This window comes from Nesoenas mayeri (genome assembly GCF_963082525.1).
Source record: "Nesoenas mayeri genome assembly, chromosome: 3".
NCBI lineage: Eukaryota > Metazoa > Chordata > Aves > Columbiformes > Columbidae > Nesoenas > Nesoenas mayeri.
The window spans coordinates 108,171,491-108,310,341 of NC_137544.1; the positions used below are offsets into that span (position 1 = coordinate 108,171,491).

Sequence of the window (138,851 nt, forward strand, 5' to 3'; positions counted from 1 at the left end):
CGATGGCAGAAAAGATTGTGCAGTTGTCAAACCTAAATTACTTGCACTGTGTAAAAGTGAGGAATGTTAACAGTCCTCCACACTGGACAGGCTGAATATAAACTGGGGTTGTCACTTTTCTTGGGGACTGAAGCTCTCCTAAGAATAAATTCCTGTGGTTGTGCACATGGGTTGGTGCATGTATGCTGCATTTGGACAGATATTGAAAAGAAAGCAGAAATGGAAGCACTGAAATCCACTTTAACAGGCAGAAGTAGTTTTGGAGCAGGGTGAAAGTGAATGGAAAGAAAAAAAAAAAAGAAAAGCTCCATGATTGTTGGAAAAGTCATGAGTAGCCAACATCAAGAATTATGCTTTTTTTCTTAATCACACTGACATGCCCTTTTCCCTGTGGAAACTCCCTTGGGATACTTTTAAACAGGGCTAGGAGGGCAAGGGCATGGAAATAGGGTGACTTTCAATGCGACACTCTGTGATGGCAGCTGTTTCCTTGGCTGCCTCCTCTCATGATGACTTTGATATATTTAATTGAGTACAAGCCGACCAGGGTCAGGCAAATGAAGGAACCAAGGGAACAGAAAGAACCATTCTTACAGAAGCACCTGGCATCAGGCATGCATTAAAATCAGCAGGACATTCACTTTAACGTCTGCAGAAGTCTTAACTATCACTGTTAGTTGAATCTGGAGATTTTTTTAATTAAACTAAACAAATTAGTGCAGAGATATGCAGGAGAAAGCTGTTGCTTGGCCTTAACAATTAAGAGGTGCAGTAAGGACTTCTATGCAGGTTAGACAGTGGCTGATGAGGTTGTGAGCGTCCCAAGAACATCAGTAGTGTCCTTGCAGGATTTAAGGTCCATCACTTCAGTCCTCAGCACTTGCAGTTCTCTGAATGGAACCAGGTACACATATCCACAGCTGATGTACAAACCTGCCCATCAGGTTTTTACACTAGTGAAATTAAAATGGAAGTTTTAAATTATAGTTCAAATAGGCATGCTTTCCAGCCACTTCCAGTCTTTTGTAGGGGAAATAACCACAAGATGTGGGATTGGTAGGGATTTTGACCTGGGTTAAACTCTGGCTCAATAAAATACAAAACAAGAAACAACAATGAAGGACAATGATTGCCACTGCAAAAATCGTGTTCTCGGGACATAGCAGGTAACAGATTTAATGTTGCCTGTGTGAACTCTATTCTACCCCTCCCCTCCATAACAGTTGTTGATTGCAATGTAATTAAGTGGTTTTTTCTCCTGTGCTAATGTCTATCTCATGGAAGAAATTGTATTTTTTTTTTAATTGCATAATATGAAACTATAACATATTGTTAATGTCAATTCCTGCCAAGCAGCCTGGATGACAAATGCTGAGAACTTGAAAGGGGCAGTGTAATGTTATTTGTGACACTCAAACTGCAATGTTTGCATGCTGTTTAATTTTCTTTGGACATAGCAAAAAACATTAAGCGGTATTTGCAATATACAGTACACAGTACCTACCTGGCTTTATTAAGAGAGAAAAATGACTAATTTTAGACTAGAGTCTGTTGAGATGAGTGCCTTCAAGACAGGAATCTGCAAAGGACCAGAACATGGCACCATATCACGATATTTCATGCACCCTTCACACAGGGCCCACCACAGGGTGGTGCCCATCAGAGAGCAGGGTCCGGCAGCTTGGTGGGAGCTGGCAGAGGGACAGTGCAGTGGGGCAGCTACTTTCATCTTCTGCACCAAGCCATGGAGCACGCAGGCTCCCAAGTGACAGGCACTGGAGCCTAGTAGAGAAGGGGATGTCAAGATCAATACATTGAAGCACTCAGGAAAATGGAAATTTGACCCTAATGGTGTGACACTGAGTGTTGCTCAAAAGGTGTTTAGCTCCTGTCTTCAGTTGTGTGCCCACGTCTGGCATGAACATGTTGGGTGAATTCTCAGCTGGCTTTGCTTGGTATACTGCTATTTGTATTTGTGAAATTGCGTGGGTTTCACACCAACCATGGACCCGCCCTCACATGTGTGTAGGAGGAATGGAGCCAGGTGCATTTTCCTCAGTCAAGGCAGTAACATACAGTTGTTGGCAGCACACCGAGTAGTTGCTGTTCATCAGAGGATTTGCTGGTTGGAAGCTAGGTGGTTTGCACATTCATGTTGGATATATTGCATTGTCTAGTAGTCATGTGTGCATGCATTATACATACTAAATTGCACAAATGCAAAATTGCAATAATATAATAATATATTTATATTATACATGTATTTATTGTATTAGCTACTTTGATGGGGAGACCTTATTGTGACCTTTCAGTACTCAAAAAGGGCCTATAAGAAAGATGGGGACAGACATTTTAGCAAGGTCTTTTGCGATAGGACAAGGGGTAATCATTTTAAACTAAAAGAGCAGAGATTCAGGCTAGACATGAGGAAGAAATTTTTTACAACGAAGGCGGTTAAACACTGGCACAAGTTGCCCTGAGAGGTGGTAGATGCCCCATCCCTGGAAACATTCAAGGCCAGGCTTGACAGGACTCAGATCAACCTGATCTGACTGAAGATGTCCAAGCTGATGGCATGGGGGTTGCACTAGATGAGCTTTGAGGGTCCCTTCCAACGCAAAATATTCTATGATTTTATGAGAGTTAGTGGCATCTGAGAAGCAAATGCTTTTTCAGTGAAAGATGAGTAAAGAGGAAGTAGAAATTATTTGAGGGTTACCAAATCTGAAGTTAATGAATAACATTAGGGGCATCCAAAGTCACAAATAGCTCTTTGGACTGGCTGAAAGCACTTAGATCCAGAGTAATGCCTTTCAACTGGTGCCATGTGGGGTGTACTATAAATATTCACTTAAAAAGAGGTTGCCTCTAACATGAAAGAATGTCAACACGTGGTGATCCTGCTGCAAAGGCAAAGAATCCTGCTTAGATCTGTGGAAGAAGCAACTGGGAAGAGCAGAGGGAGGGAAACCGATGCTGTTGTCAGTCCCTGCTGTGCATCTTCCACGCAGCACTGTGAATTTTCAGCCTGGATTACATCATCACAGCGCTGCAAGAGTAGGCCAGGCCCAGGGAGGACTAATCCTCCAGGTCTGGCTTCAAACTGGAGCTGTTTGATGTTAAATGGAAAAGAAAAAAGTCTGTATTGAAAGGAAGACCAAATGACCCCACCAGCCTTTTGCCTTATGAGACAGTGCCATGGAATATTTTTAGGTTTTCAAAATTTAATGTTTTCCACTTTGCACACTTCTGTGGAAAAGAGAGAGCAATGTAGAAAAAAAAAAATCTTCCTTAGGCTTTCATTCCCCTGCGCAGTAGAAAGCCTCTTCCTATCCCTTACATCACAGAGTACAGAATAATGTAGATTGGTTCTGAAAATCTCGAATCTAACTTCCTGCTCTGAGCAGGTCCAATAACATGGGTTTGCTCAGAGCCATGTTTAGCTGAGTGTCGAGGGTTTAGATTGTGGGGTGACAATAAAACCCTGGCAGATGTATTGTTAACCTCCTCTCCCCACTCTTCCCACTTCAACCCCCCCATCTCTCCTTCCCACTAAGGACAGGCGATCAAGAGGAAAAGAAGGACAGAGAGAAGAGAGTTGGGAAAATTAAAAATGTTTTACTAATGCTACTGATAAGAATAGAGAAAATAATACAAAATATACAAAACCAATCTTGAAAGTCTCAGCAACTGCAGAGCCAGCACCCAAAGTCCTGAATTAGACTCTGCAGCCAACCAGAGCTGGATTCAGTCTCTCACTAGGCCTCAGTTCGAGGGGACGACTAGCAAGGTCCTCTCCTAATGTCGGCCATAAGCAAAAGGGCAAAAAATAAAAGGAACAAGATCCTCGTGATCTCCCACTTTTATATGAAGTATTCACATGAATGGAATGTTATACACAGTTGGTCAGTGTCTTGGTCACCTGTTTCTTGTTGCCCCTCTCGGGAGATGTGAATCTGTGCTTATCAATAACTTCCCATTCCATTGCTATGTTTACCAAAACATGTATCTGGTTCTCCAGGAAAATGCAGCTAATATGAAGGCTTTAGCTGACAGGCAAAATTCACTAAAAGAGAAACTTGTTTTTAACAAAACCAGGACACTGAGGTTTGAATACCTGCAAGGACGGCAATCCCACAGTCACTCTGGTCCCTGTTCCAGTATATGTTGTGAAAAATCCATTTCTCTGTCAAATAGAGAGTCTCAGAAATAAAGATTTTCAACCATGGCATTTTCCCATAATAATATCAAATCCATATTTTTTTCCCACAATGTGAGAACATTAAAAACAAAATCAGGAAATAACAACAGATGAGACAAAATATTTCAAAATGAAGTGAAAAACATCTTCCCTGTATGTTTTTTGTCAGAACCATGCAGTTCTCACAAGGTTTTTCTGCTTTGACAGAAGGGCATGTTCTTAGGGGTTATTGCCTGTTCTAAACTTTTGCAGTTAGATCTAACTAGGACTTCAGTCAGTGTTACTGTTTGATGGGGTTCTGGCATACAGCCCAGTGCCATTCTCCTAACTTGGGCTATGGAATAAGAGCTTGTGATGATGTTTTAGACTCTTTAGTCTCTGTATTGGCTTCTCTGTTGCCATTGAAATGTTTCTAACCAAAACACACTGATATGCAAATGCCAAGACTGGGAGACTGCTCTATGCACTGCATGGTTTTGTTTGTTTCTTTGTTTGTTTTGCCAGATACACTTTTATGTGCAATGGTGCTGTTTACAGATGGATATATTCATCTGGCGTTGCCCTCTTCCTTCAAACACTCTTACTAACTTCGATTTTAGTAACTGGATGCAGCTTTGCATTTTGCTTTCATTGTTTCTAGGTCCTTCAAAGGCTTTTGTTCTTAATTAAAAACAGGTAAAATACTCAAAGACATAAGTACTCAGCTCTGATCAGCACTAATGGAGTTAAGTGGTGAAACAGTTGTGGCAGATCTGGGTCCAATTGTGCACATAACTTTTCAGAGGTTGAGTGGAAGGAAGTTGTCTCACATAGGCATTTTGCGGATTGTCCTCATATGTAAATGTTTTTGAGCACAGGAAGAGAAAATCAGTAGATGTCAGGAACTCTGACCTTTCTTTGGCTACGAATGTGAGCCTACACTTTCTTTTAACAGCCTATGGAAAGCTTATTTTATGCTGGGCAGAAAGTGTGTTTCAGAGGTTGTGGAGGCTGAAGTACATTTTACCATTTATCTTCCCTGTAATCTGGCAGGCTTTAATACAGTAAGGTGCCATCAACTCAGTATCAGGTTGAGACAATACTAGAGAAACCCATTGGAAAGGCAGCCTGGGAATTGCTTGTAGAGGCAGGGCAATATATCAACCCTCTGCACTCAAACTTCAGAGCCTTGCCTCTGAAAGCTGGAACATTTAAATGCTTATATGGATAGAGATTCCTTCTGCTCCACCTCCCGGCCCTGGGCCAGAAATGAGCATTCATTTCACAGTTCCAAACTTTTTCATTCTGTTTCATTACAGAAGAAAGAGAAGGAGAAGGAGAAGGAGAAGAAGGAGAAGGAGAAGGAGAAGGAGAAGGAGAAGGAGAAGGAGAAGGAGAAGGAGAAGGAGAAGGAGAAGGAGGAGAATAGCACAAGCTGAGATTCTGGTCCTCTAGTGAATTAATTATTTCTGTGTGTATGTGTACATGCTTGTATGTATACACACATACATATATACAAATACAAACATATATACATTTATACATAAATATATATATGTATGTATATAGGTAGGTATGTATATACGTTCATATCTATCTGTCGGACTTATCTCCAAGAACAGCTATCCATTTTTAAATAGTCTGTTTTCACAGAACATCTACAGTACATTTCCAGCACCTGAATTTCTGAGCACAGATGCCTGCTTTACAGATGAAGGAGCTGGCTCAACCACACTTTTTGTCCTGGAGCTAAGAACAAACCTACTTTTTGCAAGTTCCCTTACAGGGCATTTTTCTGCTGCTCAGCTCTGCCTCCCAGTGTGCTGTTTCTCTGACTTCAAAGAATAAAATTACATCAGGATTCCTTTACATGGGATATAGCCATGCTGATGGCTATCGGACCCAGACTAATTGTGCGTAAAGGGATGTGAGGGCAAATTGGTCAAGTTTTCCTGTCTTTTCACCTCCACACCATTGATGTTTGGTTTGCCCCAACCTCCCTGAGCCTCCTGCTTATAAGTCTCCATCAGTATGGAGATAACAGCAGGTGGTCAGCTACAACCTACCCAAAACACAGTGCCCCAATCTCCTTGGACCTTACCTCAGCACTGACCAAGATGCAAAATCTGCTGCATTTAATTTTAGAAGTGGAGACTGTAGAGGCTACAAAATCCATTTGCGTGGGGGATTATGGGTGCATGTGCAAGTGTGTGACTGTGAGGTTACAACAGGGAGGACATCTTGTGAGAACCTTCCCAATGAGGTTCTCCCTTTACCCGGGGATGTGTTTGCCACTGGGACTAGCCTGCCAACAGAGCACTAGCTCAGGTGTCAGGGCCAGGACATGGCATTCTAGGCCACTTCTGGGAGCCTGAATCTACCTGAGCTCACTTCAGTCATCTAGGAATTAGGCTGCTGCTCTAAAATCTTCTCTTATGCTCCTTTTTAGTCAGCAGAAAGAGACTGATGCCTCCACATGACCAGCCAACCTATCTGAAAAAAGATGTGAACGAGAAGCTCCAGGCCAGCTGACGTGGTGGTGGTGCAGTCTCCAAGACTGATCACCAGTCGACCTCTGTCACAACTGCTCCACAGCATTTTGAACACAAATTGGGCTCTTCCAATTATCAAAATGCCCTGAATAATGAAAAAAAATTGAAACATCCCAGGTGGGTAATGGTGACTGCAAACATACTTAATGCTTCAGTTATCCCCAGTTGCTTCAGAACAAAAGGCAGAATACAATTAGACCTCAAGTTTTGGGAAAATTATGATGCTGAGAACACCATCCAGTTCCAGCTGTTCCCTCCATCACGTAGGTGGGACCTAGAAGGCAGCACTTGTTTCATTTAGATTTAGGTTGATTAAAGGAGACAGCCATTCATATGAAGCCATACGGAATCACAGGCATTTCTGTGGCTAGTTGAAAGCTAAGAGCATAAAGCTGTGCATTATGTCCTTTTCCATAGTAATGGGGAAGATTCAAGGATGCAGAACACTGTCTAGGTTTTCTCCACTCTCGTAGTTCATTCAGTTCCTGCAACATACTGACCATCATGTAGGTATGCCCTGGGTGCACGAGACAGTTGGTGCTCTGCCTCCTTTCTACAGTCATGTAAGTTCTAGCCAATTCCAAGTGCTATTCTTTCCATAGAAAATGTTTTGTTCTTAGGAGAAGTCCCAGACCGTGAGTCTTCTGTCCACAGAGCAAAATTCATGGTGCTCAGTGTTTCACAGGCCATGGAAATTGCCAGCCCCTTGCTCTCATTCTCTCTTCAGGGTGCTTGGACTCTGCTTGGACTACATGCCCTGTGGTACTTTTGGTCCCCTCTGTGCATGAGGGCACACAGGATGTGTCATGGCAGGAACACCACACAGCAGTGAGGAGGCAGGCCCTTGCAAAACAAGAGCTCCCTGAGCTGTTGCTCAGCCATTCCCAACCTGAAACTTGGATTTGGGGTAAAATCTTGGCCTGGAAAGACTGTTTTTTTAAAAGTGATTTTTGAGGGGGCTGGATGTGGGAGGGTGTTGCTCTGTAAATATGTATCTATCCATGGCAAATCCAAGCGATGTTTGCTTGTACAAGGTATAATTCAGTGTTATAAGGACTAGGAGAGCTCTATGTACAGGTGTAGTACAAATATGACACACATCTTTTACTCACATGAACTCATCCTATCAATGATAAAAAGCAGGAATTCATCACTTAATGGTTTTACCTACATTACTGGCCTTTGCAGTTGTTACCATTTTTTCTAGTATATGAAAAATAAGTTAGCTGTTCAGATTGAGTTGATCTTGAACAGCTTTCAGCATTTGTTAGACACAAGTCCCTGGAGAGAAAGACCTCACAACCACCAAATTCAGTAGTTAATTCAGCTGGTAACCAAGAAAGCTACAGATCACCTCCTATAAACTTTCACATGGCTACACAGATGAGAAGGTCACAAAGAAGCAGAAGTCCACTGTGCCTTTAGGAATAAAGGCAGTGCAGTAGCTATTACATTATTAATGTAATTTACACTCTTCAAGGACATGGATAGCTTTGAGTAGCTGAAGAGTCATCTTAGACTCCTAGAAGTGCTGGTTAGACTGGGCCTGTGGAGTTTTGAGTCCAGCCTTTGACTCACAGCTGGACTAATGCCAACACCAGATTATGTGAGCTATGGCTCTGACTAAGTCTTGGCAGCCTTCACAGGTGGAAGACCCCACCTCTGTGGAGACCTGTGGTTTGGCTACACCACTCTCCCTGGGAAGATGTCCAACTAATCATCCCAAATGGGAGAGCTGGCACTTTGGTCAATTCCTATTGTCAGAAGAACTTCTCCCCAGGGCCTAGCATGCAACGATGGTGGAGAGAGTACAGAGCTGTGGCAAAACAGAATGGCACTGTGTAGAAGGGGAAGACAAAGCTAAGTTTAAACAAGACACACTTCAGTTGCTCACCCATTCTTCAGCACTCACAAGTACCTAGACATGTCTGTCCAGGATCCCTTGTGGTGACACAGAGGATTAGAACAACAGATCCTGAGTCCTCACCTTGTCTCCTGATACCTTCCATGATACTGTGTGGCTGTTACTTTTACAACTCAACCCAGCCCTGAGCCTGCTTCAGCGAGAGAGGGAGAAGTCACAACCAGCACTCCTCCCAGTGCCACCTCCTGCCAGTCCCCAGGATTATTGATATTCCATCCTGGATTTCACAGCTGCTCTCAGTCGCTTGACTTGCTGCATGTCCACCATTCATTGACTTTCTGCTCCGCTGTTTGTTCCAGTGATTCCACACATGCACTCTCTTATAAACAACTGCCAAATTTCCTTTGAAAATCTCTACAGAGCTGGAACGTTCTACCTACTGTCACTGAAAAAGGTAGCTCTTCTCTTCAATAAAAACAAGAGAGTCAGAGACAGTAAAATCAGTGCATGAATCAGTGCATCAGCTAACCTGCAGAAACCTGTACAAAATGATGACCCAAAAGCAAGTGACTGGCCTGCTCCTCTCTGCTCTGTCTGGCACTTCCTAGTGTGTGTTGTGTGCCTGGAGGAAAACTTCTATGAGCCACGGGCAGAGCAAAGGAAACAAGACCTCTGCACTGGGTACGAGGAATGAGAACAACTTGTTGTTGCTTTGTGGAGCTATGTGTTCTTTGTGATGATTGCCATGGAAACTCAGGCCCTGGGCTTGTACAGACTGAAGGGAAGAAGGTTGATGGGGCGGGTGGCAGCCCATGTTTCACTTGGTTTTCCTCTGTCCTTATGTCAAGGAGCTGTTGCCTGCTGTAGTAACAGCACTGGAAGAAAGCAGAAAAGTGAGTTGAAGAACTCCTATGACTCCAAGGGATGCCAGAGCTGCCTGTGCAACTGTACTGCATTCAGAACAGGGTCACTGCATCCTTTCTGCTTTCTCTTGTGGGAAGACAGCTCATGATGGAGTTCTACCTTTTCATTGATGAACTGGTTTGTTAACAGCAAGGTAGTTTGTTGTGATCAAAGCTTTGGTGATACCATACCAATTCACAGAATCACAGAATCAAAGAATGTTAGGGATTGGAAGGAACCTCGAAAGATCATTCAGTCCAATCCCCCTGCTGGAGCAGGAACACCTAGATGAGGTTACATAGGAAGGTGTCCAGGCAGGTCTTGAATGCCTCCGGAGTAGGAGACTCCACAGCCTCCCTGGGCAGCCTGTTCCAGTGCTCTGTCACCCTCACTGAGTCACCCTCACCCTCTTCTGTTCCAGTTTGTACCCATTACCCCTTGTCCTATCATTGGTTGTCACCGAGAAGAGCCTGGCTCCATCCTCATGACACTCCCCATTTTTATATTTGTAAACATTAATAAGGTCACCCCTCAGTCTCCTCTTCTCCAAGATAAAGAGACCCAGCTCCCTCAGCCTTTCCTTATAAGGGAGGTGCTCCACTCCCTTCATCATCTTTGTTGCCCTGCACTGGACTCTATCCAGCAGTTCCCTGTCCTTCTGGAACTGAAGGTCCCAGAACTGGACACAATATTCCAGATGTAGTCTCACCGGGGCAGAGTAGAGGGGAAGGAGAACCTCTCTCGACCTACTAACCACCCCCCTTCTAATACACCCCAGGATGCCATTGGCCTTCCTGGTCACAAGGGCACAGTGCTGGCTCACGGTCATCCTGCTGTCCACCAGGACCCCCAGGTCCCTTTCCCCTACACTGCTCTCTAACAGGTTGATCTCCAACTTATACTGGAACCTGGGGTTGTTCCTACCCAGATACAAGACCCTACACTTGCCCTTGTTTTATTTCAATAAATTTTTCCCTGCCCAACTCTCCAGCCTGTCCAGGTCTCGCTGGATGGCAGCACAGCCTTCTGGCGTGTCAGACTCTCCTCCCAGCTTAGTGTCATCAGCAAACTTGCTGATAGTACACTCTATTCCCTCATCCAAATCATTGATGAATATATTGAATAATATAGGCCCCAGTACTGACTCTTGAGGCACTCCACTGGATACAGGCCTCCAACTAGACTCTGCCCCATTGACCACAACTCTCTGGCTTCTTTCCTTCAGCCAGTTCACAGTCCACCTCACTACCCGATCATCTAGACCACACTCCCTCAGTTTAGCTGTGAGGATGCTGTGGGAGACTGTATCAAATGCCTTACTCAAGTCAAGGTAGACCACATCCCCCGCTCTGCCATCATCCATCCACCTCATTATGTCCTCGTAAAAGTCAATGAGGGTGGTTAAGCACGACTTCCCCTTGGTGAAGCCATGTTGACTGCTCCTAATGACCCTCTTATCCCTGATATGCCTTGAGATGGCACCAAGGATAAGTTGTTCCATCAGTTTCTCAGGGATGGAGGTGAGGCTGAGCAGTCAATAGTTACCCGAGTCCTCCTTCTTGCCCTTTTTGAAGACTGGAGTGACATTTGCTTTCCTCCAGTCCTCAGGCACCTCTGCCACTTCCCAAGACTTGGCAAAGATGATGGAGAGTGGTCCAGCAATGACCTCAGCCAGCTCTCTCAGCACCTGCAGGTGCATCCCATCCAGACCCATGGATTTATGGATTTCCAGATTGCCTAACTGCTCCCTCATGTACTACCATGGTATAGTGTACAGTGTGCAGTGCAATGCCTAAAGGTGTTCCATTCCAAGGCAGCCAGGTATCTTATCTCCTCACTTGGGAGTTTTCTTGTCTTCATGTTGCTGCTTCTTTGTCCTCTAGTTCTGCTTCAAACTGTTTCTCCCAGGTCTCAGGGTTGCACTGGGTTTGCTCTGCGCTGGTTGTGAAGGCCAAAAAAAAGAAGTAGCTTGCAGGAACATAACTGCTATCCCAGTGCATTTTTCAATGCCTCAAATAGCCACTTCCATATGTACAAAACAGGCATTTTGAAAACAGAGACAGTGTCCCACGTCTGTTTGACACAGGTTAAACACTAGCCTGAGTGATCTGAGTGATCTTGGAAAAGTGGACCTCAGCATTGCCTGACTCAGTTATGCCAAGGAAAGGCATCTTCTCTACACTCACTTTAGTCTGTATTGCTTGGCAGGCTGTTGATACACAGAAGATATAAACTGTGCTGGCGCCACATGCATAAGTTCAATGTTGCCCCCACTTGTGCACAGAACACCCTCAAGAGTTTGTCTTACATGTAACAGCAAAATCAGCTTTGCAGAAAAGGCCACCTTCATTTGTGACCTGCTAACACTCAACTTAGCATAATATACATATTGAAACTGAACATGGTGAGTTGGGGCAGCCACCAATATCAATACAGGCTGGGGGATGAAGAGATTGAGAGCAGCCCTGCAGAGAGGGGCTTGGGGGTCCTGGTGGATAAAAAGCTAGACTTGATCCTGCAATGTGCACTTGCAGCCCCGAAGACAAATCGTGTCTTGGGGCTGCATCAAAAGGATCATGGCCAGCATGTTGAGGGAGGTGATTCTGCCCCTCTGCTCTGCTCTGCTCTGGTGAGACCCCACCTGGAGTCCTGTGTCCAGCTCTGGAGCCCTCAGTACAGGAAAGACATGGACCTGTTGGAGAGGGGCAGAGAAGGCCACAAAAATTATCAGAGTGCTGGAACAGCTCTGCTGTAAGGACAGGCTGAGAGACTTGGGGTTGTTCAGCCTGGAGAAGAGAAGACTCTGGGGACACCTTATTGTGGTCTTTCAGTACTTAGAAGGAGCCTATAAGAAAGATAGGGACAGTCTTTTTAGCAGGGCCTGTTGCGATAGGACTAGGGGTAATGGTTTTAAACTAAAGGACAGGAGATTCAGGCTAGACATGAGGAAGAAATTTTTTAAAATGAGGGTGGTGAAACACAGGCACAGGTTGCTCAGAGAGGTGGTAGATGCCCCATCCCTGGAAACATTCAAGGCCAGGCTGGACGGAGCTCTGAGTTGAAAATGTCTCTGCTCATTGCAGGGGGTTGGACTAGATGACCTTTGAAGGTCCCTTCCAACCCAAACTATTCTATGATGCTATGATTCTATGCTAGGGCACATCTGATATCTTATTTGGCACTGTACTTATTGGACCCCCAGTTGGGGTGTCTGTTGTGGACTTAGCAGCCCTCCATTGTGCTTGTAGCTTCTGGCTCGCACTATACTGTGGGGTGCACAGCCACCCTGCCTCTCCCTGGCTCTTCTTCTCTCTATCTGGCTAACTAAGGGCAGATTCTCATCCTTAACCTCCTTACAGGTTAGCTCTGCTCTTAGAAAGATTTGGCTGGCCTCAGTTTTTTGCTGTTTGTTCTTTTTCCTCCAGTCCATCTCTTCCATTTTTTAAAAGACAAGTGAAATCAGTTTGTTACGGGGGGAAGCTGTGCCCAGAAGGTGAAATGCTTCAATAAGAGAAAAAAAGGAGAGAAAAATACTGATGTCTTTAGCCTGGCAGTATCCAGGAGCTGTAAGTCTCCCGGGATGTCTTGTTACAGAAGATCAAAGAGGCTCAGAGGACACTTGGCTGCTTTGGAAAAAATCTCAAGAAAGCTCTTAGCTCCATCCACAAGCTGTTTCCCATCCAGTAACTTAGCCAGTAAAATATCTTGTGAGCCTCCTTTAAAGCAGTGAACTAAAAAGTGCAGAGTAAAGTGGGATTTTATAGCCACATGTATATTTCCAAAATACATTTATACTGTTTCTGGAGATTCAGCATGGAATTTTAATGCAGAGAGTGGATGATATAAAAAGCAAAGTGGGGACCCTTCTGGCATGGATGGAAACTGCTGAACTCACTCTGTACTCTCTGTTTTTGAGAAGATAGAGCCGGTGCTGAGCATATTGTAATTCTGGGGCCAGGGCTCTTGCAGGACAGAGGAAAAGGTACCCAGTAAAGCGATGTGTTAGGCTGCAAGCATAGACACTCATAGCATTTACTTACAGTTGAGCTATAGAAATGGGAGGAGAGAGCCTTAAACCAGAACTACCTCACAACAAGAACATTTATCAAGAAATAGAGTTAATAGGCCTGGCCACTATTGCTGAGCAAGCTAAGTAAGGATTTCCCTGGCACACAGGTGCTTTATTTCTTTTTTAGCATAATTCTGCAATAAAAGCTCTTTTTCCCCAAGGCATTAGTGGCAGATGACAGGCCATAAGTGTAATTGCATAGCTAAGACATAGCTCCTGCTGTAGCTAATGGTTTCTTCCCTCAATAAATGAGTGATACAGAAAAGAACGTTTGCACTTCGTCCCTCTGAAGGGTTCTGAAAATCAGAAAAGACTAAAACATTTTCTGAGCACAAAACAGCATAATGTATTCACAATTTATATTCAGAGCATTGATTCTGAATGAGGTAACAAATATCAGACTGACTGAGTGTCCATCAGCCTGATCATGTGCTCAGCAGAACACACTTCTGACTGTATTTGTAATGCATGGCGTTCACCACATCACCAGAATCAAAATATTTGTCTCTGTTATTTTGCCAAGTGACTTGGTTTCTTCTAAGCAAAGATAAAGAAAAACGCTTCTCAAGGTGTTCTCAGGTCTCTAAGTATTTCAGGTCTTCTCAACCCATCATGATACAGAAAGTCACTTTGAGGCAGCAGAAGACTCATGGGGCAAGTTTGCAGAAAAATACTGTCAGTATGCTGCCCCTCTCCACCAGACAGCTGGGCCCAGAAAGGAAGACTGTCTCAACTACAGGGAGGTACAGGACTGAGACTGAAGGCCATCTTCAAAACTTATCAACCAAGCACACCCTACTGGCCACAGCATTGTCTGACCATCTGTCTAGGTACATCTCAGGTGTGCCAGTGCATCATTTGAGGTACTGAGAATTGGGAAAGAGGTGAAGTAATGGTGGACAGCATGATGAGGTAGGCTCTTGTACTTTCCCTGTTAAATAAGCATTGGGGATCTGTCTCAGTGCCAGAATGTGAATGCACATAACATGGAAAGAAGGACCAGGGCACTGCAGACTTGGGTACCTGTGGTCAACAACCACTGCATTGAAGGAAGCAGCAATAATCTGTCTTGCAAGCACTTCAAGACTAACAGCCTGCCTCTGCACAGCTCATTTTCCCATTTCCTGAGACCATATAGAAGGCGCATCTTAGGAAACAACGCTGAAGTTAGAATGAGATTATCAGCATTGTGTGTCAGTTCATACAACCTACAAAGTTGGTATGACCTTCTACACTGTGAAGATTTATTTGGTCTACTAGACTGGTTTTACACCCAGCCTGATGGATGCTGGCTTATGGTAGGTCTTCTGAGAAACTGAGAAACTTCTGGCTTTTATCCATAAGTATGCAGACTTCTCTGGGTCAGAACTTTCATTTGCGTCTAATTACTTCTCCTCAAACTGTAAGAGCAGAAGTGTAAGGCAGCAGCTCCAGAAGCTTACTCTTCACAAACTGGAGATACCACTCAATATAGGTAAGTGAAGGTCTGTATTGGGTAGGAGTTACATGCAAGTCTGACCTTGGCTTAGAGAGCTACAGAAGTGACCTGAGCCGCAGTCAGTCACAAGCCAAACAGGAGGCAACTGTGCTGTTACTGTTGTCTCAAAAGCAGGGTTCTTTACCCCGTGTGCAAGCAGACAAATACATACAGAGTTGAGACATCATTTTATTACAAAATTGTGCAATGTCAGGTGCTAGGTGATAAAACTACAAAGCTAACACACCTTCTTCACAGTACTCTCATCATTTATACTTTTGATTTTGGTTAGCACGCTTCCAGGTTTACAGTCCTCCTTTCCAGGACTGGTTAGTAATAAGTATATATAGTTACACAATCATTTTCTTGTACTATGCATGTTCATGTGTTAGGGTCCTTACCTGAGCAGAGGTCTTTGTTTCGGTGGATGTGACTTTTAGTATTGTAAAGAGATTATTATAAGCAAAGTTCATCTGAAGGACACTCTGACAGTTTCAAGATATATGTTAAACAAACTAAACTACTTGTGCAGGTTCCAGGATGTTCAAACTGCAAAGGCAGGAGCTTCTGATACAAGGAGTTCTTCAAATCACTCATATTTGTTAAAGGAGCAAACTGACCCAAAGCTCATCCACTGATTTACATATCCTTAGGTTAGTAATTGCTGACAGGATTCATTCTCTTAAGTGGTAATGATGACATCACAGAGAAGGCATGCCTCACACTGGGATGTATCACAGGCAGTTGTCCTCCTTGCATGTGTGCAGTCAGCTGTTTTTTGCTATTTGCTATGGGTCAGCTGTGGGCTGCAGAGCTATGTCTGAGCTGGGAAGGGATGTAGCCTTGCCGAAGAGAATCCCAGAGAAAGTGTGAGGTGGTTTCCAGGTCTGAGGCCTATGAAATGTGCACTATGGCAGAAAGCAAAAAAGAGCAGGTATCGACTTTATTTAATCTGTCCTGGGATTGTCTTCTCTGTCACCAACATGACTGGGCTTGCATTCTGCCCTGGAGGCTGCACACTAGTGATAAGCATAAATATTTTAACATTTCATATTAAAGAAATTGAGTACCATTTGGCCCAAAGATAATAGCTATCGAACTGTCACTCAGAACATTTTAGGTGTGAACAGATGCATTTTCCCCTGCAGCAATTTTCCTCTGATATTATTAGTTTGCCCAGAGAACATTTTAGCAGCTCATTAAACACAGCTGCGTATTTTGTGTAGCATTAAAGAAATTCACTTAGTAATTAACTAAATGTATGATAAGATGTTTTAACCACTGTTGTTTTTCTTGTGTGAGTGGTTTTAATTAATCTCAATCTAATGTCCTCCTAGCTGATGGCATGGCAGAGGAGGATTGACTGCCATCCAGGGTGGGAGCAATCTGTGAAGCCACTGCATGGCCCCAACAGGCTTTTCATCAAGCATGTCAGATCCTACTCCAAAGCAACCATCCACCTCTGCACTAGACTTGTCAGCCTTCTCCCTCTTGTCTCCATCGTATTCCTTCCAAATAGCATTATTGATATTTCTCCATATTTTGCTCTCCTCTTTTGCATTTCTATGTTTTCCCTCCGTGTCCATAGGTGCCATGTAGCTTTGCCCTCCATGCTGCTGCTGCTTCTCTCTTCATTAAGGGCTTTTTGGGTAGTTTTGCAGCCCTATGGGTTAAGCCATGTCCCACAGCAGTTCTTCCAGGTGCCTTTGCTCCCTGGGGCTATTGGACAGCAATGACAGAGCTGCTCTCTGCTTCATAATGGCCTCAGGCCCAGAGGAGCTTTGTTGAGCCAGGGCCCCTGCATATTGGGCACCCTGGAACCTCTGAAATTCAAGGGATGTATTTGTCATTCCTTTCCCTGACCTGCTGCTGCGCTCAGCTGCTTGAAGCCCCAGCATTGCAAACTGCAGTTGCAATGGCCCAGACATCACAAGCACATGCACATCACAGCTCATGGAAATGCACCTTCAATGTCCAGCTCACAGTGTTTGCTGCAGGTGATCACCATGACCTCATAGAATCACAAAATCACAGAATGTTAGGGATTGGAAGGGACCTCGAAAGATCATCTAGATGGAGGATGACCTTCATCAAGAAAAGTAATAGTCAAAAAGTCTTACGCTAAATAGCCATGTGTTTTCGGGCTGTGATGGGGTCAGAGAGTTCTCATCTGGTCCATCACTGAAATCTTTGCAGGGCTGGCTTAGTGCATGTCAGGTTTCAGTGCAGCCTGGATCCTATCACCCAGCACCAGGAAGGAGCTCCTGAGGAAGTGCTCTGTGCCATCCTTCCTCCCTGAGTCATCATCTGGCCAGATGAACATTGTAGTGGCTCTTCTGGGGCAGCTATGGCACTTGTTTTGCGCCTTGAGGCAGGGTGACCCCAGGGACACCTCAGGGCTCTCGGTTCACTCAGGGCACATCCTGGTGGTGGGCAGCAATGCAGTGCTGCAGCTCCTATGGCAATGGGGAGCAGCAAGTCTGCTGCAAGGGGGCAGCTCTGCGACAGTCTCTTGCTAGGCCAGCAGCTTGCAAACAGTCTATCAGGATACAAAGCCATTGACTGTGGGGTAGGAAGCAGGAATGAAGATGGATAGGGAGGGCCCAGGTAATTCCGGCAGCTAGGTTTTGCTGAGCAGCCAGATCTCAAGCAACCCCTTTGCTCAGTACATGGAAAAGTCTGTAGCAGATTTACGAAGGTGCTAGATATGCAGAGTTTGCATCCTTGCCCTAGATGTGAAAAAAAAAAAAAAATATATAGTATTCAGCATCATCTGCAGAGCAGCCACCATGCATCAAAGTCATAACTTCACCTCTGTTGTTCATAAATGGTGATATGATTTTGTTTTTCCTAACAAGTAATAAAACACGGGGTATCCACCTCAATGTCCAACATTCTTAAAGATATCTGGGATATTCCCTAAATTTAAAATGGACCCTCACAACCTCAAGACAGAACTGAATATAATAATATTAATATAGTTTTTAGCACCTTCCCTGTATGATGCTTTGCAACCCGAGAATGAAAATTAATTGGTGTATTGGAATATTTTGGCCTTGTCCCAGCATAATTCAAAAAGTTTTATTTTGTTCTTCTTCCACCAATACAGAGCAGGTGTGATGTCTGTGAGATGGAAAACTCATGGATTAACCCATTTTTCCTTACAAATAGTTTGCCATAGACTGGCATCTTTTTGCCTTGTCAGTACAATGTAGCTTGCAAAGTTCAGTGTTAAATGGAAAACAGAGCAAGATGAGAAGCTTGCCTCATCTTCTGAGCACTTAATGTAACTTCACTGCCAGACTTCTCTTACTGGATTGTGAAATGGTGTTCTGAATGTTGATCACAGAATCAAAGAATGTTAGGGATTGGAAGGGACCTCGAAATATCATCTAGTCCAATCCCCCTGCCGGAGCAGGAACACCCAGATGAGGCTACACAGGAAGGTGTCCAGGCAGGTTTTGAATGTCTTCAGAACGGGAAACTCCACAATCCCCCTGGGCAGGCTGTTCCAGTGTTCTGTTACCCTCACTGAGAAGAAGTTTCTTCTCAAATTTAAGTAGAACCTCCTGTGTTCCAGTTTGAACCCTTTACCCCTTGTGCTACCGTTGGTTGTCACCGAGAAGGGCCTGGCTCCAACCTCGTGACAATCCCCATTTTTATATTTGTAAACATTAATAAGGTCACCCCTCAGTCTCCTCTTCTCCAAGATAAAGAGACCCAGCTCCCTCAGCCTATCCTCATAAGGGAGGTGCTCCACTCCCTTCATCATCTTTGTTGCCCTGCACTGGACTCTATCCAGCAGTTCCCTGTCCTTCTGGAACTGAAGGTCCCAGAACTGGACACAATATTCCAGATGTGGTCTCACCAGGGCAGAGTAGAGGGGAAGGAGAACCTCTCTCGACCTACTAACCACCCCCCTTCTAATACACCCCAGGATGCCATTGGCCTTCCTGGTCACAAGGGCACAGTGCTGGCTCACAGTCATCCTGCTGTCCACCAGGACCCCCAGGTCCCTTTCCCCTACACTGCTCTCTAACAGGTTGATCTCCAACTTATACTGGAACCTGGGGTTGTTCCTACCCAGATACAAGACTCTACACTTGCCCTTGTTATATTTCAATAAATTTTTCCCTGCCCAACTCTCCAGCCTGTCCAGGTCTCGCTGGATGGCAGCACAGCCTTCTGACGTGTCAGACTCTCCTCCCAGTTTGGTGTCATCAGCAAACTTGCTGATAGTACACTCTATTTCCTCGTCCAAATTGTTGATGAATATATTGAATAATACTGGCCCCAGTACTCACCCTTGAGGCACTCCACTAGATACTGGCCTCCAACTAGACTCTGCCCCATTGACCACAACTCTCTGGCTTCTTTCCTTCAGCCAGTTCACAGTCCACCTCACTACCCGATCATCCAGACCACACTCCCTCAGTTTAGCTGTGAGGATGCTGTGGGAGACTGTATCAAATGCCTTACTCAAGTCAAGGTAGACCACATCCCCCGCTCTGCCATCATCCATCCACCTCATTATGTCCTCATAAAAGTCAACGAGGTTGGTTAAGCACGACTTCCCCTTGGTGAAGCCATGTTGACTGCTCCTAATGACCCTCTTATCCTTGAAATGCCTTGAGATGGCACCAAGAATAAGTCATTCCATCGCCTTCCCAGGGATGGAGGTGAGGCTGACCAGTCTATAATTACCCAGGTCCTCCTTCTTGCCCTTTTTGAAGACCGGAGTGACATTTACTTTCCTCCAGTCCTCAGGCACCTCTGCCACTTCCCAAGACTTGGTTAAGATGATGGAGAGTGGTCAAGCCATGACCTCAGCCAGCTCCCTCAGCACCTGCGGGTGCATCCCATCCAAACCCATGGATTTATGGATGTCCAGATTGCCTAACTGCTCCCTCATGTACTACCACGGTGTAGTGTATGGTGTGCAGTGTAATGCCTAAAGGTGTTCCCTAACCCGGTCCTCATCAACTGAGGCAAACTCCTCCATTGTTCTGATTTCCTCTGGGGCCTCAGGGGTACGGGGCTCCTCAGGACAGCTTCCGGCAGAGTAGACAGAGACAAATAAGGCATTCAGTAACTTTGCCTTTTCTGTATCTTCTGTCACCATGGCACTCACCTCATTCATCAGTGGTGTTGCCTCTGGTGTTAGTTTTATCTGCCACATATTTGAAAAAGCTCTTTCTGTTGTCCTTGACCCCTCTAGCCAGGTTTAATTCTAAGGAGGCCTTAGCTTTCCTAGTTGCCTCCCTACATCCTCTGACAACAGCCTTATATTCTTCCCAAGTGGCCAGCCCCTCCTTCCATGATCTATAAACTCTCTTCTTCCTCTTGGGCTTACCCAGCAGTTCCCTGTTTAACCACACAGGTCTCCTGGCTTCCTTCCTTGACTTCCTACGTGTCAGGATGCTCTGATCTTGTGCCTGGTAGAAACAGTCCCTGAACAACGACCAACTATCTTGGGCCCCTTTCAAGCAGCCTTGCCCATGGGATTTCCCCTAGTAATTGCTTGAAAAGGCCGAAGTTTGCCCTGCTGACGTCCAGGGTTGCAATTCTGCTTGTTATTCTGTTCCTGCCACACAAGATGGGCTGTAATGGGATCCCACAAGAAACTCTCATGTCACTGCTTAATATGCTGCTGAGCAGAAATCTGGGAAAATGCTGACCATTGTCTTTTTAGGCACCAGACTGGCAGTGAAGTGCTGTTGATAGAGACATCTTTGAAATACCTCTACAGTCAAAATCTACCAACCACAAACAGGTCATTAGAAAGATCACCACAAGCAGCCTTCCTCTGCCAAATAGCTTACTGAATTTCAATATTGTCAACTGGAAGTAGGCAAACTCGGTAACATGAATATTAGTAAACTTAACTTTTATTTTGCACAATCCCTAAGGTATTCTTTTTCCCTCCTGTTTAATGTAAGGAAGGCTCTGTGTAACTATGGAAACCTTCAAGCTCACTTCACCCAAGTTTGGAGGGAGGGAGGCAGGGGCAGAGAAAATGGAGAAGAGATGCTTTTTTTGTGACAGATTTCTCACAACTCCTAAATCCAACAAAAACAAAACATGAGTTCTCTTAAGGGAAGTAATTTATCTTGTTCCATGCAAATTAATAATAATTTGAACACAGACTAATTCTCCTTCTTGGTCTCTATGTTCTAGATCCTTCTACCCATCTGGCTGAGCCTGGGGTTTCAGTGCCTGCATGCTGCACAACTCACCATCCCTGCAGGAAGGAAACAGTGGGAAGAAAACCAGAAGGAGGATCAGAAGCATGGGAGTTGTAGAGGCTCCTACAGCTTTGCTGGTGGACTCATAGCAGGAGCAGAAACAGGAATCAGTTCCCTGGTCATTATCCTCTCAGCCAACACATCCATTTTTACATTCTTGCTTTCATCCCAAGGACAGAGCTTTTGGTCTCGCACTTCCCTGTGAGAGTGTCAGTCATGGACACTGTGCAGTTCTTGCCTGCTCTTTGGGCAAAGCGGGTGGTAGGAGAAGATGAAGGCACTGACAGGCTAGGCCCTTCTCTCCCAAGGCAGGGTAAATTTGCCCCTGCAGCACTAATCTTCAATGCAGGAGACAATACTGCAGGTGTTGGTAAGACCAGATGTAAAATATCCTCAGAGTGCAATTACAGAAACTAAACGTAAGCAAAGGCAAAGGCGTTTTGTACTGCCTTTCTCAGTTGTATCAGCAACTGGGATGAAAGTTAGTGCAGGCCCAGGACCCAAGGATTAATGCCTGATTATGAACCAAAGACCAAAAGATCACAAGATCAAAGATCACCACAGCCTAGTGATGATCAAAGAATAGTGTTCACACTAGCAATCACAAGATATACTATTTGGCACACTAGCACTTCAGCTCTAGCCAGTGAAAACTTTAGCCAAAACTCTCCTGCTTAGGTGGAATATAAAGGCATCAAAGAAAAAAAAATAATAATTGTAAAAAATTAAAAACTGCATAAAAACTTGAAAAAGCCTTATAGACAAAACAGACAATAAAAATTAGACATTACAACACATACACAGCTCTGATTGGCAGGGTTTAAGAAGAAAGGAGGTCTATGAGAACAAGTGACTAAAAGAGATTGCAGTGGTGGAGTGGACTGAATGCCAGGCAATGGAATTTATTAATTATGGTGGATAAAATGCATATTCACTCAAACAGCATTTTTTACTTGCCTTTCTTTTGAATGGATCAGGTGATTGTTCACGGAGGAAATGAAGCAGGAGGAAATATTTTGCACTTCATACCATGTCAAATTGTGTTTGTTACAGACAAACACATTTTCATCAGTAGGCCCCAATCATTTGTATCCACAGATCCAAAAACAATGGCTGAGGAGACAATCCAGCCCATTGAGGTTCATTCTTAACTAATACTAGAATAATTTCAACTGGAAGGAAAGCAATTTTGCCCAGGACCTCACATCATCTAGTCCAATTCCCACCAACACAAGCAAACACTCTCAGAACTGGTCCAACTAGATCTGGTTCCTGCAGGAGCAAATCTAGAAACAGCAGAGGAGTTTCCAGAGTCTGGGACATGCCAATATTCTGCATATGTCCAGACAGTGAGTGGAATGACCTGGTAAGTGTTATCATAGAATCATAGAATGTCCTGAGTTGGAAGGGACTCACAAGGATCAAGTCCAACTCCTGTCCTTGCCTAGGACAACCTCGAAATTCACACCATGTGTCTGATGGTGTTGTCCAATTGCTTCTTGAACACTGTCAGGCCTGGGGCTGTGACACCTCCCTGGGGAGCCTGTTCCAGTGCTCCACCACCCTCTGGGTGAAGAACCTTTTCCTAATGTCCAACCTGAACCTCCCCTGGCACATCTTCCTGCCATTCCCTCCGGTCCTATCACTGGTCACCAGAAAGAAGAGATCAGTGCCTGTCCCTCCTCCTCTCCTTGTGTGGAAACTGTAGGCCACAATGAAGTCTCCCCTCAGTCTCTTCCAGGCTGAACAAACCAAGTGACTTTAGCTGCTCCTCATACACCTTCCCCTCCAAACCCTTCACCAACTTCATGGCCCTCAAGATATCGGATACTATAATATTATCAAATAGAGCAAAATTAACAGAGAGATAAAGAGGAGATTGGGGCAATGTGGATGAGATTAATAATTAGTGGCTGTCAAAAGGGTCTTCTGGGAAATAGGCTTGACCTGCATTTTATTTTTATGAGACATGACAGGTTTGCTTGCCAACTGCAGGCATTTGCATGGAGCAGCTATACTTCGGCTTTGGGAGCACAGTGAAGTCCTGCAGCATTTCTGTGATCCAGGTTATGCTGCACAGCCCTCAAGCAGGTGATGTGACAGAGCCAGGAGATGACCCAGTGAAGGAAGAATGAGTGTTACTCCCTGTTTACCCTGAAGCATTTACACCCCTGAACAGCTGATTCAAGTCAATCTCATACAGCTGCTGAGAGATCCACAGCTTAAATAAACCCCTGGGGTAAAACGGGGGACTTCTGGTACCTGTCAGGGATCTTGCCCTTGGTGTTTGCTGCTTTCAGGCAAGAACCTCTTCTCATCTGAATATGGTAGTGACACCACAAGTGCTTCCAGAGTCATGCAAGGCCAGCACTAGGGAAATGTATGCCTTAGAGATCATCTAGTAAGGAGTGTTTAAACTCAAGCAGAAGGTCTGATGTTGTTTTCAAAACAGCATTATGATACAATATCCGAGATTCTCATGAGTCCACAGAGATGCCCTTACCTTTTGCAGATTCTTGCTTCTTGTGGCAACAGTCTCCATTTCATCAGCTAGCTCAAATGATTTTAGGAGGTGATTGGGATAGTCTGTTTTCTTTATGATGTCTGCACTACTCAACCCTGCCAGGTTATGGTTTTTCCCATGTTTTTCTGGGCTTTCACCAGCATTACAAAAGCTTTGCCAGTTCTGCATAGGAGGCCTATAGTTCAAGAACTTCTAACTTGTTATAGGTCAACACCTGCCATTCCCACAAGGCTAGCAGGTTTTTGCTAGCAGCTTGGATGACTCTTTTTTCTACCTCTTTGTTGCTTCTTGTTGGTCTGATGATTAAACCAACCTTTAAAAAACTGCATTCTCTTCAGGACAAATTTAAACAGAAAAATGTTTTAACTTCTTGGCAGTGTTCATGGTTTTTTGTTTTGGGTTTTTTTTTTTTTGTCTTTTTTTTTTAATTTCACTCATCTAGTCCAACCCCCTTGCTAAGAGCAGGCGCATCATGAACCAGATCAGGCTACTCAGAGCCCCATTGAGCCTGGCCTTGAATGTTTCCAGGGATGGGGCATCAACCACCTCGCTGGGCAACCTGTGCCACTGTTTCACCACCCTCACTGCAAAAAGTTTCTTCCTCATATCTAGCCTGAATCTCCCATTTTTTAGTTTAAAACCATTACTCCTAGTCCTATCACAAGAGGCCTTGCTAAAAAGTCTGTTCCCATCTTTCTTATAGGCTAATTTAAGTACTGAAAGGCTGCAATAAGGTGCAGAGCTTTCTCTTCTAGTCTCGAGCTATTCCATGGGACTCCATGAGCACTTCTGTCTTCCTGCCATTTCTTTCCTTGTAAAATGGAGGCATTTGCACATCCTAAGTGGCTGCAAAGACCTGCATCAACTGAAGAACACTGACTTGATATATTGTATAGGAGCTGACTATTAGCAACTTTTGAGTCTTTCTCTCTGAGGCTGAAGGGAAAACCAGACAGGGTCTCCCTGAGGCAGGAGGAGGGAGGTGAAGCAGTGTAGTCAGTGTAATCTGTGGGGTTAATGAGGCTATGCCATTTCCCACATTTGGCTCTCTGTAGTGGTTGGACTGTTCATAGGTGAAGATCTGTCACATAAATGTTGAGGAGCTGCAAAGGACTTGACTTCAGGAATATCTAGAGTTTTGCACTCTTTGCTTTCTAATTAAGTGTGTTACCTCCTGCTGCTTCTGCTGTCTTCATATTGATGGAATATTTCAACAGCTTCTTCAGAACAGAAAACCAAAGCATGCACTATACATGTTCTACACTAGTTCTCAATTTTTATATAATTGCTTAGATCAAATCTCGACGGGATGGGGCTGTGAAGTTGCTCCACTGATTTCCAGTCAGCCACTAATTGCCTAGAGGTCCCAGCCCATGAAAACACATCACAGCATCAGCCAGGGTTCCTCCACGAGTACTACCTCATGGTTTGGGTAAAACAGCATCGGAGATAAAAAGAGGAAACCACAGATAAGTAGGGACTAATAAAAAGGAGCAATATATCAGCAGACTCTCACAGTAATGTTACAGCTTTCTGGCCCCGCTGTCAATCTTCCACAGTCGATTTCATTGCAGAGGCGGTTGTCTCTTGGGAGCCCATTCTCACCAGCCTCCTTTCCCAGAGCCAGCTGCTTTTTGGCAGCTCTCATCTATGGTTGTGTCTGATTGTGGGGACGTAGGTGTGCTTTGTGCACACCTGGCCTGTGACTTGCAAGTATTTCCTAACCGTATGTCCCAGGCTGCATCTAGCCCCACCTGAACAGCCCCTGGTTGACCTTGACTGGTGGCCAGGTGCCCACCAAGCTGCTCTATCAATTCCCATCCTCAACAGGACAGAGGGAGAAAAATAAAATTAAAAGCTTATGAGTAGAGATAAGGACAAGGAGATCACTTACCAATTACTTTCACAGGCAAAACAGACTTGGGGAAGTTAATTTAATTTATTGGCAATTAATAACAGAGTAAGATAATGACAAAAAAAAAGAAAAAAATCTAAAACCACTTTTTCCCTACTCCTCTGTTCTTCCAGGGCTCAACTTCGCTCCTGACTTTTCTAACCTCCTCCCCTCAAGCTGTGCAGGGTGATGGGGAATGAGGATTGTGGTGAGTTCATAACACTTTGTCTCTGCCATTCCTTCCTCCTCATGCTTTTCCCTCACTCCAGTGTGTAACCATGCTGGTTTTGAGATCATTTTCTTCATAGTAGTTAGAATATTTTCTTTTTAGTAGCTAGCACAGTCTTTTCGTTTGGATTTAATATGAAAATAATGTTATAACACACTGATCTTCCCATGCCTTTCATAGAATCATAGAACACCAGGTTGGAAGGGACCACAGGATCAACTGGTCCAACATTTCTTAGCAAAAGTGCAGTCTACACAAGACAGCCCACTATCGTGTTCAGATGAATCTTAAAAGTGCCAAATGTTGTAGAATCCACCACTTCCCTGGGGAGATTATTCGAACAGCTGATTTCTCATTGTGAAAAATTTCCCTCTTGTGTTCAATAAAATCTCCCCAGGAGCAACTTGCACCCATCGTCCCTCGTCTTTTCCATTAGACTTTTTGTAAAAAGGGAGTCTCCATGTTCTTTGTAGCCACTCTTTAAAAACTGGAATGTGGTGATGAGTTCTCCCCTAAGTCTTATTTTCTCAAGGCTGAACAAGCCCAGTTCTCTCAGCCTTTCCTCATATGGCAGCTTCCCAGTCCTTGGATCATCTTTTGTGGCCCTTCTCTCCAGCCCGTCCACACCTCTTTTGTATAGTGGGGACCAAAACTGAGGACAATATTCCAGGTGTGGCCTGACAAGCACTGAGTAGAGCAGGATAATGGCTTCTTTGTCTCTGCTGGTGATGCTCTTGTTGATGCAGCCCAGAATCCTGTTGGCTTTCTGTGCCACAGCAGCAGCATACTGTTCACTCGAGCTTGTTGTCCACCAGGACCCCCAGTTCCCTTTCCACAGAGCTGTTCCCCAGCTGGGTAGATCCCAGCCTGTGCTGCACTCCTGGATTATGTTTTCCCAGGTGCAAGACCTTACATTTGGCTTTGTTCATAAGGTTCTTGTCAGCCTACTCTTCCAGCCTATCCAGGTTTTCCTGCAGAGTGGCTCTCCCAAAGTGCCTTTGCCAGGGACAGTTATTTTTTTCTTTCCAATAGTTAGGCTGTGTTTTTGACTTGGTATGCAAAGAATGTGAGGACTCACTGATGTTTTGGTTGTCACCAAGGAGACCAAGGGCTTTTCAACTTTACAGCTGCAGGTTCAGATAGAAGCTGGGAGGGAGCATAACGTGACAGCAGCCAGACTGACATCCAAGCTGGTCAATGAGATATTCCCTGCCATTAATGTCATGCTCTGTATATAGCTGGAGCTGTCTTTTCTGTTGTGTTGGTGTTTTTTCTCCTTCACGGATCAGCTGCTTGGGACTGGGGTGCTCCCTTTTTCTGGGACTGGCTGTTTGGTGTGAACATGTTTGAGCACAAACTGTTGTCTGGGTCTCCACTCTCCTGGGATCAGCTGTATGGGACTGGTGTATATGATCACTGGTCAGGGATGCATTGGGTATCAGTCACTGCATGGTGAGCAACTGTATTGTGCATCATTTAGTTGGTGTATATATATATATATATGTATGTATATACTTTTACTTTTTTTTTTTTTTCCTTTGCTGTCCTATTAAACTGCTCTTATCTCAAATCATGAGTTTCTCCCTTCCTTTTCAGTTACTTCCCCCATCCCACTTGGGTATGTGCAGATGGTAAATGAGATGTTGCATGGTCCTAGTTACTGGCTGGAGTTAAACCACAACAGTAACCCATGGGATACAGTCCTTCATGACCTTCTCCAATGTGAGTCCTTCCCATGGTCTGCAGTTCTTCACTAACTGCCCTAGCATGGATTCTTTCCAGAGGGTACAGTCCTTCAGGAACGGACTGCTCCAGCATGAGTTCCCAGTGAGGTCACAGGTCCTGCCAGAAGCCTGCTCCAGTGCAGACTCCCGACAGCTTCCTTCAGGGCACATCCACCTGCTTTGGCATGGGGTCCACCATGGGCTGCAGGGTGGGTATTTCCTCTGCCATGGACCTCCATGAGCTGCAGGGGGACAACCTACCTCACCATGGTCTGCACCACGGGCTGCAGGGAAATCTCTGCTCCAACTCCTGGAGCACCTCTTCCCCTCCTTCTGCACTGACCTGGGTCTATGTAGGGCTGTTACACATTTTCTCACTCCTCTCTACCTGCTGCTGTTGTGCAGCAGTTTTTATCCTTTCTTAAACATGTTATCCCAGAGACACTACCTACGTCACTCATAGGCTCAGCTTTGGACAGCAGCTGGAACTGGCTCTGCCTGACATGGGGGCAGCTTCTGGTGTCCTCTCACAGAAGCCACCCTGCAGCCACTTCTGTATCAAAACCTTGCCACATAAACCAAATACAGGCCCCATTAAGTCTCTGAGAGTGAGTGGCACTTGAGTGGTGGGGATGGTTGAATCCAAGACACACACAGATTGCTGCTGTTCCTGTTAGCACTTTCCCTGGGTGCTCTCAGGAGCAGAGGAAAGAAATTTTGCCTACTCTGTAGGGAGCTGGAGGTGCTGAGGTCAGCACTGGCAGGATAGCTTTTTATGTCCTCTTTTGCAGCATGATCAGGCTTACTTACTATATAAGGGTCTGAGCTCCCCTCCAGATGCTAGGATGTCTGAGGCAGAGAGTACAGACCAGTCTCACATCTGTTCTGCCTGTGTTTGTTCTATATTTCAGACCCTGGCATAAAGCAGCTCAGCTGCACTGACCCAGACCACCTCCACTAGTTCACAGGCTCTACAGACAGGGGACTTTTTTTAAAATTATTTTTTGAGTGTTGCATTAATTTTAAATTTTCTCATACTCTGACATGTCAGGGAGGGAAGAAAGAAAATCCCATCAAATCTTTTCTCTAGAAATGTAGTTTAAAGAGGAGATGACAGTATGTTTTAATTTTTTAAAAGTTCTCTCAAGCAAAATGAATATTTATTTTGTGCCTGAAAGCATCCATTTTCTGAGCCATAACTTCTAGCGTCCGTTATTCATAATGTATCTTTTGGCTTCTTGACATTCCCTAGAGATGTCCCAGTCCCAGGCAACATGTTTCTCATTAGGACTCATTTCTACAGACCCTAGGTAGACACTGGGATCCTCCTCAGGAAGACAGGGCAGTCTGGCTCTTCTTGTTGCTGTGAGAGAAGTACCCAGGACAAGCTCTTGGTACTCCAGCTTCTTCATTTTGTGCTGCCAGTGGGGGCACCTGACACTAGAGTTAACTTTTTGCTCGGTTCTTCACTATATTTACTATCTCATGAATGAGCCTTTGGTGCCTAAGTTGACCTTGGTGTTGCTCAGACAAGTCATTGAGATAGGAAGCAACTGAACATAAGATGCTTAGCTGCCAGATGGCAGGACAGCTGTGGACAGCAGCCCAAAAGATTACAATCTTTGTGTCTGCAAGTTCTCCAGCTCATAAGGCACCATTGCCACCGGCACATGAAGGAGGCAAAACTAAGTGACTAAGCGCAGGCTGGATGAGAACTCTTTAAGCTGTCTTTACCTGCTGGCACTGTGTCATCTGTATTCCAAGCACTGACTGCTAGAGCTATTTAACAACCTAAGCTGGGGAACTGGGGCTGTTTAGCCTGAAGAAAAGGAGGCTGAGGGGAGACCTTATTGCTGTCTACACCTGAAAGGAGGTTGTATCAGGGAGGGTGTTGGTCTCTTCTCCCAAGCAGCAAGTGGTAGGATGACAGGAAATAGCCTCAAGTTGCACCAGGGAAGGTTCAGATTGGAGATTAGGAAAAAATTATTCACAGAAAGGGTTGTGATGCACTGGAACAGGCTGCCCAGGGAAGTGGTCGAGTCATCAGGCCTGGAGATGCTTAAAAGATGAAGTGAGATTCCTAGGGACATGTTTAGTGTTAGAGTTAGGTTACGGTTGGACATCATGATCTTAAGGGTCTCTTCCAACCAAAGTGATTCTATGATTCTAAGTATATGCAACAGAAAGCTGTCCTGAAGGTCCTGGAGTCACTGCCAAAACTGAGATACTGCAGGTAAATAATCTGTTGTTCTGGCATGCATCATTAAACCATAATCAATGAAAGATCTGTATGGGGTGACTCATACACTGCATTACATGGTCTTCTTTAAGTACAGTGTTTCTAAAGAAAGAAAACAAAGACCCCCAATAGTCAAAGAAGGAATTCCAATTCAGAGCCTTTAGATTTAGTACTGGTAGCAAATGCCTTTGTCCTGCATAGAATTTCTGCTCTCCATTGGGGTAATTGTTATATTTCAGGATGACCTGTATCAAAGTTGCCTGCTCTGTTCTTTGTTGTTGGTACTCATGCGCCCAATGGAGGCAGGGATCTGAACATGCAAACAAGAGCTTGCAGCTTTATTTCATTTCCTGCCGTCACGTGACAGTGGACCTAGCAGAACAGTCTTTGCAAGAGGTCTGCAGATGTGAGTGTTCAGCTTAACTTCAGCTGCTATTCCTGTGCGATTCCCACTCCACCCTCTATTTCACATCAGCTCTCAGGAAACTCAAGTGCTAAACACCTGAAGTGAAGCCTCATGTGACAGAACTCTTCAAGTTCCTGCTCTTGGAGTCTGCTCACACCAGCACAATAGAGACAATGGATTTGTGCAAAGACCCTGATTTGTCAAGTGTGCTGCCATTGCACTAACCCTGCCACAGTGAGCGTCCATGTCCCCCAGCAATGCTGCTACTATGGAGTCAAGCAGCAGCCCTTCAGATCCAGAGTCCACTGCGTACCTGAGTGCTAGCAGTTGCTTTGTGGAGATAGCAGCCTTCCGCTTAGCAAATGATCCATTTAAGTCAGGTGGAACATGGTTTGGTATTGCCAGTAATAGGAAGAAGAACATATAAATAATGTGAAGAGTTGAACAGCTGCTTCATTTGCTACTCTTGTATCCCTGGCTGCTGCCATGCAGAAATCAACTATGATGTCTTTGATGCCAGGTGACAATAATACTTGAATCTCGGTGGAAATGTCTATTTCTTTAAAAGATGGGTCAATGCTGTCAGAAGAATGTTAACCTGGCTGAGAGGTATCTTTGAGCAGCCTTCTGGGTCTACCACCCTGCTTTACATATATGTTTATTGCTCTGTATAACTGATTGACTACTTTTCTGATTGTACAGCCTCCAAAACAGGTGCCTGCCAGTAAGCACCTATTTCAAGAGGCATGCAAATTACCTTCTGTCCTGCCTGCCATTCAGTATACCTTAATGGAGCTGGCCACAGGAAAGACTCCATCTATCTCCAGCTTTCACTTTGGCAGGTTATTGATGTGTAGCTTTAACACTGTACCTCAGCAACACTAGAGAAGTGATTGCAGTAGTCATATTGACCTTTCCAATAAGCTGCATACTGGTTTCACATTGCTCTGCTAAGAGCTTGGCCATGGCTTTTGGGACTGAGAGATGCCATTTCAAAAGAGTTAAATACCAAGGGACGTGATTTCTGAAACACTCATAACAGCAATGGCAGAAATACCCAGGCATCTTCAGAACTGCAAGTCTGTTTATGATATTTCTTTTGGCTTCATTAGCAATACCACTGTGCAATTGCATGCCAACTATTATGAATGGCTAGTGCAGCTGCTCATTTCCCTGCTTGACTCTGAGCAAAACCAGTAGTTTCAAGGTCCATGCTGACCACTTACAAATCAAAAGTGGAAGAGCAACCAGGCAGAGAAAGCAGTTATTGCTCTAGATACACTTGTTGGTATAATTTTGTATCGTGAAGAAGCAAGGGTTTCACCTGGTGCCTCATCACACAATGTTGTTAAAAGCAGCATGACTAGAGCTGCTATAACCCTGTCATGCATATCCCTGATAATGTGGACACCTGACATTCACATGTCGCCTCCTCCATAAAATTGATGCTTATGCCCAACTAAAAAAAAAAGTCAAGCACCCAGAACTGTTGAATAAAACAAGCGATCAGTCAAGTGTGAGATGCATGGCCCAAAAAGAGAGGGGGAGAAGCAGAGGGGTAGAGACAGAACACTGACCAGGCCAGGAATGTTTCTGACTACAATTCAGTGAGTGGGTGTACTAAATACCCATTGAAGATTTCATATTACTGAAAGCTGACTGGTTTCTGCAGCTGTGCAACATCTCTAGATTAGCAAAGAGATGTATTGTCTTTGCCACTCTCCTTGGCAGCTGATCTTTGGTCCCAGAGGTACACTTCTGTAGCAATACTGGGGCTTTACAGCATGGGAGACACCACAGACTGGCACAGCAGAGAAGGAAATGAAACACCATGCAAACTGCAGGCAGGAGCAGAAGGGTAGCATTTGCCAAGGGAAGAGCTGATTTTGCCAGCACAGAGCAAAGGAGTGACCACCTAAAAGATGGTGCACCACAGTTACTCCAGACTGGCTGAGGATAACACAAGGTTTTGGCAGAAACTCTAAAAACACTCTGGTAGTAAAAGGCAATAGCAATCTGGTGAGTATGCCCCATGCCCTCATGAATACTGCTGATAGCCTTGCTCTGGCATCTTTAATGACACCTTGCTGAAACAGGAGATCAACAGTCCCAAAATGTACAAAAGCAAACTGTTAAAGTGCAGTTTTCCATGGAGAATGTATTATGCTTTCCCCTGGCAACCATCTATTGCGTTTGCAGAGAAGAGCTGATTTAGCCCTTAGCAAGAAACTGGAAATGAGGCCCCTTCCATGTAACATCAAGGACTGGGATCAAGGTGGACATCTGGGCTGAAAGCCTCTGATTCCTCACTATCCAGTGGCCCAGACAGGTAAGAAGGGTACAAAAGCTTTTATCTCCAGTACCTGGCGGGGGGGGGGGGGGGGGGGGTCCCTGGCACAGAGCTGTTTCCACCACACCTGGAAGATCCTCCTACTCCTTTTTAAAAATGCATGACTTACTATTAGTTGCTAAACAGCTAAATACTCCTGAGGTTTCCACATTATAAGGCCACCCACAACTGCCTGTGCTGTCTCACCTCATCTTGAGCCCTGGGAGAAAGGTCTGGCTGATTTTCCCTGGGACAGAGGAGTGCCTAAACCAAACAGCCAGTTCTGCTATTTTTGAAACTTGTTCATCAGAAACTGTTCAAGACACCAGCCTATTCCCTGCTGAAGCTGAGCCAAAATGAATTAAGTCTTTCTGACTCAGCTAGGTCTCAGACCTCCTCTTCTTTAGATACGTTTCCTCTTGCACACCTGAAGTTCCAACCAAGGAGCCAAAGCAGCGTAATGCATTTAGTTGACATTGGTTTTACAATGGGAAAGCACGCATTGAGGAGTAACTTTAAACAACAGAGATTGTTAGGCAATAAACCAGACAAAAAAACCAGTGTTTATGTTACAGTTGTTAAAAATTATCAGTTTTGCTGAAATAAATGTGCTAGATTGAGACTTCGCTATTATTCAAATATAGGAAAATCCTAATCAAAACCATGTCTCCTCTGAAATTTTTGCCTGCTGCTGTTAGAGTGCACTATTCATCATCCTTCACTGGAGAGGGCAGTCTGCCTTTGGACAGTGCATTATCAGCCTGCATTGCTGTCCCTCCCAGTGACAGCATCTGTGACTAATACCAGTTCAAATCTTATTTACTGCCAAGTAAACTAGTTATCACTAGTGAAAAAATTGGAGCAAATATGGTTTGCTCCACAATGTAAATGACAGCATGCCCAGACAGTAGGTTTACTGTAATTGTTTTCAGTTCTGGCAGGTTATCAGGTATGATGGGATTTTTCTCTACTCTGAGATAACATGATTTCTGAAATAGCTGATAACATCACTTCCAGTGCTTGACAGACAAGATATGTCTCTCACAGGAATGTAGTGGAATAGTAAAAGCACCAGGCTGCCTGACAGACACCTGTGGAGTGAGGCTTTTTCCACCTTGGCTTCTCACCTCAGGAAGAACGGTGGCTACACCATGGTGTTTTAACAATCAGTTGTTCCCCCTTCTGGGCAGATCACCTGTCTGGTTCCTTTTCCCCACCACATGTGCCTTTCCTGCCTGCCACAACAGTGCCATGCTGGTGCTAACCAGGTGCCACGAGTGGCTCAGGTCATCTCTCACTTCTCATGGCATCACCCACAACAGCTCCTTGAACAGCAACCAAGCACTAGCACTAGCACTTTCTGGGGACCCAACCCTCACACGAAGACTTCTGCAGGCTACTTGTTCCTCTGCAGAGCTCAGGCATATAGGGAGACTTAGCATGCTACTTCCAGTTCTACGGAGGGAACTTGGGGTTCTAACAGGTAACATAGTAATAGTTCAGAGCTAATGGAACCACATCTTTAAGAGGGTCTAAGTGAAAGCCCCGTGCCCCCAAACCCCACAACAATTCTGAGTCAGTTCAGAACTTTGTTAACTTCAAACTTGAAAGGTTTTGCTACAAAATGATTTAGCCTTTCAGAAAGTTTTTTTTTTAATATAAAAATATAGGTCCATTTTTAGGGGAGGAAAATAATTGTAATAAACAATTCTCACAAAAGGGGAAGTCTGTCCTCTTTGATTTGGATCTTGAAGAATATCCAGTAATGAACTCTAGGAACTAGCTTTTAGGACTGTGTACTACTTTTTTCTCCATCTTTTGTAGGCTGTGCAGCATGGTGAGAGACTGGCTAGTGTATAAACCAACTCCCCTTGACACGAGACCAAATAGGCTCACTCCTACACTGCTGGCACTGATCAGCTGCAGCAGTGTGAGAAGGTACAGTTGCTAAACAGCCATTTCATTGGCTGCAATTTTTTTTTCAATGTAACAAATATGTACAAGGCAAATTCTTTCTCTCCAGTAAATGATGCACAGAAAGTGGCATTTCCATTAGATCAGCCAGTGTGTAAGAGTGTAATTTTCTACAGGACACAATTACTTCCGAAAGGAAGAAGTGGAAATAAATACTGCAATAAACATATCTGGAGGACTTTATGAGGGACTAATTGTTTTTATCCTCAGTGACACTGGCAGGGTTACATCCTGAAATATATGGTATCTTAATGCTGTGAGAATGGGTATATTTAAAGTGCCTGAAGATAAAAATCCTGTTTAGAAAATTGTATATTGCATCAATTTTCTGGCAGCAGCTGGTCTGTCAGCACACTACGGGAAATTATTCTTTACAGCTTCTCAGTGTATTTTTGTTCCATAAGGTACAAAGCAACCACTGTGTTACATGTTGAATTTATGACAAATACTGAACACATTGCAGGTTGCATGCTTCTGCTCACTAATGCAAATTAAGCTATTTGGTTTTACTGTAGTCTTTAGCACTGGAAGCACTTTAGCACCTCCTGCATCAAGAAGAAGAATAGTAATGCAGTATATGAAAAAAACTGTATTGCAGAATAGGGCAGTCAGACCAATCACTCCAGTGGCTTCGCTGCACAGGAAGGAGAAAAATAAGAGGGAAAAAAGCTGCTACTTATCATTTCCAGCAAAGTTTTCCCTGCCCCAAAAACTGTTTTGATTAAAGGAAGAATTAATCCTCTAGGGTTCTGCCTTTCCATTTTTGGTATAATAACACCCCACAGCCACAGTGGCAGGCACCAAGCAGGAGAGTAGGAAATGGTTCCTGCCTCAAGACGACTGCACTGAAGGGCACAATGTGTGTGCAGCATACTGAACTGCCAGGCGTTGTTAAACTTGCTGCCATGAGTACAGGGTCTTGAGCAGTTCCTAAAGCACATTTAGTTCTTAAGCTGCTGCAGTTCAGAGGAGTAACAGAGCTGCAGGGAGACTACAAGCTGCGTTTGACACCATTATTGTCAGGCACAGGGAAGCTTTCTAAGCCACAGGCAAAGTTAATCTACACAGCAAACAGCTTCTGCTGGAGCTCACCTGCCCCTTGGGATCAAATGGCCACCAGCATCCCCAGCACTGCAAGCGTGCCGTGTCTGCCGCCCTAACCAACAACGCAGAGCCACCGGGAGCAAGCAGCCTCTGACGAGACACCGAGCTCCATTCACCAGAAGCACAGCACAGCGTGTGACAAGGGGATGGAACCACCAGGAAAGAGATCGCACCTTCCAAGAATGCCGTACCAGCTCCAGGCAGCGCTGCTGCCCCGGTATTCATGCGAGGTTTGGTTCTGGGCAGAGCCCGGCACCAGTCACCGCGCAGCACCGGTGAGCCCCCGGCTGCATCCACAAGCCACCCCCATGGCTGCCGGCACCGGCGGTTGCGAGGGCAGGAAACGCCGCGGTACCAGCTTCAGCTCCCGCAGGCCGGGCGTGCCGCCTGGGTCGCGCCGAACGGCAGAAGGACGACAACTGAGGGATGGTGGCGCCCAACGCCCGCCCCCTGCCACCCCAGAGCTGCGCGCCGCCGCCTGTCCCTACCCCACCCCTGGAGGAGGAGCCGTCCCACGCCAACGGCGGGCAGCGCCTCAACTACCGCTGGGGTCCTGCCGCGGGCCTCTGATGCGGGGCTGTTCAGCGGCTTGCCTGTTGGACCGTTAACAGTGTAGCTGTTGTCGGGAAGGGGTCGAAGCTGTGGAAACGTTCCCGTACGTCTTCAGCTGAGTGTCACACGTTGTTTTTCACCGTTCTGACCTAATTTCCACCCCAGCCAGTCTCTCGCTGCCTCCGCTTTCTCATCAGGCAGTGTGCACGGCAGCTAAGCACGGTGGCCGGGAGCGGGGGAAGGGGCCAGAATGGCGGCAGCGGTGGTGGCGATCGGCCGCGCGTGCACCTACGGTGCCTTCCGAGTGGCATGGCGAGGTGATGGGGGAGCGCGTGGTACCTGTGGCGCAGCCTCGGGGGGCGGTAACCGCTCGCGGGCCCGTCTCCCGTGGCAATGGCCCGGCCCAGGCAGTCGCCACCTGAGGCAGGGCCCGAGCGGTTCCCCGCAGCCGGGGGTGGCTGGGGATGTGGGTGTGTGCGGACGAGGAAGGTGGGTTTGCTCTGTTGGTATAGATCTGGCGCATGACCTGAGGAGACTGAGGGCCGACCTCATTAACATTTATAAATATGTAAAGGGTGAGTGTCAGGTGCAAGGAGCATGAAGCCTGGGTTTTCTCAATGACAACCAATGGTAAGACAAGGGGCAACGGGTACAAACTGGAACACAGGAGGTTCCACTTAAATATGAGAAGAAACTCCTTCACGGTGAGGGTGACAGAGTCTGGAACAGGCTGCCCAGGGGAGTTGTGGGGTCTCCTTCTCTGGAAACATTTAAAACCTGTATGGACACGTTCTTGTGTAGCTTTATCTGGGTGTTCCTGCTCCGGCAGGGGGATTGGACTAGATGATCTTTTGAGGTCCCTTCCAATCCCTAACATTCTATGATTCTGCCCACTCAGGGGTTACAGCACAGCATGTCTGTGCTTCAGAGGCAGCTGGTCCTTGTCATATGTGGGCGTCTATACGTATGCGTATTTGTATTTTATAAGCTCTTGCACTTATTTTACCCTCCATTGTATTAATTACAGTGTGAGAAAAGAGTTTTGCTGTTTGTTGGACTCAGCACAATCTGTGAGACTTAATGATAGTTACTGTGGCACAGTATTAAATCACAGAATCACAGAATGTTAGGGATTGGAAGGGACCTCTAAAGATCATATAGTCCAATCTCCCTGCTGGAGCAGGAAAACCTAGATCAGGTTACACAGGAACGTGTCCAGATGGATTTTGAATGTCTCCAGAGGAAACTCCACAACCTCCCTGGGCATCCTGTTCCAGTGCTCTGTCACTCTCAAAAATAGCTAGTGAATAACTCAAAAACAACACATAGATGAGCAGGAGCTGTTCTGTATGTGCACCCGTCAGAACACACCACAGTTGCGCACATTCTCTTATCTCTTCAATCACTCTGGGTCCTACATGAGCTAGATATGAATTCTGGTTTACATCTAAACAATGCTAATGGGATTTTCTAAGCAAATGTTTATTTTAAAGCCTGTATGTTGCTAGGTATTGTGAACCTAGTTGCCTTTGCACGTGTTGTTTTTCTCCAGGACAGGAAGTGTGATAAATACCTTATCAAATAACTAGCTTCACACATTGTCATCAGTAGGTAAGGTTGCTGTTGTTTGTACTTAGAAGTTTCCATATTTCTTTCTTCACATGCAGTAAACATGTACTTCATATAATAAATGGGCTTTAGGTATGCAGTTCTCTTCATTAGTCATCTTGTGTCAGTCATTATTATCCCATCAGAGTAACCTGGGCAGTAATATATGCCTTGAGATAGTGAAGTGGTTTGCTTTTTAATTCAAATATTGGGTTTTTTCCCATTCTTTCTACCCTTCTTCTCTTTTGCCTTCCTGGACATTTTTAATTGATAGGAATCTAGATTTGTTTTCTAGAATTCTTTAATTCTTCAGTAGCCATTTATTCATGGATTTTAATCCTCTGTGGTAATTTTTCAAAATTCAAACATATTCTTTTTCCCAGTAAAGGTTAAAATATACTAAAGAGGAAAGGAGAACATTTATATTTTTCCACTAAGTATCAGAGTTGACTTCAGATCTGTCCTTCAAAACATGTGGTTAGAAAACTGGGAAAGTTGTCTTTTTATATATGAGAAATAATACAGTATAACTGAAAACTTCTGCTGGGTGGTATTTTCTAAATACATAGATAATTTTTATTTATATATATATATATTTTTTTACCTGCATGCTTCTCATAAGAGAAAATATAAGACTTTTCATTATACAGTGTTTTTAAGCAGTGAATACTACTGAGGTTTTGACACAAACTTAAGGTGATATAGGTGTAGTTATTGCAGTGCCATGGGTACTTTAGCCTTTTGTTTTGCTAAGTGCCCTCCCTGTCCAGCTTTGGTGTCTACCTTTCATCGGCAATGTCCCCTTTCACCCAAGCTGTCCTGGCACTCTTGCAGAGCCTTTGGGGTGGTATTTTCCCCTTGTTCTAAAATGCTGTGGTCTGTATGGTCTTGAAGCTCCAAATCCCAATAGTGTTTGGTGGGTTCTCCTGGGTAGCAACTGGCAGGAGCAAGAAAAACTTCTCTTCTTCCCTTTGCTTTCCACTGGGTTGTAGGTGTTGTATTTATTAGGGGATGCTATGAAATACCTTCATGGTGCTTAACAGCCAACCAGCCTGCATGTATCCAGTGAGGAGTCTAAAAGAGTCCTGATGAAAAATATATACATACTATGGGAAATTCTTATGGGGGTAAATCATCTGCGGCACTGGAGACTGCCTTGGGACACATCTTACTGTCTCCTTTTGCCTTCCCTTTTCCTCCGAAGAGACTTCCATCCTTAGGGTTCATTGTATGCCATCAGCTGATAAATCCTTGTGAACCTCTCTTTGAATCCTTCATGCAGCCTAGGTAGCTTCTATACACTTAAGTTTTAGGCAGAAGTCATAATGAACTACATTAATGTCTCTATGTTCTCCAGGGAAAGCTGATGGCTGAGATGGGAAGAAAGGCCAGATTACAGTGGTAGAAGTATAATATGTTCAAGCTTGGTAGTAGAACACCTGGAAGCTGGGCATGCTTTTTCTTTCAGCTGAGGATGTCCCTTCTTTCTAACCCACCTTCAAAGGCAAAATACATTTCTCTAGCTTCTTTTAGCTTCTGCAGTATTCTACAAATTTCCTTGCCTCTCTCTGACAAAAACAAAATCTAAGCAGTTAATGAATTTCATGCCCCTTCTCTTCCTCAGGACAGTCTATAATGAAGTGATACCTATTCTATAACCAAACTGCAATTAAAGTCTGAGCATTCAGGAAGATTTGAAAGTAGTCCAGTGGTGTTTCCTTGGTGAAGGGAAACATTTTCACTGTCTAGTCACAGAGTATATTGATATCTATATATCTATATATATATCTTTCTTACCAGTAGACCAGGAAAAGTAAAAGGCTGCAATTGCTCCTAAATAATTTATTGAAATAATATGTGTCTTTTCAGGTGTGGCTCTCTCTGATTTGATTACCTTTGTGTTCCACACTTAGCCCAGGTAGATATTCACCATTTCCATGTGCTGTAGTTTTAAATACATAGTTTTTAGCTTGAGAAATTAAATTCTTCACATCCAAATCTTTCTAAGGTAGCTGGAGGGTTTTCTAAAAAGCAGTATGTATCAGTGCAAAGATTTCATTACTATGTGGGCTTTTCTTGAGCACTTATGAGATGATATGAAAAAAAAAAAATAGTAACGTTTCTTAAGTGTCTTCCCTGTTGTGATTGTTTGTTTGAACGTGTTATTTCTGTGTCTAGCAGTTTCATTTGAATAAAAAGCAGAAAGCATCATGTTCAACAGAAAAGACAGACCAAAAAAACCTCAAAATTTAATTGCCCATCAGAGGCTAAGTTAATACAGCTTGATATCTTTGGAACTGCGATTTGGAATTTAATCAGAACATCTGTTTTCTTGTACAAAAACCTTTTGACAATGTTGTGGTTATTTCAGCCTAGAGCCTCCCATGTGTATGTCTGGAACAATTCTGGGCAATTCTTCCAAAGTCCTAATTATAACCACAAAATAAGCAACTTGATGGCTCTTTTAAAAAGTGTTTTTTTTACAATGCAGTTCTCACTACTGAAACCAACTTCATGCAGTGTTTCTTCCTCTCAGGAACAGAACTGAGTAAGAACAGTATTCTGTATTTAATTCCTGTGAAAAATAAGCACAGGAGTAGAGTTTTTTAAGAAAAAAAATAGGCTTGCTGAACACTGTGTTCATTAGGAAGGTAAATGTGCATGTTTGGCATGCTTGTTTTTCAGGATGTTAGTTAGGTGATACAGAAAGTAAATGGCAATGCCTGCCAATTTTGGACATTGTGTGTGGTGCCAGGTGCTGCACCCTGTGCATAAATCTCCTACAGGTATCATGTTAAACCAGTATGTAACTGAAATAAAAGTTAGGAAAGTTATAAGGAAATGTGTACAGTAAAGTAGTAGGCTTGTATATGAACTAGGGTGAGTGTAGAAGCAAAACTGTTAGGAATTTAAAGTTTGCAAAATTGAGACCATTAACCCATTAGGTTTACTTTTCCACCTATGCTGAGATGCATTGTTCTGTTGCATCTTGTGAGAAGAATGAAATGGTTTTATAATGTTTTTTTAAGTGATTTTTTAGTGCTGTATATATGGGTATTTTTACTTGTATAAAGTTTTGTATTCAGCCAGTGAAATACAACACTTAAAAATTAGTACAGGGTTTTAATTGTAGGCTTTATAGCAGGGAAGTATCACTGAAGGGTTAATTTTCTGTTAGTGCAGAGCACAACTTAAATATATTAAGCATGTGTTTTGTGCTTTGTCTTTGTGCTTTTGTGCATCTTTGTGCTTTGATGATGTGTCTTTTGCTAGTGCAAGACATCAGTCCAGCATTCATGACCTGTCATGCTTTTACAAATGATTCAGTTTTGAAGAGATTATTGCCAGAAACGTCTTAGATTTTAAATAAAAATGGAGGATATATAAGGAATAGAGGATATGATGCATTAACTGTATATACTTACGTGTCAAAATACTGGTTTATTGAGATGTGACATTTCAAACTGTTTACATTCCATACATGCTTTTATTCTTCACTCTCCTTTTCTATTCCCTTGGTAGCAGTATGTGTACAAGGTGTGTGTGTGCACTTTACTAAATACCAGCACTCAGTGTTTCAGACTTTGGGAATCATGTGGGTTTGGTTTTTTGTTTGGTGTTTTTGCCATGTCTTCCTCTATCTCTTGTCCTGCAGCAATTCAGAGACCAAAACAGTCTCATCTCCCAGTGTCCAGAATATGGTTAACACAGCCCCTGGACTTTCCTAGACAAATAATTCTGATTGCCAGCTCAGAACTGGTATTCTCTCTCTGCCAGTCTTAAAAGTATAAATTGCTCTCACTTTTAAAAAGATTGAATTCTTGATGAAAATAGATTTGTCGCTGTTTTTATTGAAGCCATGATCTCACTGGGCTTTAACAAGTCATGCTATGAATTGTACTAGTTGGATGTTACAGAACTTTTTAAAAATAACTTTGGATCACCAGACTTTTAGAGGTCAGTCGTTGGTCTTCTTTTTTCTATGATACCAGTGTTTGTTTGGCTTCCCCTTTTTTTGGCATTTGACTTTTTCCTCTCTTCTGTGCTCCAGCTGTTCTGTCAGGATTTTATTTCTGCAGCAGTTATTCATCTGATCCCACTGTCTCTTGATTCTTCTTACTGTTGTCATTTTGTCTTGAGTTTATTGCCTCTGTGTAGATTTTTTTCAGATCTCCGTTATAATTTCAGGAGACAATATTTAGAATGTGAAACTTTTTCTTTGTTAATCAAAGTAGGAGTAAAACAACTGTCGAGGGTTTAGATTGCAGGGTGACAATAAAACCCTGGCAGATGTATTGTTAACCCCCTTTCCCCCACACTTCCCCCTTTTTGCCCCTCCTTCTCCTCCCTTCCCACTGAGGACAGGCGATTGGGAGGGAAAGAAGGACAGAGAGAAGAGAGTTGGAAAAATTAACAGTGTTTTACTAATGCTACTAATAAGAATAGAGAAAATAATACAAAATATACAAAACCAATCTTGAAAGTCTCAGCAACTGCAGAGCCGGCACCCAAAGTCCTGGATTAGACTCTGCAGCCAACCGGAGCTGGATTCAGTCTGTCATTAGGCCTCAGTTCGCAGGGACGACTAGCAAGGTCCTCTCCTAATGTCGGCCATAAGCAGAAGGGAAAAAGCAAAGGCAAAAGGGACGAGATCCTCATGATCTCCCACTTTTATATGAAGTATTCACGTGAATGGAATGTTATACACAATTGTTCAGTTTCTTGGTCACTTGTTTCTCGTCGCCCCTCTCCCGAGATGTCCATCCATGCTTATCAATAAGTTTGCATTCCATTGCTATGTTTACCAAAACATGTGTCTGGTTCTCCAGGAAAATGCAGTTAATATGAAGGCTTTAGCTGACAGGCAAATTCACTAAAAGAGAAACTTGTTTTTAACAAAACCAGGACAACAACCAAAAGCACATTCCATTGCACATATTTTTGATAATGAAGTAAATTGTCTTAATACTGTTATGTTTTGTTTTCCAAATTAATGTATTGTTACTTAGGCAGAGAATTTAGAATATGCTTTTGTATTACAGAACTGTGAAAGAAACCAACACCTCCACTCCTAGAAGTGGAGATGACCAATTCAAACAAAGCAATGACTTTCTCACTCTAATGTTTGAATGTGTGTTTGAGCCTGGCCCAGACAATTAGTGTTGTTCCTGATGTTCTAAATGTTGACTGGTTTGTTATCTTCTTTTAGCTAATAAAGTGTTGCTCCAATAGAGAAAGTGAACATTTGTAGAGCCAGTTTAGCAAACAGGATATAAGAGGAGCACTCAGAGATGGCAAGACAGGCAAGCTAAATTAATTTGCATCATTATTTACAGGCAAAAGAAACAAGAGATTTCCATATGGTACCCCTTGGTGGTGATGCTGCTGAGAGTTAGCGGGTAGTCCTGAAATTAAAATAAGTGTGAAAGAGGTTATGGGACAAATCTACAGCATCATCATTAGCGGGATCAGAAACTATTCACAAAAGAATTCTAAGAGAATTCCAGGCTGAAAAAGAGCAAAGAGTGTGTGACCTCCCCTTTGAAATTGCTTTGGTACCTGTAGGGTGGAAGGTGGTAAATGTGGCACCAATCTTTTAAAAACAGCTCACAGAATAAATGTCTGTAAAAAGATTATGCATGCCTTTAGTAATAGATAATGCAACCTTACAAATCTCTTAGAGCTTGGGTGTGCTTGTTGTTTTTTCTGAGAAACTCGGTAGGATAACGATGATCCAGTTAATGCACTGTGTGTGTGATTTCCAAATAGCTTTTAGCAAAGTCCATCACCACGGACTTACAAGAAGTTCAGCAGTTGTGGAATATGAGATGAGGTCCTGGTGTGTTAAAATAATCTCCTGAAAGGTAAGGAAGAGTGTTGGAGCTCTTTCATCAGAGGGAGATCACCAGTGAAGTTCCACAAACATCTGTAGCATATTCATAATTTCACTAGAAAAGAGGTTGAGCAGCAAGTTAGTTAATTTTGGTGAAGATACTAAGTTATTTAGAAAAGAAAGACTGACATGGAAGTTCCTGAAGATAGAGTGCATGGGCAATAAAATGGTGAATAAATTACAGTGTAGATAAAGTGATGAAGTTCTGAATCTCTTCATATCAAAAGGCAAAATCACAGCTGGAGAAGACTAATACAACGGACAAAAGGTTCACCAGAAATACTATAGCAACAGCTGAGTAAGATGGGACTTCTTAGCTTGGAAAATGCTTCCTGAGGCAGTATGAGAGAAGTCTATTAGGTCACATGTGAAGTGGATAGGAATTGACTTTCTCTTCCAATCTGACAACTAGGCCATGGAGCTAATAAAAGACAGGATGAAAATAATAGAATAAAAAGCGTCTAGGTTGTTATGTGATGAGTAGTAGATATGTGGACCTCTTTACCAAGGAGTGTTGTGGATGCAAGATGCCTACATGATTCTGAGGAAATCACCTGTACTGAAAGTAGCGAGAGACTGAGAAAATACAAAGAAGGACAGTATTGTATGTATTTGCTCACTTTTTCCCCATGCAGTTGTATTTAGTCCTTACCAGAGACAATGAGCTACTTAGGCCACTAGTCTGAACCAATGCATTTGTTCATAAGTGTCCAGATTTTTCTTTTTCTGATTTTTCTCGAAAAGGTGTTAAGAACTAGGAGTTATTAAGTCTTTGTATTAAAAGAAGCTTGTTCAAGGAAATTATCAGTACATGTACTCATGTATGTGAACATATTATTTATAGGCCAACAGAAGTATGTGAAGTGGGGAAAAGTGTGCCACTTCAAGTTATGTTGGAGGCATGACAAAATTTGTAAGTGCGTGAACAAAAGAGCATTAGATTTTGCAAGTTATTTTGAAGCAATTTCCAGCTGTAGGCAATTAAAAGGTACAACAAAAAAAAAATATAAATACTGCCACACAGTGCAATTTTAAATTAGTTGTAAATACATTACATTATTTTTAAAAAGTAACTTCTTTACTCTGATGCCATTCAATAAAATGGATGAATGACTCACATTTTGGTGAAAATTATTCTCAGATGAACTGTTAATTTAATCTTGTAGATTAACAGTTTGTCATTAAATGACTATTGAAAATGAACAGAATACTGAAAATTAACAGAACAGCTCAAAAATTGTTTGTGTTTATAGGTTTATCATTAGCATTGTCTATGGAGTGCTTATTAGGAGTGAGTGCTGCTTCAGTAGCAGTTTGAAGTGAAAGGAAGTAAGTGTTTGAGTAGTGAGTAGCATATTGTTTGTGTGTCTCGTACTATGGCTCAGTGATATGTTCTGCATTCTCTGAGAATTTAAGCAGATATTTAAGACTCTTCTACCTCTTGCTCTTTTGTTTCTAGACTGCTTTTTATTTCGTTAAAATTATTAGTTTTTCACAAAATGTTAATAGTGGAGTTTTATTGTCAACTTTAACTTTTCATAGGAATAAATTATGTTAAATTTACATTTTAGGACTACTTTGAGAGGAAGTTTTTTAGAATTTCTGGATACATTACCTTAATTTACTGAGCAGATTGTTATTTTCCTAGAGGGAGCTAGTGTACTGACTTCAAAAAATGGATTGTTTATTGATACTGGATGGTAACAGAATATGACAAAAGTCATGCTTATTTTCTGCTTTTAAATTCTAGCTGAAAAGATTGAGTTTAAATGTAATTCAGAGAGAAGTAGCTTTTAAAATTTATTTTAATTTTATTATAATTTTCTGATTGACATGTTGAATAATTGATTTCAAGACAGTATAGCCCTTTTTAGTTCGAATATGCAAACTGTTTGGATTGATTATACAAACAGGAAAAATATGGATTCCTTAGTTTTGAAGAACCACCACTGTGCTGGTCAATAAATGGAAGTATATCTTGCTTTCATTGTTGTAGGTAAGCACCTGAGCCTTACCAGTTATAACACACACTCTTTGGCTAATAGAATAGCAACATTTCAGCATTAGCTGAGCCACCTGGCAGAAAATGCATCACTGTGTATCCTGTATTTAAATAATCTGTTCTAGCTTTGTCATTATCAAATCCAGAGGGCCATGGAGAAGGTACTTCTGCAGATACACTCTCCTTTCAGGATGCCAGAGTAAATCAGGTTCACAAATTCACAGAATGACAAAATAGTTGAAGTTGGAAGCCTCTGGAGATCATCTACTTCACCTTCCCTGCTCAGACCAGGGTCAAACAGAGTAGCTTACCCTCAACCATGTTCAGCTGAGAGTAAAAAAAAATGTTTTCTTATGTTCAGATGGAATTTTGTGTTTCTAAATTTACATCCATTGCCTCTTGTCTTGTCACTGGTCACCAATGAGAAGAACCTGGCACAGTCTTTAAACTCTCCCTTCAGATATTTATACACATAGGTAAGATCCCTCCAGAGCCTGCTTTTCTCCAGGTTAAGCAGTCCCAGGTCTCTCAGATTCTTCTCTTATGAGAAATGCTCCAATCCCTTAATAATCATCATGACCCTTCGCTGGACTTTCTCATAGAATCATAGAATATCTGAAGTTGAAAGTGACCCATAAGGACCCCTGCTCCTCACAGGACTACTTAAACCTAAATCATACAACTGAGAGAGGTCGTCTGGATGCTTCCTGAACTCTCACAGGCTTGGTGCCATGGCCCCTGCTGGGGAGCCTATTCCAGTGACCAGTCACCCTCTCAGTGAGGAACGTTTTCCTGATGTCCAGTTCTCCATTATGTCTGCATCTCTCTTGCACTGGGGATCCCACAAGTGGACACAGTGCTCCAGGTGTGTGTTAGTTGTGCTGAGGGGAAGGATCACCTCCCTCAGCCCACTGGAAATGGTCCTCCTAGCTCAGCCCAGGATGGTGTTGACCTTTTTTGCTGCAAGGGCATGTTGCCAGCTCATGGTCAGCTTGGTGGCCACCAGGATTCTGCAGGCCCTTTTCTGCCAAGCTGCTTTCCAGCCATTCAGCCCCAGGATGTATTGGTGCATGCAGTTCCTCCCAAGGTGCAGGACTTTGCATTTCACCTTGTTGAACTTCTTAAGGTTCCTGTCAGCCCATTTCTCCAGCCTGTCAAGGTCCCTCTGGATGGCAGCACAATGCTCTGGTGTATCAACCACTCCTCCCAGTTATGTATCATCAGCAAACTTGCTGAGGGTACACTCTGCCCCACCACCCAGATCAATAATGAAGATTTTGAACAGGATTATTGGGAAGATTTCAGATTTGGTTTTCATAGTACATATAGTATTTAATGTTGTATTTATTTATCACTTTTGATTGTGTCCAGGAACATTACTGCAAATTTTGCTGCGAGAACAGTATTTCTGCTCTTTGAGGGTACATTCTCAATCTGTCAGCAATATGTTAGAAGCCTCCTAATCTTCTTTTCTTTGTGATATTTTCTACTGTAATATTTCGTCCCACTTCTGCAACTTGCTTTACACTTAAAGACAAAAGCTTCAAGTCTGATGCCTTTTGGAAGCTAAGCTGTATGAGTAAATATTATTGGTTTTTCTTCTGGTGCAGAAAATGCTGTTTTAAAGAATAAAATGTCCTGTATATAAACACATTTCTGTCTTCATTCTCAGGGTTTGCTTCTGTGCCTGTGAATGGGAGTTGCTGTTCATATTCTAGCCTGGCATGGGCTTTGCAGGCACGGTGTTTCATCTCCGCATCCTGGAATGTGACAGTTGAGCAACGCAGACAAAGCAGTTTCTTCAATACGTGTAAGTCTCAAGCTGGACTGAAATTATTAACTATAGTAAACAGAAGAAGGAAAGAAAATTTTGCTTTGGAGTGATACAGTCATGAAAATCTATGTATAGTAACTTTTTGTATCTACTCTAGTTACAAATCTTCTAAGAGTATAGTTGCAGCTACAACTCTTGACAGAAGTGCATGCACACAGTCAGTTTATCTTTTAATAGCAAGCATGGGTTTCATTTATGTCACAGTGAATCTAATACATGTGATTGGATGGAAGGAGGAAACACCTTCCCCTCTGTTTCTTAGTCCTTTATTGAGCATATTAAATTTTGCGTTTATTTTCCAAATTATTTTTGAGCCACAGGCAAGACGTACTGCTCAAGCTGTGCTGTCTCAAAAATGCAATAACTAAAATGCAATAGTGTGTTAAACAAAAAATGTTGATAATGTCCTGGGAGTCATCTGGCCAGCTGCAGTATTTTCCTGAAAAGAATTACACACATGCTTAACATAATTGAGAAGTGATGGCTCTTTAAATTCATATTTGGGACTGAGAGATACTGAGATAGCTGAGGGGCAGTTACACCTGCTTTGTGGTTCCTTATCCTGTCCTATAGGGGAAGAGAAGGAATAGTAAGAATGTAATCTCTGGAGTAGATAACTGCAGCAGTTTGAGAGTCAAAGGTCTTTCACTGTTTGTAACCCATAGAATGTAAGTGCTCTGCAAAATTAGGCTTTCAGAACTGGTGGTCTCTTCCTATTCATCTTAAAATTGGAGTGACAGAATACTGTATTAACTTTCTTTACATTTGCTAAAGAAACAGGTTTTAAGCAGTCATGCTGTTTCTCTTACCCAGTAAATTTTGACCATTGACTGATTTCAAACAACTGAGGGTCAAGAGGTCTCAAAAGATCTGCAAAAGGCTGGAGTGTGAACCAGAAGCTCTGAATGGTAAAGGTTTTCTAAGGATTGCAACTGCAGGCAAAATTCATTTAGAACTTTTTCTTAGGCACCAAAGCAGTCATAAGATAAGAATATGTAAGAAGCTAAGCACTGTTTTTGTTTTGTTTATCTGAAATTTAAAACATAGCGCTCCAAGTGATTGCAATATGATTACCATTTGTAGGTTGGATTTTCTTTAATTATGCTCATGTTCATATTCACAAAGTCTAGATGTGGTCTGTTTTACCACGAATTTTGCCAGCTGTCTTGTTAGATGACTTAATTAAAAATGTTTGTTATGATGACATCACCATTGTTTGGCTTAAAAAATTTTAACAAATTACATTTAGGCAAACTACCTAAAATTATTGGTTTAATTAATACGATGTAACTATTTGTAAGAACTTAAGTGTACTTTCTTATGTATACAGGAGAAACAGTAGCCATCAGATTCAGAAAACTGGAGGGTTTATATTTCTAAGTACAGTTATTCTAAGACCAGTTTCTCTCTCAGAAGTAAAATATGAAAGCTTCAAAATTCAAATGAAGTCAATATTAACAGTATAAATCACTCATATCCTGTAGCAGAAGTGATAACGTTAAAAGTGCAAATATGACAATTTTATGTGAAACAATTTTCAAGTGAAATGTCAACCAAATGACAGTCCTTTGTGACTGAGAAAGGTGACTCTACTTCTCTGTTTCATTAATGAAAGTTTACTTCCATCATACTTTTAAAGATACTAACATGCTCTTGTTAGTTGAGTCATTTGTACCTTCAACTTAACTAAGCAAAACTGTTTAACTCATGTAAATAGAAGGAATTAATTTAAACAGGAGGAACTGCGATTTTCTTAGGCAGTCTGTGGTCCTTACCCAGACAGCTGTCTCCTGTAACTCTGACAGAAACATACACAGGTTTATTCTTGACATATTTCAGTGAAGTAATTCAAAATGATCTTGTTACTCCAAGCTTAGCTTCTGTTCCTCCCTCCTTTGCCCTTTCCATCCTCTCTGCTATGGGAAGGAAGCAGTTCAGTTTCCATTTACTTAACAATTTCACATGCTTATTTAGAGATGTCTTCCATCTTCAAGCCTGAGGTTTTTCAGATCATGTTAAAAAAAGTAACTTCTGAAAAGTCTTGCCTTCTTTTTCAGTGTGCCTCAATAGACCTGGTATTTGCAGATAATGTCTGCTTGTGCCTGTTTCAGTCCAACTTTTGTCTGAGAGGATAGGTAGGGCAGATCTGTTTTCCCTGCCTTGTCACACGTTTACATGCTCTTACGTGCAGGCACACAGACTGAGAAATTCCACCAGTTCAGACTTTCTGAACAGATGCTTAAGCTTCAGTTGTTGAGAAACATTGATAGAAAGTGCTGTATGTTTAATGGAATAAGTATGTATCTGTCTGACCTGTAGATGAGGAAAATATGCGATTTCAACTTGACAGTCACAGGACTGGGTTGATATATAAGGGCTGTTGTTCCTGAAGGCAGCAAAGGCACTCAGATCTGTCACCAATACTGAAACAATTTGGCTGTCTCCCAGCCATAGGAGTTATATTTTGACCCAGTCATTCAAACCAGCAAGCGTAATTTTCTCGACATCCACTGTGTATACGAGTGTATGTGAGAATAAAGAACTTTTGAAACTGGGACTATATAAAAATTACACTTTCCTATTCACATTATTAATTTGGTTAGCTACCCTTGGGAACAAATGAAAACAAGGACTTCATTTCTAGAAGTGGATCTAGAACTAGATAGTAACAATCAAGGGAGAATACTTTAGACCAACAATATAAAATCATACTCCAAGTAACACATTTTCTCCCTAGAGGCTTTGCTTACTGGAAGCAGTTGTACTCAATATAAGTCTATGTGTTTGTGTTCTTTATTGGAAACATCAGTTCCTGAAAGCCTGCTCTTTAATTACATTTTTAGGTTACATTTTTGTAATCCTGTGTGAGTTTTCTTTGGATCAAATTGTTCCTTTGTTCTGCCATGCCTAATTTGAGGATCAGAGTGGGTTTTTTTTCAATTTTTAAATAATTTTTCTTAAAGTATGAACACTCCAGATAAGCAATTATTGACTTACCACTTGTCATTGTCAATACTAACATGAAGAGTTTTGATATTTCAGGATTAAGGATGTAAAGAGCTCCAGATTTTTTTTTTAGCTCCCGTTTTGCAAGAGGGATACCTATGTGTGCATATGTGTTGGAAGAACACTTTTTTATTTTTTTTAGGCAGAAAAAGGGGAGCAAATATTAAATGATTTACAATTAATTTTACTTAATAGGGAGCACTATTTTATTTGGTTTTAATTTGTTACTGTGCAGTATAACTTTTTTGAAGGCCTTTGGCCTCTCTTTTTTATTTTGTTTTGAGGAAACAAACCAGGCCAATGGTGTTTAGTTTGCAAACCTCACTGAAATGTCTGTTTTCCGTATCCATCTGATGAAACTGAGACCAGCTTTGTAATACTTATTTTTTTTTTAAGCTGCAAATGAAAACTTTAATAATCAAAGCAACCTTCAAAAGCATTTACAACAGCATCTGTTAGCTAAGTTACACAGTAGGAAAAAAGTTTTTCGTTGTGAGGATACTCAGACACTGGACCAGAGTGGGGGTGCAGAGAGGTTGTAGAATTTCTATTACTAGAGATACTCAAAATATGACTGATCAAGTCTTTGGCCATCCTCACATAATCTTGAAGTTGAATTTATCTTTGAGGTTGGCTCTGCTTTGAGCATGGGATTAGATCAAGGACCCCCTGAAGTCCCTTATAATGTAAAATTTTCTGCGAATGTGTGGTTCTAATGTATTTCACTCCTTGTACAGTATTGAAGATGTGGAGTTGAGTTTCACTAAAATGTACAAGGTGACACTGGAGTAGAAGCAACAATATATTTTCATAACTTCAAATTTAGTGACTTAATAATGTAGCTCGAGTGGGAAAGGCGGATTGTGTGCTTTAGAAGTCATGTTTAACTTTTTTGTTGTTCTCAAGTAACTCCTTGAATAATTTTAAGCATTATATCCATGTTTTTGTCTTAGCTTGTTCTTTATATTTTATGCTGTCCATATGCTGTTTTGTTTCCTAGTAAAACCGTATATAATGAGAAATAGTCTGAGTTTTTTGGCTAATTGTATAGTAAAAATTGAAGCTTCAGGAAGCCATAGTTATACAAACAGTGAAGAAAGCTAATGGAAGTTAAACCGCATACATGCTTAAGGCTGCAAATCATAGAATCATAGAAGCATTTTGGTTTGAAAAGACCTTCAAGATCAAGTCTAACCACTAACCTGACACAGCCAAGTCCACCTCTAAACCATGTCCCATCTACATATCTTTTAAACACCTTCAGGGATGGTGACTCAAGCACTTCCCTTGGCACCCTGTTGCAATGCCCAACAACCCTTTCTGGAAGAAATGTTTCCTAATAGCCAGTTTAAACCTCCACTGACACAACTTGAGGCTCTTTCCTCTTGTACTATCAATTGCCACTTGGGAAAAAAGACCAACACCCCCCATGCTACAACCTCTTTTCAGGTACTTGTAGACAGCAGTAAGGTCTCCTCTCAGCCTCCTTTTCTCCAGGCTAAACAGCCGCAGTTCCCTCAGCTGATCCTCATCAGACTTGTGCTCCAGACCCCTCACCAGCTTCATTGCCCTCTTCTGAACCCACTCCAGCCCATCAGTGTTTTCTTGCAATGAAGGGCCCAAAACTAAACATGGTATTTGAGGTGTGGCCTCACTAGCGCCAAGTACAGTGGCACAATCACTTCTCCAGTCCTGCTGACCACACTATTCCTGATACAAGCCAGCATGCTGTTGGCCTTTTTGGCCACCTGGCCACACTGCTGGCTCATGTTCAGCCGCTGTCAATCAACACCCCCAGATCCATTTCTGCCAGGCAGCTTTCCAGCCACTCTTCTCCAAGCCCGTAGTGCTGCCTGGGGCTGTTGTGACCCAAGTGCAGGACCCGGCACTTGACCTTGTTAAACCTCATACAATTGGCCTCAGCCCAATGATCCAGCCAGTCCAGATCCATCTGCATGGCCTTCCTACCCTCCAGCAGATCAACACTCCCACCCAAATTGGTGTTGTCTGCAAACTTAATAAGGGTGCATGCAATCTCCTCATCAAGATCATTGATTAAACTCAAATTAAACTCAAATTAAACAGAACTGGCCCCAATACTGAGCCCTGGGGGAACACCACTCGTGACTGCTCACCAACTGGATTTGGCTCCATTCACCACAGCTCTTTGGGCCCAGCCACCCAGCCAATTCTTTATCCAACAAAGAGTACAGCTGTCCAAGCCATGAGCTGCCAGCCTCTCCAGGAGAATGCCCTGGAGTACATTGTCAAAGGCTTTACTGAAGTCTAAGTACACAACATCCACATCCTTTCCCTCATCTACTAGGTGGATCGCCTTGTCATAGAAGATCAGGTTGATCAATCAGGACCTGCCTTTCATAAACCCACGGTGACTGGGCCTAATCTGTTGGTTGTCTTGTACTTGCTGCATGATGGCCCTTGGGATGATCTGCTCCATGATCTTCTCCAGCACCAAGATTAGAATGATAGGCCTGTAATTCTCCAGATCCTCCTTCCGGCCTTTCTTGTAGATGACCATCACATTTGCCAACTTCCAGTCAACTTGGACCTCCACAGTTAGCCAGGGCTTCTGTTAAGTAATCGAAAGTGACTTGGTGATCACCACCACCAGCTCCCTCAGCACCCTTGGGTCTGGCCCCATAGACTTGTGGGTGTCCAAGTGGTGTAGCAGGTCATTCACCATTATTGGGGTTTCATTTCACCACCTGTCCCTGTGTTCCAGCTCAGGGGGCTGGGTACCTAGAGCACAACTGGTCTTAGTATTAAAGACTGAGGCAAAGAAGGCATTTAGTACCTCCGCCTTTCCCTCATCCTCTAGTAATATGTTTCCCCCCACATCCACTAAAAGATGGAGATTCTCCTTAGCCCTCCTTTTGTTGCTGTTGTATTTTTAGAAACTTTTTTTGTTCACTTTTATAGCAGTAGCCAGGCTTTAGCGTAACTTAAGAGCAGTTTCCCTGCATAACTTCATGGGGCAGTCAACATGGCTTCACCAAGGGGAAATCATGCTTAAACAACCTCGTAGCCTTTTATGAGGACATAACCAGGTGGATAGATGATGGCAAAGCAGTGGATGTGGTCTATCTTGATTTCATTAAAGCATTTGGCACAGTCTCCCACGGCATCCTCACAGCTAAACTGACGAAGTGTGGTCTGGACAACCAGGTAGTGAGGTGGACTGTGAACTGGCTGAAGGAAAGAAGCCAGAGAGTTGTGGCTGATGGGGCAGAGTCTAGTTGGAGGCCTGTATCTAGTGGGGTGCCTCAAGGGTCAGTACTGGGGCCTATATTATTCGATATATTCATCAATGACTTGGATGAGGATGAGTGTACTATCAGCAAGTTTGCTGATGACACCAAGCTGGGAGGAGGGGCTGACACAAGAGAAGGCTGTGCCATCATCCAGCGAGACCTGGACAGGCTGGAGAGTTGGGTGGGGAAAAATTTAATGAAATATAACAAGGGCAAGTGTAGAGTCTTGCATCTGGGCAGGAACAACCCCAGGTTCCAGTATAAGCTGGGGAATGACCTGTTAGAGAGCAGTGTAGGGGAAAGGGGCCTGGGGCTCCTGGTGGACAGCAGGATGACCATGAGCCAGCACTGTGCCCTTGTGACCAGGAAGGCCAATGGCATCCTGGGGTATATTACAAGGGGGGTGGTTAGTAGGTTCAGAGAGGTTCTCCTTCTCCTCTACTCTGCCCTGGTGAGACCACATCTAGAATATTGTGTCCAGTTCTGGGTCCCTCAGTTCCAGAAGGACAGGTAACTGCTGGAGAGTCCAGCACAAGGCAACAAAGATGGTGAAGGGAGTGGAACATCTCCCTTATGAGGAAAGGCTGAGGGAGCTGGGTCTCTTTAGCTTGGAGGAGACTGAGGGGTGACCTCATTGATGTTGTAAATATGTAACAGGTGAGTGTCATGAGGATGGAGCCAGGCTCTACTTGATGACAACCAATGATAAGGCAAGGGGCAATGAGTATAAACTGGAACACAGGTGGTTCCACTTAAATATGAGAAGAAACTTATTCACAGTGAGGGTAACAGAGCCTGGAACAGGCTGCCCAGGGAGGTTGTGGAGTCTCCTCTGGAGACATTCAAAACCCACCTTGACACATTCCTGTATAACCTCATCTAGGTGTTCCTGCTCTGGCGGGGGGGTTGGACTAGCTGATCTTTTGAGGTCCCTTCCAATCCCTAACATTCTGTGATTCTCTGTAGTCTTCCTGAGTTGCCTGCCCCTTCTTCCAAAGGTTATAAATTCTCCTTTTATTCCTAAGTTCCAGCTGCAGCTCACTATTCAGTGAGGCTGGCCGCCTTCCCTGCCAGTTTGTCTTTTGGCACACAGGGACAGCCTGCTCCTGCACCTCTAAGATTTGCTTCTTAAAGAGAGTCCAGTCTTCCTGGATTCCTTTGCCCTTCAGGACTGCCTCCCAAGGGACTCCGCCAACCAGCCTCCTAAAGAGATCAAGTCTGCCTTTTGGAAGTCTGAGGTAGCAGTTCTGCTGAATCCCATCCTTACTTTTCCAAAACTTTTTACAAGATCTGCACGGTTGAAATGCTGCCCACAACCTGCCAGAAAAAGCATTGCTTTTAGCGTAAAGAGATTTAACGGCCACTGTGGAAACAAACTCAATGTGCAAAGTGTTTGTCTGTGTTCTCTAATTTAGCTAAGTAACTTTTTTCCTGAATTGGCATATTTGTCTTGCTCCTCAGTAGTAGATTCTGGGCATCTGGTGATTGTGTAGTAGCCATGAAATTATGAAAAAAAATTGTTTAAAATGGAAGTTGTAAATGGAACCCAAAGTACCAAACTTAATACATCAAGGCTTCTCATGGGACATTTTGTAGATTGATGTGATTTAGACACTGGTTCCTAAAAATTTTTGAATTTTAAATTATTATTATTTCCCATAATAGAAATGTACATAATGTATAAGGACAGTGTTAGAGTGATTAATTTTCTGAGATCTTCAGCAACATGCAGCTTAAACAAAGTACAACACTTCAAATTTTACAGTAATACATCACCCTGGCATGTGACTGAGGATTCATTTAATGGTGTGCTTCACCAGAACTAGCAGGTTTATGCATCAGTCAGTTCTACTGAAGGGTGACTGCTACTGAGTGTGTAGCTTTATCAGAAGTTGAAGAGTTTTGATAAGACTTCTGAACAGCATTTCAGTCATTGCTGTCTTCTGTGTTGCAAATGGAAGAAGCATCTGACCATAGTTTTCTTTGGCTTTGGAGCCTCGATAATTGGTTTTGACGAAATTGGTGAAAGAATACTAAAATGTTGTTGTGATCTGTTATGAAAAATAACAGAAGTATAGGTTATTATGTCATTAATATTAGTATCTTTTGATCTCTGCTGCCATGCTGCCACAAGACTATTTGTCGTCAAAAAAAAATTAAAGAAAAAATTGTTTGTACGTGGAAAAAGTGAGCCTACTTATGTGGTTTACAAACTGGATCCTTTCTTCCTTTACTCCCTTCATTTTTCCAATCTACTGCTGCTTGTCTTTCTTTGTACTTTATATTATAAGCAAGCTAGAAACTCATCTTGCAGAAGGCAAATAAATCTGCTTTTAATCTCAATTTATCAGGGTTTAGGATATTGTTTTGTGATACTATTTTCAGCAAGTCTTTTTTGTAATACTTGAGAGTTACTGAGGTGTGGTTTAGTATTATCTTCCTCTGAAGTAAGGAATAGAGCTGTCTGGTTCCTGAAATTCAGGGTTAGTATAGAAACACACAACACCAAATGCTTTTCATCAAAATATTACAAACATATTTTATGTAGATTAAGTAAAATAGGGTGTCGTTATAGAAACTTCAGTATTGGCAGTTGTTAGCAATTGCTTGCATAAAGCATGCTTTCAGCCAAATTTAGCAGTGGATCTTTTTCAGGGCCATAAAATAAACTCTTTCATATTGCACTATTTTTTTCAGTTAGTAGATGTGTGTTTTTCAGGAACTGACTAGAAATGTGGAGTGACTTATGAATGGGTCTATTTTAGCTCTGGAGGAATGCATGCAGCCTTCCATTTTATAAAAGCAAAATAAAGGCCACAAATCAGTGAGAGACATACCTGCTGTACTGTCTTCATTTCAGATTATTTTTGCAATACAGTGATCCTCATTTCTGTTTGGGCTTATTTCTTCTTCTATAAGACTTTTCTCCTGCCTATGTATATGCTCTCCAATTATCTTGGTGCTTTGCTGTCAAGTCAGATGGACCTTTCCTGTGCTCAGATTTTTATTTTCTTTGTTGCTATATTGTCTGTCATAAGCAATGTTCCCACCATTGTAGTCTTCTTGACTGCAGCCTGTCGTGTCCATAGTCCATTCTTGTCATTTTGTCTTAAAATCAGTGTGATACTGCCATCTTATAAAGAACTCACAGCTCTGTAGCCCGCAGGCTTCTTATGTGTTTCATTAAATTCAGCTGCTTTCCAATGATGACATTATTATAGACTGATTAGATGAACTGCACGTTGGTAGCAAATGTGACGTTTTCCTTTGGTTCTAATTTTGTCAGAATTTGTGCAGTGTTTGAGGCCAAACTTGACAGTCTGACTTCATCTTACTGGATTTGTTGGCATTGACTGGTCTCCTTTGGTAAAAACAATCTCCTTACTCTGTGACTTTTGCTGTTTTCCTCTGTTGGGATTAAGTGATTTTATCATACAGATATTTAGAATACGGCTGAAAGTGCTGGGTTTTTTGAGTGCATTATCAGCTCAAGAGCTCTCTGTTCTTGTCTCTAAACTGTTTGTAGCTGCCCCTCTGCAGCTGCTTTGGTAGCTGTGATGACTCCTTGTAGGCCACACAAATTGTAGTAGTTTGGAGAACTGTTCCAGCTTAAAAATAACCTTGCAAAGATACAAAAATGTAAATACCTTTATTATAATTCCATGTTTCCAGGCTAGCAAGATTATCACACACACACCAAAAAAAATGCTAGTTACACAATGTTTTCTGGATAAGCTAAGAGGCTTAACGTGGTAGATTGTCAACCTTCCAACTCATGCAACAGTCCTGTAGTCCACTTGACGATGTTAAAAGCTTCATCATACATTAGCCTACTTACCATCAGTTGTTTTCTATACTGAACTTTAATGCTGTACTATCTTAGGGTGATACTCAGTGCTTGTAGACAGTCCAATATCTATCACAGTTTGGCTTTTATTGAAAGTAACATGCTGAGTCAGCAATGAAGTTTTTCTCTTTTGAGTTGACACCATATACAAACTTATACCTAATACAAACCAATATAAAAATTAACCTGGCCACTTAGTAGTAGCTTTAGAAATCCTGCATAGTTCCTGTCCCACACCTTGTTGTCAATACAGCAGAGCTTCCCCAGTTCCAGTGTGTTTGCCAGTCTGTGGGACAAGATCTCTCACGTGCATTAATCTAACAGGCATGAATTGCTATTAGGAAACTGTTGTGATTTGAGCTTAATTATTTTAATTACCTTGGTTAAAAATGTGTACTGACATTTTTGTCTACTTTAAATAAACAAAATCAGTTTGTAATCAGAGAAGACAAGATTTAAACTGCCATAGTAACATTATCACTGGGTGAAACACATAATAGCATTAATCTGCAAATACAGGAATGGTGACACTTGTGTATTCTGTGGTGATAGCCTTGTCTGGACTAACAGGATGAAGTATTGTCTATGGTGTCTACTTCACATCATCAGTTTCATTTTTGTCTAAGTTATGAGGATATCCTGTATTTCCTTCAGTCGGGAAAATAGTATAATATGTGCTTCTGAATTCATGGCCTCATATGTTGGGTGAAACATCTTAAGACAGTGGATGTACTATACACAGTCACTGAGAGGGGAGGCCTGACCAAAGCCTGAGGCTCTTTAAAGTTTCTTACGTTCCTTCCTCTTTACATCCCTTTGCATTTATACAGACAAGAAGGGGGACCTTGTATTTTGTCAGAACATGAGAACTGCAGCAGACTTACAGAGTTTGTTAACTTCTTGTGGTTTGTGGCTTTTTAAAGCAGGCTAACCCTTGGATATTATTAGGAGTGATTCAAGTTGACCGTCATTGATATTCATCCTTGGATAAGTGCTTAGAAGTATTGTTGCCCTGAGTTACTAATGAATTATTTTATTTTAATAACCTGTGAATTAATACCTTACTGTTACTGATTAGGAATGTTTGCCTTTAGATTGATTTTGAAAATGCTTTTAAAACCACGCCGCTGGCTGGGTGACTGTCTGGTTGCAATCATCAGGAGTAGAGGTACATCTCTGTACCAGCTATGTACACACATAGTAGGAAATCACTTTCTTAGCAAGGCTGTAATACTACAGTATAAATCCAAGCAAAAACCAAGCAAGAGTTAACATTTCAAGGATTTGCTTGTTTTGTTCAGCTTCAGTTTCCAATATAAGATGTACATTACTTATGAAAGCTTTTTTATTTCAGTGACAGCTGATGAGCTTTGGAAAGGAGCTTTGGCAGAGACTGGTGTGGGAGTAAAGAAAGGAAGAGGAAAGAGAAGGAAGAAAAAGCTAAGGAAGAATCTCAATAAAGGCCAGGAGATTGGTGAAGGTAGATTCACACATAAGGGGCTGAAGACATGTCTCGACTTATTCATGTATAGTGTTTCTCAATTTAATAAATTGACAAATTGTTGTTAATTTCTGTGATATCAGAACTGCTTGAGATATGTTTGTTTTTAAAAAATCTCACTATGATTGTTTAATGTTATTCTTGGGTTTTAGATATAAATTCTGTATCATAAAATGCACTTGAAATATATGAGAACCTTCCATTTTATTGCATTTACAGTGTGCAGAGTTTCAGTCCTAATTTCACGTAAAACATAATTTTTTCTTTGTTATTTTTAAGGCCGTTCTGGTTTCCTCTGGCCTGGTCTTAATGCTCCTGTGATACAAAATGGGAAAGTCCAGGCAGTTACTCAACGAAAAAAAGAAGAACGAGAGAGAATTCAGTCAGAAATTGTTCAGCAGAGAGATACATGGGAGAAGAAAAGAAAAATAAAAATTAAGAGAGAGGGAGGATGGAGTGGAAAGTGTTGGGGAGGTGTCCTTTTGGATCCTCCTGACCCAGGTCCTAATGGAGGTAAGAGAACTGAATATCCTAGTCTTATTTAGCCTTTCCAATAAGGAACTCGAAGAAAGTGAGATCCAGACTTTTCCTGTGATTGAAAATTGATTTTATACTTCTTTCTTATGTGCCCATATGTGAAGCAAGACAGCTAAATCAAAGAACAACTTGTGTTAACACAAGTGAAATTTGTTAAATCACTGCTTAGTTTAATATAGCTTCTAGACCATTGTATTATGTTGTAGACATTATACTGTATCACAGAGTACTGTATTATGTTGTAGACTGTTATAGGAGTCTTGAAATATAGAAATATTTTTCTGTGTTCAACATCAATTGTCTTGAGTGTGAAATTAGCTATTTTTTTATAGTTCCTTAAGCCAGTGGGATAAATCAGGCATTTTTTTCCCAGTTCAAGTAATGAAGTGCAGTTAAAGATTATATAGTTTGAACATGGCTAATAGGAGTTATTTATGTCTTTATTTACTGCCTAGTTAAATATCATAGTGAAACTGGAAGTTCTGTACAGAGTGGAGAGGTGACCTTAACATTTTTTTACAAAGCTGTTACTCAGAACACTAAAAGTTCTGTACTAGCTTCATTTAACATTTAGAAGCCTGATCTTTTAAAACTAATTAAGTAGGAAAATGAGTTGTTACTCATGTTCAGCTGAGGTTTTTTTGTGAAGTACTTAAAGATGCTTGTATGTCTATTGTCATCTTTCTGTAAGCTTGTGTAGTAAGATGAGCTATGAAAGGCAGTTGATGTTTTCTGCCACTGTTTCTTCAGACCTGTTATGATCATTCTAACAGTTAAGCTGCTTCATCTTTTCAAAGTTCTCTTTTTCCGATAATATATTATCCCAGTGCAAGCTTGGATCTTGGAACATATGTTGCAGAAAGTCAACATAAATGGGAAATTAGATCCATGGAATCACAATTATGTTGTCTGATCTTCTTACAGTCACCTCTGCTCCCCAGTCTGTCTGGTTCTTTGTTTATTAATTTCTCTCTGTCTGTGAACATTCTCTAGTTTCATTCTATTGGACATTAATTAAAAATTCAGACATGCTTTGAACCAGGCCGTAAGGTAGTGAGAGCGTTATCTTCCTAGTGAGATCTAATGCTTTTGTCTATGTGGATTGAAGTTACACTGGCATTTTGTAGCTTTCTGCTTTATAAATTCTGCCCTGGTTGGCATCTGCTACTTCTCTATTCCCTTCCCAGGTTTTCCATTTGTAGCTGCTGTTGCTCTAGTGTCTGAGATACGTTGTTTGCCTCAGATTTACCTTGTGAATTTGAGGAGAGCTTGTCTGCCAGTCCCTTTGAGTATTTTTGTTTGTCTTCAATTTTAAGAGCAATTCATTCTATTTTAATATCAACATAATACTGCAGTATACAAATGAAATAATTCCTCTGTTTACTTGCCTGTGTTTCATTTCATTAGCCTGAAAGCAAATATACCATGGAAGGCAGGGACATGAAAAAGAATTTGGCAGCCTGTCGCTGAATCTTACAGCTGCAAAACAGGACATCTGAGAAATTAATGAATTGATCCAAATTCCCCATAAGTCAATGGTGGAATTCGGAAAAAATCAAGACAATTCCATGGTTCTAGTTCCATACTTTGAGCACAAGACTATGCTATTTTTAAATTCATATATATTTTCAAGTAGTTTATTCCATTAACAGAAGTGGCAGCTGTAGTCAACAACATTTTTGCATGTATGAATTTTACCTTCTGGTATTTTCCTTGATTTTGTTTGCTGGTACTATTGATGTTGATTACTTACTTTAAAGTTGGCTGTGTGGAAGCTGTAGTAGTCAGGTCAAGTTCTGCCAAAAAGAGGAAAGGGTACGACAATCAAAATAGGAAAATGTAACTGTCAGCTTGTATTATAAATGTGCTTGAGAAAAAGCAGTTTCTGATTAGTATACACTAATTTCATTTTGATCTCTTGAAAATTATGTGGCTTTTCACATCCCCAGAGTTCTTTCAGCATTTTTTTATTCAGAGAATTCATGATATTGCAGGGGAACTGAGACATTGACTGTGTGCAAAGCACTTTAAAGGTGGTAGGAGGAATAGACCTGAAACCACCAAATTCAATGAATCTCTTTGTCCTGAGGCTGTGGCATGTCTAGAAATATATGCTGCAGCTTCCCTTCAGCAACATTCGTGCTTTCTAATGAAAATGGGTACAGGAAGTTTGTAGAAACCTCAGTGTTGTTAGCATACAAGATCTGAAAAATTTGGTTCATGTTGACAAATATGTTAAAAAAAAGAAATCCAGATTCTGAGGATGTCTCCGTTTTTCTATCAGCTTTGCTTTCTGTGTGATGTTCAAAGTAGTTAAAATAGTATGTCTTGCTTTACTGTTTAAAAAAAAATAATAAATTATTTTTCTTTGTGCTACTCTGGTTATTTAAGTTGGACAGTCTTTAGAGACTATTTCCATCTTACTTCCCTGCATGTACAGTACTTAAAAAGATGAGATACTGATTGCAGCTGGAGGTTAGGGTCCTTAATAGAGCAGAATGAATCTATTTAACAGGTGTCATCTCTTAATTATAACAGAAGCTGTGTTGTAATTATAACAAGAGTAGTGTTATACTTTCTGGGAAGTTATCATTTTGACTAGATTTTTTTTAAGCTAGTTTTCTTCACATATGTTGACTTTACTGAAGAAATGAAAAAATCTATGCTTTATAAGTAAAAGCTATATGCTGTTTCTTCTCTGACCTTATTCTAAAAGAGTTTGAATGAATGGCGTCAAGTAAAACAATATATCTGAAGTATTTTTGAAAGGAAACAACTAGTAAAGCTCACTTTAGATACAATTGTTCAAATTATTCGTATGGTTTTTTACTTACTGCTGAAATTAACTTATAAATTACAGTTACATGAAAATCATGTCCTTTTAAAATTATACCACCTACAGGAACCTGTGATGATAGGTAAGTAATACGAGGAAATGTAATATCCTGTTTTTCTCCCAACAGAAACTTACGAAGAATTTGAAACAAGAGTCATTGAGGTAAGCATTACAGATCTATTCAAGGACTTTAAATACAGACTACTATATTATATTAAGCTTCCAATTATTTAACCAGTCTTTGCTAAGTCAATCTCATAGCAAAAGGAATTAATCTGGTATTCTGTTTCAACTACTTGACATAATACTCCAATGAAAAGAATACCAGATTATCTGTTGAGCAGGTAGTATCTGATTCTAAGGTGCTTTTAGGTAACTCTGAAATGGCAGGTGTGACAGATAAAGCTTTAATAGTTCAGGAACAGACATAATAAGGAACATAGTAAAGTATTAGAGTTATTTCTCAGACAAAACTACAAGTAGGAAGTTCTATCATTCTGCTTTTAAAATAACCAAATAATTAAAGGGGGGAAAGGCAGCAGAGGGCAGAGAATGAGTGGGACAAAGATCCCATTTTGTGTGCCTCTCAATCAATAAAGATATTCACTTGTCCTAGACGTCTTAAGCTATTATATTAGTATCTTCTCAGAAAAATATCCTGTCAAAATTTTCCATTCATAGTTTTATATCCACTTTGTTATTGTGCTTATTGACAGAGTAAGGATGATGATTATGACTGGACTAATGTAAGTTTTGTTTCCAGTCTGACTTCTAAACAGCTTGTGTTAACATCATCTCACTTTGAAAATATCTATCAATCAAAAGTAGTAACTGACAAAAGATGTCTGTATTCCAATATTTTCCTTGTCTCTGTTTTTGGTAAAATAAGATCTAATGTATGCTGTAAATCCCACTATCTTTATTTGCAAGTAAAAGGTTGACTCCCACGTGCTTATCTTGCAAACTTATTCCTCGTTGGGATTCACAGAATTCTCTGTACTCTTGAACTCTGTGGCTGGCTGACTAGGGCTTCTTAATGGAAGCCTGGAATATTTTAAAGAACAGCATATGTGCTGATATGCATTCTGCATGTCCTGGGTATTTCATGAAATATAACGAAGCTAAGTCCTGGGTCCTGCACTTGGGTCACAACAGCCCCAGGCAATGCTACAGGCTCAGAGAAGAGTGGCTGGAAAGCTGCCTGGCAGAAAAGGATCTGAGGATGTTGACTGACAGTGGGCTAAATGTGAGCCAGCAGTGTGCCCAGGTGGCCAAAAAGGCCAACAGCATCCTGGCTTGTATCAGGAATAGTGTGGTCAGTAGGACTAGGGAAGGGATCATTCCCCTGTACTTGACCCTGGTGAGGCCGCACCTCGAATCATGTGTTCAGTTTTGGGCCCCTCACTACAAGAAAGACATTGGGGTGTTGAAGCGAGTTCAGAGAAGGGCAATGAAGCTGTTGAGGGGCCTGGAGCACAAGTCTGATGAGGAACAGGTGAGGAAACCGGGGCTGTTTAGCCTGGAGAAAAGGAGGCTGAGAGGAGACCTTATTGCTGTCTACAACTACCTGATACAAGGTTGTAGCATGGAGGGTGTTGGTCTCTTCTCCCAAGCAGCAAGTGGTAGGACGACAGGAAATTGCCTGAAGTTGCACCGGGGAGGTTTATATTGTATATTAGGAAATATTTATTCACCAAAAGGGTTATCAAGCATTGAAACAGGCTGCCCAGGGAAGTGTTTGAGTCACCATCCCTGGAGGTGTTTAAAAGACATGTAGATGACGTTCCTAGGGACATGGTTTTGTGATGGGCTTGGCAGTGTTAGGTTAACGGTTGGACTTGATGATCTTGAAGGTCTTTTCCAAACTAAATGATTCTATGAAATCAGTGAATTACCTTAGAATAGTTTTATTTTGGTAAGTTAAGAAGCTACAGAGTTGTAAAAAAAAAAAAGTTGATCTTTTACATTGGATGACGTCACTGTTTTCAAACATACAGTAACTTTCTAATATGTGACTGGTGCTATGCAATCCTTAGGTTGGTGTGAAGTGATATTAGCTGACTACTAAATCCATGTCACTCAAGATATTTGCTGACTGGCAGCAAAACTTTAAGCTAAAGGGTAAGGTCCCTAACACTACCGAAAAAAGTTCTTTAGCAACCCAAATTCTTAATGATTTCAACAGAAACACCATTCAGAATGTGGTCAGAGAAAATACTTATTTCAAATATGATAAAGGTGAAGTTTGCTTCAATAATAAGGTAATCCATTGGTAATAATTTTTTACTGGTGAAATGTAAAGTGTTAGTAATACAGATATGTGGACCTATATTACCTCTCAGTGGAAAAGCCATTACTGAAGAAGGCAACTTGCAACTCATTCCAAAGCTGACCATTAACAATTAGCCCTATGCACACCCACACTGTCACAAGATATTTTATGCTTCCCATTTATCTTATTAGTTTTCTTTCATTTCCAATACATTAGTTGCTATGGAAACGATAGAGCTAACATAAGCATTGTTGAGGGAAATCATGACTTCAGAAATAAATTGGTTTCTTGTGACTCATTTGCTCCCAGTCCAGAATCAGATGAAGCACAGCATCCAAAGAGGGAGCAGCCCTGGAAGTTAAAACAATTATTTGCTCTCTGTTCTTGCATGTTCCCTTCTCTTCTACATGCAATGTAATTTTCGTGATCCTTGTGGTAGCAGTGACCAAGTCATTTCCAACTCTGTCTACAGCCAGAAGTTTGGGTTTTAGACAACTGAAATCTCAAAATTATTTATTGCAATACCTAACATGTTAAAAGAACTTGATATTTGCTAAAATAGTTGATCTATTAGAAAGCAAAACCTTCTACGATATGGCAAATTGACCACTTCCAGCTTGGTCCATCAGAAAACCCCCAGATAGGATACAATTTGATCAAGTCTTTCTTGTTCGTAAGTATTGATCTTATTGGTGAAGGAGAAGGGGCTGGGTGATTCAGTATTAGTTGCAACATTTTTGGTGGGGTGAGGTCTTAGAGACATGTTCAGCTCCTCATGCCCTGAAGCTCACTTCACCAGTCTGTGAAGCTCCACAAAGCAGGAAACTGTGCCTATGACTCCTCAAGTGGCCTGCAGGTTGGAGGAATTCATCCTTGCAGAGCGTTCTGCAGAGGTGGTCATGTGCCACACCTTATGTCTGATTGCATTTTGCTTGGAACATGGCCAAACATCTCCCTTTTTGAGACAGGAATAAGTGAACTAGTTCCTTGACAGTAAAATTAGAGCTGCTGCCTCAAGAACTGTGAAACCTACTGTTGATTAGGTTTGGAGAGAAAGGAGAAGGTTACCCTTTAAATGGGTTTGTAGTCAAAGAGGGAAGGAGATGGCCACATCCTAGTCCAGAACAGGACCAAATGTCTAGAGCAGAGAGTCCCTTTATCTGCCAGTTTTGTGGGGTGCATTGCCACACAAGGCTGCATAGGTTTAGGAGTAGGATGTGAGATGAGCAAGAGACCTTAAAGCTAAATCAATGTCTAGTTTCCATCACTGTCTCCTTTGAGGAAAAAAAAAAAAATAAAAAACACAAAAAAAAGATACTTTGAGTTAGAGAAATAAATAATCTCCTTTAATAATACTACTCTTACATGGTGCCTTATTTAGAGGCTTAGAATAAAAGGTGGAAACAGAAATACTGAATAACAGCTGTGAACCACACCTCTCGTGGAAACAAGAAACAGTTTTCTGTCTTTTTTGTTTTAGCTCTCAACTCTGTGACATTGTTTGTGTCACCTGGCTTTGAAATAATGGTCAGCTTCTTTTTGCTTGAAATTGTTTTGCCATTCTTGGTGAGTTACTTTCTATGATGAAATGTTTAATTCAGAAATGGTTTTCACCAACATTTGAGAATTTTAGTGTTTTATTTTATTTGATAATAGGAGTCTATCCATTGTCTTAATTGAAATATATGTGGCCTGAGTAGGTAAGATTTGCTGGAATTAAAATCTAATAGTTTTTACATGGCCTTGCATAACTAATAAATAGTGTGTACAGGGTGCAAGAGTAAGAACAGAATTAATATAACTGAGAGTACCACTCATTTCCTTTAAACTGTGTACAAGCATAGCCTATTGGAAAGTGAGTTTCTTTAAGTCTGTTATGAGAAACATTTTCTTAAACAGAATAGCCTGATTCACAACAGCTCCTTGTATGAAAATTCAGAGAATAATCAGGCAAGTCAGAAGTTGAGTTGACTGACAGCTCTACCCCAGAAAAGCCTCTGAGAGTTCTCTACTGTCCTGCTAAATGAAATGGATTTCTTTGTCCTTTATTATCTTCCTGCATTCTGCTGAGATGATCATCAGTTGGGAACCCATCCAGTGGCTTGAATGATTTCTAGATTAATCCTGTGTATCAAAATCTTTGCTTGTTGCACTAGTTTTGAGTATCTTCTGAGACATGGAAAACACTGATGTCATAATGTCAGATTGGGTGATTAGAAGTCATTAGTTGGTTTATATATTTTTAAAAGTCCTCCAAAGTGGAAAGAAATAGGCTGTTCCACATTGCTGTGATAAGGATAAGAATCAATGGATTTAAATAACAAGCAAGGGAATTTTAGACATAAAGAATGTGTTGCAAATGGAAAGTTAAATTCTAGAATAGATAGTCTGGGAGTATATGGGATATCTATCACTGGAGGTTTTTGAAAACAAGTTTGATAATCTGCCAAGAGAGGGTGGGGAGACAAAATTGATAACCTTCTAACCCATTTACCTATGATTCTTTAAGACTTTGCATCTTTGTGCACTCCACTTTATTTTACTCTATAAGTAGCATAATTATTAAGATTAGGGTAGAATTACCTTCAAAGATATGCACTCAGCTCCCAAGGTGTGTTCATCTGACACTGTCATGAGGTAAAAGGACATGCTTGTCATTCTCAGTAAATGTCATGAGAGGGAAGAGGAATGCTTTCCTCCTTGGCAGCAGCTGGGAGTATTCTGTAATCTAGTCCATATGCATATAGATCTGCAGCCGTTGAACTGTTCTCTTTCTGTATCTGATGCATTTGAGAATAATGCTGTCCTGTTGGAACTTCCAAAGGGCTCTAGCAAATGTCCTGCCTGAGTTAAAAGTGTATTTTCTTCCCTCTCATAATTTCTAGAGGCCCCTCTCCCCCTAAATGTGGTGAACCCTCCATCACTGGGCTCATATTTTCTTTGCCCTGAAATGGTGGTGTGCCAACATTGTCTCAGTTGTCTCTGCTATTCAGTAGTGCTCTTCTATGGTGACAATTAACATGTTGATCAAAATCACTTTGCAAAATTTGTTGAGCAAAATCACTTTGCATGTTGATCAGAGTGATGATGACATCCTTGCCAATGAAAAATAGTTTCTTTTTCAGGTTTTTTTTGTCAGTCATCTTTAATCTTTTTTTTTTGCAGGCCTTTCTTTGCGTTGCTGCTTCTTTCGTATTTTCCCTGAATTAAGTCCTCATCTTTTTTTAATTTTTATTAATAATTTTATTTTTTGTTAATAATTTTTTAGTGTTACAGCACTTAGACCTTAGAGTAAGATGGGTATTTGTAGCGTCCTCTCTATTATCTTGACAAAGCTCTTTTATTCTTTGAATATGATCACTGTTTATTTTAAAACTAAATTGCTGTTTCAACTTTGACTTTTCAGTGTCTTTAACAGAACGTGTCAAGTGGTACTGATACACACGAGAACAAATGGAATTAAAGCTTGTTTATTGAGGGTTATCTTTTCCGTTAGTGTATTCAGTCTAAGTCTTAAGGTAACATTTATCAAAGCATCTGACCTTCACCGGCAGTTCATATTTAATGCTCTGTATGTCATGTATATCTAAACAGACATGAATGTAAACCTATCCAAATGAGTTTGGTATCAGGTTTTTTTCTGTTTTCTCAAGTATCTCTAATACATTCTTGTCAGATTTGTCATTGATGCCTAGAGACAATAGAAAATAAAATGAGTAGCAAACTTGCACTTAATGTCACATCTGGTTTGTTGCGATAATAAATGGATTGCATGCTTCTGTACCTTATTGCTAATGCTGGTGTGCATATTTCTAGACTTCCCCAAAACAGCTTTTAAAGGACGGTATTGTTGAATAAAAGCTAGTGATCATCTGATCATATGTAAGTGGATAATTTACATACCAAATTCCCAGTTAACAGTATTTTAGAGATTATGTTGAGAATGATAAATGCAACAAAAGCAAACATTTACATGAGCCTTAATGAGATGTCCTGAATTGTTCCATACTCTTTTTATGCATTCTTATTTGTACATGCAAAATTAATCTATTCGGGTTTAAAACTACATGTGTGTGGTTTCACTTCAGATGCTGAAGAACCAGAAAAGCTGCCTCCATTTTTTTTTGTTCCTCTTAGATCAGGAGTAGCCATATACAAAGTAGATTGTTGTGGTCGGTTTTGGAAAACCCACACAATTTGTTAAAGCTCCTTCAAACAAAATAGTTTTAGGAGCAGACTGGGCACTTTGGATTTCAACTCTGATGTAGCAAAGACCATTTGGACCGCTTAGCCTTTAGCTGTTTGAAGGCAACTTGTAATACTTGAGTTGCATTGGCACCACTCATAAAATAAGTGATTTTTCTTAATGAGCCCTGCAGTTGGCAGTGCTTTCAGTTAATTGAAAGGGCACATTACAGGAAAGTGGCTGTTGTTTTGTTACTGTGGCATGTCACAACTGACTGTCAGTTTGGATACTACAGTAGGTTTTTACTAAAGTTGGCCATTCTGTGCTGGCATAAGTATTTACAGTTAAATTCATTATATTAAACAACAAAATAAGTTGCTATGCAGTGGTTCCGTGTGCTATAAGAATCTATTTCACTGCTTTATTACATCAGAATAATAAAAAAACTTTTAGAAGTAAGCTGCGGCTCTACTGTTGCATGAGATTGCCACAGACGTGAACTGAGAAAGAGTAATGTTTTTTGCAGAAAAATAGCAGCAGCAGGAAAAACCTCTATATTCAAAGCCAGCAGTGGGCCCATAATAATTGAGTCCTATAATTTTCTGATAATGACTACAAGTTTTGAAATAAACATCTTTTTTAGGATTCTTATTTGAAATAGATGACATACCTGTTGCTATTTCTGTATGCCTTTTCCATTTAGTTTATCTTCACAGTAGTACAGGAGATTAAAATAATGTTTGCTGGGAAATATACTTTGTAGCAAGAAACTGAAAGCCATTTTTAAAGGACTGTCTTATGAACAAAGATACAGAAGCCCCTTTCTGTTTTGATTATGCTACTAAAAAGGCTGTGCTCCCTTGCTGAAAGAGAGGAATTGCTTATTAAAGTGTTTTATTATAATGTAGGAACAGAAAAGCTAACTTGGTTTTTCCCTGCTTGTAGAATAGAGTACAGACAAGGTCAGATTTTCATATTAACTAGAGCTAAAGCAGTCACAGAGAAAAAGCTGCCTTGAGTGAGTGTTATGGGGACAGCAGCAGGGACTGCGTATTGGTTTTGTTTCTGGCTTTCCTATAGAGCAGTGTTGTCAAACGCATTTTCACCGGGGGTCAAATCAGCCTCGTGGTTGCCTTCAAAGGGCTGAGTGTAATTTTATGACTGTGTAAATGTAGGAGTAGTTATATTTATACAGTCCTAAAAGTACATTCGGTCCTTTGAAGGCAACCACGAGGCTGATGTGGCCCCTGGTGAAAATGAGTTTGACACCCCTGCTGTAGACTATTGTGTTACTTAGAGTAGGTGACATGGACTACCTACCTGTTTCTTTCTTTCCCTGACAACCTGAAGGCACATTTCCTGTTTTGCTCATATTTTATGCATAAGAGTGTCTTTGACTAGAACTGATGGTAGTATTTAATGTTAACATAATGTAATAATAGTGGTAATTAAAATTTACAGCTGTAGTTGACATATGCCATTCTTATTTTATCTGTAAAGCATCTTTTTGTGTATCAACCATCCTCAGATGAGTTTTTCTTTTATCTTTCTCCAAAATCAACATGGTAACATAGTAAAAAAAGTAGCCTACATGGTATCCTGTGTTATGATAGTATTTGCCTTGTAGTGCAATCAAAATCAGAAAGTGAGACCTAGTAATCAATAAAACCTGAAAACACGTATGAGGTTAGTGGCCCTTTGAATCTGTCACAAAGGTGAGCTTTCTAAGGGAGAAGATAAAGTTATAAGTAATGCCCTTTGCAAAAGACAGATCTCAGGTTTTTTGTCCAACACTAAGGTTGTCCTCTGCCATTTGTGAAAGCTCTGCCTTTTGATTGCTTGGTATTACGTTCACGGTTTTTTGATTTTGTTACCTGTTTCTAATAAAGATAACTCTACTTGAAGAATTTTGTACCAGCGTGGCCCCATTTTAAGTGAGTCAGTGCAATCTTTCCTACGTCAGAGTAGTTCCCTTTTCAGCCAGTTGGTTAGAATACGGTACTGTTGTTTTTTAACAACAACAAAAAAAACCAAACAAACAAACAAAAAAAAACAAAAAAAAACCAAACAAGTGTTTGATTGTTAAATTACAGAAAGGTATAGACTTGCTAAAGAAGTTCAGGTCAGACAATACACTCAATTTGTACAAAGAAATGGTCCAAAATCAGCAACATAAAGACACTGATACTGCCTTTAAAGCAAAAGCTGCTCTCTGCAGATATAAGTACACTGGTGCTTTGGTTTATGTACAGAGCTTCATATCTCTGGATACTGAGATTTGGTATTATCTTTCTTGGTCCTTGAAATACAAAGCCATTTTATATTGCTATTTGAGCTCAGGGTTATCTCTCATTCTTTCTTACATTGTAGGTAAAACTGTATGTGGACCTTTTTGTTTTGAGTGTCTATATGGGTTTTGTTTGTTTGTATTTACTTTCTTAGAAGTTGTTGGAAGGGAGAGGGAGAAGAAGAGAGGACAAAAGAGGTATTTTTTAACACTTGCATAGTGAAAATAACTAACTGGTTCTTCCTTAGAGTCAATCAAAGTAAATTGCAGTGATTGGGTGATTGCATGGATATTCTGAAAAAACATACAGGTTATATTTACCCAGGAATTGAGTTAGTGATGAGCTCTACAGAAAGCCTTTGAGAGTAAATACTTTTGTCTTATAGTCAAGATAGCATGCAGTAAGTGAAGCCAAATTCTAGGCTCTCAGCTGAATCTCTTCTTTGCATGTTACCTCCAGCAGTATTCTTTACAGACTTCATTCTTAGTTGAACTGACTTGAGATTGGGTATGCTTCACAGAGTTGTATCATAGTATTGGCAGTATCTGATGTGGGTTGTGCTGCACATCTGCAAAGTAGTGTTCGGTGTTCTTGTCATGGTCCATTTGGATCATTCAAATTTACAGGGCAACACACTCTATAAATTAAACTTTTATTTTATGAGGCTACTAGGAAGGAAACGAAATAAGCACATCAAAGAAGCACTCAGCCTCCTTTGTACTGACTAGTATAACACACAAATTCACTGGTTCATCACTTGATTCATGAGGATTCCAGCTTAAAAGTTCTCTAATTCATAACTCGTAACTTGCAATTTATGAGTTGTGCATCTGTGAGCAAAATAGTTGCCAAACCAACAATAAGAGTGCTCATCCTTCCTCCTCTGTCACATTGTGGGCATCTCCTGTATCACACCAGGATGCATGAAAACCTCAGCAGTCTGACTGCTTCTGACTGCTGTCAGATCCTCTTCTGAATTTTTTTTTGATAACTGGATATATTTATACCATGAAGCTTGGGAGTTTGGTCTATACCATTGCCATGAGATAGGGAATTCTGAAGAAACTGCTGGACAATCAGTATGCAAGGATGATGGCTGCCTGGGGACAGGAAGCTGCAGGTGCTGTCATGGTTTAACCACAGCCAGCAACTAAGACCATGCAGCCACTCACAGCTGCCCCCATCCAAGTGGGATGGGGGAGAGAATCAAAAGGGAAGGGACATACTCACAGGTTGAGGTAAGAACAGCTTAATAGGACAGCAAAGGAAGAGAAAATAATAATAATAATAATAATAATAATAATAATAATAATAATAATAATAAAGACAATATATATAAACAAAATAAGTGATGCACAATGCAATAGCTCACCACCCAGTCACTGATACCAAGTGTGTCCCTGAGCAGTGATCATGATCACTGGTCTGGCACAGCTGATCCCAGAAGAACAAAGACCTGAATAGCAATTTGTGCTCAAACACAATTGCACCAAACAGCTGGTCCTGGAAAAGAGAGCACCCCAGTCTCCAACAGCTGATCCCAGAAGAAGAGAAAGAGCAAGCCAGAAAAGCTCCAGATATATACAGAGCATGATAGTAATGGTAGGGATAATCTCACTGGCCAGCCTGGATGTCAGTCTGGGTGCTGTCCTGTTTTGCTTTCTCCCAGCTTCTTTGTGCACCTGCAGCTGGAAAGTTGAAAAAGTCCTTGGTCTCCTTGGCAACAACTAAAACATCAGTGAGTCCTCACGTTCTTTTGATACCAACTCCAAAACACAGCCTAGCTACTGGAGAGAAAAAATTAACTCTGTCCCAGTCAGAGGCATAGGAAGTTCAGTGTGTTATCACATTTATTTTCTTACTACATCATAGAAAAAAAAAGACTGTGCTAGTAACTAAAATGAAAATAATCAAACTACTATGAAGAAAATAATCCCACCAAACCCAGCACATTGGCAGTGGCTCCATAACGACCTTTAGCCCTTCCTGGCCATCATGTTTGCCTCCAGGTTGCTTTCACTTTGACCTAGTGGAGCTGCCCCAAGCATACATCAGGCCTTAGGGTGAACTGTGTGTTAGCCAAAATGTATTCCTAGCTGGAAAAGATTAGCAGTAGCTTCAAGGTTTATATACTTGCAATTGAATGTCACCTGTACTTGTTTAACCTTCCAAATCCAGTCCTTGGCAAACATCAATGGGGAGGTAGAGAAGGTTGGTCATGTGGGGACTCTCATTCTGTTCTGGGACTACTAAGGGTTGATGACACTAGGAATCACTGGGTTTTCTTTACCAAGTCACAGAGAATTGGCTTGCCTTAGGGACAATAGCTTTATGTTGGCATGTGGAAAGCAGGGGTAAAGTCAGAAAACAAAGGTTTGTTGGGTTAAAATGATATGAAGGACCTCGTCTTAAGTATTTATAAATGTATTGCCACAAAGGTTCATGCAGCTGTAGAGAGTTATCTGTAGGGAATATGCACACAAAAGAGTTATAACTGTACCACTGTCTAGTCAGTTGTTCTGCATCCACTAAACAAAACTAAATAGTTTAGGTGCGGAAGTGACTTGTTTCAGCATTCCACAAAGTAGCAAGAAACCCATGCGTACATGTTTGTTTTAAGGTCACAGAAATAATCTTGGTAGACTTGCTACTGGAGACAAAAAGAATATTCCTTAATATGTCTAAACCCTTCATTTATAAGTCATTGGAAATTGTGCTCTAGCTATTGTTTTAGCGAAGGGTGCAATAAAAAAGGCTTGTGAAAAGGAAATGCTGCATGGAATTACAATGTCTGAGACCCATTGTTTGACATCCTTGACTGAAAAATTGTATACAGGATACTCTTTGAGTAATAATTTACTTCAAATGATACATTGGCTCAAAAGTACTTTTGGAGTATTGGAACTCTAGATTTTGCTTTTAGAACTACAGGGAAGTGTTCTGTTACCTGGATGGTACTGGCAGTGTCTTTAGACTGACAATGAAAATTTCAGAGAGTTTTTAAGATTGGAGCTGAAGCAACCTGTCACAGGAAACAATGAGAGGTCAAAGCTGTGCACTTGAATTTATTTCTGGTATTCTTGGAGTTCTCAAGAGTTTTGGCCTGCTTTTAAAGTAGAGTTTAGGGATGCTACCTTCAATTGGATCTTTTGGTTAAGTAATTAAATCTTTTTATCTCTTTTACCTGTCAGCCTGCATGGATGAAATAATTGGCATTTGGAACATTCACAAGCTTTTAAGTGAACTACAGTTTGGCATGATTATGTAACATCCTTTGAGAAGGAAAAAAAAACAGATGTAGTGTAGCTTTAAGCATGCAACATTGTGGGGTTAATCTAAAGGATCTGTACTCAGATGTGAGGTGTAATATGAAGGCACATTTAGGCATGCATTTTGTCAGTAGCACATTTGAGCTATTGTTCCTCCTAGTGAGTTATAAAAGAGAGGGTTTGCACATGTGACATGATTTAGTGAATAGTTTCTCTGCAGATTGGGCTTGTTACGACTGGATGAAAACTGCACTTCAGGTCTATCCCAGACCTGTGATGAGTTAGTTTATGTGGAAAACACTTCAAGTATCTGGTCAAAAACTTTCATGTATTTTGCTGAGTGAGGGGTAGAGGAGTCCAGATTATTTTCTGTACTGCAGTTTTGTCCTTGGCGAATGGATGCACTGTTAACAGGATGGCTGGTTCTAATCTTCTTGCTTCTCAGAGGTTAAAGCTACTGAATCAGGTTCTTCGAGAGAGAAGTACTTTATTTATTCTATTGATGGCCAAGATGGAGACAGTTCTGATTGTTAGGTTATGTGATACAAGGTCTGTCTGCTCACACGCAAAGGAGTGCAGAGGCAATAGCAGGTAGAGTAACCTGAGTAACACACTGCTGGCACTGCTCCCAGTACCATTGCAGGAGAGCCATCACTGCATCAGTGGCTCATCTGCACAGACCAGAGGGGCACACAGGCAGGCAAAGGAAACAAAATTACAGATTCGGAGAAAAAGGCACTCTGTTTGCCTCTTCCTGCAGCTGTACTGGGTGGGATAGCCTTAGCCCAACATTCCAGGAGTGACCTCTGTCAAGATGAGGTTCTCCAGAGGACCCCACAGTCTGAGGGGGAGTTACTGCCAAGGGGTAGGGGACACATAGTGAAATGCAGGGAAGAGCACTTCGGTATTACATAAGACTTATGGGATGTCTAGAGCAGGAACCAAAGGGGGGAATCTAGGTCACTTGAAGAGGAAAATGGAAGGATAAGGGCATAGAAAGGGTTGCTCACATGTAAGCAGGGCTGGTCAGTATGCTTGTCTCACCATGACCTGTGTCTGATCAGTATAGTCTGTCCTGACTTCCTATTAAACTCAATTTCTAACTATTTTCCTGGGCTAGGGACTCTTGTTTACTGTGTGCATATGCGTGTATGAGGAGGGCTAAATGCCAGCAACTGGAGTATATCTATTTCCTACTAATGCACCTTCATCTTGATCAGTCAGAGAGAGGAAGGCTATTAACGCTGTTTGTGTGAGTACTGCTCATTTCCATTTGTGTTAATCTGCAGGGCTTGCTGTATATATATGCATATATGTGTTGTATAGGTGTGTTTATGTCTTTGCCCACTGTGCTTGCATTCCCAGCTTTCTTTAAGGGTACATGAATAGAGAGAGCATCTCCTCCTTTAAGGATCCAAGGTTAAGGATTTTTTCATTGTAAAAAGGGGATAATAAGGGAGAAGCCCTAAAAGAGAACATACAGTATCACAAACCTGACTGACGAACTATAGGGCAGGTGGTAATGAGAACCAAACCTGGTCAGCCACACTGGTTGCTAAGGGTATGTAATTACTGTTTAACCCTGGGCAGTGACTAAATTAGTAAACAGACACTCGCGTGCTCTCATCTTTCCTTCCCTGGGGGGAATGAACAGAAAAGGAGGAAAGACTCATGGATTGAAATAGAAAGAGATTTAATAGAACAGTAATAAGAGCGATACAGAGCAATAGTTAGCCACCATAATGCACACTTCCAGCAATGAGGGTGAGCATTGCAAGCACAGCGAGTCCAGTAAAATGCAGAGATGAAGCTATGCCCAGAGCGGGAGCCCTCACAGACAGGGCATTGCTCTCCCCAGCAACTTGCCACTTACATATGGAGCATGACATTCATGGTATGGAATACTTCTGTTGTCCAGCTTGATCGGCTCTCCTGGATCCACTCCTCCCTGCATTATACACCTGCTTACTTGCAAAACATAGGAAACTGAGGAGCATCCTCAGTTTCCCTGGCAATAAGTATCAAAATCAGTTTTCCCAGCATTTTCTTCATACCGGAAGCTAAAGAAATGGCAGTTGTGGAGAAGATAATCAATTCTATGCCAGCTAAGCATGAATGTTACCTAGGTAGCAACCATAAATAATAGGCACTATCAACACTATTCTTACGCTGAATTAAAAAATGCCACAGTTACCTAGATGAAAACTGACTACCCTGAATGAAACAATGGTGGACTGTGACAATGTTTATTTCATTAAGATTATCTGAGAGAGGTCCAGTGGGATACTATGGAAAAGGGGGAAACCGTAAGCAAAATATATGGAGACATAAACCTGAGAGACAGATGTAATGGGGGCAAAGAAACAAACCTTGTCAGTCACACTCATTGGTGGGCTATCGAAAAAGCTGCCGGTAAACTGGTATTTTGCAACTCATAAGGATGCAAATCTGAGGGTCCAGGATATTGGAGGTGTGTCACTGGAACTGTGCAAACTGCTGAAGGAATGTGCAGCAGAGAGGTCGATAAGGAACAAAGGAAGAATAGACAGAAAGGAGGAGTATAAAAGGGGCTGGCTGCATTTAAGATGGAGCCAGTCCATAGACTTGCCTGACTGAGCTCTGCGCTTGATCACCACAGTCTATCTTCTTATTAAATCCTTTCATAATTATCTCACTGTCTTATCTCACTCTATCACACATGTGCATGAGATTTGCAGGCACTGAGTGCAAGGACTTTGGGAGACTGACATTGAGTGGACACTGGGCCAGCAACTGGCATCAAACTGGAGATTTGGGTGCCCTAAGGCCTCTAGTGTCAGCTACTGGAACAAGTGAGCGTCCTAGCCTCAGTATTTGGAGGGGCCATAGCTCTCTGGATCTAGGGAGAGTCCTACAGAATTTGAGCCTGGAATGCCAGCTGCATGAGGGGACCAGTGGGTGTGAAATTGGTGCCAGCAACTGCAATCAAACTGGGGGGTTTGGGCACCCCAGAGTGGGTGGGATCTCAGTGCAAGCTACGGGAGCAGCTGAGTGTCTTTGCCACCAGTGTGTCCTGAAAATCATCTACTGAGAGGGATTAGGGTGAGTGAAGCAAATCAGGGGCTCAGTGCTGGTGACTGGGGCAGGACCACAGGTTTTAGCCTGGTGCCAACTGCTGTGGAGGCAGCGGGGAGGTGTGGGTCTGTATCTTCCCCAAACCTGATGTTTGTTTGCGGGGGGGGGTGTAATTTACTAGCAAACTTCAAGCTGGACTAGCCAGTGAGTAGGAAGCCTGGGATCCAGACATTGGGTCACGCAAGCAGAGTTGCTTACAAAGTTGCTTTTATTCAGGGGGGCCTGTGACTGTGGAGTACCTTTGAGACAAATGTGTGAATGCTGCATGTTTGCTACTAAGGACCAAGCTGGACCAGCTGGCAAGTAGAAGATCCATGAAGTGGGGAAGAGTGCCTGGCCAGTGGTATTAGATGGACAGAGGCGCCATGGTGGTAGCTGGGGGATCTGCAAATGTGCATGTGCTCGCGAATCTAGAGGATGTGTGCATGGGCCTGCACCAGTGAATTGCAGTCTCTAGCAGTTGAAGGGGAGGAATGGGATGTGGCTGTTTATACTTAGTTTTTATGCAAGTCCTGGATGTTGGTGTTGTTTAAGGCAGTGCCTTGTCAGTGACGGTTTATAACTGGATATGGCAGTGTCCTGCACATTTGTCTCTGGGATACTTGCTCAGCTTTGCTACTTTTTGAACCTGCAGCCATGTCCCTCAGCCTGGCTGGGCTAGACTCCAGTGGCCAAGCGGGACAAAGTCCTGGGCCTGGACCTGTGGGAGGTGTCCATTCCTGACATCCCAGGAATGACCTGGGAGCATGGAGCTATGGCAGCCTTACCTCTGTTGGGCTGCTGAATTGGGCCCTCCATAACACATTAAACATCAGTATGGACTGATAAATTCACTAGCTAGCTGTTCTTGAGAAGGTCACATCTTAGTAATGGTAGCAGAAGACAGACTGATTTGCCTTCTGAAGCACTGCCCTTGCCACTGCCCACCATTTGCACACTTTTATGGAAACCATGTGATACCCTTGTCACTTGTCAGCAAGATGAGTTCTGCCCTCCAGCTAACCTGTGGAATTTCTGATTTTTTTTTAGGTACAGTAGGTTTTAGTTATAGCTGGGAGACGTTCTGTCATTGTGGTACAAATCTGCTCTGCCTTTGATGCTTTTCACAGAGAAGACTGATACAGTCATGATCTAGCTAACATGGCCTTGATTTTTGTTTACAGGTTTATTATTATGGGTAACTGGCTTCCCAAGCCTTTTGTCTATGTCCCTGAGCCTCTCTAGGCTTGCTTGCTTTTCTTTCAGCAGTGCACCCTGCTCTGATTTTGCTTTTGTCACCTTGTACCTTAGAGAAGTATTGGGTCTAGCAGACCTTATGCCATGAGGAGACCAGCCTATGCAGACACTCTTCTCTGCATAACAACAGCAAAAGAGTAACAGCGTCAAGAGTGTGGTGGCAGAGGTGGCAGGTTCCTAAAAATCACGACTACAATATGATTTCTAGAAAGGAGGACTTTCCAAGGGCAATCAGTTTGGCTCGTCATTCATTCTGCTTTTACAAGAACAAAACCTCGAGGGAAGTGTTGGGTTTTTACCTTTTTCTAACAGAGTGCAACAGCTGATAAGTACTTGAAATCAAAATAACCTCTAGCAGCCTGTATCTAAGTGTACCCTATTTCCCTGTTCTCAACTCTGCCTTTGAAACTGTTCCTTGCTGTTTCTCCTCTTAATAAATGTTTGAAGTGGCTTAATTTTGTATTTGAGAGATGCTTTTCTTCCCTCAGCTCTCGAAAGATGAATTTACATTATCACCACTGGATAATAGATGCAGAGAGACAGTCAACTTGAGGTACACCGTGGTTAAGGTTGAGCATGCATCTGTTTTCAAATTTTAAAAGTGGCTGTAAATCTCGCTGGAGTGGCAATCTAGTAAATAGGGGTGTGCCTTAGTTTCAGTTACTTTTCAAAGGTTACACTGTTTTAGAAGTGGAACATTGTTCATTGCGTATTAATTAATTCCAGAGTGGTTTAATGCTAGGCTTTCATCTGCATTCTTTACTTGCAAGAAAGAAGGGAAGCATCGCTGAGCACATGTCAGAAGAGCTCTGCTTTCTTTGCTGTCAGGAAGCATGAGGCTATGGCAGGGAGAATCTGAGGACACTGTTTTTGCAGCAGTCATGGCTGCCTGCACACATTATTAAGCTTGAAAGGCCTTTGCCACATTTCAGGAGAGATGCAGTAGCACTGATTGTGATGGGTGACTGAACACATTTTCCTTCAGAGCTGCTCAGAAACAGCTTACAAGGGCAGTTTTAGGAAGCCTTCTGGAGAAGCTCATTGTCAGTTCTTTATTGCCACCTTGTGGAGAGGAGAATAATAATTTTTGAGTACATTCTGCAAACTACAAACATTATGCCCTTTATTTTTGACAATACACATGCCAACTGCTTTTTTTTTTTTTCGTACAAGTACTTATTCAGATGAGCAGTGGAAGACAAAACTTAAATGCAAAGCAAAAATAACATGTGCCTGATGCTCCTGGAGAGATTAGTTCACTCTCTTTTCTTTCATCATTATTTTACATTTTCTGTAAATAGCCTATTTCTAGAGGTAATTTCATCTTAGGGGGCTTGGGGTTTTAGCTTGTTCTTGTGAGCAATAAAATTGCAGAAAGAAAAATTGCTTGGAATAAGTAATTAGCAAAGCTGATATTGCTTAAAGTGCTCCCTAGAATATATGTGCACATATATTGAATTTAACAGCATCTTTATTTTAATGAATGCAAGGTGGAATTTTTCAGAAGCACTCATTCCTAATCTGTACCTAGTCATGTCAGTGGAATTTTTTGGTTTGGAACTTTGTGTGTGTATGTGTGAATTTCAGTAAGAATGTTTAAGCCATGACCAAGTGGTTTATGATAATCTACTTCCAGATATGTAATGCTACAACCAGACTAGCTTCCTAAAGAAAAGAGTGGAACACTGCTTAATTCATGTATTGACAATACATGTTTAGCTTATCTGTTATTTATGGAAATTATATTGAAATCATATGGAAATCAAATTTATTGAAATCATATTGAAGTTTCAAGAAAGTAGACCCTGATGCATTTGAGAGGAAGGAGAGAAAAGAACCATGAAGTAAATTGTATATTTTGACTGGCAGTTCTGAGACATGGATATTAACACAGTCAAGCAATATCCAGTCTGTTATTTTATATATATATATATTTTTTATATTTACCATACATTATATTTTTATATAGTTTATACAATAGCACATAAACTACACATTAAAATATATGTCTATATTTAAGTAAACATATATTTTAATATATTAAAAAAAACAAGGAAGCGAGAATGGGAGAGTAGAACAGGAGCTAGATGGATGAAGGATGTCAGATGATGCATCTAAGATAGGATACTGTAAAGCAGTGACTTGCCTGTAGTCACACAGAGGAGTCTGTAGCAGAGGCAGAAGCAAATTTAGGTTTCCAGAACGCTAACCATAAGGCCAGCTGTCTCCCCAGTTGTTGTTGTGTCTCCCCACTCTAAACTAAATAGCTTTCTTGCATCTGTGCTTGAATTTCTTGCAGAGTTTCTGTAAACATGGCTAGTTTCAGGAATGAAATACCATTTTTTTCGTCCCCTCTCTTAAATGAAGTCTTCTTTTTAGCAGCTGTCATTTCAGTAATGAGACTTCCTTCTGTAGTCTGCAGGTAGGTTTCAGTCCTAAGTTTTAACCCATGTAAAGCAACAACGTGCCTTGAGCAATTCATGAGAATGCTTCTAAAATATGTTAAAACATGAGGCGCAGTGAGATATTAATATCACTTTCAATTTTTTTTCCATTTTTTTAATCACAGTTAATATCACACATGAAGCTAGCAGCAGTAGAGCATTATCTTTGGTGCAGCTAAACACATTGGAGGGGATATTTTAATGAAACTCTAGTGAGGTAACTTTTATGTCTGAGTATAGGTTTCTGGCAGCCTACATATTGGTACTCTCCCTACATGGTATGTATGTGTTGATAAAGACAGAATATATTGTAATATACTGTGAGGTTTCATAACAGACCTCTAATTCCCTTTTGGTAAACTGGCTCTCTTTAAAACAAAAGTACAGTTGGATTGTGCCATAACAAGATGCTTTCTGTTTTTCTTCTTCAGGTAAAAAATGTGTTTTGTATGAAGGCAAAGGAAGGCAGAAAAAAATCAGTACGTGCCTTAGTGGCTATTGGAAATGGTAAAGGGGCTGCAGGTATGTGCATTTAGTGTATGTAAAAGATGCCAAAATAATCATTGCTTTTAATAGTACTTTGGAAGTTACGATGATTTAAAGGGACATTTGATACTTTGAAAAAAATAAAATAAATTTTACCCTTTTTTCCACTGGACAATGTTGAAATACCTGCAAGAATTTTGAGTTTCATATATAAAGCTTTATAATCAAATTATGTATGTGTTCATTTGGACACTTTATTATATATAAAAAAATAAATTGAGAAAAGTAGTAATATATGATTAGGCTTGGAGCATGTATTATCCAGTGGTAAAAACAGTTTTTATTTAACTCTAGAATGACAGAACTAACCACTGGTAGATCCTACCAGAAGGGATCATCTATGCCTTCCTGTACATACTATTTCTTTTTACTGTAGATACTGTTTATGTTTTAAAAAAAAAAAAAAGCCTGAAAGTACTCAGCCATGCATATCTGTGTTTGTTTCGCCTAGACTTACACATCTAGCTGCAGAGTGTAGTTGTTTGGTCTTAAGTCAAAGGAAAGAATCAGGCACCTGCAAAAGGTGCCTGGAATTACAGGTGGGCTGATACATCCCATTCATCCCACTCTGCTGGTGGTGGAAGAAAACTCAGCTGAGTGTGGCCTTCACCAAAATGCCAATGCTTGGCTAAAATGAGTCTGGGTCTCCATGGTTAGTAGAGTAGATAGAGTCATAAGAAAGTAGGATTCAGTGGACATGGGTTTGTCTTTCTGGTTTTGAAAATTACTTTCACGTTGTTGGCGTTCTTGGGGTTTTATTTTCATTTGCTCTAGCAGCGGTGACCACTTTGCAGCGAAGGGCAGTATGACTCATGGTGCATTTTCCTGGTTTATTTTCTACCTAATGTTAGTATTTCTAGGTAGAATTAGCATAAATCTAGCCGTTTGGTTTTTTGGGGTCTTTTTGTTTATTCATTTTTTTGTCTTCCTAAGTCTCAGGGTAGTCCATTGGAGGTATTACTGGTTTTCATTTAAAAAGGGCTTGTTTACTGGTAGTCTCAGCTGGCATCTTGATTCAGAAATTTTTAATGAACCTATATTTCCTTCTAATTTGACCTCTTTAGGAAGCTTTCTTACTTTATTGAAGTTAATCATTAAAAAATCCACTTTACGGGCTTCCTACAAATACTATATTTGCACTTTTATGGAAAAATAGAAGTACTCAGGGCGATTTGAGTCCGGCCTCATAGCAACTTCAGTGATCTGCAGCTTTTGACCCACTTGTAGGCTTTCTCCGTTATGACTTTTTATAATGGCCTCTTCAGCAAGCAATTTGCAGTCTAACCATAGAAATTCTGTCTACAGCATAAAGTAAATTGGATAAATAAAAAGAGAGGTAAAATGATGAAGGATCTTCTAATATGAGCTGTGAAGAGAGACAGCAAAGACTGGAGAAAGAATACTGGTCAGAGACATTCAGTTTAGTTGTGATTTCCTTGTAACAGAACTCCAAGCACGGTTCTGCATGCAGGGTACTGGTGACCAAACTGTCTTTAGAAGCAATCAAAACCATCCCAGTGCAGCATTTAACTTCGATTAACTAGCCCTGGATCCTAGCTCATACCATGGTACTACTTCATATGTTAGTAAGATCATTCACATCAAAGACATAGATGACTGATACCTGGCATATTGTGCAATGTTGTTATCCTCAGAAGTTTGGAAGTTGCTGCAGTAAGTAATGACAATTCTTTCTTAAAGTGAAGAGTTTAGCAATCTTGTCGAGAAGAGCCTTTTGAGTTGGTCAGAATCGATCTTTACAAAATGAGGAGTAAATAATTCACTCTACTGCAGCTTTTTACGGGGTTGTATGGAAAGTAAAAAATTGCAAGAAAAATTCTTAGTTGAATCAGTTTTTGCTGATGATGGTAAACTCAATATAGAGAAGGCTCAAGTAGTTTCTGTGTTATGGTTGCAATTTTCTAAACCAGTGTGTCCAATTTATAAAAAAATAAAATACATTTTAAAAAAATTTACCAACCAAAAGAAAACAAACAAGGCTGACAAGCACATATTAGTACTTCAGTGTAATGGTATAGCCAGGTGTTTATATATTGGATATTACTGGATATAAAATACTTCACAATATTACATATTGGGAAAGCGAAGGCAGGCATTCCATGATGTACGTCACTGCCAAAAAAAAAAAACCACTGAAACACTATCACTGTCTTTTTAAAAAATCTGTTAAGGCTAGCAGATATTCCTGGAAAAGTGTATTTTCTTTTAAGGATTTTCCATTTCACTTTGTCAGTTACAAAAATTACTGGATATCCTTCATTTGATGGTACGTGCTTTGCCTCCTGGTAGCTAGCTTTTGGGATGTGTCAGATTCCAAGACAGAACTATAAAAGATAATGCTAATGCCACTTAATTGTAAAGGCATAAATAAAGAAACTATGCAGCCACTCTGTACAGCAATTACTTTCTTGCAGGTTTCCAGTTCTGTTATTAATGAAATACTGTTTATCTTTCATTCAGTTTTCAAATACCAGGAATTAAAGACTGTTTTTGTTGTTGCAGGATAGGTTTTATTTAAGAAGCACCCTTGAATGTGCTAAGTTTTTCTCGATAAAGAAACAGTTTTCGTGCATTCTCTTGTGGATACAAACCAATGTATATTAAAATTCCCATTAGATCTCAAAAGGACTGTGCAGAATTAAAAGAACAATCAGCTGAAAAAAAAAGAAAGTGAATAGCTGTGAAGTAAATAATCTAAATAATATAATCCAAATAATAGAAGATTCCTACCTCTCTGAAGAGATAGGAATATGGCACGTATTTTATTTGTGACAGAGTACAGGAAAGTGCATTTGCATTGCTATATGACTTAGTAAAGAAAATCCGGCTTTCAATATATATGCAGAGCATCCATCTTTTGGATGTAAATAGTCTCATGTAATGTCTGCATGAAATTAGTGAACCAGTGTTGGCCAGTGGGTCCAATCACATTTATTTCTGGATTAGGCTTTTGGATACAGGTAACCCACAATCCCAGCTGACGCAACAGAAACATCAAAGGACCAAAAAGCTACATCTGCTGATCTGAAGTTAAATTATTTTAATTCCAATCTACCTTGACATTGTTGGACTACAGAGTTTGTAAAAACAGTTGTCACATCCTCATATGCATTTCATACAGTCGGTTGTTGCCCTGGTCTGAGCTGACTGCAAATACTCGAAGACTGCCATGAAATCTCTTCATCACTACCATAGTTCACCTGGTAAATCAGAAGATGTCTGAGGATTCAGAGAGAATTAGGTAGCACTTAGTAAACTGTTAATCTGTTTTTCCTCTGTTCTACAGGCATGTATTTTTTGCAGATGCACTATTCTGTTAAACCTGGCTTTCATAGTCTCTATTTCAGTAAGAGAAAGCCAGTCTCTTTCTTCACTTCTACGGTCTTGGAACTGCTGTTTGTACAGATGTAGCTGATATATCTGCATCACCTTCAATTTTGTCTTCCTTCCCTTCTTTCTTTTTAAGCGGAAGACTGGGCTAGTTTTGACTGAAGCAGTCACCACTATTCAATTGTTTTGAACAAGTTTGGACAAATACACAAAATACATAACTTAAGCCTTACTTGTTTTCATTTGACAACAAGCAATTGCCATCCAAATGTTAGGTATACAGAACTTCTAAACTATTTCTTTCTCTAGTTTATTTGATTATCTTTGGACCATTTTCTGAGTATGATCTCTGCAATAGAGTGGAAATAACAGGTACTAAATGTGGTTGTGAAGTTCTGTGTTTTTTCCCCTCTGCTTTCTGAAGGTCTTGTCTCCTGTATTTCTCAGTAATAAAAAGACTTTTCTGTTTTTCAGGTTTTGCAATGGGGAAAGCAGGCGACAGGATGAATGCTTTACGGAAAGTAGGTTGATCGTATTATTTGTTGCTTTATGACAAGCACAAATACTTCATACCTACACAGTTTTTTTAGTAATCAGTGTGTTTTGTAGTCTATGCAAAGAAGTCCATGTACATGATCTGTCCATCTTGATACAAATAATCATAGAATCAGAGAATCATTTACGTTGGAAAAGACCTTTAAGATCATTGAGTCCAAATGTAAACCTAACACTGCCAAGTCCACCTCTAAACTGTGTCCCTTACTGCCACATCTGCGCATCTTTTAAACACCTCCAGGGATGGTGACTCCACCACTTCCCTGGGCAGCCTGTTCCAATGCCTGACAAACCTTCCCGTGAATAATTTTTTCCTAAAATTCAATATAAACCTTCCCTGGCGCAACTTGAGGCCATTTCCTCTTGTCCAGTCACTTGCAACGTGGGAGAAGAGACCAACACCCTCCATGCTACAACCTCCTTTCAGGTAGTTGTGGACAGCAATAAGATCTCCCCTCAGCCTCCTTTTCTCCAGGCTAATTAGCCCCATATCACTCAGCCGCTCCTCATATGACATGCATAATGAGGTTGCCTTGCAATAAGATTCTGTTAATGCAGTCATTATTCTCTTTCTGATCCCTTTTCTATGTCATATACCTATTCTCCTTTGCTGACATGCTTCCAATACCTATATAGCATACAATCTGCTTATACAATTAGTGTGTAGAAATTTTTTTCTTACACATGCATAATGACATATTAAGGCTACTTTTGACTTCAGATTGCTACTTGTCTAGTTTTTGTTGTAATGCTCAACTAAGCTATCAAAGTAGCAATGCTAAATTACACAAAGTTTGATAAAGTTGCTACTATATTGAGAAATCTTTTAAAATATTAAATCTGTTAGGAGAAAGTAGTTCTTTAAAGAGAGCATTTTAATTCCCATAAAGTAAATGGTTGAGATGTGGCAACCTGTTTCCCTAAGCTTTATTTCTTGGGCTTTTTCTGTCTAGTTAACAAAAATTAAAAGTGAATTTCAAACACTTTGCAGAAAAATTCAAGAAAAAATGCTTTTTGCTTTTATTCCCTAGGCAAAGAATAGAGCAATACGCTGCTTACATTTTATAGAGCTGTATCAGAACCACACAAGTAAGTATTATGATTATTTTAGACTCTTTCTTTAACTTTCAATAAGTACTGAATATATGAACAAGAACAAGTTGCAACTGGTTACAAAGCATAAAAGACGTTAACTAAAACCTTTCTGATTTGATGCATTGTATTATTATTATTTGTGCATTATTTTGCTTCTTCAGTATGCTGTGTGAAATCTTAGCCCCAGCTTGTTTTAGCTAGATAGTGGTAATGTCGGAGTACATAGTCTGTCAATCCCTGTGTAAAATAAATCACCATTACCTGGAATTAATATGTGGTTTACTCTTTACTTTCACTCAGGTTTGTATCAATAGTTGAAGGAAAGAACATGAAGAAAAGGTTACATACTATGAGACGTGAAGATACTGAGAGATCAATCTTCCTTCTAGCCTCCTGCATTTGCCATGAAAGATGGGGACAGACTTTTTAGCAGGGCCTGTTGCAATAGGATAAGGAGTAATGGTTTTAAACTAAAACATGGGGGATTCAGGCTAGATATAAGGAAGAAATGTTTTACACTGAGGGTGGTGAAACACTGGCACAGGTTGCCCAGAGAGGTGGGAGATGCCCCATCCCTGGAAACATTCAAGGCCAGACTGGACGGGGCTCTGAGAAACCTGATCTGGTTGGCGATGTCCCTGCTCATTGCAGGGGGTTGGACTAAATGATCTTTGAAGGTCCCTTCCAACCCAAACTATTCTATGGATCTATGTTTTAAGTTTGGATACTTAATGCATAGTATCTCAGGATTTTTTAAGTGGGGACGGGTAGTAGTAAGATTAGATCTATGCTGGCTCAGTTTGAGTTAAGGAAGTGAGGTACTGTCTTCTCTCTAAAGTGAACTCCTCTATGTTTTTCCCCTTTGTGTGTCAGATATGATTCCCTGTTGACTCAATCCATGCATGCTGACAAAGCCCAGCAGCCAGAGAGAACATGGGCTGGAGAAGTTGGTCTGATGTTTTATGGTAGCTTTTTGTTAGTTCAATTGAATACTGTACAAATTCTCTCTGGTGTCAGACATGGTACCAGTATGCCAAATATTCAGTTATCTTTCAGAAAAATTTTGAAAAATAGTATCTTATAGAGTATAGGAGTATTTAACCAAGTCATGTAAATTAATATTCAGTATAATAAAACTTTAGCTTACAAATACAAAACTGCAGTTATCCTCATGAGTCTATTCCTTGAGCATTATTATTTCACACTAACAGATTAGGGATTTCATTAAAAACTGGCAGTGTTTCCACCACGCTTTCCATTCTACTTAACGTAGAGATCCTCACTGAGCCATTTTGACTGCAGTGCTGGAATCCACTGTTCAGAGATTGAGCCACTGAATCAAATGTATGTAACAGCCACACATGAAAGGATGTAAGTTTGGGGTTCCTTTTGAAGCAGAAAGAAGCAGGAAGACTTGAATGGTAAATATTCTGTATGGAAAATCCAAGAATGCTTAAGCCTATGGGGAAATCTTAGGTTAAAAGCCAAATTATTAGAAAAACTTGAGCAAGAGGAAGAAGGTTAAATTGTATCACATGAGCTCACTTCAAAGATATACAAGAATCATTGGAGGCATACAGACACTTCATATTTCTCAAGTGAAGCTTGTTTTTGTGTAAAATAGTAACATAGCATTCACAGACGTGTAAACTTTCCTAATCTATTCCGGAAATTTACTTTGATTAACCCTTCTCTTTAAAGAACTCAGAGGAAAGTAAAACCAGCTTCCCATTCACAGTTCTGAAAAAGAAAGGTACTCCTTAAATGTGCTGAGCTAAAACTTTTCTAGAAGGAAGAATTCAGCTGTAATGCCTTTTTTTTTCTCCCCTCCAGTTTACCATGACATTACAGTGAAATTTAAAAGCACAAACATCCGCATGAAGAAGCAAAACAAAGGTAATTAAAGCTGCCTGGAAATCTTGAAGTTTTATTAGTTACTGACTGATATTTATTTGATTAGGTTAAATGTGTGCAATGTCTGTTTACTTCAGAGACGGATCATTTGGTGCTAATCTACCATGTTTTAAATGTTGAAGATGATCAATTATTTTTCATTAGAAATATCTACCATTGATGGCAGGGCTTTGTTATTGTAAATCAGGGTTTGTCCCTCTTACAGTGTTGGGAACTCTATTCCAGGGTTTTTTTCACACTTATTTTTTGTAGTTCTGTCTGCTCTATATTAACTAGATGTGGAAAAGTCTAATCTAATAGCATAGATCTTGGAGGCAAAGGTCTTTAGAAAAATCCTGCAGATTTTTCTTCCCACCATATGCCCCACACATACTTTGGAGAACTGGTAGACTCATTACATTATTTTTCAGTGATTTTTTTTTAATTGCTGTTTTCAAGACAAGATTCAGAGGTAGTTTAGTATGCAGCAGTGGGAGTGCTTCAAATGGGAATCGGAGTGCAGGCTGCATCTGTCTGCCAGTCTCTCTTGAACCTGTACTGGGATAGCATGGGCAGATATCCTCCCTCAACTGCCTCAGGCTACCTGTGGTCATGAGCTGCATCCAGGACAGCATCCAGCTTGCTGCTTCTTTGAGACCATTACTGCTTTGTTTTCTCTAAAATCAAGAGCTCCCAGTGTGGAAACTGTTATCTACCCTGGCTCATTGTGCACCATGCCAGCACAAAGACTATCTCATTGGTATACAGCAGCAGTGTTTTCATTTCTCCATCTTTGCAAGCTGTTCTTCACTCTGATCCCAGTTCTAGTACAAGGAAATGCTTCTTTAGACTCCTGCAGGATAGATGTGTATAGCAGTGGGTCCGTGCCTGGTAGCTCCCAGCTCACACGTCTGTTCTTCCACAAAGCTACTGTTAAGTGATGTTAGATGTGCAGTTGGCTCCCCCAGCTGCTTCAGCCCAGGACCCTTCTGCCCAACCACTGCCCAGCCCGATATCCAGGGATCCAGGGCCTCTGGTCAGGCTGAGAGTTGCAGCTGTCACTTTCCTGTTTATAGGTTCAACCAGTAGTGAAGCTGCATATGCATCCCAGAGATACATGGACACACAGAGACACACAGGACACTGACATGGTCAACCACAGACAAGGCACTGCCTTCAACAGCACCTACATACGGAACTCACATAAACACAGCCAAGTCCCCTCCTCCTCTTCAGCTGGCAGAGGCAGAAGATCACTAGTGCAGGCACACACAGCACTCTCCAGGTTCACAAGCACGCACACATTCATATATCCCTTGAGTACCAGCATGGCCCCCCTGTCTGCCCAGCACCCCTGCCCAGATTCTAGGCCCTCTTACCCACTTCATGGATCCCCTACTTGCTGACTGGTCCGACTTTATGCTTGCTAGCCAACACACATGCACCCACACACTTGTCCCTCGTGTGCTCCACATTCACAATCCCCCTGGGTTTATACGAGCACAGACCTCCTGCCCACCTGATACTCCAGACTAGACCTGGGGCCCCCCTACTCACTGACTGGTCCAGCTTAAAGTTTGCCAGTGAAAACATATGCACACCTCACCCACACCAGGACTGGGGAACAAACAGTAGCCACCGACAGGCAGACAGGCTGTGACTTATGGTCCTGGTCCAGCCACTGGTGGGTTTATGCAGCACTATTGATTCTCACAGCCTTCTCATTCTGAGTGTCCCCTGGTTCACAGTTTTACCATTCCAAAGTCCAGGTTGATCTTCCTGGAAGTGGCACCTGTAGTTTCTTGATAGCCCATCAATTAGTGATGGTGTTTGTTTTTGTCATTGGCTCTCTTTGCTTTGTCAGGTCTGTGCCTCTGTATATTTTGTTTCTGATATTTCCTTAGTTTCCCAAATGACGGGGTCCCCAATCAGATAACTTCACTAGAGTAAACATTCTCACACTCTCGCATGCTCTCATTGATTAGTGTGGCTGACCAGGTTTGATTCTCATCCTTGCCTCCATCATAATTTTTTGGTCATGTTTGTGTCCGTGTATGTTCTTGTCACTCTCTCTTACAGCTACCAGGCCATTAGAAGTACTTGTAATTAAAAATACTTTCAGTCAACAGTGGTACTGAATCCCTGTCCATGAAGTATGACAGGTCAGCATGTCTAGTGTCACCAGTTCTGCACCAGCAAGACACAGCACAGATTTTATCATTGGACTGGAAATTGATGGAGGACCAGGACTGTGTTCCCCTCACAGTTTTAGCCAAAGAGATACACAGCCCATCATAGATTGTTCCTCAGTTGTGTGTGTGCTGTCTCTAATAGCTTCCACATGAGTACTGACGTTTTGAAGACCTTGCTGACTTTATGCTATACCTTGTCTCGCCTTCAGAGCTGTTCCAATATGTGCTTTGCCACGCAGGGATACATCCAGAGCTACCTTGTAAACTGCTGTCACATTCTTCAGAATTGCAACATAAAGAAAGTTTTAACACGAGGTAGTTTGGGGAGCTCAGTTAGCTTATTTCTAATGCATTGCAGTTTTCAATGTGATCCATTTTAGATTCTAGGGTCTTGCTATTTTGAAGACCTGCAATAATGGCATGAGGTCGTTTCTTTGCATGAATCTTTTGAGTTAAACCTGTATGTACAAATGTTTGATTTGACTTGTTTAGCCTGATTTTGTTTTCAGGACAGGTAAAGATAGCTGCTGTTCTATAGAAAACATTTAGTTTGCTGCCGAGCACCCTTAATTGTCCCTCTAATTTTAATACACAAATAGGAAACTAATTCATTTACATGGGTAGTTCTTTGTAAATCACTTCAATTTCAGTATGATAAGATCTAAGCTGCAAGAGCATGTAAAGATTGTAAGAAGTCAGAAACTTGGGATAATTTTCCAGTCAGAACACTGTCATGTTCAAATACTTAATTCATCAATTTCTACAACCTTTGAGTATGCTGAAGCATTGATGCTTTGGACTTACTATTTGATTTTGTGTATCTAATATTCCTATTCTGCACTGTCACATTAGTATTATGATAATATAATTATTAGTGTTCAGAATTCCTACTGTCTTTTGAAAGCATCTAAAATTGCTATAAACCTTCAACACAATTTTTATTGGGTGACATTTTTATTCTGGGATTATGGTATTTTTGATCAGTATGACAGTAAAGTGATAGCATGGGCTTAGAAAAATCCTTACAAGTTAGGAGATATGGAGTCAGTCTGTGTTATCTTTAACATTTCTGCACTTTTTTTGCATTTAAGGAGCTCTTGGGGTGGTAAATTAGGTCATTTGGGCTATAATTTTTAAGATAGCCACTTAAAAGAAACTTCAGTTCAGTCTTCAATGTAACGAAGCAAAAACACGCACGTAGCAGGAGTAGCACAACTGAACTACACATTTGACTGTGCGTGTACAAATAAATAATGCTATTACTGTTAAATGATAAAGGAAGATTCACATTAGATGTTATCTTGTAGTGGAACATAGAATAAGATACCTTCCCACCTCATCTGACATGTTACATAATTGAACCTCAGAAGCAAGAACTATCAGGGTCACTTTATGATTAATATTACCTCGCCAGACTGTTGTCTTAATTTATTTACATTTTTTTATTAGATTTGCCTCTCTATTACCTTATCTTTTTCCCAGGAGGGATCCTTTTGTAGCTGACATACTGCTGTTGCCCTGCCCAGTGAGGCTTTTTCATTCAACTTGGAGAGTAAAAATTGCATATGACATAAAGGTTGAGGTTGGAAGGGACCTCTGGGGGTTGTCTCGTCTAACCTTCTGCTAAAGCATGGTTACACAGAGTAAGATGCACAGGACGTGTCCAGACAACTTTTGAACATCTCCAAGGACAGAGACTCCACAGCGTCTGCGGGTAACCTCCACCAGTGCTCGGTCACCCTCACTGTGAGGAAATGTTCCCTGATGTTCAGATGCTACCTCATGTGTTTCAGTTTGTGCTTATTGCCTCCTGTCACTGTCCATGCTAAACAGTCCTGGCTTTCTCAGCCTTTCCTGATATAAGAAATGCTCTAGTCGCTTAATCATCTTCATGACCCTTTGCTGGACCCTGTACAGCGTGTCCACGTCTCTGTTTGCACTGGGGAGCCCAGAAGTGGACACAGTGCTCCAGGTGTGTGTCACTTGTGCTGAGGGGAAGGATCACCTCCCTCAGCCTACTGGAAATGGTCCTCCTAGCTCAGCCCAGGATGGTGTTGACCTTTTTTGCTGCAAGGGCACATTGCCGGCTCATGGTCAACTTGGCGGCCACCAGGATCCTACAGGCCCTTTTCTGCCAAGCTGCTTTCCAGCCATTCAGCCCCAGGATGTATTGGTGCATGCAGTTCCTCCCCAGGTGCAGGACTTTGCATTTCACCTTCTTCAATTTCTTAAGGTTCCTGTCAGCCCATTTCTCCAGCCTGTCAAGGTCCCTCTGGATGGCAGCACAACCCTCTGGTGCATCAACCACTCCTCCCAGTTATGTATTATCAGCAAACTTTCTGAGGGTACAGTCTGCCCCACCATCCAGATCATTAATGGAGATGTTGAACACAATTGGGGCCAGTATTCAGCCCTGGGGTACACCACTAATTACTGTCCTTTAGAGTTCGTGCCACTGATTACCACTCTCTGTGCCCTGTTGTTCAGATAGTTTTCTATCCAGCTCACTGCTCATCCAGCCCATATTTCATCAGCTTCTCTGTGAGGATCTTATGGGAGATAAAATTAAAAGCCTTACTGAAGTCAAGATAGATAATATCCGCAGCTCTCTGTTTCATCATAGAAGGTAATAAGGTTGATCAAGCATGAATTCCCCCTGGTGAATCCTTGGGAACTACTCCTGATCACCTTCTTGTATGTCATGTGCCTTTACATGGTTTCTGTGATTGGTTGTTGTGTCAGCTTCTGAGGATCTAGGTGAGGCTGACTAGCCTATACTTTGCTGGATCCTCCAGTACTGCAGCATTTTCCATGTCTTGTGTCACCAGACCCTCTGCCCATTTCAGCAGCAAGCCCGCATTTTTCCTAGTCTTCCTTTTGCCACTTAGATACTTATAGAAGCCCTTCTTGCTGCCTTTGACATCCCTGGTCAGACTCAGTTGGGCTTTAGTTTTCTTAACGGCGTCTCTGCGTGCTCAAAGAGTGCTCTGTATTCTTCTCAGATTACCTGTCACTTTTTCTGAGTTTTGCCATGAGCATCTTCTTCATCCGTGCAGGCTTCCTGGCATTTTTGCCTGACTTCCTACTTGTTAGGATGGACCACTCCTGAGCTTAGAGGACATGATCCTTGAGTATGACCAGGTTTTTTGGGCTCCTCTTCCCTCCAGGGCCTTATACAACAGGACTCTTCCAAACAGATTCTCGAAGAGCCTGTGCTAGTGCAATTTACAAGGATGTAGATTGCAAATAAAAAATCAAAATTAAATTTCACAAATGGTACATGTAACAGACAAATCCGCAAGTCCGATTGAATGCAACCTGTAAGGTTGTCATAAATTTATTCCTCAAAGTTTCCAACTCCATTTTAGCTGTCATGTTTATTGGATATTGTTTTCCCTTACCAGATCAAAATCCTGTTTCAGATCTATCAGTGTAGTATTTGCTTTATTAAAACATTGGGTGTTAATACTAGTGGAAATACAGCATTCGAAATTTCCTTGGAGATTTCTCACTTGCACAAGCAGATCTGGACCATCCAAGCAGCTTCTTGTAAGACATGCAGCTAAACAGAATTCTCAGAAAAAAGTTATTTGAGCTTACAATTTACTTAACAAATCCTGAGGCAAGAGAGGTATAGAACTTTCTGGCAACTACAAGAATTCATGTATTAAAACTTTGTTCCAAATTTGGCATTCTATTGGCCTCAAAAAACAGCCTTACTTTCATTCTCTCCCATGAGCTCAAAAACTAGCAGGGTGAATTTACTAAGAAGTCTCTTACAACCAGTTACCACAGAATAAGTCTATTAAAAAAAATTTTTTTATATATAATTTCCCAGCTTCATTAGAACTATGGATCCACTGGCAATGCCTTTAAATTTCACCCTCAGACTCCTTCATGCAGTATTACAGTTCTCTAGCACTAACATCGCTGGGAAGGGGGGGAATAAAAGCTCCCTCTTGCCCTGATCTGGGATGGCAGGATCTCCAGCCCAGCATGAAAACAAATCAATTCAAATGCCACGTCAAACCAACCTGGCTGCACTCCACACCCAAATTAGTACCACTCTGGCGCAGAGAAGCACTGAGCACTCTGACCTCCCCAAAGCTGACCAGTGTGAAAAGACCGACTTCAGCAAGGAGGTAAAATGATGAGCTCTTTCCCCAGATGTGCCAAAACCTAGGAAACAAGACAGAAGCAAAAATAAACATCACCAACAACCCCTGATTCAAAGTCGAGAAGCAACACAGTGCCACAATAAGGATGGATGACAATACTCCAGAAAAAACAAAACAAAACAAAAAACAAAAACAAAAAAACCCAAACAAACAAACAAAAAAAAAAACAGAGCAGGGGGAGTAAAGCACCCCTTTCTCCGCTTAGCAGTGGGAAAACAGTTTTGTTCCTTTTTTTTTTTCCTTCTTTCTCTTCTTGCTGCAGTTCAGATATAGCCAAGGCCACGCAGCTGGCGTAATCGCTGATGTGAAGTGGGAGGCTCTGGCAAACTCCTTGGTTACAATGAGCTGAGTTTTATACAGAATTCCCATTAACTCAACAGTTGTTACATTCCTCAGCCCCATTTACCTTTCACAATTTACAGATGTCAAAATACAGTATATTAAGCATCAATCCATTATTCCATTTTCCTCGATCCAAATCAGTTCACATTCCAGCAACCCCTAAATACAACCTCATACAGTACCAAGTTCACATCCATCGTAGCATTTAGGTGTTTGTTTGTTTGTGTTTGCTTGGGGGTTTTTTTGTTTGTTTTTTGGTTTTTTGCAAAGCAGAGTTTAACAATTTAAATTCTTTTCTGGTCTCAAAATTACTAGATAACAATATAAGCAATTACTCTAATGCATAAGGATGCATCCTAAGGGGGAGCAAGGTGGAGTTTTAACAGTGGAACCGGTTCCCATTTTGTAATTATCTCCCCAAACAAAATTCTTTTGGTACCAAATAGAAATATGCAAATTAAAATACTGAGCCCAGATATGAAAACCAAATACCAAGTTCAAATATGCAGATAGATCAGAGTTACACTTATTCAAGACGATATCTCAATTTTTGCATTGCACCTTTGAACCGCTTACTGCTCAGCCAGGCAGAAGTACCTCTGGGTTTCCCTGACAAAACAGGTCAGTGCGCGCTAGAGCCCAACCAGCACCTGTCCCCCCACCGCCGCAGTGAGCTGGACCGGGCAAGGCTTTTAGTAGTGTCTCATCTGGTGTGCTACAACTGTTATTCCAAAACCAGGATTCTTTACTCGGCATGCATACAAAAGAACCAAATTTAGTGCACCGAGATGAGAGACAGCCTGTCACAGAGCTGCGCAAGTCTGGATATCGGAATAAAGCTAGCATTCAAGAAAGAAAAGTAACAGCTATTACACATAAAATCTTATCATCACGTTCACGCAGTAAGGAACTAAATTACTCATGATCTTCTGTACTATCACAAAACGCACTTTTTGAGTCAACCGATTCTCATGATTTAACAGTCTGTGAACTTACTGTACCATATAACAGGCAAAGACTTACCAAACTTTAATATGCTTAAACAGATACCTACAAAGAAAACAGGTTAATAAGGAAAACATTGTGCAGACTTCAGCAAGTTTACTGTGACCTGTGTGTTATCAGTTAACTCTCTCTCAGCTTGTTGAAGTTCAAACCGTTCCACCTGTAAAACTGTCTGAAATGATTTAATGATCTCTTGTAGGGATTTATTTTGTCCTACTCTTCTCGCCTTAAAAACAACATTAATTGCAACAAAGTGTTATACTTCAAAATTCTATTCTCCGGACACTTTTCCCAATCGTTTAACTTATACAGCAGCCACCATTAATTACAATATTTGACAAAATCTTCCTTCCTCATAATTCTAAGTGCTTTCCTATGTTTTAAAACACCTCCCAATACCGATTTCTTAGGAACATAACTGAAAACAGTCATTTCTGACCCCATTTCATAAGTAAAAACCATGAGAAGAGAGAGGAAGGAGGGGAAAGCACTAGGCTGCTTGCAGCGCGAGTGAGAAAAGTGGGGAGAAAGTTTTACAGTGTACTTATACCACAAAGAAACAATGCTAACAACAACCAGTGAAACAATTAACTCTCATTCCTGACAAGCTGTTTGATCTTCAGAGGGGCAGTACACAGAAGCACATAATACGTACTGTAAAACTCGCAGATAACATGTTGATAGCAAACATTAGCATTCTCTACTACTAATTTCAACACCAGTGCTTCCTTAACTTCTAAGTTTTCGACTTGCTTATTGATATCCTCTTGAAGATGGTCAATAAATTGCATGTAATTCTCACTGGGACCCTGATAGTAGATATAAAAAATTTGGCTGCTTTGTTGGTTTAAGTCACCTTTATCATAGCTTAATATGCAAGATCTGTTGACTGCCTCAAGATTTCAGAAACTAGTAGCGCCTGTAATTGTGGTGTGTCAATTAGTGTCTGTTCCAAGAGTTGTGGGATACCTGCCCCTTTCAACGAGTCCCCATCGTTCTGTCCTAAATGATCTATAGCTATTACATTGCATAGGTCTAATTTTGCTTGAGTCTTTCATAGTTTTTATCTGATCTCAGGGCAACACGTACACATACTCCTTTAACTTTTCAAGAAAATGCTGCAGACCCTCATCCGAGTCATCAGAAAATGCGGACTTGAGCGGTGCTGGAGAATCATTAGTAACAGGGGCGTTCAGAACAGTGCACGTTCTCGCCAATACTTTCTAGCATCGTAATTATTCGTATAACCTGAGTCCCCAGGAGCACCCCCTTTCCCGTCACAATCAGCGTGACTGCATTGCCAACTGTTAGATTCACTCGCTATTAGCTGATCTAATCTGTCACACAGTTCTGTTGTCCAGTTTTTATCCAGTGACTTCTGCTCTCTTGTGGAAGTTGGAGGGTTAAAAGGCAGTAAAAGCAGACGCTTGTTTATGACTTTAGCATTCTCAGCTTTCACAGGTTCTTTGGGCAAGTTGTCTGACTCCAGTCCTCTGGACTTGCTGTTCTCATCAGGGTTGGGCAGTGGTACAGGAGGCCACCCGCTTGGCATTTTTCCTCCCTCCGCCCCGGACTGCCAAGCTACCAGGGGTGTCAAAAGCACAGCAGGGGATGGAATAGGGAGGGTATCACAGACACAAACTGAGTGAACTTCACAGCAACTTTCAGGATACTTATCAGGCTGCAACGCTGCAAAAATTCTGGCAGTAGCAGACCATTCAGCTTTAAGATTTTTTAAGGTAGTGATTATAAGTTTCCATGTAGTTACTAATGATTTAGCTGCTTTATCTCCATTGCTGACTTTATCCCATAATTTCTGCCCTATATTGTCCCAAAGTTCAAGTTTAAGTTTTGAGTCACTAATGCTTGTAACAGTCTTTTCAGGTTTTAATTGCTTCACTATAGTAATTATCAGTTTCCAGGTGGTTACAAGACCAAGAATGTATTTTTCACGGCGACTAATTGCCTTCCACAACACAGTTCCCACTTTTTCCCAAGTCTCTATTTGAAAAACTCCTAACAGGTCAGCAGGAAACCCATTGCCTCTGCACCAAATTAATAGTCTTTTGAGGTTACTCTCCTCATACTTCACCCCTCTCTTAGAGAGAATATGCGAGAGGAGCCACAGTATTTCTTCTTCTTCTTTAAAAATATTCTGCCCCATCTCCTCTCGCCCCCAGCTGCTCAGCTCTTTGGGTGTCCATTGCAACGATATTGGATCCTTTATCCCTCCTCTGTCACTTCTGTAGCAATCAGTCAGGAGTCACGCAGCCCGCAGACTGCATCCCGGTCACAGTCCAGCCGAGCCGTTCCAGCTGGGGCTCGCTCCCCGTCGCAGTCGTCCACCTTCCGTAAATTCTCCTTATGGATCACGTCGGGGTCACCACTTGCGAGGGTGAAAAATCATGGACTCCATACAATCCAATATGAATTAAAGCGAAGCCATTTATTACAGAAACAAGCCTTCTTATATATGCAGTTATTTCTTGATCATGCGTCCACGCTCCAAGCACGCATTGGCTGATTGGATATTGTCCATGTTCACGAGCTGTCCTTGAGATTCCTTTGGCTAGTTCAGAAGTAAATCTTTATCTAATAGAAACCCATCCACACAACAACCTCAAGAAAATCCCTCAAATCTCCCACACACCTCTACAGCCAATTGTTGACCTGCATTATCAGTGCCATTCTCCTTACACCCTTGCCATTTCTCAGCAGAGTGAGGACAACACTACGTGGGCCCCCATGCCCCTGATGATTGCCTCCAGAGCTCTGTAGTTGCTTTTGATACTCTCCAGCTTGCTTCTGGCAGTATCATTAGTGCCCTCATGGAAGAACAACAAGGGGTAATAGAGAGTCAGACAAACTTCAGCAGTCTATCTGCAACATCTGAGATCCAGGCTCCTGGCAAGCAGCAAACTTCTCTAGATGACAGGTCAGGTCAGCAGGTGGGTGCCTCTTCCCTGTAATAGGGAGCTGCCCATTGCTATCAGTTACTGCTTCTTCCCAGTCTTGCATTGTTCAGGGTCAGTTGGCCCAGATGCTTTACTTGAAAGCACATCTGGCTTCTTCCCAGCCTTGAGGCCCATAAAGCTGTTTCACAGTGGCCTTTATGCAGAGGTGGAGCCTCTAGCTTCACTAGTTTCCATTCTTTACCTTCCCCAGAGGTTGCACTTGCCATTCTACTGGGCTCTGCCTGTGTCCACACTGGAGGTGGGGTCTAGGCCTCTTAAAGCTGTTAACACCATGGAGCAACATTTAATACCTATGAACACCATTGATTGGTAGTGCTTGGAAAAACTGTGCATTGTGCATTTTGTTCTAGGCTTCAAATGTGCTGCAGCAGGATAGTTCTCTTGATCTCTGGGGCTTCTTTTTATGGTCTATTATAATCCCCTGATCCTTTTTCTGTTGGTGTTTAGTCAGTCTCCTCTATTTTGTACCTGTGCCTTTGATTTCTCAGCAAAGCACTCCGCGTCTGTCTTTGTTGAATTTCAGTGTTTTGGTTTCAAACTGTGTCTCTGATTAGTCAGAACAACATTGACTTCTCCTTCTGACCTGCAGTACTCTTGCAGCTTTTCCCAAGATTATGTCCTCAAGCCGTTTTTTCCCTTGTTCCCCCATCCAAGTTGTCAATGAAGACACTTGCAGGTATTAAAGCCATAACAAATCCACAGCAGTATCCTGTCTGGAAAATGCTCTTGCCCTGACAGCAGACTGCTGGTAACGGAGAAGTAAGTAATCATCATTAAAGTACATACAAGTTTATTTGTGAGAGTATCATGCTGAACTGTGTCAGAATACAAGTCCAGTACTTCCAACTTAGCACCTTAGCCTTGGTAGCTTCTTGCTGCCAGTTTTGGCCAGTGCTTTGCCTTGCTGTGTATCTTGCCATTCTTCTCAGTTACACAACACATTCATGTATATGCAAATGTCCTCCAAAAACCAGGAAACACTTCTCTACTTAATGTATATTTTTCCTGTTTTGTGACTGATGTAACTAGATTATGCATTTCATGAAACAGGTTTGATGTTGTCTAAGAAAAAATTGTGCTTATGTCCAATATGCGCTGGACAGTGGGCATCATTGGCCTTAAGAAGTGTAATGACAGATCAGTGTGTAAAATTTGTATGCGTGAGTGAGAGAGGCTTCATTATGTGCTTATTACCTGAAAACAAGCTGTAACATTTTATGTTTATGCAAAATCAAGGTTTTAGGGATGGTATAAATAAAGCTCTTGATTTTACCTTAGTCATGACAGGCTTTTGTGTTATACTCCAAGAGAAGGATTCATAGCAGCAGCAGCAGGAGCTGGCTGTAATTTAAGAATAATGAAATGACTTGTGGACATACTACAGAACACGATTTAATTTGAGACAGGCTCAGGACTTCATGTCTGCCCCCATTCCTGGTCACTTCTGTTTCTAGCACATGCCATCTGGTTAGAATGTACCAGGGGTATTGCTCGTCTGTGCTGCAGAATTTCCCACCTTTTGGAGTGCAGACGGCACTTAATCTTTATCTCTGACTTGACTTTACAATTACAGAAGTCATGAGACTGCTAGCCACATTGATACATCTCTAAGTAGTGTAAATTAGTTCCTAATGTGAATTAATAAGGGGAAACCCAAAACAGTTTGTCAAATACACTTATGTGGCTGTGAGGCCCAGCACTGATACCCTGTAGCTCACATTAGAGCATGGCAAATGTAGACTGTCTTCACTTGAAGTATAAAAGATTCCTTCTGTTTCCTGCTGGCATTACAGCTGTATAGATATATATGCTGAAGCCTCTCATTTTGCATAATTAAGCTGGCAGTTTGTTTCCAGTTCCTATACACAGGAGTCAGGCAGCTATGTTGACAAATGATTGCAAAAAAACTAATGTTTTGGTAGAAAAGGTAAAGTCACTCTTAAATGCTCCTTTCTTGAATTTGTTCCTAATCCCTGCAAAGTGGAGAAAACCCTTATCATTATAGTCAGGATTACGTATTAGACAAGTGAAAATCCAAGTTTAAAAAGTCATGTAATGTGAACATGTGAATGTGAACTTGAATCAGAACAGTCCCTTAGTGTATTTAAAGTGGATATCCAGTGTCGCGGTTGAGAGGGACAAACAACATAGACCGAGTTCTTCCAGGATGAAAGTAGTAGATGCCATTTATTGCCACAGCTGCATTTTTATGCAGTTTTACCAATTCATGTGTCTCTTCACTATTGGTTGCAAGTTACAGCAGTAACATCTCGTTGGCTATTTTTGCTGTCATCAAATTACTCTTTTACTCCCTTCTCTCTCACCGGTACATCCTTAATATCTCCGGATACTCCTTTACTCCCATCTTTCTCACCGGTAGGCCTTGATATCTTCAAGGCTAATTTCTGTTCCCATGCCCTCCGTCAGGGAATCCACAGACCCACCGTAGGCCCCCACAATTCTATTTCCAAACTCTTGTTAGTGGCTACCCAGAAAACCTAATGTAGATGCCCATGACAGATTGTATTAATTTATAGGAGGGATACATTTTAAATATTTCTTTTGGTTACCTTTGTATCTTCTTCAGTGTGCGAAAACTTGTTACATTTCAATGACCCTGTTGTCCATGTGCCTTGTTGAATTAGAGCCCAGTAAGGCATCTGACTGCCACAAACAAGATAAAGCTGGCTGAGCCTCACTTTTTCTCCACAGCTGGAGTTTGCAGTTGGAATCCTTTGCTTTTGTGTTTGGAATAAATTTTGTTCAGTGACTAATGAACTGATGAACTAGTTTGCTTGCCTAGTTCGTGTTTTAACAATCTGCAGAAAGCTGATTGAGATAAGATGTGAGAAAAGCAACAATAAAAATGCCAGAAGTTAAATGCCAGGGGATGTTTAAATTGGATATTAGGAAAAATTTATTCATGGAAAGGGTTGTCAGGCATTGGAACAGGCTGCCCAGGAAAGTGGTGGAGTCACCATCCCTGGAGGTGTTTGAAAGATGTGTAGATGAGGTTCTTAGGGACATGGTTTAGTGCCAGTATTGGATTAATGGCTGAACTCAATGATCTTGAGGGTCTCTTCCAACCAAAATAATTCCATGATTCTATGAAGTAAGTCACTGAAAATGAAACTTTTACAAACAGCCTTTCAGAGGTCATTCACATGTAATTGTGTCTGAAACTTGACTTTGTCCTGTAGCAAAGAAAACGGTATTTTCTCAAGTGGCAGAACAAGTGGCTTTGGATGGTTATAGTTTCTTTTCCAATTATAGGGTAAAAGAAAAAGGGACATAGTGGCACAATAAAACATGCAGCACTGGAATAGATGTTTTTTTCCCTCATTTACACAGCAGCAAGATTATCCTACAGAGTACACTAATCAATAACCTTTTCAGCTTTTAAGTAAGATACATTAGAACTATCACAGATCAGTTTTTTTAAGATTAATAGAGCTAGGCCACATGAAACAAATCTCTCTGGGAATGAGAGAGTAAAATTAGACTCTTCAAAAAATAACTCCTTCATTAAAATCTGGCAAGTCTAAGAAACCATTTGCATTTAATGCTAACATACTACAGTTATTCATTGGAGCTAATATAATGCTCTGTGATAGAGGTGGATACAGATGACCTCTGTTGTGTTTGTGGATTTTGAAATATGTTTGTCTCTCCTCCCCACTCACCTACAAATTTCAAGTTGTTAGTTACAAGCTTTTGCAATTTGGCCTGTGATTTCCACAGACATACACAAGCATTTTTTTCAGTGAGCTTATTGCTTTGAACGTTAAGTTGAAAGCAGAGTGTCACAATGCTAATTTGTTCTTTAAGCATGATTAAAATAATTGTTTTTTCTAGAAACATAGAATGATAGAAACATTTGCTGTCTTTCCAATGTTGTTTTAGCTCCAAGAGGTCTGTTGCCTTCTTTATTTCCATTCCCTGTCCTTCACATTGTGCCACTAGTGTAATAACAAAGTGTAATTCATGCCAGTTGCTGGGTCAGAAGAAAGGAGGTGATGTCTCTGCACAGTACCTTGATAATCTGCGCTGTCTTACTCTCTTGATAGTGCATATTAGTCTGCTAGCTTTTGTAAGCTGAAGGGGAAAAGCATCACTTTTGTGGCTGGTGGCTGTTAAATTTTGCATAGACTATGAAGCTGGTGTATTGCTGTTGCTGAGTCAGGAGGCAAGTAACAGGTTCACGTTGTGGAGATCAGCTGCGAAGTGTGAATTTGGTAGAAGTGGGTGTAATGATGCTTTCCTCAATTTGCAGGCAGCTTCAATCCCACTTTCACTGCTCAAAGCTTTGCTTACCAAGAGCTGAATAAAATAAATAGGTTTTATTTGGCTACCCAAAGGCCTGTGAGCAGCAAAAGATACCACTACCAGCGGGCACTCACCCTCTTTCCCAGCAGCTCTGTGTTTAGATTAGGCTTTTCTGTTGAAGCACTATTGCCCACAGACTTGGACTCTCCTTTTCCTTCCCTCCCCAGTTTCTCTGCCTGCTTTGTGTCTGATGGAGGCTCTGAGCACCCCCACAGGCTTTAGGAAGGCTCTGGAGGCCTCTCACCCAGTAGCAATCTCCCTCGGAATGGAGACACTGGCATTGCTTCTGCTGCAGGGTCCTTCTGGAAAGAAGCCCAAAGGACAGCAGTACTTGAGCGTACAAGTTGTTTTGAGCAGGAACTTCACCATAGGATACCAGTTTAAATCCCTCCATCACGTATGTGAACCAGGACTTTGCAGTCAGATTTACAATCATTAGGAGTTACTGAAGCTGTCATTCAGCAGTTGGTCACCTGAAATTGCAAAGGGAGTAGTTTTGAAGCTATGTAGGTATTGCTTTTTAGAAGATACAGTCTTGATCCAATTACATTTAGATCCTCTCCCCTTGTAATGGCTTCTTTTTAAGTTAACCTGTTGCCTTGCTTCTCTGCTTCTTCCTATTATTATTGTTGTTGTTGTTATTATTGCTATTGTTATTATTATTATTTCTTCTTGTTGTTGTTTTGGGAGGTACTAGAGTGGTATTTTTCTGCTGAGTGGGAGAAAGAAATCACCTCTTGTTTGGTGAATATTCCCACGGTGGTGGGGTCTGTTTGTGGAACATTATTCTAAAGCCGCCAATGGAACTTCTAAGGAATATTACCCAAACTTGTAGTATTAAACAGTTCTTCAGGTGGCATTTTTTATGGTTTTATGTTTTGAGTTTACAGGTGGTGACATTTTCGTTTGGTTTTGCAATATGTTAAGTAAGGTATATTTAGTACAGAACGAATCCATGATATTTATTTAGCATGGCTGCAAAGACTGGGAAGAATGGTCTTGCCAGAATGGTAACAAAAATAACTAAGAAGAGGTCTTAGTCATCTCTTCTTCCTTAGCTAAGTTGTGTGCTTACAAATAATCACATAAGGCTAATTTATGGTTTGTATTGTTTTGTTTTGTTTTTTCCAGGGTATGGTCTTCATTGCCACCGAGCTATCATCACCATCTGCAAACTAATTGGCATTAAAGACATGTACGCCAAGGTTTCTGGATCCAAAAACTTGATTAACATTACTAGAGCTCTCTTTAAAGGCTTAACACAACAGGTAGATTGTATTCTCAGTGTTTCTGTACGTTAGATCAGGGGATAGAACAGGATTGATATTGGAATAGATTGTAGTCAAAACGGTTTATATTCTAGGCTTAAAATGAAATAATTTTCCAAAGAGCAACTAAAATCAGCATGTGGGTAATTCCTCAGCAGTTTTATGAAGTTGTCAAGTCAGAAATAGCTGTATGTAACTCTGCCTGTTCCACAGCCAAGTGCCTCCAAGGGACATCTGAATTTCTAGGCTTTCCTTTGTAGCATTTTTGGTGACATTTGAAAAACGATGGGCAGAGGAAGTTGTAGCCTAGCTTGGTTGCTGTTACCTATTTGTCTGCATTCTAAGTTTTAATTGTCTAAGGACCAAACATCACAGCTGCTTCTATTGCTAGTATAATTTAAATCTCTGAAATAAGTCAGAGAGGTGGTGCCATTTCCTCTAACTCAAAGTGCTCACATTGGAGGTGTCTTTCTCTGAGCCACCTGCCTGTAGTTGGTGGAAAAATCCAACATGCAGCATTTCATCTGACTCCTTTGAACACCAGCCTTATGATGAGTCAGTCCTTTGGAAATTCCTGGTTATCTCGTTTGGTTGTAGAGTCTTGGTAGCTCCCAGGATTTAGCTGCTTTCATTCCCAGTATAGCCCTGCAAACCGGTAGTTGTCAAATCTGTCACCACATCCTAGACAACTCTTCCAGTTTTATGGGGTTATGATCCTCTTCACCTAATATGATTGTTACAGATGCTTATCAGTATCTGAGGTTAATCAGGAGGTCTGTCATGTTTTTCAATGCATTGTCCCTGAGAAGTCTTCCATAGAATGAATAGAAGAGTAGAAGAAGGGCCTGGTGCATAGATTATTGCTTTGAGAGATGTGCACTTGATAGATTTTCTTGCCTGACCTGAATGGGAAAAACTTCCTGTTTCTAGCAGACATTTATTCTGTAAAATCTGAGTGTTAACAAAATTTTTATGTGAGGAAGAGGTATAGTTGGAAATAATGTTAAATTCACATAATTATATTAGCTAATATTACCTGTCAGGGCAGTAATAAGGACTTTACTGTTGTTAGAGCAAAATTTATATCCATATAAAGATGTAAAAATGTTACAGCATGTTACTGACATGCTGACATGCATTCTTATTAGCAAAGCGTGGCCTCTCTGACCAGATCCTTTGCAGGAGCAAGTTCTTCTAGGATGACATTGTAATGCTGTATATATCTGCACTGAAGCTTCCTAATTCCTGATGCTGATGAAGTTAGCTCATTTGAAACCCATGAGGATGAGCCTAACAAGTCATTTAATTTACATAGTGTTTAAACCGTTTATTAATAAATTACTTTTTTTTTTTCCCTACCCCGTATACCATGTAGAGTTCGACCTGAAGTGAACCAACATTGTGCATCATTGCTTTGGTCATCTTCTCTCTTTCCTACTCCCAGGAGACTCACCAGCAGTTAGCAAACCAGAAGAGTCTCTACGTAGTGGAGTTCCGAGAGGAGCAGGGCCCTCTACCGATTGTCGTGGCACTGCCTGAGGGGCCTGTTCGCAAGGATCCTGAGCCTGAAGATGAGGTTCCAGACACAAAGTTGGAGTGGAGTGAGGTGAAAGAAGCTCAGGGAATGAAGAAATCTCCCTGGGTGAATGTCAGACGGACAGTATGGTAAAAGCTTTGGTCCCTCTGTCTCTTGTGCTCAGAGGCGCAACTGGGAAAGCCCAACCCAAATGGACAGGTTGTCTAGGGTTACATTTCAGAGGAGGGCATCAGTAGCTCTCTCATGCCATTCATATTGCAGTCCAATTGCTGCCATTCAGTAACACTGTTTGCCTTCCCACAGTTCTTCTGACCACTTCCATGACTAGGGATGTTCAGACAGAAACAGCCAGTGAACATAACATGACTTTGCATTTACTCGATTCGTGAAGATGATATTTAATCCAGAGATCCAGTGTTTCTTTCACAAGCTCTTGGGAAACAACTAAAAGTATAAGATTGTGAAAGAAATAAAGAATCTTCAGAATGAGTTCAGCGTAAGTTTGTTGGGGTCTTTGCAAAATGCCAATTTCTGGGATATCCTGAAGGAAGCAGCAGCAATGGGATTTAATGTGTGCACTCTATACCTCCCTAGGCTCACTCCTTATGGTGAGGGAACTCTGAAATCAGAAAAGTAGGAGTTATGTATCTTTCCAGTTTTTCACTATGAGAGCAATCAGGCATTGGAATAGTCTCCCCAGGGAAGTGGTGGATTCCCCTTTTAAGGTTCAGCTGGACAGGGTGCTGGGCCATCTTGTCTAGACTGTACTTTTGCCAAGAAAGGTTGGACCAGATGATCCTTTTGGTTCCTCCCAAACCTGGTATTCTATGGTTCTGATGGGGAGAGAAGGGGGGCAAGGTGATGGTAGACAACAACTGGAGTTGTGCAATTCATGCAAGTCAGGGATTTGCCCAGTTATCTGAGGACAGCCACCCCACAATCTCCTGTGCGATATTGGAGTGCTTTTTGACTGACATTGGAAGTCCAGTCCAAAACCTGCAATCCAGCCTTTCTTATGGTACTCTCCTCTGTACGTGTGCTGGGATAAGACCTAAGTTTATTTTCTGCCAGTTTGGTACTGAGCACAGTAGGGTCTTGGACCCTACCCAGAACTCAGAAAGTACTACAGCTGTTAGAGAATTAAAGGAGGAAGAGAAAGTCAACGATACAGAGCAGCCTCTCACTGGAGATGGGTAGACCTCTTCATGTAGCAGATCTCCAACTGAAGCACACAGAGGTACGTGCTAGATTCTGTTAGCTCACTGGTTGGAAAATCCATCACCCAGTCCCATCAGAAGGTAAGCAGACTCTGCATTCACATGCTAGGACACAATGCTCTACCTGGCAACTCCATGTTTTTCTCTTGGGCATGGCAAAAGAGACAATGGGACCCAAACGATGTTTTATCACAAAGTATTAGAGCAATCTGCGCTATAAAACAATTCAGGAGTTAACTTCTGTGCCTCCCAGTCTGTGAGTGCTTGTCATAGCATTTCTCTCTATGCCAAAATATATTTCTACCACCTGTTTTACTTCAAGAATAGCTTGGGAGTTTACCTTTGACATTGTTATGCTAAAGACACTTAAAAGCATTATTTTGCATTTATTTCAAAGCAAGTTTGTAAAAAGAGCAGTTATGTAAGTTGGTGCAAAAGGAGTTGCGGTTTTTGCATTGTTGAAATTTGCCGTTTGAAACTGGAATACACTCTTAAGTGTGGTTATGTTATATCATTTTAATGTGCTTTTCTCGCTTTATGGTTTTTTGCTCCTGCCTTATTTCTTGCTGGTTATTTTATTTTAGACTATGTAAATGATGTTAGACAAAAAGCAAATGCAAGCTATTTTCTTATTCAAGTTCAAAATGGTTTGTAAAGCAGCAGAGATAACTCACAACATCAACAACGCATTTGGCCCAGGAACTGCTAATGAACTTACAGAGCCAGTGGTGGTTCAAGAAATTTCACAAAGGAGACAAGAGCCTTGAAGATGAAGAGCATAGTGGCCGGCCATTGGAAGTTGACCAGTTGAGAGAAATCATCAAAGCTGATCCTCTTACAACTACTTGAGAAGTTGCCAAAGAACTCAACATCAACCATTCTATGGTCATTTGGCATTTGAAGCAAATTGGAAAGGTGAAAAAGCTTGATAAGTGGGTACCTGACTGAAAATCCAAAAAACTGTCATTTTGAAGTGTCCTCTTATTCTACGCAACAACAACAAACCATTTCTCAATTGGACTGTGACATGTTACAAAAAGTGGATTTTATATGACAACCGGTGACATTCAGTGTTTGGACTGAGAAGAACCTCCCAGACACTTCCCAAAACCAAAGTTGCACCAGAAAAAGGTTATGGTCACTGTTTGGTGCTCTGCTGCTGGTCTGATCCACTACAGCTTTCTGAATCCTGGAAAAACCACTACATCTGAGAAGTATGCTCAGCAAATCGATGAGATGCACCAAAAACTGCAACACCTGCAGCCAGCACTGGTCAACAGAAAAGGCCAAATTTTTCTCCATGACAAGGCCCAACTGTACGTCACACAACCAACACTTCAAAAGTTAAACGAATTAGGCTACGAAGTTTTGCCTTATCCACTATATTCACCTGATATCCTGCCAACTAACTACCACTTCTTCAAGCATCTCAACAACATTTTGCAGGGGAAAATGCTTCCACAGCCAGTAGGAGGCAGAAAATGTTTTCCAAGAGTTCATTGAATCCCAAAGCATGAAATCCATGACACTACAGGAATAAACAGACTTGTTTCTCGTTGGCAAAAATGTGTTGATTGTAATGGTTCCTATTTTGATTAATAAAGATGCGTTTGAGCTTAGTTATAATGATTTAAAATTCACAGTCCAAAACTGCAATTACTTTTGCACCAACCTACTAGTAGGGTGAATGTCATTTGCCTTTTAAGAACTTAAAAGAAAATAATATATTGATATAAATGCTTTTGTAGATGTTTTACCCAGCATACAGTTTGCTCATCACTCACAGATAAAGCTGACTGCAAAATGAGAAACATCAGAAATTCCTGCATTTTCCGTGGAGCTGGCCATAATTTTCTATTAAATTTCTTTGCTTTCAGACAAAGCAAATTATTCTTCTGCAATTCAGAAGATGGAAGTGCTTCTAACTCATTGTATCACTGGAGGCAAGGTATCCATTATATACACATATTTGAGGAACAACTAACATTGAAGTTAAAAAGCTATTAAATTAAGGAAGAGTAGCCAAGATTACAATCTGGGCATAGTTAATGAGTTATATGTCTGTAATCTTGTTTTTTAATCACAGGAGCTAAGCTTTTGACTGCCTTCAAGTGGATAGTCTGTTTTAACTAATGGCCAATTGCCTGCTCTCTAGAGCAGATGACTGCAGACCTCCCTGTTTTGCTGATGAAGCAGAGGAGAAGAGCAGAGATGGAAACCCCAGTTATACTACCAGTTGAAAGCTGATGGTGGCCACAGCTATGCAGTAAGCCTGTTTTTAACAGTGTGATGGAACTTATAAGTGGTCTGGAAAAAAAAGGGCTGATTTGTGGCTATTTAAATGAGCTGCTACAAGTGCAAACAAATCCCAGGAATGGGAGGATGAATGAAATGGCATGACAAGGATGCTGTTGGATATAAAGTGCCAGCCCAGCTGGGTTTGGAAATACCTGAGCAAACGCAGAGCCTGGCATGGAGCAGCCCCATATGTTGGGCCAGGCTGAGAGCAGCTCTGCAGGCAAGGACTGCAAGTGCCTTGTGGTCAACAAACTGCAAGGGCCAACTGTCTGCAAACAGCACTCAGCAGAGCCAGCATCTCACATTCTCAGGAGGCACGCTAATATGAAATTCACCCCAGACAAGTATCTCCATGGGAGAAGGATGAAGTCTGTAGTGTCCATCATGACCAATGTTTTCTGTGGGATGACAGCCAGTTCTCAGGCCAGTGCTATCCTTGGGCCTCTTTGTGTGAACAAGACTTGGTGTGTGTGTGTAGATGGTCCGTACATCCTGGGAGATTACTTGAGCTCTGGGTAGCATCTTTCCCTTCAGAAGCACTGAATGGCACACGTCGTGCCATTTTCCAGGCAGCTACCTTGGGCTGCCCAGATTCCAGGATATGTGCATCTTCATGGCTGTGTTAAGATGATAGGCAGGCTGGACATGATAGGCAATAGAGATCTCAGGGTTATTTTTTAAAATTTTCTCTTTTTTCTCTTCTTTCCACCATGTAGGGAACATGCAAATTGCTGCAACTTATCTGGCACCTGACCAGTGCCATTCAGCAGCCTGATGCAACAAAGCCACACCTCGACTGTGTCACTGTCCTGTGCCAGTCCCATCAGCCCTGTGCCAAACAGGGACACTCTTCACCTACAAGCTGTTCAGCTGCATGGAGCTGAAGTTAGGACCACACTGGGAGGGTTTCAAAGCTGCAGCACTGCTTGGTATTAGTTCATTTGGATGTTCTTGGCCCTGTGGTGGCCTTTCTCTCTGCCCAGCCCTCTCTAGGCAAAGACTTGGCTCCAGTTACACAAGGCCTCCCTCCCAACACCATGTCCCTAACCTTGTCTCAGCCCACTGCACAGCTGCACTGGGGCTGATGGGCACTCCCACACCAGCAGCACCCAGCTTTTTTTTTTTACTATGCTGTTTTACAGCAACTTTAATGCTGGGGGAGAAGCTATCTCAGCAAACCAGGTGGGGCCAGAGGGAAAGGGATAAACAGGTGAACTAGTACAGACCTGTGTAAACTGGTGTGTGACAGGGAAAGGAGAAGCAAAGGGCAAAGCAAAGCAGAAAGAACTCAGGAAGAGACATGGGTGCATTGCCAAGACATAAACTGCAAAAGTGATGGCCCCAAGGCACAGGGGCATGGACCTGAGGGGGCAAACAGCACTGCTTGGCACAGAGGTGCTGGCCACACCTGGGTGCGGAAGGTCGACCGAGATACTGCAAGCCAGGGTCCAGGTTATCACAGTATCACAGTATGTTCTGGATTGGAAGGGACCTCAAAAGATCATCTAGTCCAATCCCCCTGCTGGAGCAGGAACGCCGATATCTGCCTTTGTAAACAGAGCCTCCCATCTTCGCATTTTAGTGCTAAAAATCAAGCATATTAGTAGAAGCAGGGCAAATACAGGCACCAACCCTCCACACACACAGCCCCCATGATGATTTTGAAACCAGTTTCAGTAGGTGCATTTAAACCTTCAGAACCAAGTGACATTGTCAAAAGTGGCTGTGACTTCCCTCCCCATTCTGAAAATAGTTTGTTTTTTTTTTCTACCTCTGTTGCAATCAGCTTACTTTTGTCACACTAACACAAGCAAAACAGGTCAGGCTGGTTCTTCAGCAAGGAAAAAAAACAAGGAAAAAAATATATATATATTTTCCTTACACTGCAATTAAAAGCTTCAATACCAAGTCATGGTCACAGATCAAAAGACCCCTTCTGGATCTGAAGCAAAAGAAATGCCTCCAAGTCAAGTTATATTTCCCTTCTGTCCTCTAGTCCTTGTTATTATCCAGGAAATTCAGACACAAACTGAAAGGGCTAATTTGGTACCACTGTTTATTAGGCACCTCTAACATGTGAAAACACCCCTTCTTGGGTCTAAACCTCATTTAAATTTACTCAGTGTCATAGTTTAACCCCAGCTGGCAACAGAGCACCATCCTGCTGCTCACTCTCCATGGTAAAAGTGAGGAAACCTACGGGTTGAGATAAAGACAGTTTAATAAGCAAAGCAAAAGCTGCACACACAAGCAAAACAAGGAATTCATTCAATGCTTCCCACGGACAGGCAGGTGTTCAGCCACCTCCTGGAAAGCAGGCCTCCATTGCATGTAACAGTGACTTGGGAAGACAAATGCCGTAACTCTGAACATTTATTCTTCCTCCTTCTTCCCCCAGCTTTAGATGCTGAGCATGACATCATATGTTCTAGAATGTCCCTTTGGTCAGTTGGGGTCAGCTGTCCCATCTGTGTCCCCTCTCAGCTCCTTGTGCACCCACAGCCCATTCGCTGGTGGGGTGGTGTGATGAGCAGAAAAGGCCTCAACTCTGTGAGCCCTGCTCAGCAATAACAAAAACTTCCCTGTATTATCAAAACTGTTTTCAGCACAAATCCAAAACATAGCCCCATCCTAGCTACTGTGAATAAAATTAACTCTACCCCAGCCAAAACCAACACACTCGAAATAACACTCTGGAGTAATTTAAGTGTTCAGATGAACATCATCACAGATTAACCTGAGTTGGTTTAGCCCCCAACTACAGAGCCCCACAGGCTCCCCTTGCCAGAAAAACCCTCTCGTTCACTGCCAAGTCTGTACCTCCTTCTTAGGCATTGCCCTATCACAGTGCTCCTGAGGCTGTACACGGTTGTGTGCCTGTGTGCAAAGGGAAAACAGCAGAAATTACTCTTCTATTTGCAAAATTACAGCAAACCCATCTTTATTGGCAACATAGTGCTGGCATATGCAAGACCAGCCATGCACCAAATATAGGAGTATCTGCTTAGACAAATATTATTCTAATCATCCATACAATTCTCCTGCAGTCTACCACACAACTCCTAAATTGTATTTTGTAGGGGGATTGAATACAGTGATAATTCCTGGTATTATGGTTGTGCCTCATAATTCAGCAATACCTTCCAGGGGCTGCAATAACTCATATTGCTCAAAGCAAGTTAAATATTGCCCCCATTTCTCATCACAAGTCAGAGATGGCATTTTCAGAAACTGCATGAAAATGTTCTGGTTTTGTCAGAGCACGTTTAGGGATGGAAACAGGCTTACACAGACAGACAGCAATTAAAATGAACTGGTTTCATACTCATGCTCCTTAGTGCTGGTTGTTCAGGCTTCCCCTGATGGCAACAACCCTGGGGGCATAAAGGTGTGGTTCTGAAAGATTTTTAGCACCTCTAACCCAACTATATTCTTTCTAAAGCTGGATGTTTTTCTACTTTTGCTCTAATTACCAACATCGAATTGTACCAAACCCAGAAGAAACTGAAGGGAAACAAGTTGTCCCAGGATATAGCTTTCTCTGGCAGGCTCTTAGTCTTCATTGCCATAGTCCCACATAAAAAGCTGCTTCTTTATAGTATATACATTAAAAAATAAAACCCAAACTGAGCCTGGAAACCGCAGCCATTGAGCAAATTCCATGCTCATGGGGTGACCACAAGACACACTTGCAAGGAGAGGCTCTTAGGATGATTTCCATCGCAGGAGTGAGAACACACTATGGACCACATACACCAGGGTAGCTAAGAACGCAAATACCTGCAATGGAAAAACACATCAGCCAGTTAATATTTTATTATACAGTATGAGTTCCTGCACTGAGCAAACACCTTGAGATGCATGATATTTCTATTGACTCTTGCACGTTTGGAGACATTCATGCATAGTAGGACTGGAACTTATGTCTTTTCCCCCCTCCCTGAATAGTTGGTTCATGCAAAGATTTGCCCTTGAGGCTGTTCCACAGTCACCTCCTCACCTTCCTTCCCCTACTTGCCAGGCACTCACCACAGCAGCTATGTTCTCTTGGTACAGGTACAGTTGTTGGGGAGGCAAAACGCTAAAGATATAGGTGGCATAGGCTTCCAACACGGCAGCACTGAGATAGAACAGAGCTGCTATCTCCTGGCAGATGGCATCCTAGGAAACAAAGATCACACAGTCATTTCCAAGGAGGGAACACACTGCAAAGGGGAAAAAAAAAGAATGCCTGCAAGTAATCCCCAGCCTGCAATTTGGAGTGCAGTAGCAGCAAAGGAGACAACTGTCTACCAGTGATACCAGGGAGGGGAGAGGCCATGCAGTCACATCCACTTACCAAGGTGACCCAGGAGCTGCTGCCCCTATGTATCCCACAGATGTAGAGACACAGGAGGGTGATGGACATGACGAAGCAGAACACAGACACAAACATCACCCAGCCTTGCAGCATAGGTAATGAGACCTTCGAGGATGCCACCAGGATCCAGACAAGGCCCCCAAACATCTGCAAGTGAAAGTGGAAAAGAGAACAAATATGGGATAAATTGATTTATCCAGAGCAGAGCCAAGATCCATGCACACCTCTAGCACTGCACATGGAAATAGCCCAGGGATGCCTTTGAGTTCTTCCCAGCCTCCTCTTGAAACTAGGTATTCAGCTGGAGTGCCTGCCTCTGATCTTGACCCAAAAAAGGCCTTGCTGTAGTCTTGCCTCCTGCTGTCACCACTATTCATGCCCACCCCACATCAATGTGCACAGGATGCTGGGTTAGACACCTCTGAGGGCCAGTTTTGATGAACAGAAGGCTTATTTCAGGAGGGCAGGGTTGTTTCATATCCAGTGTAGCAGGCTTCTGAAAGAAGTGGTATCCAACCCAGCTCACCTGCACACATGGCACAGACATGCAGCCTCATGAAGGCCCCAGACATGGAGAGAGAAAGGTTGAAGAGAGGTAATACAGCTGGTTTTGCTCTCTGAGGTAGAGGAAATATGGTCAATGGTCCCAGCTCCTCCCAGGAAGGGGAACTTGTGTTGCTGCTCCAGCTATTTCAGTTATGCTTTGTTAGCTACACCAGAGCTGCACAAGGTCCCGACTTCAGGTCAGGTAGCATGTGGGACCCTATCCTTCTCAGGCAACCTTGGGAGTTTGCTATGGGTTTCCTGGTGAGGTGAGGAACACAAGGACCGCTACATCTAGACTCCATCCTTTCTCCATCAGAAGATTCCTACATAAGAGGATGAGAGCACAATGTCCAATGCTGAGGAGTGTCCAAGCTGCAGGTGGTGGTTTTGCACTAGAACGTACTCAGTAGCTTTTCTCTGCTACAAATCAGCTCGGTTGTTTCTTGAACCTGTACAAAATTTAGTCTATGCAACACCCTATGATGAGCAGCTCCTCAGCTGAACCCACACTGTGTGGAGATGGGTGCTGCTCTGAGGACCCATCCCTCATCACTGGTTGGTCTTGATTTTTCAGGCAAATCTCCAGAGGTAAGAGACCCCCACTGACTCTAAGACCATTCTTATCACCAGTGTCTCCCGGGCCAGCCTAATCCAGTATGCAAGTACCAACTCACACAAGTCACGGCATTTCCATTTCCTTGCAGGCATTTTGCAAGTGGAAAATAAGCCTCTTATGTGAGATTTTCTGAGCATCATACATCACTTTTGTCACCCCACATTTGTAGGAAAGTTCCATTGTGCAAATTTATATATTAAATCAATGATGTGGTTGAGACCTTGCAAATATCTGAATGAAAATAAGTCTTCCAAAGTGCTGTTGTTTTGCTGTCTCTTGAAAAAACGAAAGACTGTCACTTGAACACTAATTCAGTCGCTGTAATAACTCACATGGCGAAGCTAAAGATTCTGGAGAAAACCTTATAGTTGCTCCATTAAAATCCAATACAACTGGGGTGAGATATGAGGTTGAAGGAAGAAGTATTGCTGTAACTTCTTACCTCTCCCTATCTCTCCCTTCTCCAGGATGTGATTTCTCAGGCAAGTATGTTTGACGTGGTTTGATTACTGACTTTGGTTTTATGGTGCTGCTGTTCAGCAGACCCATAAAAATAAGGAAAGGGTCAAGAGGCTTTCAGTAACAACCCCCGGTAGGTTGGGAACAGCAGTCTAAGAAAAACTTATCCCTTAAATAGCCTTTTACAATGAAAAGCTTTGCAGGGCAATGCAAAGCAATGCAGAGCTCGTTTCAGCTTTTCCACATAGGCCTGGCGATCCATGTATGCCAAAAGCTTTCCAAATAAAATACAATACAAGAACTAAGCCCAGCCTCACAGAATAAAAATAGTAGTTCTTAATCAGTACATCTAGATGTGTCAATCATCTGAGATGCAGGCAGGACTTCCGGCATTTTTGCAACTGTCTTCGCATTTGAAATGCCTTTTTTTTTTTTTTTTCATTTTTAGTTACCATAGCAACCCACCACAGGCAACCTCAGATTCCACTAAGAGAAGCTGCCTCCTTTGTACACAGCAGGGCTAATACAGTTGTACAACCTAGAATTATACACCTCTGGAGATGGAGAAATCTGGTTATGCAGTATTCCTCTTTCCAGATGGTTCCTGAGCCTTTAGGATCCACATTTCCAGATTTTACCCAGACAAAAGGATAAGGTGCTTATTTTTGTCTCATTAAGCAAGCTACCTTGCCAAAACCCCTGAAGACAGGAATTACAAGGAGTTCAAAGCACAGCCAGTACTGAAAGCATGTCAACACCCATGGCACATTCAGCACCAGGACTAACACAACAAGGCAAGAATGACCAGCAAGCATCTGCCCAGACAGAACCTCCAGAGGGACTTTGCACCATCCTTCATGCAGCTGCAGAAATCTGGACCTTGCTCTCAGAGCGTGGACACAGAGATCAAGCCCTCAGGGCATATTTGAAGGAACCATTACTTTATCCACAGTAATGCCTTCTTTAACCAAATTCCTCTTTGCATGACTGCTACCATAAGGAGAATGAAGTAAACACTGAGCACAGACTGAGTTAAGTGACAGAGAAGGATCTGGTTCCAGATAGAAAAGTTGAATTTTCTAATATTAAATAATCTGAGTGCCATCCTACAACACTCAGCCAAACCCCTCAATGCTAGATGAAAGCACTCAGGTTTTAGAAAAAGCCTCTCAAACCGTTATGAGAAAGAGCAGGTTGCATGGGCAGAGGAAACAGGGAAAAGGTTCTGGTTGAAACTTTCCCTCATTAGATCAGTGCTCACAACAACTGCTTTTAATTGCCTGTGGCAAATCCATTAAGATTAGGATCTTCACATGCTCAATGAAATTACAATACAAGAAGAAGTTACAAGGTGTTTGTTCACTTTTGTTTACCCACCATTGCCCGCACACCCAGGTCCAGCACTCTGCACCTCCAGCTCAGGAACATTGCAGCTAAGCAATACAGCTTCACCAGCCTAAGCTCTTTGCTGCTTTGAACAATTCCCTCAGCGAGCCTTTACCCCCTGCTTTAAGCAAGCAGTTTATCCTCTGCCTGTATCAACTACCAAAATCATCTCCCAATTAATTAATCGGCTCAATTTAGCAAGCTAGTCTAAACACACCAGCAACCCCCTTCAACTTTGTTAGACAGGAAATTATAAAAGGTTTTCAGAGGCACCAGAGAAATACTCAGCAGACTAAAGGAGAGATTCAGAGGCTCCAGCTGAGGGCTTGGGGTTTTCTTTACAGGTAAAACAGGCATCAGGGGCTGCCCCCAGACCTGTATATCTCCTGAACCACACACTTTGTGTCAAGTCTTATCCCTCAGACACCTGCAGCATTATATGTGCTGGGTGCCGCACAAGCAGCATCTCTCCTCCCCAGTGCAAAACCAACACTCACAAGTTCAGGAACGAAGAGCACATCTGGGAGAGTTGTCAGGACAGCCAGGCCGCTGGGCAAAGATCTGGTGGAAGGTGCGGAGGACATTGCAAGCTGCTCCCACGGTGACTGTCAGCCACTCTGGTTCTAGCTGCCCAAGCTACCTGCTAAATGCAGGTAGCTAGCTAGCTAGCTTGCTTGCTTCCCTCTCTCTCTTCCTTCTTCCCTCCCCTTCTGCTGCCAAGTGAAGACAGGTGTGAACAGCACAGGTGTGGCAAAACCCTCTGACCAAGGGTCACTTGGTGTTTGATGGGAGCCACATGGGAGTTTTTCAGGAGATGTGGGCAGCCCTGAGGCATTTTGAAGACAGCTGTCTCTACACAAGCTGAGTATGCAGGGCAAGTCCCTGGGTGGTGATGCGTGGCACCAGCTTACATCTGAGGGCAATAGAGAAGACCTGTACCCACCCAGCTGGGCAGCCTCTCATCCCCTGTATTTGCACAATAAGTCAGTGTGTCCCCCACCCACATGAGCTGGTCACAGCAGCAGGCACAAGGTCAGCTGGTGGCCAGGGCAAGCCAGGACATGCCAGCTACTGGCAAGCAGTGAGGCTGAGAAATGTCTCATAGATAGAGATGCATCTCAAGACAGGGGCAGTTGAATTGCAGGGCAAACCATTTCCATCCTCTCAGAAGGAGATTGGATATACCAAGGTAACAAAAATGACCTAAAATAATACAATTTCCCAAGTAATTTTGCTTTCTTTTTTTGTTGTTTTGTTGGTTACTGGTGTGGGGTTTATGTTGTGGGTTTTTTGTTTGGTTTAGGTTTTTTTTTGTCTGGAGTCCATGGCAGTGAGTCATTCCCCTTCCATAAAATAGTGTTTACTTCTTTTTAATACGTTCACTTGAATAACCAGTAAAACCACACAACTCTGGAAGCTAAGGCCAAAGACATGAAACATCAAGACACTAAAAGGAGCAATGTGGCAATACACATTGCTGTGGACCAGTGACCCATGGTTGAACTCCCCATTTCAGCAACACCCTATACATGGTGCTTGCCCTTCTGCAGATGCTTGCATGCACAAGGTTCTGCTGCAGGGTCTGGAGCAGGAGGTAGGGCTGCTTTCTTGCCAGCCCCACATGCCTGGCACATGCAGCCCTGGTCACTCTCAGCTCTGGCCCTGAGCATCCACCACCCTCCTCACAGCTGCAATGGGGTGCACATTCAGTCATTGCTTCTTTGCTTTCTGTGACTTTGCAGCCCAGAAGGCCAACCATATCTTGGGCTACTTCAAAAGGAGCGTGTCCAGCAGGCTGAGGGAGGTGATCTTGCCCCTCTGCTCTGGTGAGACTCGACCTGGAGTCCTGTGTCCAGCTCTGGAGCCCTTAGTACAGGAAAGACATGGACCTGTTGGAAGGGGGCCAGAGTAGGCCACAAAATGACCGGAGGGATGGAATAGCTCTCTTACAAGGACAAGCTGAGAGAGTTGGGGTTACTCAGTCTGGAGAAGGCTCCAGAGAGACCTTATTGTGGCCTTTCAGTACTTAAAAGAGGCCTATAAGAAAGATGGAAACAGACTTTGTAGCAGGGCTTGTTGTGATAGGACAACGGGTAATGGTTTTAACCTAAAGGAGGGGAGATTCAGGCTAGACATGAGGAAGAAAATTTTCATAATGAAGATGGTGAAACAGTGACACAGGTTGCCCAGAGAGGTGGGAGATGCCCCATCCCTGGAAACATTCAAGGCCGGGCTTGACGGGGCTCTGAGCAACCTGATCTGGTTGAAGATGTCCCTGCTCATTGCAGGGGATTGTACTAGATGACCTTTGAAGGTCCCTTCCAACCCAAACAGTTCTATGATTTTATGATTCGATGACTGCAGCAGCTGGTGTCCCAGCCCTAGGGCAGGAATAGGGTACCCTGGGCAGCACTGATGGTGGTGGCAAGGTTTTATGAGCCAGCTACATTGGAATAATGGTGGCACCTGCTCCAGTGATGCAGATCCTTCTGGCTGGGAGCATGATAGGTTCATTTTGGAGCAGGCTGGCAGGCAGGAGGAAATGGGGAGAGCTCTGCAGGGAGGAAAGAAATAAACAGCTGCTCTGAATCCAAGGGACATGGAGAGACTTGGGGCATCAAGTGTAAGAAAAGAATGTTAGGAAAGATAGACTGCTTTAGCTTATTGAACTATTTGCTACACTGCTTCTTATAGAACTTGCTTAGCATAACAAGTAACTAAATTTGGTGGAAGCCTAAGGCTACAAGCTGTGAACTTTCAAACTTCCTGCCTAGTTAAGCAAAGAAGGGCCCCAGAGTTGGTTCAAGCCAGAAAATAAGGGAGCTTTTGATCATCAGCAGGAGCTGCATCCCTAAAGTAAAGGAACAGAACACCATATCTAAAGAAGACAAGAAAAAGCAGAATGTGAGAACTTATTAATGCTTTGTCTGTTGCCAAGGACTTATTTTTCTTCCTAGCTGCAGATGCAAAATAGCAGCTAATGGACAGCACCTAGATAGATGTCCTCAGAGACAAGAAATGGCTGCTTGATGAAAATGAAAGGATCCAATGAAGAACAGGCAGACCCTGAACTCTAATTTTACAATTGCCCCAAACTGACACAAGGGATGGAAATTTTAGATTGTAAGAGTATAATTGCCCAGGGTTTTCTTTGATTGGTGTCCCTCTTCCGGAGGCACACAGCTCAAGATGCTCTCTACACTGTATCTTACAAATGTATTCTTTATTTTAGAGGAATTTCTGGATTTCATGTCTGAGACTCTGCTTCAGGATACCTAGGGCAAAGAAACTTCATTAACAGTTTGGTGACCCAAATGGGACCCAAGCCCCAAGCCTTTGGAGCTTCTCATCTTCAAACCTCCAGCTGTTGGCAACAAGTGAGTTCACCTGGGACCTTTAAAGTGGGAGACACTGAAGAGTGAGTGTTAAAATTCCTAGAGCAGATTTACTGAAAGTATTGCCACAGGTTGTTCACAGATGTGTAGCTCGATCAGGGTAAAGTGCACATAGTGAAAGAGACAATGGGAAATATAGCCAGCATAGAGAAAAGGGACACCCTTAACCAAGATATTACAAAACTAGGCAAAAATTTATGGTACAGTGAGTTTGTCAAAAAAGCACACACAATGACCTTATGTCAAGAAGATTGGTCATTTATAACTAAAAACCAAAGCCCAGCAGAACAGTGGCCACCAGGACAGATGGATTATTGGTATGTTTGGGATGATTTGGTGTGGGGTGAAAGCACCCAAGTTGGAGAATCATGACAAAAGAGGTAATGCTTGCCGTAGCAGAAGCTAGTGCTTCAAATAATAGAGTTTAGACTGTGTCTGCTCCATCTTTCACCACTTCTTCTCTGTTCTCTGGCACTACCATAGCAGCCGCGGACTCCATTCTATGATCTCTAATGTGCTGCCTAATTGCTATAAAATATGTATAAAGACTTTTCTTATTTAGCCTGGAAGAAGGATGTCTCTGTATCAGATATTGCTCAAGAGTCTGATCAGTTCCTTGAGTTTCTGGGTGCCCTCAACAACAGGGTGAAAGCTGAGTGTGGTTCCTTCCTCCTCCTGGGAGAGAGGAAGAGGTGGGAGGAACCTGAGCTGTGCTGTGTCTCCTCATGTGCCTGCCAGCCCTGTGCCTTCTAGAACTGTTTTACTTGCCCTCTATGATGGATGCACTCAAGGCCCACCCCACCCCAACCAAACCAGCAGCAGTTTGGTCCAGGCTCCAATGGAGGTAAACGCCTGAGCTGCAGCTGGGCCAAGAACTCCTTTTAGGAAACCCACAAGAAAGCAGAATGGCAACTAAATATGGATAAGCTGTGGGTACGAGGAGTCTTGTGCATACCTTTCCCCCTGCATGTATGCAATTTGACTATGAGCCAAATACTATATTCCATAAATATGACAGCCTGGGTGAACCTACTTTGATCTCTCCCTGCTAGACAAGCTGGTTGTATGGTAGTGATCTTTTACTACTCATAGGTACTCATAGGCTTATCCACCACTGGATAAGCCAAATTTATGTTTTATATTAATCATTTAGCTTAAGCAAATATGTATTGGATTTTTTGAAGTCCTGCAGCATCTTGATTTTTTGGAGTCCTGCACCACTTGGTTTGGAGGTTTTTGTGGGAGCTCTGCATTAGGGGCTTTTATGGAGCCACCTATCCTGGGGTATTTTTGGGAGCACTACACCCTGGGGCTTTTTCCGAGTGCTTCACCATTTTGGTTTTTGGGAGCCATTTATGGTTTTGCTCTTTTCTGGAATGTTACAACACCTATCATGTTTGGAATGATTTGCCACATGGACCTGAAGGAATGTATCACCATTTTTTTTAAGGAGTCCTGCACATTTGATTTTTGGGAGGCCTGCTCCATTTGGGTTTTTTTGGGAGTCCTGTACCATTTGTATTTTTATGAGTTCTGTATGCTGGGGCTTTTTTTTTTGGCATATTTCACTATTTCGGGTTTTTCTGGAAGCCCTTTATGGTTTTTATGTTTTCTGGAATGCTACAACAATCAGCATGTTTGGAAGGCATCACCATGCCATCCCAGAAGAGAGTATCACTGTGTGTTTTTTTTGGGGAGTCCTGCACCATTTGGTTGTTTGGAAGTCTTGCACCACTTGCTTTTTTATAAGCTCTGCACATCAGGGATTTTTTTGAGCCCTCCATGTACTGGGATTTTTGGAGCTCTATATAGTGGGGCTTTGGGAGAGCTCTGCGGCCTTGGGCTTTTTCACCACACTTCACCATCTGGATATTTAGGAGTGCTCCATTCAAGGCTTTTTCAGAGCCTTCCATTGCTTGATGGTTTTTTGATCATTTCACCCTGGGGCTATTTCAGAGCCCTCTGTCACTTGGGATTTTGGAGCTTTCCACCACAAGGATTTTCTTGAAGTACTTCAGCATTTGGCTGTTTTCTAGGATGCTACAATGCCTGGCATTTTTTTAATGCATCACCCTTTGGTCTTTTGGGAGCCTTTCACCTATCGCCTTCTCTGGGGAGCCATTCACCATTTAGATCTTTTGGAGCACTGCATTCCCTTGTTTTTATTGCAGTTCATCATTCTGCATCTGTCAAAGGTTGCATCACTTTAGGATTTTTGGTCCTTTTAAACCACCTTCAGTAAAATGTCTCTTAGATTTGAAAATATTTAGGAAATGTAAATACTGCATAATACAGATGGAGTTCTCAGAGATGTTCTGACTTAACTGGTGTTGAAATGTAAAATCATTTGGGAACTCAAAGTTACATGTTACAGGAAAATAAGTAGGAAAAGAATTGTTGAGGTTTTCCTTGCTTAAGAGTAGTAGCACTGTGTTAAGGACAACTGCATGTTGAAGTGCCTAGGATTGTAAACCATGAAGCCTTTTAAGAATCCCATTGATGATTTGTATTTTGGATTTGTCTTTTATCTTTGCCTTTTCCTCTTGAGCTGCAGAGTTGTTTAGGACATGTAATATATGCAAATTGTCTGGAACACCATTCATTTGTGCAATTCCTTTTGTATGGTATTATATTTATTAGAAGTACAGTGAACTCCATACGAAGTCTCATTATTTAGAAAATTTCTGATTACATTGGCTATTATAATTCTTTTTAATGCATCCTGACAGATGTTTTATCCTAGATATAGCAACTGCTTGATATTCAAGTACTAGACCTTTTAATGCTTGATTTTCTGAAATTATTGTCACAATTTTAAGTATATCATGCCATGTAACAAAAAGCTTTTAAAAGGCTCTGCAAAGTCGTGATGCTCTTTATGGCAGCGGCTCCTCATTCTGTTCAGGTATTCATATATCTTCTGTATGCTTGGGGACAATATAGGCAGGACATAGTGGCTGTGCATGTTGTGGAGGTTTCTAGACCCTGTTCATAATGCAAAGAAACCAAGCTGAGTTACACATACATGTACTAGACCTGAGAAACTCCAGCTGAAATTGTCCATAATGGCTACCTGCTGCAGCCAAAAGCTTTTCAGCAATATTGGCCAGGTGCTTTAGGATTTTAATCAGGACTGCACATCGCTTCTCCAGTTTCCTTGCATCTGAGCTTTGGCCTCATGTATTTCAGCCCATTTATTTCCTTACACAGACACACACCCACCACTGGCTTCATACATAATAAATGCAAGTGGGCAACAGGATAGGCTGTGGCAATTTTCACAGCAGAGTGAAGAAAATCCTTTTGCTCCAAGACCCTGTGCAGTAGCCCCAGTAGTCAGAAGGTGCCATTACAACAGTCGTCTGGTTTTGAAGCCCTGGCACGTGGATGGCATTGCTATTCATGCTGCGCTGCAGAATACACAACAGCTGGAGCAAGTATTCCCTGAACATTCCCTGAACATTCCCTCCAGAGAACATCTGCCACCCAAATGAAAAGTTTGAGTGTAGCTGGATGCTTCTTTTCCACCACAATTGGGCAGGTGATCACAGGCAAGCCAGAGCCCCATGAGAATTTCAGGACTGTGTCCACAAAAAGTGCCAAATTCACATGGCTCCAGTAACCTGCCCACAAACAGTCTAAAAGGTTTTAACTCAAGGCACACTCAATTTCTTTCTAGAAAGCCCATGAAAGTTGCGAACATACTGCAGGCAAGATCCCCCAACAAAGGCCTTAGAAATCATATACAAAGTTACACGTTTTTGCCACAGTCTAGTACACATTTAATGGTGAAAAAATACAGGTATCAAGATTTCAGCCTTGTTGTGAACTGAACACAAGTCCAGTGACATACAGGCAAGGAAAGAGGTACTACTGTAATTAGAGCAAAAAACTGAAGACTTCCCTAATGACAACATTTATTCCAAGCACCAGAAGATGAAGCATTAGCAGCCTTTAAAAGTGTACTTCAAACAATGAGACACTAATTGTGCTGGAAAAGAAGTAGCTGAGTAAATTGCCTTCTAAAAAAGTCCTACTTCAGTTGCCACAGAATATAACCTCAGAGCTTCATCCTCTGGCTCCACTACTTATGACAACAAACACAAAAAACCACCAAAAAATACATACGGACAAGAAAAGCATTGTTGAATCCATTTCAGGCCCATTACAATCTTCCTATAGTGCCCACATCACTGAGGAAAAAACAGTTCTCAAAGCAATTCTTCTCCTTCTGCATCCATATTTTAACATAGCCAGATTGGACCTTTGTAACATTGTTCCATGCAGCTCCTTTTGATCCTAACAAATCTATGTGCTCCTTGCAAAAGTGTTTGAACAACTTCATTATCCTTGTCTTCTGAACTTGGTTCTGTGGGACACTGGACTTGTCTGAACCTGTTGATGCTGAATGGTGAAGTCACCATGAGTCAGCAGAAAGCAGTGGGTTTTGACTTGAGCAACGTGCTGAACTTGCAAAACAGACATAACGGGTGCAATCTAACATTCTAATCGACTGAGTGACACCTGGGGTGAGGCAAAGGCCCCACAGTGCAATGTTGCTTCAGTAAAGCCAGAAAGACCACCCCATACACCTGTACCGAATTCCTTGCCCCTTCCAGACCCATGAGGCCCCACCCACGCTCCAGAATTTACAACCCTTGCTAAGGGCCAGTCAGCACATGATAATTGACTTAGTCCTTGCCAAGAGCATAAATCTAGCATTTAGAATCCTCCATTTTGAGGACAAGAATTCAACTCCAGCATATGGGACAAATCGATGTGTCTGCTCTCTTCAAGTACGGATGACTCCTTGGTAAGTGCTACACTCTCAACTCTGCCAAGTAACCCCAGGAAATTTTACTTAGGTTAAATCCACATTATAGTTAATAGCTTAATTATATTCTTGAAGTTAGTGAATTTATCAACAGCAATTCCAAATTTGTTATATCTGTCACTTCAATAAATTATCTTTTCAATTTTGCAGATCTGTTTCAGTTGAAGTCCTTGAGAGGGCTCTGACAGGCAAATATTGGCTCCAATATGTGGCTACACACACAATCCTTTGGACTTAAACTGTTAACTAAGTCTAAGACTGAGACCAGATCTCCTGAGGAGTTTAGAAAGCAAGGAGGTCTTTTCTGAAACTCGTGACTCAATGGGAGGGCCTCCCCAGCCACACATCAGACTCATACTCTTAATGTGACAGGTTGCCAGTCAGAGTCTTCATCAGTAGGCTCACACTCCTCATCATCTATCAAGCTGTCATTATGGTTGTATGCATTTGGTTAATCATCATTGTCACCATCTTCCTCCACAGCCCATTTTCCTGTAGGGACAAAAATGTATCTATTCATTAATCATAAATACAGAACAAAAGAGACCTCCTAGAGACCGTCAAGTTTGTCTTTCTCCTCAAGATGAAAGAGAATAAACTAAAGCACCCTACCCAATGCTGACAGTTTGGGGGTTGACATTCAAGACTCTCATAAAAAGCTGTGCCATCTCTTCTTTACTGGCTCAAATCCCAGCCTCTAGTTACAGAGGAGCCAGAAGATTTTACCTGTCTCTCTGTAGCACTTTTGTTTTTTTCTTTCTTTTCTCCCCAAATTTTCTCCAGCCTAGACTACACTACCTTTACTCTCCCCTTCATCTGTCCTGACTTCTTCCCATGCATCTGATTCTTATAATGCTCTTGTCTGGAACTCAAGCCTTTTTCACAAGGTCATGGCCCAAACACAGATACAGGCAAGGCCTTGCCCATTCTGGGCAGACATAAGGTACTGCTGTGTGGTTAACTTACACTCATATGGTTAGTAAAATACACCACTATGATTGCTTTTGACAACTACTGTTCCTGAAATACAGCCAAAGCACAATCAGTTCTCATCAACTGCAGCCCCAAGACCTGTTTCTGCAGAACCATATCATAGAAGTTAACACAATACGTAGCTGGTTACCCTTCACTTCATAGAATACAGCGAATTACAGATTATTGCATTTCTTTTATTTCTCCACTTTGAGATCATTCTATATATAGTCATACTGTCTACCAGTGTAACAGCCATACTCACCGCTCCCTGCACGTTATCAGGCATGATGTTCACCTTGTCTCTAACCATAATTCTTCATGAACAGTCACAGATGCAGGCTGGTTTCATACAACTGTAAGCACAGGCCATATTTTCTGTTAGCACTTAGAAAACAGTATCAGGCCTCCCCACCCCCAAAGCAGAGTTTATGTTGATTACTAACTACACAACTCCCAGGCTTCTTCCTTGAAGGCAAGAACTCCCAAAAAACAATGGTGAAGGGCTCCCAAAAAAAACTAAACCATGATGCACTCCACTCCAGAGCAGCAGGGTGAAGCGCTCTGGAAACAAGCCCCCAAAGTGGGGCCCTTTCTCCACACAACCCCCTCCCCAGACCCCAATGTGTCCATCTGTATGTGCCCTGCCAATAGCCCAGGTTCTTAAAAACATGACAAAACTTTGCTATTTTTGGCCACATGTCCAACACCCATTAGATCGTCTTCCTATGCAAAAAAACTTTCCATAGCACACTGCTGCTGCAGTATTTCAATAAACTTGGTAAGCACATAAATTTATGGATTACATATAACACATGCCCAGATAAAACACTGACATAGATGTGGCATTTATCTGAGTTTTACTATTTGGTACCTCAGTTGTCCCTGCCTTTTCGATAAAAAGTTCTTACAGATGATGACATTAAAAAGAAAAAAACGAACAAACAAACAAACAAAAACACATAAACACTACACATGCACAAAACCCAAAACATATGAAATTCAAAACCGGAAAGAGACATTTTTGGTTTGCGGGTGTTGTGCAGGATTTTTGTAGGCAAATTGAAGAGGAAAAGTGAGAAAGATCAAGATGTTAGTGAATATTGGTAATAGATATTCAACAGCCTTTTTAATTTTTTTTTTGAGGAAATAAATGTCAAATGCTCTTTTGCAGTTCAGTATCTTACACTGGGGGTCCTCTGAAATTTCTTAAGTCATAAGGACAAATCATAGCTAGTCTGGTAGGTTACTTCTAAAGTTCTTCTGAAATTTGGTAACTAGACATACAGAGGTCACCAAAAAAACATTCATTTTTACTAACTTCAAGGACTTCATGGGTAAAAGAAGCCTGAAGGCCTAAAATAACCAGTAAACTTCATGAATAACTTAAGAGAGTTTCTATAAGCAAGTTGAAAAAACAGGAAAAATCAAAATATGCCGAAGTTCTCCTTTTACTGTACGGCTGTAGCACACTTCGGCATAACTCAAAACATCTTTTAAACCTGAAGCCAAAGCTATTGTCTAAAAAGTTGAATATAGACACTAAGCTCATATTTATCAATTGTTAGAACTCAACATGGCTACTCAAATATGGCTGTTAAAAGTATCAAATGTAACACAACAAATTCCAGTAGAACTAGCCAAGCTATTACCTAAGAAAATGTGCTTTAAGTTTTTCCCAAAACATCAACATACTGGTGAACTAATCATTTGGTACTTTTTAACCAGAAATCCAATATTCACATGTATTTTATTTAACTGAAAGCAAATTTCAAACCACAAGCTCCAAGTTAACATCACAACAGACTGTCTGCTATCCATAGTATGTTGCTATTGGCTTTCCATATCCTGGCTAGACCTTTAAACACACAAACGCTGAAGAGCCAACAAGAAATTATTTTCACATACAAATAGGTGTCTTTGTGAAAGGACATTATTCCTCCAGTATTTGACCAGTGTTTTCACTGCATCCAAAATATTGAAGTAGCATAAGATTTAAAGTGTCTAAACATTATTAACCCTCAGTCTGCACACTTTGCCCTAATCTGCAAAACTTGCAAAGAAAGTCAGTGCCATGGTCCTGGGATGTGGACACTGCCAGTCTGAAGCTCTGAGTGAAGCCTCTATCGGAACTGGAAGCGACAATTGCACGGAGAAACTGAGCTCGCTGAGCAAACAGAGGACAGCTAAAGTACATTCTCCATGCACCAATCGGGTAACCAAAGGCTGCCAGAAACAGTTGATTCAGCTGCAAGATGCCAGTTGTTCACCCATGAGCACAGCACGAGAGTGAGTTATCCCAGCTGCAGAGAACCTCCAGGCTCCGTCCACAGCTCAGAGAACACACACAGCACAATTCTCTGAGTCCTACTAAAAAACTACCTATTTTAAAGGCTGATATCATCTGAGTCTGCTGAGTCAAATGGTTCTTGCCCCACTGCACAAGTCTCCTTTGCTGTTTTATCTTTACAGTTCCATAGGGAGACACAGTACGGCTGCTCGTCTTGGCTGGACTGGTGATCCCCATCATGCACAGCCAAGTGCTCCAGCAATGGGAACTGACAGAAAAAGCCAAAGCAGCAGAACTGGACAAGATAATCTGAAACCACAACTTTCAGTGTGGATACGCTTTTGGAACTACATAGTAACATACTGTCCTGTCTTGATTTTTTTTCTTTTTTGTTTTTTTAATCCATGCATTATACGAACACAGCATATCTAATCACTTCCAGAATTTTATGAGAAAAAAAGTGAAGGAATTGCTAGCTTCTATCCCTTCTTGCCCACATAGACCTTAAGGATCCAACCAGGTAGTAATTAAAATATTCCCCCCAACATTAAGTCTTGAAATGGAACACCAACAGTTACAAGTTAAACAAAAATTCTGGAAATTTTGCTTCCCAAATTACTGTACTCTTGTTCAACAAGTCTAGCCATATTAAGGAGCACAGCACTTGCAGGCTGATAACTGATCTATAGGGCACATGTACTTTGTGAAATCACAACATAAGCACAGTTCAAACTTAAATCTAGCATACAATGGTGTCTTAATCAGAGTCTCCAAGAGAATTTCAGGAAACATGCTCAATTCCTAACCACCTATTATTTCACCCTTCCTCCTTTATTCTTCTCTATGTTTTCTCCAGGTGAGTTCTTTCCTGCCTTGCTGTCTTCCTCTTTTCTTTTGTACTATACAGGGGTTTGTATCATCTGGGTTGAAAACACAGTACTTAAGACCAAAAAGCTCAACTGTCACTGAAAATTTAATCATCTTTCCTTTAAAACTGCTCTCCAGTTACATTTTTCCTCTCACACCTCACTTGTCAAGCTTCTTATTTTTTAGAACCATGTATTTTGTCCCACACTAAAAGACAATAACTATCCCTTTTTTCAATAAGTGGACTCGATTTTGTACAATTGTATCTTAAGTATGAAAATATTTAGTTCATGTGGCCTATTTCAGTTAAGAAACACTTACCTGGTTCTAATTTTTTTACTTTAATTGGTGCTGGCTCATCCATGTTGACATTTCAAGCCCACCAAAAAGAAAAGAAAAAAAAATAACCAAACCAAACCAACAACAACAACAAAAACACCAAAAAGAAAACCCAAAAAAAACCCAAAACAAAACAAAACAAAAATCAAACCAAACCAAAACAAAGAAAGAGAGAAAGAATATTTAACTCTGCATTCTCAACTCAACAACCTTCTCTGTGAACATAAGTCAAAGAGCAATGGAGATACATAAAGGTCTAAATAACAGCAAAACCACTTGTTGGAGGAATTTTTTAAAGCAAAAACAGCCTCAGAGGAGCAAATAAATTAAAACATTTTGTATATTTACATTTCATGCAAGGTTAGATTTTTATTTCCTAAATGCACCATGCATTTATTTTGTACTTGGCTTACAGCATATATTTTAATTAGATAAACATAATTTTTGAGTTGTTATTTTCAAAACATTTATTTAAAATAAGCCACATCTGTGCCTAATGACAGTGAATGAAACAGTAAGAATTCTGTAGCTAGCATGCTCTTCTCCAGTACACATTTGTAGGATGCATTCTTCCACCAAAATGTCTCATCCTGAATTTCTTTTCTACACAGCAGCCCTGTGGCCAACTTCAGCAGCTTAACTGCATTTTATTCAGGGCTCTGTCATGCTAAACCTATGTTCTACTGAGTAACCAAGGAAGGTAGATTTTTAAAAAGCAATTAAGGAGCCATAAAATTCTAATAATGATATCTCTTCTAGAACTGTTGCATTTGATTACTAACTAAAAACTGAGGAGCTGTTTGCCCAGTGCTTTCCAGATACTTCTGTGCACCTGCACCCCGCTGTGGGGAGAGGGCAGCAAAGCTGCTCGCCAGCACCAAAGCAGCAGCTCCTGAAAGATGCTCAGCTACAGCATCTCGGCTCCCCAGGGGAGTCTTGGTACCCAGAGCTGCACTGTGGTGGACCGCACTGAATGCTCTGCCCACTCTAGCCCCTACACAGGGCACAGAAGGTGAGATGAGCCCTGCTTTTGCTTTTTCCCCATCCACTTTCAAGTCAAAAGAGGCCAGAATTGCAGAATTTAATGATGCAGATAGGTGCCCAGCTTTACAGTGGCTAATGGTCTCATTTAAGTCACTTTAGGAGCTCAGAGCCTCACACCTTTTATTGGCTGGACATGTGACACATCAAATATTGTAAGGCAGGGGTGTCAAACTCGTTTTCACCAACAGCCACATCACACTCACAGTTGCCTTCCAAGAGCCAAATGTAATTTTAAGACTGCACAAATGTAGGAGTAGTTACATTTACACACTCCTAAAATTACATTTGTCCCTTGTAAGGCAACCATGAGGCTGATATGGCCCCCACTGAAAATGAGTTTGACACCCCTGCTGTAAGGTATTGATTTTCTTACCACGGCAGCTTGAGAGCTGGTTGTGAAACCACAAGTGGAGGGGAAAAAAAAAGCCAAGACTATAAAAAATAGCCAGCAGTAAAGTCTAGAAATAAACACAGCATGTATTCCTGTGTTCAGAGATCTACCCAGGTCATTCCTAGCACAGCTGATCTCAAACCTCTCACTGTTCCTTGGGGTGGCAACACCCTTCTGCAATGCATTTGCAAATAATTCGCAGGTAGAAGGTTATGACTAGATTCTGAGACCAGTGGCAATCCTATAAGTCAAGGAGTAGTCCAAACTTGATGGGCTGTGGAAGGAAGAGTTAAAAAATAAATTTTCACTGGCAGCCTTCACTGTGAGTCATTATTTGTCCGCTCCACTGATAGCAGCAGGGTCTCCACGTGTCACTGTATGCTGAAACAAATATGCTAAAGACATTAAGAACAGCAAAAACAGGAGTTCCTTTTATCAGTGCCAGAGAATAAAGGCAACATCTTAGAAAGTGGCACCACTGAAGCATGTGCTAAGATTTCTGTTCCTTGTTTCTTTTCCCTATTCTTTTCATAGCAGGAAACTAACATGGCAAGAAACTAACATATCGAAGTCAACATTTTTTTAAACCTCCAAAATTCACAAGAAAAATTACTTAGGCTTTAATGAAGACCTGAGATCATCAGGGACTTTTTAATACTTAAAGACCTGGTTTGGGGCAATTTGTACTAGTAAGGTAATCAATGAGACACAACTGTAGTGGATACAAGAAAGGAGATCCTGAAGTTATGCATCCTGCATGCAGCTGGGATGTGCAAGTCAAGCTGGAAAAATTTCACAAGCTTCAGGGACATGGCTAGTCTAGCCAAAAAAAAAAAAAAAAAAAAAAAAAAGTTCGCTAGTTTAAAAAAAAATTATTTCTGTGTCTAGCTGTCAGAAATGTATTTCTCTGACTATTGGTCCATGGGTCAATATGGTCTACAGAAAGCTATAGCAACTAAAGCAAGATGGAAGGTGGGTAGGACCTACTGACAATTTCAGAATGAATCTGAATAAAACATTCGAGGATACTCATCACAAAGCCCTGTGCAGTGGTGATGCCAAAAAGAGCTATCAATAGTAGACAGACAAATATATAGGCACATACGGAGCAGGACATGCAAAATCCCAGCCAAAGGAATAGAGTCCAAGCAGCAGGCAGCCTTGCCACACTTGCACTCTCCACCCCTCATGGTCAATTTGGGCCCCTTAAATCACAAAGTGATTTCTTTTGATAACAGTTGAAAAACTGTTGAAAATCATGGGCAGGAAAGAACAAGCATTGTGTCTTTTCACCTTCAGCTTAGGCATTTCTTACTTTCTTCAACATCAGCAGTAGTGCAACTCTTTGGTCATCTGACCATCCTCTGGAACAGTATCTGCCTGGGCGTATGAAAGCCAGAAATGAGGAATCAAATCTGATTTAATGCAGGTTACCAATGCCTTCAGGAAGAGCAGGCTACCAACTCCTTAAAGCATTGTTACTTAAGAAAATTGGACATGAAGTTGACAATCTGAATAAGTTATCACTTTGCATCCTATTCCATTTGGGGTTATTAGCATTGAAGTTATGTCACAAGTAAGAATAACAATTCCCTTTGTTAATCTGGGTATTAAAAAAAAAAAAAAAAAAAAATCCTGATTGTAGTAACACAAGGGTTCCTTGCAAAGGATGAAGATTATGTGCCCCTGACAGGTCTCCATTGTGAAATAATTCCTTGTTTAACCTCAGAGGAATGAGAGACTGAAAACCATACAATACTTCAGTCCTTCTCAACACATGTTGGAGTTGGTTCCAACTCTTACTTTGAGGGTGCGTGTGGATGTACCGTACAGTAGCTCAGTATGTTGAGGACACTGTCTGATACTTTCATTTAGCATAATCACACTAAAGGTGCCAACTACTTACAGGGTTTGAGACTGGAGCATTAATAAGGGCAGAAGAAAAATTTCAAAAAAGTATTTTTGAGTTGGCAAATACAACCAAAAGTTTCAAAGAGCCTCAGGTAAGAAAATACATTTTCTTTTTTTGTTTCCTCTTGCCCCTTAAGTGTTCTAACTCCTGGCCTTTCTGATGATGTTAACAGCAAAAGACAAGAGTTGTTCCTCCTGTCCCTGGTTCCATGAGCGGGAGCCAGCAACTAATTCCTTCTCATGCAGATTTCACCACGTCAGTGGGAATGCATTACATAGGTTTTCAAGAAGCAAAGACTGGCCTACAATGCCTGCACCTATAAGCAGTCACTTTACTAAATGTGTACAACATTTATACAATATTTACCTTGGAAAACCATAATAGAGATCCTCATTCTATCAGCGGCTAAAAGAACAATACTCTTCTAGAGATCTAGGTTGCCATATCTGGGGAGGAGTTAAAAAAAAAGTCCACTAACTGCTAAGTCAAACTGGAGAAGCTTGACCAACCTGATCTCTTTCTATGACAAGGTGACCCACTTAGTGGATGAGGGAAAGGCTGTGAATGTTGTGTATCTAGGCTTCAGTAAAGCCTTTGACATCATATCCCACAGCATTCTCCTGGAGAAGCTGGCAGCTCACAGACTGGAGAGCTGTACTCTTCACTGGGTAAAGAACTGGCTGGATGGCTGGGCCTAAAGAGTTGGGATGAATGGAGTTGAACCCAGTTGGTGGCCGGTCATGAGTGGTGTTTCCCAGGGCTCAGTATTGGGGCCAGTTGTGTTTAATCTCTTTATCTGTATGAGGGGATTAAGTGCACCCTTAGTAAGTTTGGAGATGACAACTAATTGGGTGGGAGTGTTGATCTGCTGGAGGGTAGGAAGGCCATACAGAGGGATCTGGATCAGCTGGATTGTTGGCCTGAGGCCAATTGTATGAGGTTAAACAAGGCCAAGTGCTGTATCCTGCACGTGGGTCAGAACAACCCTGGGCAGTGCTACAAGCTTGGGGAAGAGTGGCTGGAAAGCTGCCTGGCAGAAAAGGATCTGGGGTGTTGATTGACAGCGGCTGAATATGAGCCAGCAGTGTGCCCAGGTGGCCAAAAAGGCCAACAGCATCCTGGCTTGTATCAGGAACAGTGTGGCCAGCAGGACTAGGGAAGTGATTGTGCCACTGTACTCGGCACTGGTGAGGCCCCACCTTGAATACTGTGTTCAGTTTTGGGCCCCTCATCATAAGAAAGACATTGAGGTGCTGCAGAGAGTTCAGAGAAGGGCAACAAAGCTGGTGAGGGGCCTGGAGCACAAGTCTGATGAGGAACAGGTGAGGAAACTGGGGCTGTTCAGCCTGGAGAAGAGGAGGCTTGGGGGAGACCTTATCACTCTCCACAACTACCTGAAAGGATGTTGTAGCATGGAGTGTGTTGGTCTCTTCTCCCAAGTAGCAAGTGATAGGATGAAAGGAAATGGCCTCAAGTTGTGCCCGGGGGGTTGGGGGTTAGATTGGAAAAATTTCTTCCCAGGAAGTCTTGTCAGGCATTGGAACAGGCTGCCCAAGGAAGTGGTGGAGTCACCATCCCTGGAGGTGTTTAAAAGACATGTAAATGAGATTCATAGGGACATGGCTTAGTGGCAGGTTAACAGTTGGATTCCATCATCTTGAGGGTCTCTTCCAACAAAAACAACTCAATAATTCTATAATTAAACAGGAAATAATTGCTACTGTCTCTGTGACAATGATAGGATGAGATCAAAATGCTATATAAAAATGGCCACTCACTAGAAATAAAAGCTAGGTTTTGTTGCTACTGCGTTATACAAAAAATCATTAGCCAAAACGCCTCACAACAGGAAAGACCATTTTACTCTGAAATAGAGAAGAAAAAAGCAATGATAGAGCAGTACTTTGGTGGGCTCTACTGGGAAATCCCAGCCAAGCAATAGATCTGCACAGTGCGTATCTGAAAAGAAAAGGAGGAGGAGGGCTAGTATTTAGCACTGCCTTTAAGATATGACACACAAGCAGATCCAGGAGAAGTCTGTGCAGCTCTATCAGTATAGACATAAAATCCAAGGTCCAAGGAAGTAAATCTCTTGCCAAGTTTGTATTTCTCCTTGGAAGCTGGTAAATCTCTTGCCAAGTTTGTATTTCTCCTTGGAAGCTGATAATACAAGGTATATAATGATGCAACAAAAAACAGGCCAAAAAGTAAATTCCAAGACAGGTGCTGAAAATAATTAGGTTTCCTATTCTGGTAGGAGGTGTGATACCAAAAGGAGACAGCTACAATTTTAGAAAGCAATGCTTTGATAAAGGTGATGTTAAATAAACAGATCTGAAACAAAGGCAAACAACAATCCCTACGCAAGACACAGATTCGTAGTTAAAGAAACTACAGTCACAGAAAGTAAGCCCTGTGGTACTTAGCACAGTAAACACAGAATGGCAAAACATCCACTCCTCTTTGTCTGCCTGACAAGCTCCTAATGGCAATTTGAAATAGAGAGCCCTCAAAACATAGACATTTATTCCTAGCAACGCCAAAAAGGAGCTTCAACAGCTGTAAGGTAAATCAGTAGGGAAGACTAAAATGTCTGTCAAAAAGCACACGACTAAAAGGCACAAGTTTCAGTATTTGAGAAGCAGCAAAGCTGTAGAAGAATTGATGCCTTCCTGGACCACCCCAGGAAGGAGGAGCAAAGGGTACACAGGCAGAGAGAAGGTATTTATGCGTAGGACTGCAAAATGGGAGACTCCTCAGGTTCATCTGTTCTGGACACATTCTCTTCCAGGAGTGCTACCAGAAACCTGAGACTCTGAAACACAGTTGGCAGCAGAAAACAACAACATTCATCAGGTGTTCCCCAGAGACACCTACAGAATCTGAGTTTCAGCATGAAGCAGCTGAGCTGGTAGATACATGACTTCCCTCACCAAAACCAACACCCATGCCAAAGGGCTGGGGAGCAGAAAATCAGGATTTTTCTTTTTTAGAGAGAGATTTCAAGCAAAGCACATCCTACAGAGTTCAGTATCTCCATTTGTTAAGTGGCTAAAGCCATAAATAACAAAACAAGAACAAAAAAAATAAACACAAATAAAGCAGACGTGGTATAACAGACACCTTTGCAGGAACAATAATCTCACTGATCATCATGACTATTTGTATTTTAGTAAAGAGACAGGCCTTTCATTTTGTAATATGCTGAAAATCTTTGAAGGGTCCACTCACACTAGATGAATGACTTGTGACATGGCAAATGAAGTTCAACTTTTATTAAATCATAGTAATGATTTTTTTTTTCTAAGATATGCTGTGATATAGATTAATTGCATGAAGAAATGGACCTAGAATCATCACAGAATATACTTCAAATCAATGTGCTGTTACCACCAAAATCAAAGGTATTAGGATGGGGCAAACAGGACAAATTATTAGTATGGTCTCTGTCAGAATACCATGTGCAGCACTCATAACCCAAACCCTCAAAAAATAGCATTACATTACAGAGGGCCTGGGAACAGGGATGATTAGAATGTCAATTTCATACCAAGAGTCAGAGGAGACTTTTTAAATGTGAGACGAAGTAAACACAGCACAAAGAAAATTAAGCATCTACCTCCCCATTTAACTCTGGAAATAGTTCCTGAAACTGAGCAGGACAGGACAGTGTCTCTTTTTCACAACCAAAAAACCATAATTATTCTTTTATGCTTTGCTGACCACCCCACACAATTATATGCTCTGCAGCAGTGAAATACAAAAAGACAAAAGACAGAAATTACTTCTATGACAGAACTAGTTTTCTCCCTCTATAGCAAGTGTTATTTTGAAGAAGAAGATTTGACAGAAACAGAAGACAAATTCCAAAATTCTCCTGACACATAACTGCAATCAGAAACACAATTTTGCTGTCAGTCTCTAAACTAGACTTCAGATGAAGCTAAATTATTTGACAAGTAAGTTTACTGAGGCACAGAAAACAAAACCATACAAATGAAAATGTGATATGCAACACTCAAGAATACTTAGCTCCAAAAAACACACTATTAGCAGGTCATCTGTCTGTGTTTTGTTACAGATATATCAACTGTCTGACAAAGTAGTAACTCAATTTCACCAAGGGGAAGTCACATTTGACCAATCTCATTGCCTTTTATGAGGATATAACCAGGTGGATGGATGATGGCAGAGCAGTGGATGAGGTCTACCGCTCTTCAGTAAAGCAATTGACACAGTCTCCCACGGCATCCTCACAGCTAAACTGAGGGAGTGTGGTCTGGACGATCGGGTAGTGAGGTGGACTGTGAACCGGCTGAAAGGAAGAAGCCAGACAGTCATTGTCAGTGGCGCAGAGTCTAGTTGGAGGCCTGTATCTAGTCCTCAAGGGTTGGTACTCGGGCCGGTATTCAATATATTCATCAATGGTTTGGATGAGGGAATAGAGTGCACTGTCAGCAAGTTTGCTGATGACACCAAGCTGGGAGGAGTGGCTGACACGCCAGAAGGCTGTGCTGCCATCCAGCGAGACCTGGACAGGCTGGAGAGTTGGGCGGGGAAAAGATTAATTAAAAGAAACAACAGAAACACCTGGGCAGGAGCAACCCCATGTTCCAATATAAGTTGGAGAATGACCTATTAGAGAGCAGCATAGGGGAAAGGGATCTGGGGGTCCTGGTGGACAGCAGGATGACCATGAGCCAGCGCTGTGCCCTTGTGGCCAGGAAGGCCAATGGCATCCTGGGGTGTATTAGAAGGGGGGTGGTTAGTAGGTCGAGAGAGGTTCTCCTTCCCCTCTACTCTGCCCTAGTGAGACCACACCTGGAATATTGTGTCCAGTTCTGGGCCCCTCAGTTCCAGAAGGACAGGGAACTGCTGGAGAGAGTCCAGCACAGGGCAACAAAGATGATGAAGGGAGTGGAGCATCTCCCTTATGAGGAAAGGCTGAGGGAGCTGGGTCTCTTTAGCTTGGAGGAGACTGAGGGGTGACCTTATTAATGTTTACAAATATATAAAGGGTGAGTGTCATGAGGATAGAGCCAGGCTCTTTCGGTGACAACCAATGGTAAGACAAGGGGTAATGGGTTCAAACTGGAACACAAGAGGTTCCACTTAAATTTGAGAAGAAACTTCTTCTCAGTAAGGGTAACAGAACACTGGAACAGGCTGCCCAGGGAGGTTGTGGAGTCTCCTTCTCTGGAGACATTTAAAACCCGCCTGGACACATCCCTGTGTAGCCTCATCTGGGTGTT

The 138,851-nt window shown here is 41.7% G+C and overlaps 2 protein-coding genes across 2 annotated transcripts; one reads left to right on the top strand and one right to left on the bottom strand.

The window, feature by feature from the left end:
• Positions 1 to 36,515: 36,515 nt before the first annotated feature.
• MRPS5 (mitochondrial ribosomal protein S5) lies at positions 36,516 to 107,258 on the top strand (the record flags this gene model as incomplete). The annotated part of the gene is made up of 11 exons (XM_080342099.1): positions 36,516 to 36,582; positions 47,441 to 47,578; positions 59,082 to 59,207; positions 59,508 to 59,741; positions 62,729 to 62,763; positions 81,842 to 81,932; positions 85,782 to 85,828; positions 86,894 to 86,951; positions 88,791 to 88,853; positions 105,000 to 105,136; positions 106,581 to 107,258. The coding sequence occupies 11 exons, from the start codon at positions 36,516 to 36,518 to the stop codon at positions 106,803 to 106,805; spliced, it is 1,221 nt and encodes a 406-aa protein (XP_080198225.1). The 3' UTR covers positions 106,806 to 107,258.
• A 6,556-nt stretch (positions 107,259 to 113,814) lies between these two features.
• MAL (mal, T cell differentiation protein (MAL blood group)) lies at positions 113,815 to 118,139 on the bottom strand (the record flags this gene model as incomplete). The annotated part of the gene is made up of 4 exons (XM_080342769.1): positions 113,815 to 113,968; positions 114,218 to 114,349; positions 114,528 to 114,695; positions 118,053 to 118,139. The coding sequence occupies 4 exons, from the start codon at positions 118,137 to 118,139 to the stop codon at positions 113,894 to 113,896; spliced, it is 462 nt and encodes a 153-aa protein (XP_080198895.1). The 3' UTR covers positions 113,815 to 113,893.
• Between the last annotated feature and the right edge of the window lie 20,712 nt (positions 118,140 to 138,851).